The 121,896-nt window shown below is 48.5% G+C and overlaps 3 protein-coding genes across 7 annotated transcripts; 1 reads left to right on the top strand and 2 right to left on the bottom strand.

The window, feature by feature from the left end:
• Positions 1 to 3,822: 3,822 nt before the first annotated feature.
• JPH2 (junctophilin 2) lies at positions 3,823 to 62,192 on the bottom strand. The gene is made up of 6 exons (XM_066387736.1): positions 61,328 to 62,192; positions 40,050 to 40,833; positions 9,475 to 9,593; positions 7,759 to 8,477; positions 6,868 to 6,962; positions 3,823 to 5,491 (listed from the first exon to the last, which is right to left on the bottom strand). Exons 1-5 carry the CDS (start codon positions 61,704 to 61,706, stop codon positions 6,882 to 6,884), a joined length of 2,082 nt encoding a protein of 693 aa, XP_066243833.1. The 5' UTR covers positions 61,707 to 62,192; the 3' UTR covers positions 3,823 to 5,491; positions 6,868 to 6,881.
• An 8,099-nt stretch (positions 62,193 to 70,291) lies between these two features.
• On the bottom strand, positions 70,292 to 79,633 carry OSER1 (oxidative stress responsive serine rich 1). The gene is made up of 4 exons (XM_066387735.1): positions 79,514 to 79,633; positions 75,766 to 75,882; positions 72,934 to 73,047; positions 70,292 to 71,120 (listed from the first exon to the last, which is right to left on the bottom strand). The coding sequence occupies exons 2-4, from the start codon at positions 75,840 to 75,842 to the stop codon at positions 70,436 to 70,438; spliced, it is 876 nt and encodes a 291-aa protein (XP_066243832.1). The 5' UTR covers positions 75,843 to 75,882; positions 79,514 to 79,633; the 3' UTR covers positions 70,292 to 70,435.
• A 240-nt stretch (positions 79,634 to 79,873) lies between these two features.
• Positions 79,874 to 120,891, top strand: GDAP1L1 (ganglioside induced differentiation associated protein 1 like 1). 5 transcript variants are annotated; one of them, XM_066387733.1, is made up of 8 exons: positions 79,874 to 80,354; positions 88,262 to 88,440; positions 100,676 to 100,817; positions 109,389 to 109,581; positions 110,561 to 110,734; positions 113,783 to 113,880; positions 114,970 to 115,084; positions 119,457 to 120,891. In XM_066387733.1, exons 4-8 carry the CDS (start codon positions 109,476 to 109,478, stop codon positions 119,798 to 119,800), a joined length of 837 nt encoding a protein of 278 aa, XP_066243830.1. In that variant the 5' UTR covers positions 79,874 to 80,354; positions 88,262 to 88,440; positions 100,676 to 100,817; positions 109,389 to 109,475; the 3' UTR covers positions 119,801 to 120,891. The 5 variants fall into 5 exon arrangements, 4 of the variants coding, with proteins under 4 accessions (XP_066243830.1, XP_066243829.1, XP_066243831.1 ...); XM_066387732.1 differs by lacking the exon at positions 100,676 to 100,817; XM_066387734.1 differs by lacking the exon at positions 88,262 to 88,440 and having other exon boundaries at positions 80,249 to 80,354.
• Positions 120,892 to 121,896: the final 1,005 nt, after the last annotated feature.

Below are 121,896 nucleotides of genomic sequence, written 5' to 3'. Positions count from 1 at the left end.
CGCGCAGTTTATGACGACACGGCTGTCCTCTGCTGTCCCGACTCCCACCAGCTCACGCCAGACACTCAACATGTTTAGCCCTTTCCTCTTATTTAATAAATAACTATGCCTGTACCCTTTGTTTTCTATTGAACGTATTGCAGTGACATTGGTTAATAACATGATCTAGGTTTCAGGTGCACAGGGTGATGATCCATCATCTGAATAGTGTGTGTTCACCACCCCACGTCCAGTCTCCTTCCCTCTGTTAGTTCTTGACTCGTCCCTTCTTAAATATTATTTACGCGCGTCTTTTACCCTCCATCTGAGGGACACCTATAACACTTTCTGAGGGCCTACTCCGTGTCAGGATCTCACACATCAAGGCCGCTTTATTTCTCACAACAGCCCTGTGAAAGCGCTGCCATTAGCCCCATTTTACACATGGGACCACTGAGGCACTGAGAGACGGAATAACGGGACCCAGAACAAGTCAGCGGCAAAGTCAAAGTCTGACCCCCGAGTCTGTTGGCCCCTGTATTCACACATGGACCATTAGGGTTCCTCGACCTTGGCACGGCAGACATTAGCAGCTGGATAGTCCTTTTGGAATGACCCAGCAGCTGCAGGAGGGTTGTCAGAGGTGAGAGGGAGGGTGGCAGGCTCCGGGCAGGGGCCGCCCTTTGTGTCCTCACTCACCCTGCAAGATCTGCTTCAAACCCCAGCTTGTCATGTCACTCACTGGTGGGAATATGGCCACACTTTTTTGACACACCAGTTGGAAGAATTTATTCTTTTTGTGAAAAAAAAAATAAAGAGGATTTAGTGCTCATCTACCTGCACCTTCCTCTTCCCCTGTCCTCCCAATGAAGCTCCCTGGTAAGTGCGGTTAAGTCACTGTTACACATCTACACGATTATTATGTAAGCTAATGTTGACTGATGGCCCAGGTGGCGTTCTTTCATCCTATTTTTCCCGTGAATAAATTTTTGGGTTTTGTTCTTTGTGTATTTAATTTTCCCACGTCCCTCATTTGTCCCCAAATCTCTCAGGACCAGGAACTCATTCCGTCTACATCAGACACTCAGTGCTGATTGGCTCTCCTCCTCCAGGCAGCCTCCTGGCCATCACCTGAAGCTTCCTTTATTTATTTTTTTTTTAATTTTTTTTTATTTATTCATTTTAGAGAGGAGAGAGAGTGAGAGAGAGAAAGAGAAGAGGGGGAGGAACAGGAAGCATCAACTCCCATATGTGCCTTGACCAGACAAGTGCAGGGTTTTGAACTGGCGACCTCAGTGTTCCAGGTCGACTCTTTATCCACTGCGCCACCACAGGACAGGCTGAAGCTTCCTTTAATGTCAGTCAGCATACCCCTTTGCTCCCTTCCACTGAAGGGTCTTCTCACCGGATCCCACCTACTCCTCTCTCCTTTTCCCTCCTTTGCTGTGGTGGAGACGTCTGCCCGTAGCTTTCTCAGAAAAGGTAGATGGGAACTAACTTCGCCAATCCTCCAACGCTTTCATTCTCCCCTCACACTTGGGTGATAGTCTGACCGGCGGAGATGTCTAGGTTGAAAGTGATTTTCTCTGCGAGTTCTGACAGCCTAGCTTCATGGCCTCCCAGCTTCCGGCATGGCTGCTGAAAAATCTAATGGTGCTCTGCTCCTCACGTCTTTGCTGCCTGTGTTCTCCCCTTTCTCTGGTAGCTTTTAGATTTTCTCTCTGTCCGCTGTGTCTTGAAACCGCACAGGGGTGTGCGTTCAGGTGGGTTTTTTTTTTTTCATTACTTTGGCCCGAGGTGGCCCCTTCAGATCTAGAGAGTGTTGATAAATCTCCCTCCAACTTTTGTCTTACTCTGAGACCAATGCACAGAGGACTGTGGGTAAGGGGAAAGTGTCGGCCTACCCAGAAAGCATTTAAGTTCAATGTATTTTAAAGCTGGCCAGAACAAGTTTGCCAGCCAAATGCAGCCTCTGAGCATCTACTTTGTGCCCTCCGTTGAAGATACGGTTAAGGGTATGGGTTTGAAGACAGATGGACAAATGTGGTTTTGAATCTTAGTTTCTTATCTGCACGCTCAGTCGTGTTTCAAATCATAGAGCTGTTTGTAAGAAGTACATGAAATAATGCAAGGAAGGCACTTAGTGCAGGACCTAGCACGTAGTAAGTGCTTAATGTCTAATAGCTGTTCTTATTGTGGTGAATCAGAGAATAGTGATCGTGATGAATTTTTTATCATAAGAACAGCCTTCCCTTGAGCCAGTTTATGAGATCACTCACGTGTGGAGCAGTGACGCCACCTGGTAATAATAATTAAGAACTGCAGTGCAATGTAGCAGGCCGAACAGAATGGTTAGGAGCCCAAGTTGGGCTTTATGGTCAAACAGACAACAGTATCCATCATCCTGGAAAAGGAAGTCAAGAAGGTTTGAGATGTTAAGGGAAGGAGACAGGCTTCGAACCAGCGGCCTGATTTCATAGCTGTTGCACCGAACTGCACTGCTGTTGTTCCACAGCCCTGCACTGCTGTTGTGTCTGACCCTCGGCCACCTGACTCCATCAGGTGTGGAGTTTCCCTTCTCTTGGTGGGTCATCAAGACTGGGGCAGAGAGAAGGGAGGGAGGGAGGGAGGAAGAAATTCAGTCATTTACAGACACAGAATTTTTTTTTTTACAGAGACAGAGAGAGAGTCAGAGAGAGGGATAGACAGGGACAGACAGACAGGAACGGAGAGAGATGAGAAACATCAATCATTAGTTCTTCGTTGTGACACCTTAGTTGTTCATTGATTGCTTTCTCATATGTGCCTTGACCGTGGGGCTACAGCAGACCAAGTAACCCCTTGCTCGAGCCAGCGACCTTGGGTCCAAGCTGGTGAGCTTTTGCTCAAGCCAGATGAGCCTTGCTCAAGCTGGCGACCTCGGGGTCTCGAACCCGGGTCTTCAGCATCCCAGTTCGACGCTCTATCCACTGTGCCACTGCCTGGTCAGGCCACAGTCAGAATTTTGCACAAAGAAAAAATTAATAGCCTATTTTAATTTCAGCATATGTGCAAGTTTTGTGTTGTACTGTTTAGGTTTTGTTTATGTTTTGAGTTACGTGGGTGCTCTGTATAATTTTTTCAGGCTGGAGACCTCCCAAGGTCGTAATCTGGCTGGTTTTCTGTCATATGCAGTCAAAGGCTCCTCTCCCGGCACAGCCAGACCCTCTGTGAGTCCATCAGAGATTATGAAAATTCCTTCTTGCCACGAATTCCAAATCTGAACGCCAATGCCACAGCTCCAGGGCCCCCCTCCCTTTTTCTTCCCTAGTAAAGTCCTGCCGAAGCCCCCAAGTCAGTGGTCAGCAATCACAGGACCCAGAAATGCCTACAAGGTGGTTTTAAGTTTACCTATGGCACAAGATACCTTACATGAGTTCAGGACGTGGCAGAGGACGTACTAACTGCCTGGAGCTGCCATCCGCCTGGACAGGTAGACACCGCCAGGCTAGGCTGCATCTGAGTCACTAGGGGGCGCCCAACTCCAACCAACCTTACTTGACTCCCAGGCTCCAACGGGGGTCCTATTTAGGAATGAGCCTTCTTTTCAAACCACCCAAGGTGATCCCAATATAGTCATCCTGCTATCCCTAACCCTTCACTCCCCTTTTACACACGCAAACACACACACAGCACAACTAGTCTATAAAGTTTGTGGTCTTTGAGTTGCCTCTCATGAGGTACTACGGGAACTGTAAGAGACGGCGGCTGACCAGCACGACCCAGAGGCCCCCCACCTCTCTCGCCCTCTCTCCACCAGTCCCGCATCCTGGGCCCACAAGCAGACACCGCAGCCCCGCCAGAGCCTGTGAGCAGATGCAGGTTTATTATTGCACAGACAGCAGCATCCTGAACCCTCACCCAAAACCAGGCCCGGGAGCTGCACCCCTGGGCCAGACCAAGAAACCCGGACAATGACCCCAGAGCCGAGGCCTGGGGCCTGTCAGCCCTGAGCAGTGCCCCCAACCTGCCCCCCTCATTCCCCAAGAGTCCAGAAAAGCCCAGACACAGACGCAGAGCCAGGACCTCGGCCGGTGGAGGATGGGAGCTTCCTCAGCTTCTCTCTGCCGAAATGCAGTCCACGAGGCCCCCGCTGGGCTTGAGGCAGCAAGTGTGAAGCTGGACAGAAGGTCCCAAGTATTGAGGGGGGAGGGAAAGCAGACCCACGAGAAGCAAAGTTCCGGTTGCAGAGCTGGCCTGGGGAGGCGGGGCCTCAACTCCAAGGTCCCCAGGTCCCCAGAAACAAAGGCAGGAGAGCAGCGGCCCCTCCAACTCTGCCTGGATGTCACTGCCACATCCTTCCCCGGCCTGGAACACTCTCTCCGTCCTCCCAGGGGCACGGGTCCACCAGCCCTCGCTTCAACCCACCCACAGCCAGCACAAGCGCCAGAGGCCCAGTGTGGTACCAAACATCTGCAATGAGCGACATGCAAACTTCTGCTAGGCAAGCCAAGGGGGCTTACTATCACAGACCACCCCGGTGGGAGCCCTGGCCCTGCTCCCGCCTCCCTGGAACGGCCTGTTCGCTCGAAGCCTGTCTTCAGCACCTGCCTGAATGTCCACCCCCGGGGAATATGCCTGGGCTTCCAAGGGCTTTCATGCTCAATGTCCCTGAGCCTGCGGTGGGCCCTGGTGGGGGGAGTGGCCAAACCAATTCACAGGGCATCACAGTAGCTTTATCTCGCCAGCCCCAGGGCCCCTGCACGGTGACCCCTCAGAGCCATGAGCACACTGGAAGGCACGCGCAGACACAGACGCCGTCCTAACTGCCCTTAGCCCTTCTTCCCACCCTCACGCCCTGGCCACCTGGTCAGTGGCTTCCCAGCCAAAGCCTCCAGTCCTTCCGGTCTCCTCCTCCTCTATTGGTCCAGAAGGGAAGCTAGCTGGATGGGTGGGAGGAGACAGGAGCACTGCGCTCTGGGATACTCAAACGGAGCATGGCCGTTTCCTCTATTGTCATCCCGAACGCCTGTAAGCGGGGGGCAGTGTGCTGGGATAAGACGGTGAAAGGAAGGGACCTCTGCACCGTCGGAGAGCGGCTCCCTCGCTGCTGGCCCACCGTAGGGATGGCAGCCCAACAGCCAGAGGTTAGAATAAAGCGGGGGACGGGGAACAGGAAGGGGTCTAGGATTGAATATTAATATTCTGGTTTTGTGACTTCTCCCAAAACACACAGAAGCCCGGGGTGGGGGTGACCTAGGGACGAGGTGAGGGAGTAGATGAGGTTGAGGGACAGGAGCAGACCACGGCTTTCCCTGCCCCTGGCCAGAGCTCCAGGAGGGTTTCCAGCACATTCTATCCCCTCGGGGCACCTCCGCCACCCAACACAGGCGCCGTGGGAGGCCTCCTTAAATGTTTGCAGTTGGTATGAGCTGGGACCCAGGGCTCCAGGTCCAGAGTCCAATCGTCCTGGGCCACCCTGCCCAGCTCTGCAGTAGATGGGTCTTCGTGTCCTCAGCAGGAACTCCTGGCTCTGCAGAGAGACAGCAAGAGGGTCAGGGGAGGGAGGAAGGGAGGGAGGGAAGGTGCACTGAGGCTGGGCCCGGTTCAAGGGCCGGTTCAAGCCTCAGGCTTGATCTTCTGTGGGTCAAGTTCTCCCCAACCCTGAATCCCCAGGGTAGCTCTGCCCCATGGCTCTGACTCAGTGGGATCGGACACAAGTCCCTGGGGCCTCTTCGGGTCCTCACAAGGCCCAGCATCATTTCCCCTCTGGATGCTGTCACTGCTCATTTGCATATGCTGTTCCCTTTGCCTGGTTCGCACTTCCCTGCCCCCCCCCCCATGCCAGCTGGCTCACCCCTTCCTGTCCTTCAGGAATTAATCCTCCATCCCTGCAGCACTCATTGCCAGGTCCCCTACAACAGAGGCAGCATTCACCCCAGGCCAGCACCTACCAGGCTAATACTGTCATTGGCTATGTTTACATGGTGACAGAACAGGAATTCCTCCCCCTCTGGGACTGAGTTGGCTCCCCAGCCGAAACTGAGCTGGGATCAAGGGAGGAGGGCCTTTGGTGGGGGCAGGGCAGGCCTCCTGTTAGCATCACCACGCACAGGATTTACCGTCAAGACCGGTCCCAGCAGGAGAAAGACTTTATTGGTCTTGTAGATACTTCATCCTGAGACCAGCGAGGACCACTCCCCTCTCACCACCCACGTCACCTCCTTTCATGGGACCTTCCCCAGACCCCCTCCCAGCTCCATCATAGGGAGAAAACCAGCTGATGGGACCAACCGACCGGACAGCAGGATTTCAGGAAAAGAGGACTGAGAGACAGGCTCGGGGCTGGGGGTGTGGGGAGAGAGGGGAGATCGGCCATCCCGGGTGAACTCCATCCAGACCTGTGAGGGCCTGGGGGGAGCGGGGCAAGAACTGTTCTGCTGGACATTTGAAGTGCAAGGTTTTTACACGATGAACTATAAATTAAGGGTTGACTCCCACTGTGTTCACCCCATTTCTCAGGACAGGACTGAGTCCCTGCTGTATCCCTAGATCCCAGCAGAGCCATTGCTCAGTGTATGTTGGTCAAATGAATGAATAAGTGAGCGAAGCCCCCAGGGCTCACCTGACAGAAATCAGGTCCTCTGCAAATGCTGAGGTAAGGAGAGGCATGCATTGTGTGTGTGTGTGTGTGTGTGTGTGTGTGTGTGTGTGTGTGTGTGTACGTGCACGCAAGTGCACACGCTGAGGAGGGCATGGTCTATCAAATCCACATTCTAGGTCCCTGCCTCTGATGGGGGCTGGGCCTCTATTAACCACAGGATGAAGGCCCCCCAGTAGGCAGCCGGCCCTTTCTCCCAACATTCCAACACCCTCCTACCAGCTCCCATGCGCTCGTCCCAGCCGCACCTGGTGGCTGAGGGTCAGGTCAGGAGGTGAACAAAGAGGATAGCCAGGCCGATGTTCAGCAGGATCACCATGCAGATGAGGACAGTGTTGGGGACCTAGGAGCAGTGGAGACAGGCTTACTGAGTCCCCACGGCCTCTGAACCATCCCTCCCCCATCACAACAGGGTGGGCGGAGGAGAAGGAACTTCCAGAAGGGCCCTGCTGAGAGCACCCCCCCCCCATTGTACTCCCTGCTGCTGTGACCAGCATCTGGAAGGTAGAACATCAGAGCCGGAAGAATTCTTAAAAATAATTAACCAAACAACTCAGGGTCCAAAGAGAAACAAGGGCGTGCCCAAAGCACACAGTGCTGGGCCTTGAACCCAGGAACGTGGCCTTCTGCACGAATTCCTCTGGGGCCACGTTCATCAGTCCCAGGAGCCTAACTGCATTCTGGGCTGCAATTCCTAGCTTCCGACTGCCTATCACAAGCCTAGAGATCTAGGACCCAAGCCTTGGTGGGCCCTTCCTCCACCCCCCAGGAAGCCCTCCCTGCTATACTTTGTAGCAGATGTTGCTGGTGCCCAAGCAGGATCCCCTTGACCCTGCAGGTGCACCCCTACCCCCCACCCCCTACCCCCGCTGCCCCCTGCTGACCAGAGAGCAGATACCAAGGACAGCCTCCCCCCACCCCCATCCCACCCCACTGTGGACAGATGCTGTGTAATACTATGGCCCAAGTTTACTGGGATCAGGCTGCATGTGACTACGGCCCATCCCCGCTGGGGTTTCCCCCTGCTCAATCCTGTGCCCTCACCAGCCCCACCAAACCACCCACATCGAGTCCTGCCTGCAGCTTAACCGAGTGCAGGGACCCGGACCTTGGACACAGCCTTCTGCCAACAGCCTCACCTCCTCCACTTCCACCTCCGCCACCAGCGCTGCCTCCTTCCGAGACTTCTTCTTGGCCCCAGCCTTGGTCAGCCCGCGGGCCTCAGTCTTGCGGGCCTTGGCTTTGGGCTCGGGCTTGGAGACGATGGGCTTGGGCTCCAGCTTGGCGGGGGTCTCCGGTGCGGGCTCGGGGGCCGGAAACGTGGGGACCTGCACCGTGGCGGCGGCGGTCGGGGACACGAGCACGGAGTCGGACGCGGAGACCTCGGGCAAGGGCTCCTCGTCGCCGTCGCCGGGCGGCGGCGTGGAGGGGGCAGTGCGGACGGCGTAGCTGTGGTAGCCCTGGTACAGCGCCACCTCCGGCTCCTGCGCCGGCGCGGGCGGCACCTGCAGCGCCTCGATGGCCATGTGCTCGGTGGCGGGACGCGCTGGGGTGCGGCGGCCATCGGACGGTGTAGCGGGCCGGCTGCCCTCGGCGCCGGGGTCCCCGTTCCAGGCGCCGGGACTCAGCAGGCCGTCCTTGGTCGCCGCCGGGCGGGGCCGCTTGGGCTGCGGGGGTGTCCCGGCCGGCGACGGGGGGGCACCCTCGGGCCGAGGGGTTTCGCGCTCGTGCAGCTGCGGGCTCTCGCGGGGCCGCTCCGGGAGGGCAGCGGCGCCGGGGACCCGGTCGGGGGGCTCCAGCAGGCTCTCCGAGTTCTCCAGGATCTCCTGCAGCAGCCGGCGCTTCTGGTACTCCGGACCTGCAGGGACAACAGCGGGAGCACGGGTTCGAATCCCAGTCCCGCCACTGGGTGGTCCTGGGCAGCCGCTTAACCTTCGCGAGCCTCCTGTTTACCCAGCCAGCGCTTAAACAACACCTGCCGTGTGCCCGCGCTGTGTGAAGCATTTCCAAATATGAACTCCCTTCATGGTTTCCATAACCCTGTGAGGTCGATGCCATTCACCTCCATTTTACAGACGAAGACAGGGAGGCTCAGAGAGCTGAAACCACTTGCCCGGTCACCCAGCTGACGCACAGCCAGGACTAGCACCCAGGGAACTTGGTTTCAGACTTTGTGCTCTTAACGGTGACAGTGGTCTCTTTCCATTCCTTTACTGCAAAAACTGGCCTAATCGTACCTATTTCATAAATACTAATAAAACGACTAACTGGGTGAAAAAATGCAGGGCCTGTCCCACACACGGTCACAGCTCTTGCAATGACTGAGGCAAGGGCAGCCAGCCCAAGGGCATGTCAGTCTTCCTGGGACCAGCAGGGGGAGCGCTGGGACAGAAGAGACAGCCTCCCAGGCCCAGTTCTCTGTTCCAAGCTTTTTCATTTAGTTAGTTTATCCCTGGTCTCCTTGCTGCAACCAGAATGATGTTTAGAAAACAAATCCAATCATGACACTCACCTTAACCCCCTTCATGTAGAGAACAACAATGTCCCACCCTGAGGGGCCCCCACCACTCTAAGTGAAAGGTCCATATCAGAAGACCTCCTTACCCTGCAGCCTTATTTCTCAGGACAAAGAGACAACACTGGGGGCCTCTCATACTGCCATGATCTCAGCATGGGCCCCCTGTCACACTGTCCCATGCCTGCACCATGCCCCACAGGTCCTAGAACTTACAGGCAATCATGAACCTACATGGGCATCTCAACTTTCCAGCAAGCCAAGAAAAAGAAAAGTGTCCCCCCCCCCAGGGACCTCCCCCCACCGTGGCCTGCCTGTCCCCTCCCTCGGCTGGCCCTACCTGGCTGGTAGAAGTCTGGAGCCAGCTCCCTGGCCAAACTGCGGGCAATGTTGGACTCCTGGTTGGCAGCCAGGGCGGCCTGTTCTGCGGCCTCAGCTTTGGCCTTGGCGTGGCTTGTCCTAAGAGACAACAGGATGGAAACTCAGGATCCCTCCAGAGAACCAGCCCTCTGCCCTTCTCATAAAGTGACACCCTGGACAGGCAGTCTACTCAACAGCGAGTTCAAGCTCAGAACCATCTGATTTCCAAGCTTCTGCCATAATAATGTCTACAGTAGGAGACAAGTTTTTTAAAAAAAAAAAAAACTTTTTTGATTTTGTTTATTCATTTTTAGAGTGAGAGAGGAGAGAGAGAGAGAGAGAGAAGGGAGGGAGAAGCAGGAAGCGTCAACTCCTATATGTGTCTTGATCAGGCAAGCCCAGGGTTTCAAACCCACGACCTCAGCGTTCCAGGTTGATGGATGCTTTATCCACTGCGCCACCACAAGTCAGGCAGGAGAGCCCGTTTTACTGAATGAAAGCATACATAAATGAACGCACACATGCGCATGTATATAGGCAGCAGGGCAGCACAGGGAGCGGTTAAGGGCATGGCTTGGCAGCCAGCAGCCCGGAGTTCTAACTATGGCTCTGCCAAGCCTGGGCTCAGGTTGAGGCAAAGGAGGCATTTACCTTAGGCTCTAAATTTAGGGGGATGCCAGAACCACCTTGGTAATCCAGATTAATAATATTTTAATGCAATATTTTTAAAAGTCAAAATACATGTTAAAAATCCTTGACAAATAAGTTCTGAACTAATTGCAATGAAGATTGGATCAGACCCCGCACTCGCATGAGCGGCCTTGCTCTCTCCACCCTTGTCCCAACCCCACTGGGGCTCTAGGACCTTGGGTGAGTGGTTTTGCCTCTCTGTGCCTCAGTTTCTTCATTGGTGGGATGCTAATTCTCCCCTCTTGGAGTTGCTGTGAAAACTGAGAGGCAGCAGATGAAAGGGTGTTGCCCAGGATGGGGCTGAGTGGTGACGGTGATGGTGATGATGGTGATGATGGCAGTGGCGGAGGGGGAGGAGGAGGGGGAGGAGGAGGAGGAGGGAGACATCTGTGACATCAAAACTGAGTGTGGTACATGCATTTCCCCAGGCTCCTGTCTGTCTGTCCACGGTGTGTGTGATCAAAGTTCTGATCTTTTCAGAGACACTTCGCTGGAAACCTGAAACCCCAGGTGGGGGGAGCGGAGAAGGCTGGGCAAACCTTCCAACTGAGAAAATGTCCTTTTTTGGTAATGAAGCTGGGTGAGGCTTTTCCTGCTGCTCTGGGACTCTGCTGCAGGACTCCTTGGCGGATGTGGCAGCCTTCACACGGAGCCCTGTTAGATTCTGGGGGGTTCCTCTGTGGACGCTCCACGGCGTCCGAACAGGGGTTGAGAGCGGGGTGGCCACACAGCACGATCCTTGCCCATGTCCATCAGTCTGGCCAACTGAACTCTATCAGCCCCGGGTTTCAGGTATGGCTCCCCAGCGCCCCGGCCTTTGAGCCAGGAACCCCGGTGTCCTCCTGCACCCGCCTTCCTCGTCTACTTTCAATATCTGCAGCCATTGGTCACCACCTCTTGTCTCTTCTGCTCCCTCTGTGGCTCTCCCACAGCTCCATCCTTCTGTCGCCCCACCCCCACCCCATCCCTGCCTCCAGGCCTGCTCCCTACCGATTGCACACAGTGGCACCCTGAGTTGCGGTGTGGTGAGCCTGGTTAACCCATACAGCCAACGGCTTCACCTGTTACTTAAAATCTTCGCAAGGCTTCCTATACATTACTCAGCATGGCCTTCAGCGCCCCCCAGGTCCTGGGCCGGAGGCAGTCTCGATGGGCTGTATCTGGCAGCTGGGGAGGGGGGGCAGGCGGAACTGCTGTTACCCAGAGGGTCTTGCTTCTAGTTCAGTACCCCTCACCATATGGTGCACCTCCCCCCCCAGCCCCCTCATCGCCTGGGAGCTTGTTGGAAATACAGATTCCTGAGGTCTACCCCAGACCTACTGAGTCAGAATTTCTGGGGGAGAAGCCCAGGAATCTGTGTTTTATAAGCCCTCAGGTGCTCCTACTACTCACTGACGTTGGATAACGTTGAAGAAGCATGTGCTAGACTGACGGAACACGCAGCTCTATCTTGGGCAGTTCCCTGCCTGCTCAACTCCCAGGGAGCCTTGAGTGTTTCTCTTTAAGCACCAGAATCACACACACACTGGGGAGTCCAGGTCTGGCTAGGCAAATGCAGGAACCATTTCTTCTCTGATCAGTCAGGGTGCCTGGGCTGACGCCTCTGGGGGGAAGGCTCTGGCCCTGCTGGGGTTGGGGGGAGGGGGCGGGAGGAGCAGTAACTGGGGCAGGGGGCGGGGCAGGGATCAGTCACTCGTCTTGATTTCATTCGGATTATCTTTCTTATCTTTCGTCAGCAGGGTTAAAAATAAGGCTGGTGGTTCAGGGATAGGGGCAGGGTCTGAACCCCTTGGAAGCACTTCTGAGAGCATCTACCCCCTCGCCTCCTTTTCCCACCCCCAGGCCCCCTAAGTGTCCCACTAATAGCCAGCCTTGCAGCCCAATTGTCTCCCCCAGGCACCGATGGCTTCTCTGGGCCAAAGGGACCAGCCACCAGACTTAGCCCTGCCATCACGCCTTTGCCAGGGCAGTTCTCCATCCTGGAATGCTCTTTCCCCTCCGGTCACCTCCCAGCGCTGAAGGCCAGCTCAAGACCTTTCTAAGTATGGGTTCATTCATTTAATACAACCTCACAGAGTGCCTGCTACGTGCCTAGTAGACACTGTTCTGGGCATCAAAGAAATCCCTGTAGAATTCCCATTGTTCTGCAGAGAGGGGCCAGCCAGCAAATCATGTTGGCAGACCGAATCCAGCCCGCTGCCTGTTTTATACTGCCTGCGCAATAATAATGGTTGTTGTTGTTTTTTAGTCATTGCTACCTTTTTTTTGTTTTTGTTTTTAGATTTTATTTATTCATTTTTATTAGAGAGAGAGGAGAAAGAGAGAGAGAGGAAGAGAGAGAGAGAACAGGGGGAGGAGCAGGAAGCATCAACTCCCATATGTGCCTTGACCAGGCAAGCCCAGGGTTTCGAACTGGTGACCTCAGTGTTCCAGGTCGACGCTTTATCCACTGCGCCACCACAGGTCAGGCCGCGATAATAATGGTTTTTATATTTTTAAACCATTGGGGAAAAAAACCCACAAAGTAATATTTTCTTACATGTGAAAATGATATGAAATTCAAATTTCAGTGTCCATATACAGTTTCATTGGAAGAAATCCACACCCATTTGTTTATGTATTGTCTAGAGTTGCCACAGAGACTGGACGACTAGCCAGGCTCAAAATATTTAGTCTGGACCTTACAGAAAACTTTTGTCAACCCCTGTTCCAATGTATCCACTCAACAGCTGCCTCCTCTGCTACTATTATTAATAATAATAATCTGTTATTTGTGGAATACTTTGTGCCCAGCTCTGGGCTATAGCTGCATTTGCACAGATAACCTCAGAGAGGTTGAGTCACTTTCTCCAGGTCACACAGCTAGAGAGTGAAGCTGCCTAAGCTCTTACCCATTACACCAAGCCCTCTTGCCACCAACTCTGGCCAAGTTCTCCATGTGCTGGGACCAGGGGTAGGGATGAAGAGGACCCAGCAGCCTGCTGCATCCCTACCAAGTCAACCATATGACTCTAAAATCAATGGACGAACAGGGTCGTGGAGCAAAGCCTCTAGACCACATAGAGGAGTGGCTAAGAGGGGCCCCAGGTTGCCTGCGTGCAGGTCCGGACCCTGCTTCTTAAATCCTTGGGTAAATCTGAGTTCACTGAGTCCCAGTCTCTGCATCTGTAAAGTAGGGATAATAACAGCACCGACCTGGGTGAAATGCTCTAAGAAATAAATGAACGAACAATCATATGGTCCCTAGAACAGTGGCCGGGACACAGGAAGTGCATGTTAATAAAATATATAGCCTGGCCTGTGGTGGCACAGTGGATAGGGTGTTGACCTGGAATGCTGAGATCACCGGTTCAAAACCCTGGGTTTGCCCTGTCAAGTCACATACAACAGCAATCAATGAGCAACTAAAGTGAAACAGTTATGAGTTGATACTTCTTGCACTCCTCCCTCCTCTCTCTGTGAAAGCAATACATTTTTTAAAAAAAATAACCAGCACAGTTTCTCGGAGAAGACTCAAAGAAAATCCTGAATGTACTCAATGCCACTGATCTGCTCACTTTAAAATTAGAAGAAAAAAAAATCCTTCAGAACAAGTTGTCCATGGCAGCTTTGGAGGACAGAGGCAGATAATCTGCAGGCTGCAGGGGTGCTTGGCAGGGACAGTGCTGCAAGCGTCTTCCTGAGATGGGGATGCTTCAGATGCCACTGCCCTGCCCTCTCCCGAAATAGTCCCTCACCCTGGCTCTGGCTGGCGTGGCCGTTTTCCCCCGAACAACCAGGGTCAGAGTAAACCCGAGGAGGAGCCACAACTGGGTGGCTAGCCACCCTACGTCCCCAAGGATGCAGGCAAGGGCCCACTTAGGAAGCCCTGACTGATAAGACCTTCCTCCCACCCCACCCCCGGGCTCCATTTGGCAAATGTGTGCTAAGTCCCTGCCCAGAAGGCCCTCACCAGGAGGGTTAAGGGCACAAGCTCAAATCTAAATTGTGGCACCAGGCCCTGGCCGGTTGGCTCAGCGGTAGAGCGTCGGCCTGGTGTGCGGGGGACCCGGGTTCGATTCCCGGCCGGGGCACATAGGAGAAGCGCCCATCTGCTTCTCCACCCCTCCCCCTCTCCTTCCTCTCTGTCACTCTCTTCCCCTCCCGCAGCCGAGGCTCCATTGGAGCAAAGATGGCCCGGGCGCTGGGGATGGCTCCTTGGCCACTGCCCCAGGCGCTAGAGTGGCTCTGGTCGTGGCCTAGCGACGCCCCGGAGGGGCAGAGCATCGCCCCTGGTGGGCGTGCCGGGTGGATCCCGGTCGGGCGCATGCGGGAGTCTGTCTGACTGTCTCTCCCTGTTTCCAGCTTCAGAAAAATACAAAAAATAAATAAATAAATAAATAAATAAATCGTGGCACCATCTGATCTTTGCGCTCTGGCCTCAGTTTCCTCAACTGTGAAATGGGGACAAAATGTTTAGCATAAACTGAGCACTTAACAAATATTAGCTATTGTTATCATTACAGTTTTTGTTATTATTGTAACAATGCTTACCAGCAATTCCCTTCCAAAATTCTATGGACTGCCAACAAATTAGGATGTAAATAGGCATTCTTGTAGAAGGATATGTCATCTAAACATTGTTTCAAGGTTCACCGGTGTTGTAGCATGTATCAGTACTTCATACCTGTCTATTACCAAATAATGTCCCATTTTGTGATAAACTATATTTAGTTAATTAACCTATTTATCAGCTGATGAACATTTGGTTTCTTTCCACATTTTGGTTACTGTGAATAATACTGCTGTAGGCATTTGTGTACAAGTTTTTGTGTGGACACGTTTTCACTTCTCTTGGGTATAAACCTAGGAGCAGAATTGCTGGGTCATACGCCAAATCTATGCATCACCTTTTGAAGAATTGCCCGCCTGGTTCCAAGTGACTGTACCATTTTTCAGTCCCTTCAGTGATATTCAGCATTCCATTCTCTCCACATTCTCACTAACACCTTTTTTATTTCAGTCATACCAGGGACCTGCGAGGTGGTTTTGACTAGCACTTCCCAGACAGCTAATGCTATTGAGCATCTTTTTATGTACTTAATGGCCGTATATATGTCTTCATAGAAATGTCTATTCAGATTCTTGCCTATTTTTAACTGGTTTTATTTTGTCTTTTTATTATTGAGTTGTAAATGTTCTTTATATATTCTTGATGCAAGTCCCCCTATCAGATACATAATATGCAAATCTTTTTCTCATTCTGTGGGTTGTCTTTTCACTTTCTTGATCATGTTCGTTGAAGTGTTAAAAGTTTTTATGTTTAATGAAGTTCAATTGATCAATTTTTCCTTTTACTGCCTGTGCTTTTGGTGTCATAGCTAAGAAGGCTTTTCTTAACTCAAGGTCATACAGTTGACCTCTGTGTTTTCTTCTAAGAGTTTTATTGTTTTAGTTCTTATATTTAGGTTTATGACCATTGCTTCTAATAAGAAAAAATAGGAAATAGAGCCCTGGCTGAGTAACTCAGTTGGTTAGAACATAGTCCCGATATGTCAAGGTTGTGGGTTTGATCCCCAGTCAGGGCACATATGGGAAGTAACAAAGGAATGCACATAAATGGAACAACAAATCAATGTCTCTCTCTCTCTGTGTCTGTCTCTTTCTACACTCAATCAATTTTTCTTATGTGAAATAATTTAAGGGTTTATACTGCCGTATGAAGTAGGTACCACAAGCATTTCACAGAAGAGGAAACTGAGACACAGAGAGGTTACGCCATTTACGTATTATTATTATAACGAACATTGAGCCAGACATGCCTCCGGCTCTGGAAGGATGTACTCCGTAGGAGAGATAAGACAAAGTGAAAAGTTTCACAGCAGAACAGACAGAAGGCCACATGGCAGGAGAAAGTCCATCTGGTGGGGTACATGTTCGTAATTTGTATTTTGTTATTTTTATATTATATGTTATAAATATAAGTATATAAAATATGTCATTGAAAAATTGAAAATTTTAAAAGAAAACCCGCTGTCATAATTCTGGTATTTCAAAGGGGTGACTTACATAAATTCTCAGTTCTTTGATGTTTTTCATCTGTAAACTGAGGATATGAATAGCCCCTGCCTCACAGGTTGTTGGAATTATAGAGCAAATTAAATTGTACATAAAGTTGCCTGACCAGGCGGTGGCGCAGTGGATAGAGCGTCGGACTGGGATGCAAAGGACCCAGGTTCGAGACCCTGAGCTCGACAGCTTGAGCGCAGGCTCAACTGGTTTGAGCAAAAGCTCACCAGCTTGAACCCAGGGTCGCTGGCTCCAGCAAGGGGTTACTCGGTCTGCTGAAGGCTCACGGTCAAGGCACATACGAGAAAGCAATCAATGAACAACTAAGGTGTTGCAATGTGCAATGAAAAACTAATGATTGATGCTTCTCATCTCTCTCAGTTCCTGTCTGTCTGTCCCTGTCTATCCCTCTCTTTGACTCACTCTGTTTCTGTAATAAATAAATTAATTAATTTTAAATTGTAATAAAGCATTTTTTTTATTTATTCATTTTAGAGAGGAGAGAGGGGGGGTGAGAGAGGAGAGAGAGAGAGAGAAAGGGGGGAGGAGCAGGAAGCATCAACTTCCATATGTGCTTTGACCAGACAAGTGCAGGGTTTTGAACCGGTGACCTCAGTGCTCCCAGGTCAACGCTTTATCCACTGTGCCACCAGAGGTCAGGCCATAAAGCATTTTAAAACAGGGCCAGCACATAGTAAGCTCTGTGTGAGTGTTTAAAAAATTTAGAGGCCCTGGACAGTTGGCTCAGCGTTAGAGCGTTGGCCTGGCGTGCAGGGGACCCGGGTTCGATTCCCGGCCAGGGCACATAGGAGAAGCGCCCGTTTGCTTCTCCACCCCCCCCCTCCTTCCTCTCTGTCTCTCTCTTCCCCTCCCACAGCTGGGGCTCCATTGGAGCAAAGATGGCTCGGGCGCTGGGGATGGCTCCTTGGCCTCTGCCCCAGGCGCTAGAGTGGCTCTGGTCGCGGCAGAGCGATGCCCCGGAGGGGCAGAGCATCGCCCCCTGGTGGGCAGAGCATCGCCCCTGGTGGGCGTGCCGGGTGGATCCCGGTCAGGCGCATGAGGGAGTCTGTCTGACTGTCTCTCCCCATTTCCAGCTTCAGAAAAATACAAAAAAAAAAAATTAATTAATTAATTAATAAAATTAAAAATTTAGAAAGGGGATTTGTTCTCGTCGGAGTGGAGGACATGGGTGCTGAGTCTGGGCAGCTGTGCCACCTCCTCAGGCCCTATGTAGAACTCCTACCTTGGAAGTGCAGGTCCCCAGGCCATGGAGGTGACCTCTTTGGTGACCCTTCTCCTTTTTGTGTGTGTGTATTTTTCCAAAGTTAGAAGTGGTAGGCAGTCAGATAGACTCCCACATATGCCTGACCAGGATCCACCCGGCATGCCCACCAGGGGGCGATGCTCTGCCCATCTGGGCCATTGCTCTGTTGCAACCTGAACCATTCTAGTGCCTGAGGCAGAAGCCATGGAGGGCCAACTTTGCTCCAATGGAGCCTTGGCTGCGGGAGGGGAAGAGAGAGATAGAGAGAAAGGAGGGGGGAGGGGTGGAGAAGCAGATGGGTACTTGTCCTGTGTGCCTTGACCAGGAATTGAACCCGGGACTTCCACATACTTGGCCGACACTCTACCTACCACTGAGCATCACTCTGGCTGGGAGGACTCCTCCACATGTGACTGAGTGTGACCTCCACCCCAGCCTAGAAAGGTGAAAGCAAAGTAACAGAGTCTCTGTTTACTGAGTGCTTGCTGTGTGTCAGACACCTGACCTATGTGGTCAGCTAAATAATGGCCCCCAAAATATCCAGGCCCTAACCCCTGGAACCTGTAAATGTGACCTTTATGACAAAAGAGGCTGTACAGACGTGATTTAAATTAAGGATCACCAGATGCAGGGATTATCCCGGATTATATCAGCAAGCCCCAAATGGAATCACAGTGTTCTTAGAAGAGGAAGCTGGAAGGAGATGTGACAATAGAAGAGAGGGTGATGTGAGGATGGAAGTGGAGGCTGGGGCAATAAAGCTTTAAAGATGGGGGGAGGGGCCACAAGCCAAGGAATGGGAGTGGCCACTAAAAGGCTGAAGAGGATTGGGTTCTTTTATCAGAGCTTCCAGAATCAACCCTACCAACATCTTGACTTTAGCCTGGTGAAACTGATTTCAGACTTCTGTCCTCCAGAACCGTAAGAAAATACATTTCTGTCCTTTTTAAGCCACCAAATTTGTGGTGATTTGTTATGGCTACAACAGGAGACTAAAGCCACCTGTGTGGTCTCATGGCATCCTCAAGACAGCCCACTTTACAGGAGAAGAAACAAAGGCTCAGAAAAACGTCTGCCGGAGGCTCACAGCTAGTAAGTGCCAGAGCCAGCTGGCACGTGAATCCAGGTCTGTCTGGCCCCAAAGCCTTGGCTGACCCCTGCACCATGCATCTGCTACGCTGCTTCAGTTCAAGCGCGCTTTCCAGAAAGGCCCAGCAGCTGGGACTGGCCACCACCCAGCCGGGGGCATTGTGAGGCCCTGCTGTTCTGCATCCCAGCCTTCATCCTGCCCATCTGAGAGAGGGCCCAGGCTAGTGGTTACCAGCAGCGATGCCCCCTACTTCCCTGGAGAAAGGCTAGTTCATTGGGGCCTGAGAATCGCCTGGAGGACGACATGTGACAAAGATCTGGCTGCACTTTGGCAAACAGTAAAAATCAGGAGGGGCCTGACCTGTGGTGGCGCAGCGGATAAAGCATCGACCTGGTACGCTGAGGTTGCTGGTTTGAAACCCTGGTTTTACCAGAACAAGGCACATATAGGAAGCAACTATATACTGCAAAGTAGATGCTTTCTATTTCTCTCCCCTTTTTCTTTCTTTCTTTATTTATTTTTTGTATTTTTCTGAAGCTGGAAACGGGGAGAGACAGTCAGACAGACTCCCGCATGCGCCTGACCGGGATCCACCCGGCACGCCCACCAGGGGGCGACGCTCTGCCCACCAGGGGGCGATGCTCTGCCCCTCCAGGGCATCACTCTGTTGCGACCAGAGCCACCCTAGCGCCTGGGACAGAGGCCAAGGAGCCATCCCCAGCACCCGGGCCATCTTTGCTCCAATGGAGCCTTGGCTGCGGGAGGGGAAGAGAGAGACAGAGAGGAAGGAGAGGGGGAGGGGTGGAGAAGCAGATGGGCGCTTTTCCTGTGTGCCCTGGCCGGGAATCGAATCCGGGACTTCTGCACGCCAGGCCGACGCTCTACCACTGAGCCAACCAGCCAGGGCCGGGCCCTAGGGACATTCTTGTCTAACCCCTGCTACTCCTGCAGGAAGAAGGCAAGAACTAGGTTAAGACTCGGGTTTCCTGAGCTGGTCCTGCTCTATCCGACGCTCTCTAATGCCTTCTTGGAGCTGAAAGGCGTGACTGAATGTAGGCATTGGGATGATATTAAAAATATCTAGCAACTGCTATGGTGGGGGGAGGAACCAACCAACAAAAATGGAGTGGAGGCCCCTCCTGTGCCATGTGGTTAACCAGCTGCTGAGTCCTGGGAAGTCCAGGTCCTGAGCAAGAGGCCAGGTGAACAGGGCAGTAATGGCCTGAGGGGAGCACTTACGGGCTCAGGGACGCTGCTGGTCACAAAGTGGTACAAACGGGAGCATTTCAGACCTCTAACAACTGGCATGACGTTACTGGAATGTCCAGTAGGATACCAGCTCTGGATTTAAAACCTTCCTTCTTATGCCCCATCTGGTCCCGGAAGCCTTTCCTGGAAGCCACCCCCAGTAAGTTTGATCTGGACCCTTTGCCTAGGAGTCGCCCTCTTCAGACGGCCACGACTGTCACTGTGCTCCAAGAGGGGACAGAGCCTGCTGGAGACTGGTCTCACCTTTTGCCCACTCTGCTCCTTGGGTCCAACCAGCCAGGAGGATGCGAATCCTCCAGGGCCCATCACCATCATTACTAAGCAATACCTGCTCCAGACACGGTGCTAAGACATTGTCTGTCTTATCTCATTTAGTTCCCACAGTATTCCCTAAGGCAGATATCACTATCAGTTCCCAGTTTACAGATGAGAAAACTGAGAGTGAAACGCGTATGTAAACCATCCTACTCACACAGCCCATAAAGGGAGAAAGCCAGGAATTACAGTGCAGCTAACACCAAAGGAGAAGACAGAAGCAATTAGTGCTGGAGTCAGACGGCCTGGTTTCAAACCCCAGCTCCCCCACTTCCAAGTTGTGTGACCTTTGTCAAGTCATGGAACCTCTGCAAATCTGTTTCCTTATCTGTAAAATGGGTGAATAATAGCTCTTGGCTACGGCTAAAATTATTGCAAGGATCTGTGGCATGTGAGGTGTATATTCATTCAATCATGACAAGTATTTACTAAGCACCTACTGTGTGCCAGGTTCTGAGCTAGATCTGGGGGTAGAGCAGTGAACAGGGGACACTCATCTCCTGGAGCTTTATAGACTAGCCTGGCATGGTGCCCTGCACATTGTAGGTACCCCATGAATGGTAGCTACTATTTTTGTTATTATTACTTAAGTGATTTTTTTCTCTCCAGGGGTTGAACTTCCTTGAACTTCCCACCCTGGGGGTTCGGGTCTGTTGGGATGGCCTGCCCCAGAGAGCCCACTGAGTTGGCTTGGGACGTGCACCCCCACCTCGCCCCACCCTGCCCGTGAGCCAGCCTGCAATGGCATCCCACAGGCCCGAGTCAGCAGACATCTCCTGCCTAAATAAGGACAAGACTCCCAGGAAAGATCTCCAAGAGCCCGAGGAATGTGACAGCTGAGGCCGCCCTGCCAGCTCCCGCCCCCGCCTCCGGCCCCTCCCCAGGTGGTGCTCCACTGCGCATTCCAGCTTTCCCCAGAACAGCCCCCCGGTGTCCCTGAGCCCCCACCCCACTCCGGCTGCCCTGAAAACTGATAAGGAGCCTTGGGCAGGAATTCCGGGCAGCTGCATCTGCTCCTGGGGGCTGGCATCCCATCCCTGGGGCCACAGGGCGGGAAGGAGAACCGCAAGGAGGGGCCGCAGCAGCCCAGCCCCGGAAAACCTGCAGCCCTCGGTTAGAAGAGCATTTCCAGAGGTTTCATTTGGCCCCAGGAGCTATGCCAGGCATGAGGTCTGCTCAGGAGACTCCGACCCCTGCTGCTGTCTTCTGTCACAAAACCATGTCACAGCAGTCACTACTGGGATAAGTCCATGGCTCCTGGTGAGGTGGGGAGGAGAAGACACATCTAGCGCCAGACATAGGGTCAGGAAAGGCCTCGGAGAAAAGTTCTTACTGAGGTCGTGGTTGAGCGAGAGAACTCTGGCACCAGATGGCCTGGGTTCAAATCCTAGCCCTGCTTCTTCCTGGCTGTGTGACCTTAAGCTAGCCACTTCACTGCTCTGTGCCTCCATTTCCCCACCTGTGAAATGCAAGAATAATAGCGCCCACTTTGTAGGGTTAGGTGGGTTAAATGAATTGGTATTTGCAAAGTGTTTAGAGCAGTAAGACAGTTGGTCCAGGCACATGGGCCTGTGGTCATCCCAGGCCTGACCACACGAAACCAGGCTTAGCCAACTGAGGCTGATCAGCAACTGCATCTGGCGACTGCGTCTGGCATTTTTGTGAACCCTGCAGCGGTGAGCACCGCACTCCACATAGTAGGTACACACAAGGGCTGTTAAGGTTTTGTTTTCTTTAAATATGTCCTTCAGATTTCCCAGGAAAAATATGTAACGCTTACAATGAAGACATTAAAAACTGAGACCTGAGCTAGAGGCCAAGGAAAAGTCAAAGATTTTAATGCATTAATGAAGAGATATTTATTGAGCTCTTTATGTGGACCTGTGCCCGGGCGCTGGGATGGCAGACTGATGGGAAGGGGAAAGAGCTGTCTGAGGGAACAAAATAAAGAAGTAACAGATTCCATTCTGGGTGGCCAACCATGGTGGGTCGGATCAAGGGGATGGATTTGGAGACAGGGCCAGAGACATAGTATAGACACCATGGGGGGGGGGGGTCAGGTCATGGGTGGGCCTAAGGGATGTGTCAATCAATGGGAACAGATCAAATGGGTAGAGGGCACTGTGGGGAAGGGCATGGGGAACAGCATGAGCAAAGGCAGAGAAGTGGGAAAAGGGGACATGTGGGCAGGGAAGGGCATGTCACAATGGCTAAGAACCATTTCCAGGGACCAGATGCCAGGGTCCAAGTCCCATCTCCACCCCTTGTGTACCAGCTGACCTCTGACAATTCATGTGACTCTACTTCTCCTCGCTTCCCGCAGCAGTAGGATGAAGCTAATGATACCTTCGCCCTTCAGGGTTGCTGGAGAGCAAGTGAGATGTGCCTGTGAAATTCCACTCCGTTTGTGGCATGCTGCCAACGTGAAGGGTAAGGGCCGCATAGAGTGGGTCTATTTTGTTCATTGATGAATCCCCAGCGCCTCGAACAGGGTCTGGGCCATAGTAGGTGCTTAATAAAAATGTGTTGAATGAGTAAGCAGTAGCCATTACTATATCATGATTACTATGCAGTGATAGGCCTGGCCTGGCTGGAGCAGGGGGAAATAGGGAAGACTCTTTTACAGACGAGGAAACGGGCATACACAGGTGTAGGGATCTGCCTGAGGTCACGCTGCTAACAAGTCACAGATCAGGAACTGACTCCCTGGCCAGCTGCTCCAGCCCTATTTCCTTCCATCCTTCTTCCTGCTTGCCTTCTATACGCATTTCCTAGGTGCCTCCCTACCAAGTGTAGGCATATGGCAATGCAACAGGGATATAAAGAGACTTAAAATCAGAATTCTGTCCATAGGAGCGTATAGTGTACTAGAGAAGATCTAGAGGAAAATCCGGTTCAGAATGTGCAGCTTCTAGAATAGGGAGCCCAGAAGTAAAAAGGACCAGGCAAGTTTCCCTGCACTGAGACGTCTGAACTACAGCCTGATGCTGAGTAGAGATGGAGAAATCAAGCCAGGAACTAAGGTTATGTTAGAGCTGCTCATTCACACCCTTACCTACCAAGAGAGCCAATATTATCACATGTTTTCTCAGCTCTGCCTTCAGTGACTGGCACATTGGTAGCTTTAAATCAGCCATAGTGGCAGCATTTACACCACAGCAATTGGAAAACTCCAGGACGCAGGGTTCTTTACCTTTACACACTCCCAGCTCCTCCAAGAGCTATTTAAAAGCACATTACTTCTCAGAATAGACATTAGCTAGAAAATAGTTAACTGTTTCAGCAGATTCAGACCCTTAGGTTTCACCTCCATCCTAGAATTTCTGCAACCGTACCTCCTGCCCACCTTTGAAAAACTGATTACTAGCTCTTTTGATAAAAAAACAACAACAACATCTAGATGTTTGCCATTTCTGACTAGAAGGTCTCCTCTCCCCTATTTATCAGAGGACAATTCTCAGAGTGGGCCTTAGGCAACATCTGAGTGTAAAAAAAAAATAAAACCATCCCCACCCCATACACACACAAATCCTGCAATTTGCTCCTGAAGAAGTTGGGGGAGCTGAAGACAGACCAGCCCCCAAGCAATGTCCAGGTGTTTTCTCTTCTCCCTGTGGGTAGGTAGGTCTTGGGAAAAGACAATCTTATTTTACTTTACAAATTTTATTGATTTGAGAGAGGAAGGGGCAGAGAGAAAGAGAAACATTCATCGGTTCCTGTATGTGTCCTAACCCGGGATCGAACTGGCATCAGGAGGAGGCTCTAACCAATCGAGCTATCTGGCCAGGGCAACAAAGTCTTATTTTCCACATCTGTGTGAGCTGGGCAGTCAGAAAAGAGAGGAAATAAGAGAGCAAAGGCTATTCTAGAGAGAACTGCAGGAACCAATGCACAAAAATGTTTGAAAACACACACACGCAATGAATGTTTTAGAATCAGAAAAGTTCAACCTGGCACTGTCATGAGTGAAAGAAGACATAAGATGGCGGCAGATGATAAATGACCTCAATTGCCACATTGCTAAGTACGGCTGAGACCCCTTAGCAGTTCAATAAACCAGCTCCCTCTTCTTCCTGGGCACGCTCCTAGGCCGTTTCCCAGCATCCCTTGCAGGGAGGCAGGACCATGTGACTGGATTCTAACCAATAGGAAGTGAGAGGACATGACAGTGCCTGACGTCTGGCCTGGCCAATAAAAACCCCCCTATCACACACTTGCGTGCGGTTTCCCTTTTCACTGGCTTGATGCGGAAGAACATGAGACCGTGAAAAACACGTGTTGAAGCCGCCAGAGCCACACCATGGAAGGGGGCTGGGTCTCTCAGGCATTGCTTAGAGGAGAGCCGCCCACAGATGAGGGCAGCCATTTTGAGGGCAGCTTTTTCTTGCGGGAGCGAGAAACACACGTGCAAGTGGTCTGTTCTATAGCTGTGTGTTTGCTTGTTCCCGGCAAACAAATGAACGGACCGAGGAGGATGAGGTAGGTGGCGAGGGTGGTCCTGTGCCCTCCTACCCACTCTGGGCAGCTCCCATTCCGGGGCTCCACCAGCAAGCCTCAGCCGTTTGCCACATGAGGGCAGAGGGAGAGGAGAACTTTTGCTCTCTGTGGACTCGATTTCGAAAGACGCCTGTTAGTCTGAATGCCCTTCCTTCTTTCATAAGAGCCCATCAGACCCACTAATGAGGCAGCCGCTGAGGAGCATTTAGCTAGTGCCTGCTCTGTGCAAGGGCTGCCCAAGCTCAGGCTCCCGTCACCCAGAACTCCTGGGGCACAGGCGCTTCCAAAGGTTGGATTTCCCTTTCGGGGGGGGGGGGTGTCCGGGAGGACAGAGACGAGAAATTGCCTGTCAGGCCAGTATCTCTAAAGTTTGGAATGCTTACCCCTGGGAGGACCAAAAATGACAAGTAGTACCGGGACTCTCATAGGATATCATTGCTCCTTTATATTTTTGTGTGGGTTTTTTTTGGTTTTTGGTTTTTTCCCCGAAGTTAGAAGCAGGGAGGCAGTCAGACAGACTCCTGCATGCGCCTGACCGGGATCCACCCGGCATGCCCACCAGGGGGCGATGCTCTGCCCATCCAGGGCGTGGCTCTATTTCAGCCAGAGCCATTCTAGCGCGAGACCGAGGCCTCGGAGCTATCCTCAGCACCTGGGCCAACTTTGCTCCAATGAAGCCTTGGCTCGGGAGGGGAAGAGAGAGACAGAGAGGAAGGAGAGGGGGAGGGGTGGAGAAGCAGATGGGTGCTTTCCTGTGTGCCCTGGCGGGGAATCGAACCCGGGACATCCACACACCGGGCTGATACTCTACCACTGAGCCAGCCGGCCAGGGCCTTATTGTTCCTTTAAAATGCTAGTTCAACCATCCTGGTTTCATCAATGAGAAAGTTTTATTTATTGAATAGTATTTTTATGTCTTTAAGGAGTCTCTAATATTTCATTTTTTAACAGAGCAGCAAGCAGCCTTGATCTGAGCTTCTGGTGAGTACTGAGGGATGGTTTAATGACGTTGGCTTCATTGTATTATCTTTGAGTGTGTGTTTTCCGGGATTATTTTTTTTGCTAACTTCTCTTTATCTAACACTGATTTCTATTAATAGTAATGAACTAAAGTTCCTTTATAAAAATAAAAAGAGGTTTAATCAAGTTATTTTAACATAGTTAAGGAAATAGTAACCCAGGTGGCACATAGGTATGGTATGGCTCAGGAAGGTACACCAGTGACTGGCATTTGGGAAGTCTGCCTTTGTCCATGCTGGTGCCCCTCTGCCTGCTCTTCCGTGCAGACCTCATTGTGCTGCCTTGGCCTCAGGGCTGAAGTCATCTCCCAAAGAAGCCATGGCAACAGTAGCTACACATGGCCAGGGCGTGGGAAAGGCCAAGCAAGGAGGCAAACCTACGACGGCTGTTTTCCCCAAGGACCAGGCGAAGAGAGCTCAGTGCCCCGGGAAACGGAGACCCTTAGAAGGCAGGCACTTGCCCAAGGTCATTCGGCAGTCAGCGGCAAAGGCCTTCTCGCCCTCATACACTGGATGGGAAGATAAAGTAGGGCGACCCCTACAGAGAGCTTTTGACCAGTAATTGCATTTCAAGGAATTTGTCCTAGAAACATACAAATCCATGGGTGAAATGATGCGTGTACAGCTTTTTTTCTAACAGAGCTAAATTCTGGGAACTGCCCAAACAGTCCTGTTCAACAACAGGGGACTGATTAAATAAATTACGTAAATAAAGGGATGCAAGGCAGGTGGTTAGAAACTGGTGACATTATTTGGAAAGATACGGAACGATCTCTGATATATACACCGTGAAGAGAAAAAAAAGCAAGATTCAGAATAGTATGTTTACAGTAATATGCTACCTTTTATGTAAGAAAGAGGAAAATTGGCATCTAGATGTGCATTTGCTTCTTTTAGGTGGAACCGTGTGAAGTTGCCATGTTGTAGTCAAACATGGTCAAATATTAACAATTTCATAAGGTCTGCCTTAATAGAGGCATAAAATAACTATGGAAGGGAAGAAACTGCAAACGATACTTGCCTGTGTGGTGGGAGGTGGCAACAAGGGAGGACAGGACGATGAGACTTGACATTTTTCTAATTGGGGTTTGGAACCATGTGAATGTGTAACTTACTAAAAATTAAAAGAAAATCCCTGGTGAGGCTGTTCTAGGAGCAGAGACCACCTCCGGGGTGCCTGTGCACAGGCCACGGGCCCCCTGGTGGCACTGTTCTGTGGCCTGGGGTGGGAGGGAGCAGGAGCCCATGCCTGTCCCAGTAGGGCCAGGTGCCTCAGATGTTTGGGGGAGGCAGAAATAAAGTTGGGTAATTAATTGCTCCAGGGAAAAAATAAAGAAAAGAAAAAACAATTAGGGCTCCAGGGTGGCTATTCTGCCACACAATGCTTGTCTCTGTTTGTACCCCAGTGACGGTAATCAGGGAAGAATTCTGCAGGTCTGGAGGCCGGGGACTACCCCAGATTAGCCTCGGACAAATTCCCTTCCAGGGGACCCACTCTGTGGCATTGCTGACCCTCTACCTGGTGGCTCAGAGCTCCTGGCAAGGCCGCAGCAAGCCCCGATGGGGTTACGGTTCTGGCAGCGGGCGGCCGTGACCTTACGGTAATACCTCTTCCCAGATAGGGTTTCACGAGCCAGACCGATGGGAACAGCACTTCAGCAGTAATGTGATAGGATGTGGCTTGGCCCAAGTGGCTTTGGAGATGTGTCCCCACTGCAGCCCGGCCCCCATCCGTGGTCCCTCTCCACACCCCTGCGCCGCAGAAGGAGACAGACGCTCCCAGTGGTGAAGGCAATCCCAGCAGAGTTTTCAGCTGGTCTGGGCTCTCTCTAGGTCTTCATTCAACACCAGAAGGAATTGATGGAGTAGGAGCAATAATACTTATAGTAACAAAAATAGCAGCTGCCACTATCGAGTGATTCCTGTGTGCCAGGCAGTGTGGTTAGTATATTACATGGGTTATCTCATTTTGCCTTCACAGCACCCTTGGCAGTAAGTACTCTACTAATTTCCACCACATTCCACAGTTGGGGAAACCGAGGCTCAGGGAGGTGATGACTTGCCAAAGGAACCAGTGTTGTCTACCCCAAAACCTGTGCTCTTCACCACTAAATGGTGTCTGTGGCTCTGTTTCTCCAACTGGAAAATGAAGAGGGGGAGACATGAAAACAGAGGCTGAGGGAAGGGCCTGGAGAAGTTTAGACTCAAGAAGACTTGGGCCGCTAAGGTCACAATCCTCAAATCTCTGCAGTGACCTCTGGGGCAGACATTGCTAGCTGCTCGCCGATTATCCATTCTCCCCTTCTTCCCCACTGACAGAAGCCCAATCTTGTTTAGGAAAGCAACGTGTCTGGTTAAAAATATTCACCTCTTGGACTCCTTGCATCTGAGGAAGAGCATGAGCTATACACCCCTGGGTGGCTTTACTTCCCTTAAAGAGGCTGCATTTCAACCTCTGCCCTGGAACGGAGAGGTGAGGCAAGGGATACAGGAGCCATATTTAGGAAAAAGAACAGAAGCCACACTCTAGGGAGAGCAGAGGGGAAAGACAGGTGGAGGTGAGCCCCTAAGGGCATCGTGGAGCTGCCTCTCTGATCTTATGAGAAGATGATCCCAGTGGCCAAGACACTGGGCGGGTTCTGTTCCCTACAGCTGACCGCAGTTCTAGCAGACACGGTTCCCGAGGGCAGAACAGGGACCAAGGCTTAGAAGCTACAAAGAGGCAGAGCATTCTTCTGGTTTTAGCAAACCCAAAAGTCAAAGCTGTCCTAAGTCAGCCTGGAGTGTCTCAAGAGGTGGTGAGTTTCCCGTGCCTGGAGATCGAGAAGTAGTGACTGGAGGCCCGTTTGGCAGGGATGCTGGGAAAGGCATCCTGACATTGTCTGGGGCTGGCCCAAATGGCCTTGCGTGCTTTAATCATACCCACTTTGGGAGGTGAAGAAAGGACCCCAGGACGTGTGCCCAGTTATGCGTGGGCAAAGTTGTTGCCCTACAATGAATGACCTGCAGGCATGTCCGCTAGGATTCTGAGCAATGAGGGAAATGGTCTATATCTGTGCCGTCCAATATGATGGCTGTCAGGCACTTGACACGTGGCTACTGCAACTGAAGAATGAAACTTTAACTTAAATTAACTTCAATTTAAATTGCTCCATAGGCTAGAGGCTCCCCCACTGGCAGTGATCAGTCCCTGCCCCACCCCACACTCTCTGAGCTCTTCTAGTGTCCTGTCTCAGTCCACATCAGCCACGCCCGTCCCCCTGCTGTTCCTAGAGCATTCTAGGCACATGGCCACCTGGGAGCTTTCTCCTTGCTCTGCCCTCTTTGGGGCTGCTCTTACCCCAGATAGCCCCTTGATTAACTCTCAACTCCTCGTGTCACTTTCTCGAGGAAGCCTACCCTGACCACTTATTTAATTCTTTTTTTTTTTTTTTTTTTTTTTTGTATTTTTCTGAAGCTGGAAACGGGGAGAGACAGTCAGACAGACTCCCGCATGCGCCCGACTGGGATCCGCCCGGCACGCCCACCAGGGGCGACACTCTGCCCACCAGGGGGCGATGCTCTGCCCCTCCGGGGCGTCGCTCTGCCACGACCAGAGCCACTCTAGCGCCTGGGGCAGCGGCCAAGGAGCCATCCCCAGCGCCCGGGCCATCTTTGCTCCAATGGAGCCTTGGCTGCGGGAGGGGAAGAGAGAGACAGAGAGGAAGGAGAGGGGCAGGGGTGGAGAAGCAAATGGGCGCTTCTCCTATGTGCCCTGGCCGGGAATTGAACCCTGGTCCCCCGCACGCCAGGCCGACGCTCTACCGCTAAGCCAACCGGCCAGGGCCTGACCGCTTAAAGAGGGAGGTTGCTCTGTGATTTAGTGTGTCTGCTGTGCTATCTCCCCAACGTAAATGTAAAGTTCATGCAGGCCAGGATCTTTTTTTTTTTTTTTCTTTTTTCTTTTTTCTTTTTTTTTTTGTAAGGCCAGGATCTTTAGGATTTCTTCTCCAAGCGCCTAGAACACTATGTGGCATACGGTATGTGCTCAATAAATACTTGTTAAGTGTGTCTGAAGGCCTGAGTCCAATGGAAGGTGCCTCCCGGTGTGAGGTGGTTGAGACCTAACGCTAGGCAGTCAGCAGCGCTTCCTGAGCCTCCCGTGCGTGCTGGGCGCTGCGCTGGGTGCTGGGAGCTGGCAGCGAACGTGGTAGATGGGGTCCCTACCCTCACATAGTGTACAACCAAACAGGGAAACAGTGAGAAGGGACGATGTGAGGAGATGGCACATGAAGCAGGGGCACACAGGGTGCCAGGGACACATAAAACAGGGAACCCAGACTAGATGGCAGCTCAGTTTCCCTGAAGAAGAAAGATTTCAGTTGGGTGAGGCCGGCTGAACGAGAAGGTGTTAGCAGGATAAAGAGTAAGGGAAGAGCATTTTGGGCAAGTGGAACAGCATGTGCAAGGGACCGTGGGCAGCAAAGAGAATGGCCCTCTGAAGGGACTGTGGCAGAAGGTCACTCACGCAGAGCTGTGGAGGACAGTTCCCCTGGTACTTGCGGTGTCTGAGGTTTTCCACTTCCTGCCCCGAGCCTGCTCTGCTGCTGTGGGAGCCCCCTCACCCCCACCCCGAGTGCAAGCACACCGGTAAGTACAGGCGGATTTCTGCCCCAGGGGACACTTTCAGTGAACGGGGGACTGAGCCAGTGGGTAACGCTTTGCCCACCCCCCATCCTCCAGGTGCACCACCTACAGGGTGTTGTGTGCCCCGGTCCCAGCCTGTGGCGTGCAGTGATGACTTGACAACCATTTATATTGGCTCTTCCTTCTTCCCTGCCTCATTCTACCCCCTCACTTCCTCTCACCTCCTCCTTCTTGGCATCACCTTCCAAAACCAACATACCTGCACCCAAATCCTGTCTCAGACTCTGCTTTCAGGGGGGGTCCCAACTCAAGACCCCATGACAGTTTTGCTTATCAGAGCAGAATGGTCTGGCTTACATTTTGAAAAGCCCCCTCCAGCCGTTGTGTGGAGAAGAGCAGAGCCGGGGAGAGCAGTGGAGAGCTGAGGAGGGGCCTGCCCGTGGTGTGGCCAGCGGCTGGTGGCCCGCACTGGGCTGGTGGCAGGAGAGACAGAAACGAGGCTGGAGACAAATAAGGGACCCTTGGTTCCCCTCAGGACCAGAGGTGCGGCGGCCAGGTGGGGTGATGTGCATGCCTGGCCTGGCCCTGCCTGGCTGCAACAACGAGCCCTGCCAAGTTCCATCCCTCCAGCCAGCCTGGCTCCAGGGACCTGTGGCAGAGGCGCTATTTTTAGAGAGCTGGGTGTTTACGTGAAGGGTTTGAAGGCTGGGCTTTATTTTTAACTCCCCTCCCAATGGCAGAGACTCACTGGTGCAGACGTAGGAAGTGGAAGTCGGGCTGGGCATTGGGAGCCCAGGGGAGCAAAGCGGCCGCCCCGGGGGAAGGCGACGCTTGGAGGGGGAGCTTGCTGGCATCTCTTCCCCACTGAGTCGGGGATAGGAAGAGGGATGCTAAGACTGGCCAAGCCTCTCCTTACCCAGCACCCACTGAGCGCCAAGACCACGCAGAGTCCTCCACACACATCACTGAGCCCTTACCGTAACCTGGGAGGCAAGGCTGTTACTGTCACTGTCCCATTCCATAGAGCAGGACGGTGGGGCTCAAAGAGAACCAGAGACATACAGCCAGCAGGCCACACAGTGGCGTTAGCACCTCAGTTTCTCCACCTCCCCAGCCTAGGCCGGCAACAGCCCTGCCATACAGAAGTATGGCCACGCACCAAGGTCGAGGCAGGATAGTGACATGAAATGATCGAGCTCAGACTTCTGCTTCCAGCAGTGGCTAATGGGGGGAAGTCCAGATCAGAGATCTGAAGCGTTGTGCCAATTATTCTGGGACTTGGGGCTAGTTTGCTCATCTGTGAAATGGGTTAATCTAATAAATGGCCCTTCCCTCATGAGGGTTAAGTGGATGGGGCAGTTAAGGGAATTAGCACAGAGCCTGGCTCTCCATAGAACAGGGCACTGAGATATGCCAGGCACTGTCCTAAGCACTTGATCCTCTCATATGCCCCACAAGGTGGTTTCTCACATGATCCCATCTGAGACATGAAGAAATGGAGGTGCAGAAAGTTTAGGGGAAGTCACTGGCCCCCAGAGCCAGCAAATGTCTAGGACTAGAATCCAAGTAGGCGGCCGCTGAGTCAGCCTTCAGGTCCTTACCCTGAAGCAGCTACTACTATTCTCATGACTGTTAGTCTAACACCTCTGTTTGGGCTGTTGCAGCATTGATCTCTGAGTCCCTGACACTGCTCAGGGCCAGACACTGGCTTCACGTGGTTGGAAATTTCACTGAGATGTCGGGAAGCCCTTGCATTGGGGGGAACTGGCATTCTTCTCCGGAAGTTGCAGGCTATTGGCCTGTCTGTAGTCTTAACTCTGCTATTTAGGCTGAAAAGTCAAGCTGGAAAGGTCTGGAGCTGGACCATCAGCACATTTTGTAGAGCTGAGGGCGGGGGAGATAAAAACATTGCTTTCTACCACCCAGAGCCCTGTCCCCTTCCTAGCTGATTTATTAAACATGACCCAGAAGGCAACCAAAGTTTCACAAGAGTCACAGCTCTCTGCTCTGACCCTGAGTCACTGCCTTTGCAGGCCTCAGTTTCTCTATCTGTGAAATGAGTACATTGAGCTGTGTCCTCCCAAAGGTGCCTTTCAGCTCTGACCAACTTTTGGGGGGACTGAAGGGAACTGGGGGTCTTTCCTCTGGTTCTCCACTCCCTACGCTTGGAAGGCCTGGCTCCCCCAAAACACTGTCTCCGTATTTGAACACTGCCTGGCTGCCAGGGACCCAGACAAGCTCTCTCTCTCCCCAGACCACTCAGCTCAGAGGCCAGCCATGGAGTCACAGCTGCCCCGTGTATGTCACGAGAGTCTGGCTCTGACAACTCGGGACATTCTGTTCGCTCCAGTCTCTGGGAGCAAAAGGATTCTGTCCATCTGGCAATTCTCGGAGGAGGGAGGTGATGGAGGGCAGGGGGCAGGGGGCAACCTTTCAAGGCCATTCCCAGCGAGTTCAATTCCCGTCAGTGGAATCCCATATCCAGGAATCTCAGGACGAGAGCCAGAAACAGAGAGAGCAAAGGCAAACTTTTGCCTCTATGGGGATGGACAGCGAATGATGGTCACCAGGCTCACGGAACACCTGACTGTCCTCAAACAACTTGGCAAAGATGAGAAAGACTGATAATACATGGTGTTGCGAGGTATGAGGAAAACAGTTCTCTTGCACCCTGTTTAGGGGGTGGGATTAATTAGGTGCTGCCTTTTGGAAGCTAGCTGAGGTTCTGATAGCAATTAAAATGCACGTTCTTTCTGACCCAGCAGTTCCGCTTCTAGAAATTTAACCCATAACTGTAGATCTATACAAGTAGGGAGCCCCCAACAGGGAAATAATTTGTACCCCTTGCAACAATTGTTCTTAAATACCTTGGGGGGGGCACTAGACGGGGTGGTTTGGATTTTTGCTTGTTTGTGTTAATCCACTCAAGGGTGCTATGGACCTTGGTCAGGACAGAGACCGTTGTATTTACATTTTGGCAGTGTTAGGAATCAGTCCTTGCAAAGACCAGAGTTAATTGGCATTATATTTCCGACACATTTCAGTGATGCTTGAAGGTGTCTGATTAGATAAGGTGCCTGGCTGAGCCATCCGTTTAACCAGCTCCGAGAGCAAGACTATGAGCGGGATGTTCACTGAAGCCTCGTTCGTAACCATGTAAACGTGAAATGGTTTCCGTCTCCATCAGGGGAGCTCTGGTTAAATGAATCACAGTATGTCCAAACTCTGGAATAGTATGCAGCTATTTAAAAGAATAAGGCAGATCTATGTGCCTAGGATGAAAAGATCTCAAAACACGGGAAGTCAAAAAAGCAAGCTGAAGAACACTGTGGAGGGAGTACCGGCTGTCGGGGCGGGGGCAGGGGGCAGAATAGGTACAGGGAGAACGCTCTATGTCAGGGGTCCCCAAATTATGGCCCGTGGGCCGCATGCGGCCCCCTGAGGCCATTTATCCGGCCCCCGCCGCACTTCTGGAAGGGGCACCTCTTTCATTGGTGGTCAGTGAGAGGAGCATAGTTCCCATTGAAATACAGGTCAGTTTGTTGATTGAAATTTACTTGTTCTTTATTTTAAATATTGTATTTGTTCCCGTTTTGTTTTTTTACTTTAAAATAAGATATGTGCATTGTGCACAGGGATTTGTTCATAGTTTTTTTTATAGTCCGGCCCTCCAACGGTCTGAGGGACAGTGAACTGGCCCCCTGTGTAAAAAGTTTGGGGACCCCTGCCTACGTGAACCGTCAACATGCTTATTTCAGGGAAGAACGCTCTAAGTGAACTGTCAACATGCTTATCTCAGAAGCTCAGCTCAGGCAGAAACAGAGGGGCTTCACTATTTTTATCTTTTATTCTGAATTTCCTTAAAGTTTAGCAATATGAAAGAAAAAAGAGAGAAAAAACAGAAAGAGAGAAGCTCACGAAATCTGGGTGGCAGGTTAGTGTAGTGCCTACAAACATAAACTCTGGGGCCAGAGGCTAGTTCTAGTGTTTACTAGCTGTGTGAGTAGGGCAATGTGAAAAAAATATATATGTAAGTGTATGCAGCTAAGCACCACATAATAAATTGGAAGCTCCTTAACCTGGCATTCAAAGCCTATCCTGGCCTGGCCCTAGGCTGTCTTTCCAGCCTCATGTCTAATCTCTTTCCCCGCCTACCCAGCATTCTCAATGACTCACTGCTCCCAAAATACACCCCACACGTTCCTACCTCCCTGCCTCTACCTGGCACGACCTTTCTCTCCCTCTTCTCCAGTTGGCAAATTCCCAGCCAGCATCACCCACCACCTGCAGGCGCTTTGCCAGACCCCCCCTGGGGCAGTTAGAGACTCTTGCTCATGCCTCCCTCCAACCCACCACTGATGGTGTCCTATCCCTGTCCATCTTCGCCACTCAGTCCTTGAAGATGTTGACCACACTGATCCACTGGGTACCACTGCCCTAGCACAAGCCTGGCACAAGTAAGTGCTAATCAAAGTTTGTAAAAGAAAACTGGCCAAAGGTTAGATCAAGAGCATTCTCGGCCCTGGCCGGTTGGCTCAGTGGTAGAGCGTCGGCCTGGCATGCGGGGGACCCAGGTTCGATTCCCGGCCAGGGCACATAGGAGAAGCGCCCATTTGCTTCTCCACCCCCCCCCCTTCCTCTCTGTTTCTCTCTTCCCCTCCCGCAGCCAAGGCTCCATTGGAGCAAAGATGGCCCGGGCGCTGGGGATGGCTCCTCGGCCTCTGCCCAGGCGCTAGAGTGGCTCTGGTCGCGGCAGAGCGACGCCCCGGAGGGGCAGAGCATTGCCCCCTGGTGGGCAGAGCATCGCCCCTGGTGGGCGTGCCGGGTGGATCCTGGTCGGGCGCATGCGGGAGTCTGTCTGACTGTCTCTCCCCATTTCCAGCTTCAGAAAATTACAAAAAAAAAAAAAAAAAAGAGCATTCTCAAACCAGGTCTCTTGGCCAGGGTCTCAACGCCCAGCTCCGCCATCACTTAGCTGAATAATCTCGTTTGAGATACTAAACCTGTCTGTGCCTTGGTTTCCTATCTGTAAACTGAGACAACAGACCTTCCTCAGGCTTATTTGGAGAATTAACTAAGTTAATATATGTAAGGTACTTAGAATCCTGCCTGGAACCTAGAAATGAAGACCACATGGATATTTATTAAATAAAACTAAATAAGCAGGCTCAAACATGGGCCATTACCAAGACCCTCCTGCAGACCTCTCTTCAGACCACCCAGGGCCAGACCCTCTTCCCCCTGGGTGTTCTGGATACCAGGTGGTGCTGGGAACCAGTGCTGGCCATGCAAAGTCACAGCCTGAAATAGCACCAGCTCCATCCTTCTGGTTAGTCACAGGCAAACCTCGGTCAGGTGCCAACAGGTCTTTCATACCTGCCAATCTCTTGCCAATGTCTTTTTTCTTTTTTTTTTTTTCTGAAGTTGGAAACGAGGAGGCAGACAGACTCCCGCATGCGCCCAACCAGGATCCACCTGGCACGCCCACCAGGGGGCGATGCTCTGCCCCTCTGGGCGTCGCTCTGTTGCAACCAGAGCCATTCTAGCACCTGAGGCAGAGGCCACAGAGCCATCCTTAGCGCCCGGGCCAACTTTGCTCCAATGGAGCCTTGGCTGCGGGAGGGGAAGAGAGAGACAGAGAGGAAGGAGAGGGGGAGGGGTGGAGAAGCAGATGGGCGCTTCTCCTGTGTGCCCTGGCCGGGAATCGAACCCGGGACTCTTGCACACCAGGCCAATGCTCTACCACTGAGCCAACCGGCCACAACCGCCAATGTCTTTTTAGCAGACTTCAGGCTGAGCACCTTGGCATGAATGGTCTGACCTCAGACTTTAATAATATTTTGTTTTCTGAACTTCCCAAGATATAGGTCTCCCACACTGACGAGTTACTTGAAAGTCTTCTTTTTCAGTAAGTGTATGTATTTTTAAGTAAGTTGAATTAATGATTAATAAAATAAGCAGGAAAAAATGGTAAGTAGAGGTGGTACATGGTTGGGATAGTGGAGAAGATGCAAGTTTGGAAAATTGAGTTGCAGGGACTGTGAGAGAAGACAGGTGATTACATTTTCAGGGGAGATGCTTTGCTCAGTGCAGAATGATACATGATTCGTAAGAATAGCTTCCACTTCCTTGCACGCCCTCAAAGCATGGGCCCTTCATGTGGGCTATGTGTTTATTAATTTAAAATTTTTTTATTTTGAAATTAAATTTAATGGGAAGATATTGATCAACAAGAGTAAATAGGGTTTTGGTGAACATCTCCAGCCTGTAAGCTGCTGAGTGGGCCATGTGCCTACCACCCAAATCAGATCATTTTCTGTCACCGTATATTTGTCCCTCTTTCCTGCATAGGCTATTGCTTCTACTCTGCAGCCATACTTTGAAGGAAGAATTCATATAATTCCCATTTGAGGAATAAAGAGGAAAGTGAGGTCCAGAGAGGTGAGGTGATTGGCCTAAGGTCACGCAGCTTATAAGAAGTTGAACCCAGATTCAAACCTGGGTCTGTTCAACACCACAGGCTAAGCTCTTAGCTACTATACCACATGGGTTCCTGTTCACTTGAACAATGCACCCCTCAGTAAGTCACAAAGCCAGCTCTAGCCCTGCACTAAATTTAGGAACGTCCAGGGCCGGTCTGGGGAAGAGATGGAGGCGCAGAAATGGAGAAACAGAACACAGACCAGTTCAGGGCCCTGTCTTCAGGGCCAAACTGACGTCACCCTGGTATCAAACCTGAGATGTTCCGAACCTCACTCCCTGGGGCAGCGGAGAACTGCAGGCCAGCCCCTGCCTCTGCTGCAGGGACACACGGACAAGAACACCAGACAGTGACCGGAGCAGCTCACAATTTTTGAGCACTTGCTGCTTCCAGCCCTGTGCTGAGGGCTTCGTATACAGCTCGATTTATCTCTCGCGAAAATACCTCAAAGTAGACATCATTACTCTCCTTTCAGAGATGAGAGAATTGAAGTCTGGAGAGAAGACAAGAACATGGTGAGAGGCGGAGCCAAAACCCCACTCTTAACCACTCACTGGGCTCCTTCCAGATGGGAGCCATTCATCAGGGTGTTGGCATGACAACCAGAAAAATTTAGACACCTCACCAAACATCCCAGCTTCCCTCCACAGCCCAATATCCATGACCTTAAAAGGTATTACGATTCTTGGCCACAAAGTCAGAAGACAGGAGGCTTAGTTCCCTGTTGACCACTGAGCGGCTATCCGTACCACTCTGTCCCTTTCTGTCCCTTGGTTTCCCCATCTGGTCAGTGCAGGAGTTGGACTATCTCCCAGGGGCCTGAATGGGTCTAGAGCAAACAACACTGTCCAGCAAAAATATACTGTGAATTACATGTAATTCTAAATTTTTCTAGTAGCCACTTTCAAAAAGTAAAAAGAAACTGATGTAATTCATTATAGTAATACATTTTAACTAACCCAGTAGATCTAAAATATAATCATTTCACCATGTACTCAATACAAAAAAAATATTAATGGATTATTTTATATTCTTTTCTTACCAAGTTTTTGGAATCCAGTGTCTATTTCACACATAAAACACATCTCAATTTGAATCAGCCACATTTAAGAGCTAAACAACCACATATGGACAGTGCAGGTCTAGAATCTTTTTCAAGCCGTGGCCCATCTTAGAGGGAAGAGATGTGTCAGCCTTCTTCACCTCCCTCTAGGAAAGCTGTCCTGATCCTGGCCTCTGAGCTGACAAGCTGCAGGCAGGCCGGGGCAAGGAGCCTGAGGTCACAGTGGAGAGAAACGCAGGCCCGCCTGGACGCAGGAAGTTGGTGGCTGCAGGGAAGCTTCCTGATCCTCTGTGGCCCCATTACTCACCAAAGCCCCCAGGAGGGAGACAGCCCTGCTTCCCCCTAATCCAAGGATTCCCTGACCGGAAACTTAGTCTGAGTTTAAAATGAACCAGGCAGCCACCCCCACCTGGCACCTGCCCTGTGGACACAGGACATGTTCCTCAGGCGCACGAGGAATTCAGATGTCCCCTCGCTGCCCCCTGGCAGCACCATGTGGAGGGAGCTGGACACCGCCTTCTCACTTCAGAGACTGTGCCTGGCTTGGGCCTGTCAGCCTTCTCAGAGGGAGCTCAACACCCTCGCATTCAAGGGCAGGAGGGCAGGGAAAGCAAAGGGCGGAGAGGGGCAAGGTTTTGTCCCGAACAGGTGAGAGCTTGGGGAAATCCCTCCATGTCCCCAAGCTTCCATTTCCTCATCTTCTAAGTCACACGTGTTAGGTGAGGGCAATGACTGTTTCTGCTGCTGGCTGCTCCGTGCCCGACATTGTACTCACATTAGCTCATCTGCCCCTCAAACAGCACTGGGAAGAAAGAGAGTCCAGGGCTCAGGGTGGTGAAGCAACCGGGTAAGGTCACACAGCTCTTCTAGAAGAGCTGGAATTCCAGCTCCTGGTCTTTCAAATCCAAAGCCTACCTTCCTACCTACTCTAAGCTCTGCTGTGGCCCAGAGTGGCCCAGGACAGTCCTTTCTTATGCCTGTCATAACTATATACACTTAGCATAATAATTTAAATGTTCCATTTGGAAGAAAGGACAAATGTCCCTAACAGGAGAATTCCAAATACTATATATTGGTACTCCTCCCTCTGGAGCTAACTCCAGAACCTTCTCAAGAATGGGCTCGACTTAATATATTCCAAAGAACAGTACGGAAAAGGGGAGGGGGGATGGTAAGTTACCTGGCAGACCCCACCTTAACCAAGTGATCAAAGTCATGTCAAAATCATGTGCTCCTGATATGTGATGAGAAGGGCCCTTCTGTGGTCTTCTTCCCCAAAACCTAAAACCTCAGTCTAATTATGAGAAAAACATCCAATAACCAAAATTGAGGGACATTCTCAAAATACCTGACCAGTATTCCTCAAAACTCCCAAGGTCACAAAACACGGGGAAGACCAGGAACGGCCACAGCCCAGAGGACCCTAAGAAGACTTGACAACTAAATGCAATATGAGTTCTTGGGACAGAAAGAGGGCACTAGTGGAAAAACCAGTAAAATTCAAACAGTCTGGAGTTTAGTTAATAGTAACATAAATTGGTTTTACACACAAATTGTATTATGGTCATGTAAGATGTTACTGTGAGGAGAAACGGCACAGAGGGTATGTGGGAACTTTCTGTACTATCTTTGCAACTTTTCTGTAAATCTAAAATTATTTCAACATGTAAGTTTTATTTTTTTAAAGTGCTCCCTTTAACTCATAGAAGTGTCCAGTTTTGGACAGTAAATTATACGATCACTTGGTCCTGCCCCTAACCAAGAAGACTTAAGAAAGTTACCTAGACCTTCTTTCCGTCTTAATACTACTAACTGCTCACACATTCACAGCAATTTAAAGTTTACAAGGTTTAGGGATACCAAGATGCACTGGTTAGAGCTTTGGAATCAGAAAGCTAGGGGCTGAGACTGTTCTCCCACTTGCTTGCCAGGTGGTCTTGGGCATATTACATTCCTTCTCTGGGTCTCAGTTTCCACATCTGTAAATTGAATGACACCAATGACAAAGGCGTATCGAGCACTGTAGTAGGTACTGTCATGCGCCACCTAGGTTGGGTGAATGGAAGGATTAAGTGTATGTAGGGTAAATGGGTAGTTGGGTGGATGGATGGATGGATGGATGGATGGGAGAATAGGTGGCACCAGATTTTGAAGCACCTGCCATAAACTAAAAGGTCACGGAGGAAGTCCTACCTGGAAGCGGCGATCTCGGCCTTCTGGCGAGCTATGGCGGCGGCGCGCTGAGCACCCTCCATGCTGTGCTCCACCTTCTGGCGCACCTTGTTGCTCTTGAGCGGCAGCACACGGCGCTTGGTGCCTTTGACCAGCACGTTGTGCCGGTACTTGCCCTCCTCGCGGTGGCCGTCGGGCAGCGTGGTGCAGCCGTAGCCGTGGCGCAGGTTGTCCAGCCACTCGCCCTCATAGCGAAGGCCGCTGGAGCGTTCGCTGACGCCGAAGCCCGAGCGCTTGTCGTTCTTCCACTCGCCCATGTAGGTCTCGGTGGTGGTGGCATCGATGTCAGCCTCGAAGGGTGCTGCCTCGTCCACGCCCTCGGCGCCCTCGCCCAGGCTGGCGGTGGACGCAGCGTCACTCCCCGAGCTCAGGTCGCTCTTGAGGAAGCTGACGCGGCTGCGCTGGCTGCCCAGGGACGTGCGCGACTCGGCCCGCCGCAGCTTGCCCAGCAGCGCGCCCCGCTGGAACAGGCCGCCCCTGGACGCCCGCGCGGCCGCCTCGGCGTTGGCCAGCAGGCTGAGCGCGAAGCCGCCGCGCGGGATGGCGGGCGACGGCAGCGGCGGGCCGTCCGAGGTTGGTGAGGCGGGTGCATCCGGTGCCACTGTGCCGTTGCTGTGCTCGCTGCGCAGGGAGGAGAGCGACGTGCGCAGCGGTGAGCGCACCACCACGGCCATCCCGTAGGGCACACTCTGGCGGACCCCGTAGCCGTGGCGCATGCCGTTGGTGAACTGGCCTTGGTAAGTCCCTGCGGGCGAGGAGAGGGCGCATCAGTGGAGCGGCACGATGGGGTCCCTGCATGTGCACAGTGATCTAGAGAGAGGACACATCAGTGCAGCAGCACAGTGGGACCCTTGTGTATGCAGTGGAGCGGCACGATGGGGTCCCTGCATGTGCACAGTGATCTAGAGAGAGGACACATCAGTGCAGCAGCACAGTGGGACCCTTGTGTATGCAGTGACCTGGGGAGAGGGCGCCACAGTGGAGTGGCACAGTGGGACCCTTGTGTATGCAGTGACCTGGGCAGAGGGCACCACAGTGGAGTGACACAGTGGGACCCTTGTGTATACACAGTGACCTGGCCATCCGAGGGGCAAGGAGTTCGAAGTTATGAAAACAGATGAGGTTCTGAGGGTGTGAGGTTACACAACTGTGCGAGAACATGAGTTTGTGAAGTGGTGTGAATATTTCCATTGGTGGGCATATAGCAAGGTCATACGTATGGGAGATAGAGTGAGATGGTGTGAATCAAAGCGCCAATAAGTAAAGTTGTGTGCAAGGACATGAATGGACAAGCCAGAAGGTGTTTGCATGATGGTGTGACTATTTCCGTTGGTGAGAACACACCAAGGTCTTTACTGTGCAAAATAGGTGAGGTTGAGGTTAATTTTAAGTGTGAAGTTGAAAGAACAGGTGAGGCTTTGTGAGTGTGAATTGAAATGTGTGCACAGCCCTGGCCGGTTGGCTCAGTGGTAGAGCGTCGGCCTGGCTTGCAGGAGTCCCGGGTTCGATTTCCGGCCAGGGCACACAGGAGAGGCGCCCATCTGCTTCTCCACCCCTCCCCCTCTCCTTCCTCTCTGTCTCTCTCTTCCCCTCCCACAGCCAAGGCTCCATTGGAGCAAAGTTTGCCCAGGCACTGAGGATGGCTCTGTGGCCTCTGCCTCAGGCGCTAGAATGGCTCTGGTTGCAACAGAGCAACACCCCAGATGGGCAGAGCATCGCCCCCTGGTGGGCATGCCGGGTGGATCCCGGTCGGGCACATGCAGGAGACTGTCTGACTGCCTCCCCATTTCCAGCTTCGGAAAAAATACAAAAAAGAAAAAACAACAACAACAAAAAAGAAATGTGTGCGCAGATTTTAAATCACACAAAAGAGAATGTAGGTGCAAGAGTAGGTAGGCAAGACATTGAGTTTGTACAGTAATGTGAATATTTGCATTTGTGAAATGTGCAAAGTAGTGGGAATGTGAAGAACCATGAATGTGTAAGGTAGTGTGTGCACAGAGTGTGACCAAGATCACGTGCATATGTCATAATGAGATGTATCATAAGCTTATGTGAGCATTTGAGGTCTTGAGTGTGCAAGAAAAGGCAAAGTTGAGTGAGGGTGTAAGACCGCTAGAGGGTCAGAGTGCAAAGGTGTGTAGCAGACAAGGTTCTGTCAGTATGTGAGGTTAAATGTGTGCACATGGTTATCCTAGTGTGCAAGGTGATGTGACTCGCCAAGCTCATAAATGAATAAGACGGTGAGTTCGGGCAGTCATGTGAAATGTTGGAAAGCATGGGACTGTGTTGGAGAGCATGAGAGAGTGTGTATTTGTGCAAGACCGTGTGTATAGGAGACTTTTATGGGCATGCACATCAATGTCCTTTGACTATCTGAGATCATGAGTCAGTGTAATGCAGTGTGTCTATAGTGGGGTGAGTGCCCACGATCCTATGAAGATGACATTATGGGTGTGTGAGAGGTTCTAAGTGTTCAAGTCATCTAAGTACAAAGCACAATATAAGGAGACACTCTAGGATAAATGAGTATGTGAGGATGGGGCATTAATGAAACAGACCGTGTAAGACCATGTGTATGCAGGGTAGTGGCGTGTACAAGGAGGAGACCTTGTGTGTCCATGAGTGAGCACGTGAACTCTTGGGAACAAAGCTCTGTAAGTGGCCACCACATGGATAAGATGCAGCACAGAGCAGTCGTTAGGAGCATAGACACCAACAGCCAGGCTGCTGGGTCCATATCTTGCCTCTGTCATTAGTAGAAATATAATCTTTGGCAAGTAACTTAACCTCTGTAACAGAGGTAATAATTGCCTCTTACCTCATAAGGTTGTTCAAGGTTTAAATGAGCTAGTATCTCTGAAAAACTCAGAAAGAAAAGAAAGGTGTGTAATAATGTGATTCTACAAAGTTGTGCTAGTGAGTGAGGTCACCTGAATTGTATGAACAGGTTGATACAAAGCTGAAAAAATGTCTTCATACTCCACCCCCATCCTGATGTGCTGTGCTTCCCAGCGCTCTGTCCAAAACCTTCTCCCCATCGTCCCTGGGTGATTGAATCATCTGGTTTTATAACTGTTAACTGTTCATGGAAGCTCCGTGAAGGCAGAGATCTCTCCTGTTCTGTTCTCCCATGTGTCCCCAGCACCTGGAACAGTGCCTGGCACAGAGAAGTGCTCCACAAATATTTGCTGGTTGATTGGCTGAACCTGTCCTGACTCCATCCCTTTGTGTGACCTTTTCTCTTCTTAAGGTTTCCATTGCCCTATCGGCCAGTGACGTGTTGGAGATGAACTTCACTCAGGTTTGGCCTAACTTTGAGGTGTAGGGCTTCTAGAAATTGGGGCACTGTGACTCTGGAGGGGAGGGACAGAGCGTCCATATGACTCCACCCTGGTCCCTGCCAGCACAGGCTGCCCCAGCTCAGGCCCCCACTCCTACCCTCTCCCAGCCTTTCTCCATGAAGAGCCCCGTCGTGGACCATGCGCAGTGTCGGGCTCACTCACATCTCTCAGTGGTCCTGTGAGGCAGGTCCAGTGGTGTGCTCAGTTATATAGGAGAGGAGGTCTGAGCGCTAAGAAAGCAGGATTCAAACCCGACTCTTTCTGACACTCAGAGCGCATGCTCTGAGCTCACGGTTCTCAATCCCGACTTCCACTTTAGACACTCTGAGACAGAATAGATTCCCCAGGCCTCACCACCAGAAATTCTGCTTTAATTTGTTGGGAAGGTCCCTGGTGCCTTCAGTCCCTCTGGACAGCAGGCAGGAGCAGCTGGAGGTGAGAGGGACATCAGTGCCCTCTTCCCTTCAGTGACCAGCGCAGTGGAATGTAACTTCTGTAGAGTCATGAATTCATTCTGTTTTGTTCACTGCTGTATCGTCAGTGTCTAGGACAGTACCAAATGGGTAGTCAAAAAATACTTGTTGGGCAACTGGATGAGTGAAAGAACAACATGCATGCTGTAACTGTTTATCCTCTCCTTTCTGCTCTGTCCATCGGAAAAGAGCCCTGTGAAAATGACCACAGAGGTATTTAATGGTTCCTATAAGATTCACCCAAGGTGACACAGCTAATAAATGCACCAGAACCAAAACTCACACCCATGTCTAGCTGTGTACCTTCCACTTGTCTCAGAAGAAAGAAAACAAACAAAGAACAAAGAAGATGGTAAACTGGGAAAAGAGAGAAGACATCTAATGTCTGTGTGCGACAAGTTTGTGAAATTAAATCAACCCATCTACCTTTAGCTTAAATTTGGTGTGAGATGGGCCGACACGGTCCTTTAAGCCCAGGAAAAATTGAGATTGCAACAGGAGAGCAGCTCTTGACCACCAGCTAGGGAGGAAACAGCCAGGCTATCTTAGGAAACTTACAAGGCAGTGACAAAAAGCACAGACACCCAAGGGAGGCTGGGAGTGACAAGGTCCTGGGAAGGGGGAAAAGTCAAGTGCTGGGGTCATTTCCAGCCTGACTCTCTCTAAGACAGGACAGTGCTCCTTGGGGACAGGAAAGACTCATTGGAAAAGGAAGAGAAGGAGGACCCTGCTCACAGTTTCCTAGCTGACAGAGGCCCTCAGTGGAAGGGGGGCCTCCTGACCCCTTTGGGCTGGCCCCCTCACTTGACCTTGTAAATATTGCAGGGCTTCCCACTGCCTTCAGGGTAAGAAGAAAGATTCTCAGCAGCTTACAAGGCCTGGCATGCGCTTCTGCTGCCCACCTTGACTTACTTCCAACAGCTCTCTCATTTGCCTTCTTACCTCAGGGCCTTTGCACATGCTTTCCTTTCTCTTCTTGGCATGCTCTTCTCCTTCCTGCTCCCCTGGCCAACTCTATTACCATTTCAAGCCTTGGCTTAAATGTGACTTCACCCAGGAAGATTTCTTGAACTCTACTGCCACATGGTGTCATGTCACTTTGTACTTCTTCTTGACACTTTTCTCAGTTGCAGTTAAATAACTATTATAATCACTTGTTCACCTTAAGCCTTTCTTACCGGACTTTGGCTTCCAAGAGGGAGGAAGCCATGTCTAGGTATTCTTGCTGTGATCCCAGCATTTTGCTCCATAGCGATTGGCAGTGACTGCCAAACATTTTCACGTCTTGAGACTCAGCGGCTCAAACTCTTGGAGTTGTGAGGGTACTTATAAAAGCCTAGTGAGGGCCCTGGCCGGTTGGCTCAGTGGTAGAGCGTCGGCCTGGCGTGCGGGGGACCCGGGTTCGATTCCCGGCCAGGGCACATAGGAGAAGCGCCCATTTGCTTCTCCACCCCCTCCTTCCTCTCTGTCTCTCTCTTCCCCTCCCGCAGCCGAGGCTCCATTGGAGCAAAGATGGCCCGGGCGCTGGGGATGGCTCCTTGGCCTCTGCCCCAGGCGCTAGAGTGGCTCTGGTCGTGGCAGAGTGATGCCCCGGAGGGGCAGAGCATCGCCCCCTGGTGGCGTTCCGGGTGGATCCTGGTCGGGCGCATGCGGGAGTCTGTCTGACTGTCTCTCCCCGTTTCCATCTTCAGAAAAAAAAATACAAAAAAAAAAAAAAAAAAAGGAAAAAGCCTAGTGAAGACTGCAACTATGCTAAATACAATCCAGTCCTTCCGACCAGGCTCTTCAATTTACTAAAACCTGAATGTCGTCTTCTCCTTGCAGGGGCCCTCTGGTTTAGTAGAGTAACCTGAATTTTAACCTTAACTCTGACACTGAATAAGTCTAAATTAGGCATACATTATTTAAGCCTGCTGAGCCTCCTTTTGTCCTTCTAAATTGGAGGTAATAAGACTTACTTCATATGTTGCTCATTCATTCTTTTGATTACAACAATTATTTGCTGTGGATCCCACAATCTTGGTGCTAGGTGCCAGGGAAAACAGTAAATAATACCCCTGGCCTCTGCCTTCAGCATCTTGGAGTCTAGTGCCGGAGGTAGACTAGATTTAATCAACTGTCACAAAAATCAATGTGATGCAGCCACAGCAATGGTCCAGAGAGATGATGGGCCAGGTCTTGGGTGGCAGTGAAGTGGGGGAGGGTTGGTTGATCAAAATTAATTGAACTATCTGTGAGGCAGCTAGCACACAGTAAGTGCTCCATAAAGGCAAGCTGTTTGACAGGTCAGTGTCTTTGCTCAGAAATGCTGGCCAGAATGGATTAACTGGAAAGATGCAAAGGAGCCAGGGAGGACAGAGAGAACCACGAGAGAGAGAAACAGAGAGTGAGACCAGCTCCAGTTTCCTGCCTCGGTCTGCTTGTTTGTAAGAAAGTAGCCTTGTGCCTGAAAAGCACTGAATTTCAAAGAATTAGTACAGGTCCCAGCTGGTTAGCTCAGTGGGTAGAGCGTCAGCCCAGTATGCGGACATCTGAGTTTGATCCCGGGTTTGATCCCGAGTTGGATCCCAGGTTCGATCCCAGGTTTGATCCTAAATTCAATCCTGGTCAGGGCACACAAGAGAAGCGACCGTCTGCTTCTCTCCCCCTTCTCTCTCTATTCCCCTCTTTTAGCCAGTGGCTCGGTTGGTCCAAGCATTGGCCCCAGATGGGGGTTGCTGGGTGGATCCCAATCAGGACTCATGTGGGAGTCTAATTCCCCTCCTCTCACTTAAGAAAAATTAGTACAAAAACAGTGTAAAACATCTCACTAATAGTTATATATGGAATAAATGTAGAAATAATAATATTCTGGATAAGGCATCAAGTAAAATATATTATTAAAAGTCCACCTTTCTAAATGTGGTTACTAGAAAATTTTAAATTACATATGTAGTCCACATTATAATTCTTTTTTTATTTTTATTTTTCTTGAGAAGCAGGGAGGCAGAGTGACAGACTCCCGCATGTGCCCCAACAGGGATCCACCTGACAAGCCCCTGACCGGGCAATGCTCTGCCCATCTAGGCAGCCGAGCTATTTTAACACCTGAGGTAAGGCCATGGAGCCATCCTCAGCGCCTGGGGCCAACTTGCTCCAAACGAGCCATGGCTACGGGAGGAGAAAGATAGAGAAATGGATGGAGAAGCAGATGGTCACTTCTCCTGTGTGCCTTGACCAGGAATTGAACCTGGGACATCAATATACCTGGCTGATGCTCTACCACTGAGTAAACTGGCCAGGGCCATATTTCTAGGAAAGTACTGGTTTAAGTGATTTACAGTTAAGAGTTTTCTGTTACATACAGGCAAAAAATATATACAGGGGTAGGCAAAAGTTGGTTTACAGTTCATATAGAAAATAATACGATAATTAATAAGTAATATATGGAAAAATTGTTTCATGTACTCACAACTGTAAGCCTACTTTTGCCCACCCCTGTGTATCCTAACAGACATAGGTGTTACTCTGATTGTAGAGTTGGAAAAATTGGCAACTCAGGATTTAAATGAGTTGCTCATGACCACATAAGTATGGCAGTTGGTGGTGGTCAGACAAGTGTCCTGATTAGTACTTCCTTCTCTGCACCACTGAAAGTCTGAGGCCATCCTTTGCGAGTTCAAGGTTTGGAAGTATGGCCCAAACCTCAGCTCTGAAGAAAGCATGACCATTTCAGAAACCCAAGGGAAGCCTAGGAGATTTAGAGATCACGCTGAGACAGAGAAGAGACACATGGGCCAGACCAGGGGACTCTGCCTCCAAATAGCGAATGGACACTGAGGACACCACCCCTTCTGGCCAGCGACACCGGCCTATTTCTAGAAACCTGTCTGAGGTCCAAACGTCAGTGTCCCTGGAGGACTAAACAGAGATGGAGAGAAGAGGCTCAGGACAAACTCCTCTCCGGGGGTCCCCACTGCCTGTGGAAGTCCTTACCTCAGTCCAGTATCCTCCTGACCTTGACCCAGTCGGCTTTTCAGCTTTGTCTTCCCAAGTCTGCCAAAGCCCAGTTTCAAACCCACCTCCTTTATGATCCCCCCTCAGGCCACCTTCTTCCTCCACAGTCTCCTTACTTCAGACATTTGTCACCTCTTATCTCCTATGGCAACTATCTTGTCTAGATCTTGCTGATTTTGTTTAACAGCCATTCCTGGTCCTTCTCCCTGTCTTCTCACGTAGTCTCAGATGTGAGCACAAGCTCACTGGGCAGGACTATGGAAATATCAACAGATTTCAGACAGGGTTTGAGATGGAGCGTAGCAGGTTAGGGGAGTGAGCACCACAGCGTCCAGGGGTCAGGGGCTCCTGCCCAGGCACACCAGAACCGAACCTGGCAAACCAGGAATGCACACAGTGATGAACATATCTGCCCGTGCCACAGATACCCCTGCAGAGCCTCCTGAGTCTAGGGGGTCCAGCCCAGCTTGGCTCTAACCCACCTTGATAAAGACCACGGACCCGTTATCCCAGAGAAAGCAAGTCAAGCCTGAGATATCTTTGGGGGCAGCAAAGAATAATGGAAATTGCCTGGGCTTTGGGAACAGATAGACCTGATTCTGAATATCCGTTTAATTCCACCACTTTATCTCCACCCCTCCGTCTAGTCCAGGGCACACCAGTCCTCCCCGGTTGACTAGAGCAGCACCTCCCCTGCTCTCCCGCCTCACCCAATGCCAGTGCGGTCCACCCTCACTGCCGCCAGCCTCGTCTCCTTTATAAGATGCAGATCTGACCTGGCTACCCCACTTAACACCCTGCAGCGGCTTCCCAGGGTCTTGAGGGAGGGCTGCCTTGGGTCCTAGGAAACAGTTTCTGAGACGAAGATGAATGGGGTGATTTTGTGGTGAGGGCTCTCAGATCAACACCTGTAAGGAAGGAAGTGGAGTTTAGCAGTGGGAGAAGCTGAACCATTACAACCAAGGTTTCAGCTGATCCCACGGGGATCTCTGGAGCTGGCCCTTCAGAGTTGTCTGAAATCAGAGCAAGGAGGCCGGGTCTTTGTCCTCTGGTATCAACCAGTCATTAGCTGTGGGTTGCCCCAGAGCGAGGCCGCTTTGACAGAGAGCAGTGCCCAGCTATGAACCATCAGCAGCTAACATTCTGGCCGCTGAGGGGTGAGGACCTTGTTCCCGACGGGGTCTCAGGGTGGCCTGCAGCATTTACTCTAGGGATGAAGTCCAGACTCCTCCCTGTGACTCATGAAGGCGCATGACCTGGGTCCTCGAACCCTCCAGCCTCGTTTGCCCCACTTTCTCTCTCAGTCTTTGTGCTCCAGCCATTTCTCAACACAACAGACTCCGTCCCCATCTCCACGGCTTTGCACTCGAGGCTCCCTTTGCCTGGCACGGTGTGGCTCTCCGGGCACCCGGAGGACCCCTGTTCATACCTGCTCAGCAAAGGGAGCGTAGCAAGTTTACTGTGCAGAGCTGCTGTGAGTAGCAGATAGGTCACCCAGCAGAGGTCTCAGACTCTCTAAAGTGTTGGGTTCCTTCACTTGATGGGAAAGGATTGCAGGGTGACTGGTCACCCCAGTTTGCCTGAGACTGAGGGGTTTCGCACAATGTGGGACTTGCAGTACTAAAAGCAGGACAGGTCCAGACAAAACAGGACTGCAGGACACCCTAAATCTGAGTGAGAAGGAAAAAGGACATTTCATATTAGCACGATGTTTGGTGATGCACTGGTAAATATCTCTTTGGGGAAAGAAGCAAGCAACCCTGATTTGTAACGTTAGCCAGTTTCCATCATAGAAATATTCCCATCGTGGTCAATCAAGCTACCAATAGTCGAACAGCCAGCATGCACAATTCTTGAAAATTTAACAGTGGGCTCTCGTGAGCTGGTAGGAGCTGGTGCCAGCACCTGTGTTGAATACTGACTGTCACGTTCCTAATATCTGCAAACAGGCTACATGTGCACACACATCCTCAGCTTGGAGGTGTGTGAGGACGTCTCATCCCAAGAAAGTCACAGCCGGAGTGGACCTAGGAGACCATCTAGTCCAAGGCAACAAGCAGTCTGTCACATGGGCCACCTCCTCTGAGTGCTCCATCCGCAACGGACATTGCTACTTGGTCACAATGCTGGATCCTCACATCTCCAGGCAGACGTAGTCAGTTAGCTGGGGTTGTGTATGACAGGAAGCTGACTTACCCTTAGGAGGAAGTGGGGTTCAGCAGGCTTGGGGACCTGCGCAGGGCCACCCAGCAGGCGCAGCTGCCTTGCTGGCTCTCCCAGGCCTCCCTTGCCTTGAAGAGCTGAATGCCCCAATGGGGAGAGGAACAAAGGGCAACTCTTTTGGGATCTGAGTCTAGATTCTAGCGAATTCTGCTTAAAGCCTCCAAATGCTTTTTGTACCCTCAAGGTCTTATATAAGTGTCATTTATGGGTTGAGGGGGAGGGCACTTTTGCAGAAGTCATATATGCTTGTTGTGTATAATTTCAACAATAGAGTAATATTTTATTTTAAAAAGTACCATCTCTCCAGAGGTAATCCCTGTAAGAATTTAGGTCCTTCTCGGTTTTTTTTTTTCTATTAGTTTACGAGCCTATACAACTAACACGTAGACTGAAAGATTAGATGTTTTCCACTGGAACACTATCCCTGTCACTAAGAACACTACCTCGCACATAGTAGGCCCTCAGTAAACACTTGTTGAATGGCTCCTGTTCACTTTAAATGTCTTATGGACCCACTGTGGCCTTCTCAATGGGTCTGTACTTCATGGCATGGTCTATGAGTGAGCTGAACAGTCCCCTTCAGGCGAGCATTCAGACTGAGCCGCTCTTCCCGTAACGATCCCAAAGACGAGCTCGCTAGCTGGCTCACGAGGTGGCATCAAGTCCCTTCCCATGGCGCCCAAATGCTGCTGCCCATCAAAGCTCCTCTGTCTCCGGTTTCCCAGGATCACCACTAGAAGACCCAAAGTGGAGGAGCTGATGACAAATGTCACCAGCTCCCGGGAGCAAGGTCAGGTTGCAGGGGTGTGTGACAAGTCCCTGTAGCCTGCAGGGCTCCACCACCTCCACATCCAGAGGCTGCTGTCCCGGATGACGCCCCATGGCTTGCACAAGAAGCAGGGGATTAACCAGGCGACGCTGCCTGGGTGCTGACAGCACAGGGGCCTGTGGCCTGGGTGAAGCCCCTTTGCCAGGCACTGGGCCCGCTCAGCAACCCTCTGGGCCTTGGAAACCGGTTACAACTGGGTGTGTGAAGGGAGGAGGCAAAAGGGATGGAGGAGAAAGCATCTGGGTTTGGAAGGAGGCCCCCTAGTGGTCATTCAGGGCCCCTGTGCGCTGGCCTCCCCACAACCCTCATGCCCCTCTTGGCATGTCTAACAGCCATCTGTCACCCACGGTGTCCAGCGCTGAGCTCGTGACCTTCCCTCATCCCATCTCAGTTCAGGGCAACGCCATCCTGCTGTGGCTCAGGCCAGAGCCCCGGAACCATCAACGACTCCTCTTGTTCCCTCGTCCAGTCTGTGAGCAAAGCCTATTCAGCTCTACCTCCAAAACAGACCCAGGGGTCAACCACTTCTCCGCCTCTACCGCGACAAGACGGGGGTCCAAGCCGCCGTTGCCACTCACCTGCGTTATTGCATAAACTCACTGATCAGTCTCCCTGCTTCTACCCTTTCTGCACAGTCTCTCTCTCTCGACACAGTAGCCAAAGGAATCTCTTTAAATAAAGTCAGATCATGTCACTTGAAGAGTCCCCACTTTTCTTAGAGTGGAAGCCACAGGCCCCTGCATGAACTGGCCCCTCCTTCCCCTTCCTGGCAGGAGTGTTTAGAGGTGATGCTGGGTCCTTCCCTGTTCATTTCGTCAAGGGCCCACATTGTCAGGTTGTCTTGTCACAGATGCTGTGAAATTTGATCCCTTTGTGAGGATGGTATCCATAAAGGATTCCAATGTAACTAAAAATAAAGGAATAAAACCACTGTGCATGCCAAACAGCACTTCCTGCAGCCCTCGGTGTGTGACCCCCAGCTCTAAGCCACCAGCAGCATGTGCTTGAATACTTCCAGACACAGGGTGCTCGCTACCCACATGATAGGAGGAGGGGGTTCTGGAGTTCCCACTGCCCCTGGATCGCTCTGTGGATTCTGTCAGCTAGGACTGGACCCACAGGAGTGAGTAGGGGTCCTGGATGCTTCCCTCGGGATCTGGCCTCACCGCTCACCTGCTCTGTGGCTCTGGCTTAGGAAGGAGAGGAGACTACAGGACAACCCTCAGTCTATGGCAGGAAGCAAGCCCCTGGATGCTTCCCTCGGGATCTGGCCTCACCGCGCACCTGCTCTGTGGCTCTGGCTTAGGAAGGAGAGGAGACTACAGGACAACCCTCAGGCTATGGCAGGAAGCAAGCCCCTGGATGCTTCCCTCGGGATCTGGCCTCACCGCTCACCTGCTCTGTGGCTCTGGCTTAGGAAGGAGAGGAGACTACAGGACAACCCTCTGGGCTATGGCAGGAAGCAAGCCCCTGGATGCTTCACTCGGATCTGGCCTCACCGCTCACCTGCTCTGTGGCTCTGGCTTAAGAAGGAGAGACTACAGGACAACCCTCTGGGCTATGGCAGGAAGCGAGCCCCACACCGCACCCTCAGCCAGGGCCCTCAGAAGATGAGACTCGACATTCCTCAAGAGGGTGTGGCAGCATGGGCTGGTCCAGGGAACAGCTGCTGGGGACACAGAATTAGCAGGCTCTGGAAACTCAATGAATCCCGGGGGACTAGCCTTGGACAGGGGCGCGTCTGGGGGACTTGGCCAATTGGACATATGCATCACAGAAAACAAGGCCACAGAGGGGAAAGTAATTATATCCTCTTCCTGATCTTGCTAAGGGTCCACTCTGCTTCCCTGGGTTTCCAGATAATGCCAAGAAGCTGGCGTGACAGCAACTCAGCCGGCTGTCACGCTGACCACTGGCTGTGAACTGGGACATGAGATTTTCTAGATGAGGTTAAATTATGCTGATTCTACATTTGAGATGGAATCGTGCCTGGCTGGGTTTCATCCATACTGGCAGGACTCAAGGCAGAACTAAGTGAATCAAAGTCTTGGCTTATTAACTGCTCCAAAGTCAAAAGCTAGTGTATGTGCTGAAATATTCTCCCCATAGCAGGGACAGCTGAGATGCAGGTCATCCTGATTTAGTTCACCCTTTGGACTGTAGACACAAATATGGGAAATACTATGTTTCAGCATTCCTATATGATAGGCATTATGTTAAGTGCTTTTAACATATCTCATTTCATTGTTCCAATCATATTTTGAGGGAGATTTTGACATCCTTAATGGAAAAAAAGGAATTGGAAGCTCAGAAAGGTTACATGATGTCCCCATGTCTATAGAATTAAGAAGGGGCACAGCTGGGATTTGAACCCAGGTCTGGACACTCTAAGCCCTGAGTGCTTAAGTACCGCATGTCTCCCTTCAGTGCTATCAGACTCTCTTAGAACTAAAACACTTGGGTTTTTTTACAGCAATCAAGAAAATTTCAATTAAAAGATGCTTCTCTTAAATCTGAAAGTCTAAAACAAAAATAATTCCCATTAGAACTAAGAAATTTATTTAGCAAGGTAGAAGGATTCAAAGCCAATATACAAAAATAATTATATTTCTATAATTGTAACCTAGTCATGAACAGTTGGAAAAATTAAATTTAAAATGCCATTTACAATATCATGAAAATAGGTGTTAATTTTAGTTAACAAAAGATGTGCAAGACACTGACAACTGAAAAACATTGCTAAGTGAAACTAAGAACTAAGCAAATAGGGATATATACCATGTCCATGGACTGGAAGACTCATTGCTGTTAAGATGTCCATTCTTTCCAAATTGATGGATAGCTCTAAGGCATTTTTAATCAAATTCCCAGCAAGCTTTGTAGTAAAAGTTTTATAATGTATATAGAAATGGAAATGACCCAGAATGACCCAAACAGTCTTGAACAAAAAAAGCAAAATTGGAGGGCGTACTCTGATCTAAAATTTACTGTAAATCTCCAATAACCAAGGCAGCATGACACCGGCCAGCATAAAGTTAGACAAATAAATCAATAGAAAAAACTATTCCTTTGGGGAGCAATTAAATAAGTATAGAGGTTCAGTTGATTCAAGGCACACACATCATAGGCCCAGATAATGTAATACCAGGTGGTATTGTTTGGGACTCTATCCTGGCAAATTCATTCAGCTTCTATGTTGATCAGTGTCACCCCATTAAATTGAATTTTCTAAATGAAATTATTTTTAAAAAGCATAGGTTTTTGACACAGCTGTCATAGTTAAACATACAAATGTCATCTTTCTAGCATGTAATAGTAATAAAAGCACTAACCAGATGCCAAGCTCTGTTCTGGTTGCATATATTGGGGCACCATTTAATTCTCTCAACAAGATATGAAGATAGAATAATAATAGTTCTATCAACACGATCAAATAAAATAGCAAGTACTGCATTGATTATGGGAAATACTGTTTTATAATGACTTGTTTTACATTTTTGTGTGTGTATGCATAGAGTCAAAATGTGAAATACATATCCTTCAGTGGGTTGCAATTGTAAACATTTGAAAGCCACTAGTTTAGTAGATGAGAGAGTTTTTAAGAAGCCTAGCCTAACCTGCACTGGCACAGTGAATAAAGTGTCAACCTGGAATGCTGAGGTCGCCGGTTCAAAACCCTGGGCTTGCCTGGTCAAGGCACGTATGGAAGTTGATGCATCCTGCTCCTTTGCCCTTCACTCTCTTTCTCTCCCATCTCCAAAATGAATAAATAAATTTTTTAAAAATATTTTTTTTTTAAAAAAAGAAGCCTAAATAATGCATGTAAGTGTCTTAGCACAGAGCCTGGTACATCGAAAAGCCTCAATACATGAGAGATGCAGTTATATATTACTATCTTCAGGGCGTCCATGTCTCCTGGGCAGCTGCACAGGTCCCTGTGCTTAGGGAGGCCCCAAACTCAGTTTAGTGCTCTGCCATCATCATCTTGAAATTCTTAATGATCTGGGAGAAGGGGCCCCACATTTTTATTTTGCACTGGGCCCACAAATTATGGGGCTAGCCTTGATTCTTTTCTCTAGTTGTTTACCATTTGTTAAAATACTTATATTATGAAATATTTAACTGTCACTTATTATTATCAAATTCTCTGCCTCCTACCAGCTAGAGGACTGTGAGTGAGAATACTTAAAATAATCTGTGTCTCAGTTTTCTCACCTATAAAAAAAGGGTAGTGCCGCTACTATGGAAAACAGTATGGAGATTCCTCAAAAAATTTTTTAAAAAGCTGCCGTGCTCTCTAGTAATTCCACTTCCGGGTATTTATCTGAAGAAAACACTAATTATTATTTATTTATTTATTTTGTATTTTTCTGAAGTTGGAAATGGAGAGGCAGTCAGACAGACTCCCGCATGCGCCCGACCAGGATCCACCTAGCACGCCCACCAGGGGGCGATGCTCTGCCCATCTGGGGCATTGCTCTGTTGCAACCAGAGCCATTCTAGAGCCTGAGGCAGAGGCCATGGAGCCATCCTCAGCACCCGGGCCAACTTTGCTCCAATGGAGCCTCGGCTGCGGGAAGGGAAGAGTGAGACAGAGAGGAAGGAGAGAGGGAGAGGTGGAGAAGCAGATGGGCACTTCTCCTGTGTGCCCTGGCCAGGAATCGAACCGGGACTCCTACACGCCAGGCCGACGCTCTACCACTGAACCAACCGTCCAGGGCCAGAAAACACTAATTAGAAAGATATATGCCCCCCCCCCCCCCGTTGATACCAGCATTGTTAGCAATAGACAAGGCATAGAAGCAGCTTAGACGCCCAGAAAGAAACGAGTGGATAAAGCAATGTGGTGCATGCACACAATGGAAAACTACTCAGCAATAAAAAAGAATGAATGAAGTCTTGCCATTTTTGACAACATAGATGGATCTTGAGAGCGTTATGTTAAGTGAAACAAGTCAGAGAAAGACAAATATTGTATGACCTCACTTATAAGCAGAATTTTAAAAAGTAAAAAAAAATGAGTAAACAAAGCAGAAACAGGCCCATAGATGTAGAGACCAAGCTGATGGTTGCCAAAGGGAGAGGTGGGGGATGAGAAGTAAAAAAAAAATTTTTGGCCCTGACCGGTTGGCTCAGCGGTAGAGCGTCGGCCTGGCGTGCGGGGGACCCGGGTTCGATTCCCGGCCAGGGCACACAGGAGAAGCGCCCATTTGCTTCTCCACCCCCCCCCCTCCTTCCTCTCTGTCTCTCTCTTCCCCTCCCGCAGCCAAGGCTCCATTGGAGCAAGGATGGCCCGGGCGCTGGGGATGGCTCCTTGGCCTCTGCCCTAGGCGCTGGAGTGGCTCTGGTGGTGGCAGAGCGACGCCCCGGAGGGGCAGAGCATCGCCCCCTGGTGGGCAGAGCGTCGCCCCTGGTGGGCGTGCCGGGTGGATCCCGGTCGGGCGCATGTGGGAGTCTGTCTGACTGTCTCTCCCTGTTTCCAGCTTCAGAAAAAAGAAAAAAAAATTTTTAATACAAGAAACAGGGAAAAGATAGTTTTTCAACAAATGGTGTTACCTAGAAATAAAATAAAATAATTAAAACCTTTCATCTAATATGGATAATTAACTCATCCCTTAGTCTTTTTTTTTCCCCTGGTCAATGAAACCAATTATTTTTACTTTTCTTTATTAAAAATATAATAAAATAGGAGTAATAGTAGTGCTTCCCCATTAGGTTGCTGTGAAAGTTAAATAACGTGTGTGCCACGTGCCAAGAACAGCGCCAGCACATAGTACACAATCCCCAAATGTTAATTATTATTGTCATATTATTAGCTTTATGAAAAAAAGGCGACCTTGGGCCTGGTTTTCCCACTGCACGTTTTGGGGGAGGGGATTATTGATTAGATCGATGGTTGAGGAACTTGTCTGAACATCAGATGACTGAGAATCTGACAGCTCTCTGCGGAAACAGCAGATAGTCTGTGCACATAGGCACACGTCTTCCCTCAGTCTGGGGGCGTTTTAAAGGCCTCTGAGGCCAAGGTCAAGCGCCTCAGACAGAAAAGATTGCTGGAGGCTCTTCTCGTCCCCGAAGCCTGTGGGTCTCTGGGGTGGGAACAGCCAGGCAGCCCCGCGGCACTAAGGGCCCTGTGTACGCTTGCTTTAGAGTTTCAAGTCAATAGTTATTTTTAGCTTGGCTGTATATGGCCAGGGGAAGAAGGGGGGCTATAGGCAGGGCAAGGGTGCCAAAAGGTTTACAGCAGGGTTTAGGAGACCAGAGCCCCTCTGCCTGACCACCTTCCCCTTCCCACAAGGGAACTGGAAAGCTTAACCTCCAGCCAAAGAGACAAGCATGGCGGGGAGTGAGAGTCTGTGCAGGAGGAGTGTCCGGGGCTGCCATGGAGATGCCAGACCGAGTCACTACAGAGCCGTGATTTTCAAACGTTTTTGACCATGATCTACACAGTAAGGAACATACTTGACATCATAACACACTCATAAACGCAGACGTTTTTATACACACACACCACACATACATAAATACAAATATACCCACACACATACGCACGTCCCTGACTGAACAAATATTTCAGGAAACAATACTTTTTATCTTATTCTCTATGAAACATTGTGATGTTTTCTATTCTTTCATTTTTAAAAATGCAGGTCATGACCCACTAAATTGATTTAGCCACCTCTTGATGGGGTTGACACCCCCGGTTTAGAATACTGCTGCTTCCTTCGGTTTAGAGCAGGCACCTGTAACATGTGACATCAGGTAAGGTGGGCAGTGGAGGAGATGGGATGCACGTTCCCTTTGATCAAAACTGTGGGTAAGCTGCAGTTTCAGCTCAGTCTCTGGTTGGACAGCAAGTTTCGGACCCCCTGGCCTGGCTCACTCTGTTCTCTTGACCTGGAGCACTCATTCTCCGCCCTTGTCACCTGGCTCACTCCATACTTCAGAGCCTGGCTTGCCTCTTACTCCAGGAAGCCTTCCTGAATGTCTAAGTCTGGTTTAGCTGCCTGCCTCTTGTTCCCTTAGTCCCCAGTAGGTACTCCCCTGCCTGGAACCTAACAAACTGTATCATGTTAGCTTCTCTGGAAGGCAGGCATCTTTTTCATTCTGTTCATTTTTGTATTCTACCCACCACCATCCAGTGTAGGGCAGTGCTGGCTTCATAGCAATCCCTCAAAAAATATTTATGAATGAGTTAATGAGAGCGAATAGTAATAATAGCAGCTACCACTGAGTGCCTATTTATCCCATGAGAAATCTTAGGCGAGGTTAGGATAAGTGCATTTTACGGATGAGGAAACAAAGGCTCTAAGAGATTAAATAATGTGATCACACCGGGATGTGTATAACCCAGGGCTACCTGACTCCTCATCGTTCCTAATCACAGGATCACAGGATCTTATTTGTCCACATTCCCCTCCGCGCCACCCAGGATGGGGCAAAGGGCAGGTCCTTAGCAACCCCTCAGGGAACCGATGACAGGTTGATTAAAGAGATTTTCCAAAGCAGTGGCCACATCTAATTTTGGAGAGTTGCACCTCGTGTGTGGCTTGGGAGAGAGGATCTGTAAGGTTCCCAGGCTGCCTGAGTGTGGGGCTCTCACACTCGGGAACAGAGTCTGGACCTCTGGGAACCAGAGGAGCAGGTCTTCTGGTTACCTGAGCACACCCAGGATAAAACCCAGGCCCGCAAAGCCTCTTTGACCTGGCCTGTACCAACATCTCCAGCGCCGACCCTGCCTGTTGCCCTCAGTCACTGTTCCTGACACCCTGGTGTGCTTGCTGTTCCTCAAAGATGCCAAGCCCTGTCCTGCCTCAGGGCCTTTGCAATCGCCATTCCCACTGACTGTAAGTCTTCACTCTAGTCCTTTCCACCCTTGCTCCTCAGATTATCTTATCCAAAAACATGACCCTTTTCCCTCTTTGCTCTTTTTTGCATAACACTTGTGTAACTTCTGGAAATTACATATATATCTTTTCCAGTTTATTTCTGTCTTCTTCGTGAGACAGGGAACTCCCTGAGGACTTCGCTTGTTTCCTGCCTTGGGTCCTGGAATTTGTGTGGGGTGGTGCCTGACACATAGTTGGCGCTCCATAATATTGGTTGTATGAATGAATGAATCCCTTCTCCGCTTTTAGACATATCAGGGCATCAGCCCATAGCTTCCCAGAGATGTGTGTCCCTGTGATTTCCCTCCAGGCCTCAACACACACACACACACACACACACACACACACACACACACACCGCTTGGTTTGGAGAGGGAAGGGAAGACGCGTCGGCACACATGTACTGAGCACCACTTTGCAAGCACTGACAGGCACTAACTGGCGCTGGGCAAGCACTCAAGGGTATCTCCACCTTATAGCCAGAGAAACTGAGGCGTGCTTTCCGCTTGTCCCCGGTGCTTAGCACCGTGTTGAGTGTGAACATCCAGTGACTTGAACTGCACTGAATTGCAGAGATTCAGCAAACAGCTCAAGGTCACCAAATTAGAAAATGTGGCACCAGAATTTGTCCTCCGCGCTGTTCCAGCCAGAGCTGTGCTGCCACCACTGCACACGCAGAAACTCCAGGGACACAACCCGTTAACAACCAGACACTCAAGGGTGGGCCCTCACCAGCTACCTACCAACTGGAACCGTAGTCAGGAGCCCATCCTGCACCAGAGACCGCTGTCTGAGGCAAAGGCCTCAGCTTGAGCAAACCGTCCCCCCTGGCTGACTGCCCATCTGCCCCACCCCAGCCCACTCCCGGACTGACCACTTCCTGCCCTCCACTAGAAAGAGGGCAGACTAATGATGACTATAATAGCCAACAAATGTCCTCTGGTGCCAAACATATATATTTTAGTCAGCCACAGTTTTGAGTTATCTGTGTTGGTGCCTCTTCCGAACAGGGCACATGAGGGAGACGTCATAGAATGACCCTGAGCTGGAAGGGACCTGAATGAACACTTCACGCAACCAGCAAACTTTTCCTGTAGAGCTGAGCAGTAAATTTTTTTAGGCTTTCGAGCCAAGAGACAAAATTTAGGATGTTATGTAGGGACTTGCTTGCACATAATTTTCACAAGTCACAAGATAGTGTTCTTTTGATATTTTTCAAACATTTCAAAATTTAAAATGACTGTCAGCTCACAGGCTGCACAGAACAGGCCACAGGCCAGCTTGGCCTGTAACGTTTGCAAGCCCCTGATTTAAAGCAATACTTAAGCTTTAACGTGCATAACAATTGCTGGACAAGCTTAAAACAGATGCCTGGTTCCCCATCAGCCATTCTGATTTAGAAGGTCTAGGGGGACCCCTGAATTTGCGTTTCTAACTGGCAGGCGTAGATCCTGCCTGTCCACTGACTACATTTTGAGCAGTACTGATATTCGAAAACACCGCCTTTTATGGATGAAGAAACTTGAGGACCAGTAAAGTGATATGTCGCATCAAATGAGGTGATGATATCTGCTCTGCCACTTCCCAGGACTGTTTCATCACAGAAAGTTCCTCTCCGTTTCCTGAGCCCACTGAGTCTTCTCATGCTTCTGAGATTTTCATTCATCCCTCTCTCTCCTACTCCCACCCTCACCAGTGCCATTGTCCTGTCAAGATCTAGCTCAGATGTCACCACTTCTAAAGCAGTCTTCTCTCTACAGCCACAGCACTCTGTACATACCTGTGGATAATGGTTTGTCTACCAGACTATCTTTGAAGCCATGGCTGTATCTTTTTCTTTTTATTAACTTTATTGGGGTGGCGTTGGTTAATAAAATTGTATAGGCTTCAGGTGTACAATTACAGTACATCATCTGTATATTGCAGTGTGTTCGCCACCCTAAGTCAAGTCTCCTGGGCTGTATCTTACTCCTCTTTATCGCTAACCCTTTTACAATGCCTGGCAAATAGGTGTCACAGAAATACAAACTGAACAGAAGGATGCATGGATGCATGGAGGGATGGAGTGATGGATGGATGGATGGTTGGATGAATACTTTATGATCTAGTCCTTGAAAATAATTCCTATGGCAAAGGTGAGCCCAGCCCCCACTTCTGCTAGCGCACAAGCTAGCATATACCCCATGCTGATCGTGTTCCTAGCATGCAAACAGCGGCAGTCACGTCGTGCTCAGTGTGTGTTGAGAGGACATTCATACGGCAGGCCTCGTACTAAGCACTCGTGCCAATCCTCTCAGCCCTGTTGTTGCCCCACCTTTCCTAACAAGACCGATACTAAGAGAGGTGGAGTAGCTTGCCTGAAGCCACACAGCAAATATCATCCGGGCCCCTGTGATTCTGTGTCGTACCGCCCCTCGCTTCTAATCGGTGTCCCTCACCCTGCTGGCCCCGTACCCCAGCTCTGCAGGCCCCGGGCTGGGCTCACCTCCATCTGCATAGGTCTCAGTGCCGTAGCCGTCCTGTAGGCCATTGTTCCAAGTGCCCTCGTATTTGGCGCCGCTGCTGCTGCTCTGCCGGGTGCCATAGCGTCCCTTGAAGCCATGTGTCCACTCGCCCTTGTAGAGCCAGCGTCCCTTGGTCTCTATGCCCAGCCCATGCCTCTTGCCTTGGCTCCAGTATCCCTCGAAGGTGTTTCCACTGGGCCAGGTGTAGACGCCGGCCACTTCAAAGCCAAAGTTCCAGGAGCCTGAGTATTCGCCCTGGCCCTTGGGGCCTGTGCACAGCCCGTGCCCATGGGCCTTGCCGTTCTCCCAGCCCCCACAGTACGCCCCGCCATCGTCAAAGTCAAAGCGGCCCCCACTCATCTCATCATAGCCCCTGACAACCTGACTGTCCTCCAGCTTGGGGGTCGGGGGCGAGGGGGTGCCCACGGCACTCTCCACGCTTGCTCAGGGCTGGGCCCCCCACTCACCACCGCCGCACCCCAGCAGGGGGAAAGCAAGATGCCACCAGAGGCTGAGCGAGCTCAGGAGCCAAGTCAGCACTGGGGTGGCTGGTCAGTGCCATGCCTGGGAGGTCCCCACCCAGTCAGCCAGCGGAAGACTGCCAGCTGGGGAGGAAGCGGGAAGGGAAGACTCAGAGCCTCCCCAGAGCGCCCCGGTTCTGCCTTCCATGAGCCAAAGGGAAAACGCTGTGATCCCTTTAAGAATCACAGGGAAAGGGTGGGGTGGAGGGGTCCCCAGTCCGGCTCAAAGAGGGGAAGTTCCCCTTGGTGACAGTCTCAGCCCCCGAGGCTGAATTCCTGCAGCCTGCTGGCCCCCTTCTCCTCCACCCCGTGGGTGTGCGGGGCTGTCGATCTGCTCGCACTGCCCCGCCCCTCTCCAGTCCTGCCCTCCTCCCGGGACAGAAAGGTCAGTGTTGCCCTAACAAGGCCATTGGATCTCAGAAGCTGCTCCCAAAATAACACCCTGGCCGGCCCAGCCTCCTTCAAAGTAGGAGGGGTGTTTCAGATGGGGCTAGTGCTTCAGACCCTGGGAGTGGCTGGAGGGATGAGGAAGGGAAACCGAGAAGGACGTGTAGGTATCTGGGGCAGTCTGGTGGCTTCCCTTTCCCTGTGTGAGAGCCCTCTGCCACCTTCAGGGTTCCCCGGGTCTGCGGGAAGGGAGAGGGCAGAGGGATTGGGAAGGGCGGGGAGAGGAAGACTAGCAGAACACCCAGTCCTGGCACAGTTAAAATCCCCCAGAGCAAATCTCAGCCCCACCACCATCACATGCCCTCGCGGGTCCTGGGGCTACGGCACCACCACCGCCACCGCTATAAGGAATCTGGTGACCTAGAGAGAAAGGAATGGGGCCTGGTTTCACATAAGCTTTTGAAAGCAGAAGAGGGAACTCAGGAAGAGAGGTGAGGTTCTGGAAACGGTCTGGAGATACAGCAAGTCTGAGTCCAGTGCTCAGACACAACCCCAAATTCCGTCCACCCAGGAACCCTGAAAACACCCGGGAAGAGCCTTGTGCAAAAGACACCCATCACTCCTCATTCCTCTCCTACAAAGCGCCGGTGCCTCCTCTGTCTCTGAGACGCAGGGTTGCCAGCTGTGTTGGCAGGAGTTTGTCTCAGAAACACTCAAGGGTTGATTTTTTTTTTAATTCTCTTTCCAAACTCTCGTTCACTCTGGCATCCTAAGAGCCTGTGAAGCCAGGCCTCATAAAGCTCCTGGGGCAGGAGAAAGGGCAGGAGCGGAGGGCCTGGGTGGACTCCCAGCACTCAGGTTCCCACCAAGCTCCAGTGCAAGGGACATAGAAACCTCCAGGACTAGAAGCTGTGACCAGGGTGAATGGCTGCAAATCCTAACTGAGCCCAGGGTTAACAGGAGCACACCGGAATTACCAGAAAGGTACCACCAAGAAAAGTAAGATCTGGGGGGGGGGGGGGGGGGTGTTGGAAACCAGTAAAAAAGCAAGCACAGGAAGCTCTTGAGAACATTAGGCTATTTATTATCTGACTTCAAACTTATACTCAAATCGCATGACTCAGGCCACTTAAAATCACTGCAGAACTTTTGTTCATTTCAGAAATGGATAGAAAATATTCACTCCCTTCCTCCCAGCTGACTTTCTAGTTCTTAAGACTTGGTTCCTTCATCAATCACACACAGCCCCGTCTTAAAGAGCCCCTTCTGTGTCCACATTTCACCCCCAAGTAGAAACACCCACCCTCTATGCTCACTATCACTGGCTGTTTGCCAAGCTGACAGGCAGCGAATAGCACTCCATAAAGACTGTATCATCTGGGTTTTGTCTCAGCACCCGGCCAGGTTGACTGACAGCCTGCTTGCACGCTTCACGGCTAAGAAGACTTCTGTGCTGCCCCGGAGTGTTCTGCCTTTGCCACTTCTCACCTAAGTCTTTGGAGAATCACACATTTCTTTCCAGCTCGCCTCACAAGGGGCGGGGAACCGGCATCTCAAACTGGAAGCTAGGGGAGGTTGAGTCGCTCAAGTTCAATACCCTTTTGTAGTTAAATGCTGAGCAAATCACCATAATCCTGTTCTAAGGCTGGGTGGCTGCTGAGTCCTAGAGAACTGTTCTTCCTCCATAAATTTAGCCACTGCTCATCCGTACAGCTCCCTACAGTGGTTCCTTAAAGGGCCTGCATGCATAAGAATCATGAGTAGAACTTAAAACACATACAGATTCCAGACTCCCCACCCCACCCCCAATATACTGAATTCTTTTAAAGAGCTCAGAGGAAGCTCTCATCCTGGTCAAGAACTACTGCATGTTGTCAAATTAAGAAACTTGATTAATAACATTTATTGTACATATTCATGAATCTCCTTACTTACCATAGGCTGTGTATGTTACCAAACCCAAGGGATTCAGTGCCTTGGGTGCTCTATTCAAAAGTGAGATGTGGTTACCCAAGGTAGTTTTATTTATTTGCAGCAAATAAAGAAGACAGGGGCTTCATATCCAAAGCTCTGCCTTCTGGAATGGAAGCTTAGCCATTGCTTATATTATTTGGCCAATTTCATGTTAATTTAAAATTTTTTATATTTGTGCAGCTGTCAGCTCATCCTGTTTACTGCTACATCTGCAAAATACAGTGCTACATTTTATTATTATTATTATTTTTTATTTTTATTTTTTACAGAGACAGAGAGTCAGAGTGAGGGATAGACAGGGACGGAGAGATGAGAAGCATCAATCATTAGTTTTTCGTTGCGCATTGCGACACCTTAGTTGTTCATTGATTGCTTTCTCATATGTGCCTTGACCGTGGGCCTTCAGCAGACCGAATAACCCCTTGCTCGAGCCAGTGACCTTGGGTCCAAGCTGGCGAGCTTTTTTTTTTTTTTTTGCTCAAGCCAGATGAGCCCACGCTCAAACTGGCAACCTCGGGGTCTCGAACCTGGGTCTTCCGCATCCCAGTCTGACGCTCTATCCACTGTGCCACCGCCTGGTCAGGCCGGTGCTACATTTTAACATTTAGCAAGAAATTACACTTAGTTAAGAATGGCCTAGGCCCTGGCTGGTTGGCTCAGTGGTAGAGCATCGGCCTGGCGTGCAGGAGTCCCAGGTTCGATTCCCAGCCAGGGCACACAGGAGAAGCGCCCATATGCTTCTCCACTCTTCCCCCTCTCCTTCCTCTCTGTCTCTTTTCCCTTCCCCTCCCGTAGCCAAGGCTCCATTGGAGCAAAGTTGGCCCGGGAGCTGAGGATGGCTCTGTGGCCTCTGCCTCAGGCGCTAGAATGGCTCTGGTTGTGGCAGAGCGACGCCCCAGATGGGCAGAGCATCGCCCCCTGGTGGGCATGCCAGGTGGATCCCAGTGGGGCGCATGCGGGAGTCTGTCTGACTGACTCCCCGTTTCCAACTTCAGAAAAATAAGAAAAATACAAAAAAAAAAAAGAAAAAAGAATGGCCTAGACCTTGAGACCTTTGTCCTCTAACATGTCGGGTAGATACTTGTAGAGTTAAATATCTCTTCAAACCCCAGTTCTGGCCCTCACAAACTGTGTGACCTTGGACTAATTGTTCATTTCTCTAAGCCACAAAATATTCATCTCTAAAATTATCTCTCTCAAAGGGTTATTAATATTAAGGATAACAGTATCTACCTTAAATGGCTAGGTGAAGAACATGAGTTAATACTGTTAAAAAAAAAAAAGACTTAAAATACTCTATAATCACTTAATAAATGTTAGCTAATATTAATATTACCCTCACATGATAAGTTACTTTTCAAACTATCATGGTCACTAAAATAGCCACCAAAGAGGGAAGAGAACACTCCCCAAATGCTGAGTACCTTGATACTGAAGTACTTCTTACTCTTCCCAGTGTGTGTTTTCTCAACATCACGTTGTGGTTTTCTCATTTTCTTAAACTGATGGACTACGTTAGTGTTAAAGGGACACTTTGATTTCTTAAAAGTTTTAAGGCCTGACCAGGCGGTGGCGCAGTGGATAGAGCATCGGACTGGGATCCCAAGGACCCAGGTTCGAGACCCTGAGATCACCAGCTTGAGCGTGGGCTCATCTGGTTTCAGCAAAAGCTCACCAGCTTGGACCCAAGGTCGCTGGCTCGAGCAAAGGGGTTACTTGATCTGCTGAAGGCCCGCGGTCAAGGCACATATGAGAAAGCAATCAATGAACAACTAAGGTGTCAAAACGAAAAACTGATGATTGATGCTTCTCATCTCTCTCGGTCCTGTCTGTCTATCCCTATCTATCCCTCTCACTGACTCTATCTCTGTCCCTGCATAAAAAAAAAATTAAAAAAAATAAAAGTTTTAAGTAAATTATTTGCCAGGTCTGCTGTTGGCCTTACCCTGACCAGTGTGGAGCTTTTTGACGGACCATCACTTTTTAGACCCGCCCTTTGAACCAGTGTGTTTCGGGGAAAGGGAGCCCTCTTGTGACTATCTGTGCATTACAACAGGTTTTCCTTGAGAAAATCAAGTTCTTTCCACGAAACGGAACTTACTAAACCTGCAGTGAATTTTAAACTGTGTGTAAAAGTATCTATCCCATTCTGCTTCTCCCCAGGTCTTTTCTTGCTGCACAGTTCTGTGGTCAGATGGGGTAGTCACTTGCTTCCCATGCTTCCTTCTCAGCTTCTCAAGCGTGACTGCTTCCTAGGGAGCCTACAGAGAAGGGAACCGAAAATCCAGAAGAGAGAGAGACCTGCACACAGAAATCCGCCAGAGTTCTCAGGGTTGAAGACTCAGCTGAGTTAGCCTCACCTCCCCAGACAAGTTTCCTGGCGGGTTAGGTAGCTTCCCACACGCAGGCTCCTCCCCCAAACTAGGAGTTGTTTGAAGCAAGGATTCTCTTCATTCCAAAACAATGCAGGAACACCTTCTCTGTGCCTAGTACTGTGGCTCATCTTCATGCCCAGGGCCTGCACAGTGGGTGCCCTTCATCTCTCCTTCTGCACAGCACTTGGCAGCTGACAGCTCTCTTCTTGAAATGTTTTTTCTTTCATTTGACTTCTAGAACTCTTCTCTTGGTTCTGCTCCTACTGCTTCTACTTAGTCTTTTGGTGGTTCCTCCTCATTTTCCTGCCTTCTCTACCTTGAGAATGTCCTAGAGCTTGGTCCCAGACCACTTCCTTATCTACATTTGCTGCCTAGGTGATTGGCTTCAGTCTCAAAGTTTCAATAACATCCGTATACTTGTGGCTCCCAAATCGGTGATTCCAGCCTCTACCCCTCTCCTACCTTCAGTCATATATCCAACCACCAATTCAACAGCTCTATGTGATATATCCTAAGCATCTCAGACTCGATGAGATCAAAACAAATTCCCAACTTCTCCTCCCAGATCTGCCCTTCCAGCCAGCTTCCAGCCTATTAAAAAGCATTGGAGTTATCCTTAATTCCAGTCTTTCTCTCATTCTCTGTGTCCATCAGCAAACCCTTTCGGCTCTACCTTCAAGATGATTTCAGAACACGTCTTCTCTCCCGGCCCGCCAAATGTCCAAGCCACTAGGAACTATTGCCTGTTCTACTGCAACTGCCCTCCTGGCCTCTCCTTCCCCTAGCCCCTCAGTCTACGCACAGCGGCCAATGCTCTTTTAAAAGGCAAGTCTGATATCATGTCTCTTTTCCTCCAAACTCCATCTCCCTAGGAGTCAAAGCCATTAAAATGGCCTGCAAGATCCTCCATGATCTCTCCCTGCCCTATGCTTCTGTGACCTCACCTGCTTCAGGCCACAGGTATCCTTGCTGCTCCTCCTGCCAGGAATGCTCTTCCCTCAAATTAATACATGGCTCACTCCCTCACTTTCTCAGGTCTTATCACAGAGGCTCAGCTGATCACCCCAAATAAAATAGCAGCCCCTCCCCCTGCCCAGCCCTTACTATCCCTCAAGCCTCTCTCCACGGCGCTTTCTCTGAGGACAAGGATGCTGTTCCACTTACTCTTGCATTACTAGCACCTAGAGTAGTGTTTCTGGTGTGTTGTAGGCATTTGATAAATGTGTTGAATGAACGAATGAATGTTTAATGAGTAATTATTACTGAAGGCATATGTCAGGATGCTCCTCTTCAAACATCAGAATAAAAATTCCTCAATACACAATCGGAATCCATTTTCCAGGATCCATCAGAGAAAGATGAGTTCAGTAAGTTGTACTCGAAAAGGTCAAATGTCCATCCCCATGAGGAATGCACATTCAAGCTGGCGCAACTGGGGTCTGAACAGAGTCATTTTTAGCTTTAAGATTTATGATCTGAGGAAGATAATGAAATGTAAATACTTACAACTCATTCTTGCAAATTTGGAATACCTGAACTTCCATCCAAGACTGGATTTCTTCAACAGGTTTCTCGGCCACCGGAACTTTGCCTTTCTCAATCCTGACACCCCCTCCTCCTAACAACTTTGTATGAAAGGAATGTGCATCATTCTTCATTCTCTGGTGACTTCTGTTAATATACAGAACTAAGTTAATAACCAGATGACTGGTTTGAAAAGCAAACCATAAGGACTTCAGAGACTTAGGAACTACCTGAATCCAAGTAACTGGCTAAGCCCACTTGCTTGACTACTCTCCAGTATAAAAGGTGAAGCAAGACAAGAGTTGTGGGGGTGAGGGTGGGTGCCTCTACAACCAGTTCTAATAGCTGAGATTAGTGACTTTCAAAGCATGGCATGGGGGTCCACACTTTCAGGGGATTTGCAAAGTCAGGTTCCAATTTAAAGTGTTATTTCTATTTACATAAATGGATTTATGGACTCAATATGTTTAAAGTAGAATGTTTTTAAATTTTTAGTTTTTGATATGGTAAATAGTGATAAATATAGCCCACATAAGCAAAAGCTCTTTGGGATTCTCAATTTCTAAGCAGTTTTGAGACCTGACTTTCAAAACTGTTGCCTTAACTATATGAAATAGTGCACCTTCTGTTAGCGCCAAAATCTGTTAGTTCCTAGTGCTGTGATAGAAGGCATTCTCTCCCTGGCTTGAACCGTACATAGCCTTCAGATGGTTCAAAATCCATACTAAACTAGTAACCAGGGGTCTCTGATTACTTAAGTTCAGGGCTTTCCAGTAAATGTCCTTCCCACCTCTCCCAAGTACAAATCACCGTATTTGAAAAGCCCTGACCCCACTGTCATGAATCAGCCCACGGACAGTGGGATGTAAAGAGTAAAACTTATTTTATAATCTAAATAAACTTTTTGTTAACATAGTGTTAAAATGGCTGGCCAAATGTTCACTAAATTCAATGGGTATGGATAGGATGGTCCAAATTAAGTTATAATTTTGTTGACGTGTCACCCCAATAAATTCAGTAAAAAATAAGTTATGTGGCATAGGTAAAATTCCCTTTGGAGACACCTGAAAAAGACAGATGCATCACCCAGCTGAAATCGACAGATTTTTTACCACTTTGGAGGGCATTTCAATATGGTTAACGGAAATATAGCACATATAAAACTCTCTCCCTACTCCCTTGCTGGGGTAGGAAGGCAGTGCAGAGATAATATCCATCCAGAACATTTGAACCTGAGGTAGGAGACCTACAAGTGACTGCAACATGCCATATAAAAATGCCAGAGATGGAGAAGATGCAAAGTAGTTTCTTTTTTTTTTTTTCATTTTTCTGAAGCTGGAAACGGGGAGAGACAGTCAGACAGACTCCCGCATGCGCCCGACCGGGATCCACCCGGCACGCCCACCAGGGGCAACGCTCTGCCCACCAGGGGGCGTCGCTCTGCCGCGACCAGAGCCACTCTAGTGCCTGGGGCAGAGGCCACAGAGCCATCCCCAGCGCCCGGGCCATCTTTGCTCCAATGGAGCCTTGGCTGTGGGAGGGGAAGAGAGAGACAGAGAGGAAGGGGGGGGGGGGTGGAGAAGCAAATGGGCGCTTCTCCTATGTGCCCTGGCCGGGAATCGAACCCAGGTCCCCCTAGTAGTTTCAAACATTACAGCCCCCTCCCTCCAACTGAAGCAGCCCTGTCCATACTGCTTCCAACACAAGCAACTTCACAGGACATGCCTCGGGGTGAAGGGCACCAGCAGGGCTTTATCTAGTGATGGTTAATGATTCTCTCAAACAATATAGGGCAGGCCAGCTAGTTTATTCATATTGAGTCTAAACCTTAGATCTCTGGCTTAACAATGACAGAAACTTTTAAAGACAATAAATTTTACGTTAAATCAGAGATGGTTTAAATCAGTCATAGAAATTCTAATAGTCTGGGCTGGCAACTATAGCATGACAAGTGTTCAGTCCAGTTACAAAACCACGTTTCATTTTCCTTGGCCCCAAACTCTTAAACAGATTTGAAAAAAAGCACTGTTTTACAAAGGCTGTTACCATGTACCCACTGCTACCAGTCAAGGAATGATGGCGAACAGTTCTAAGTGAAAGGGATCAGCTTGCCTGGGTGGGTATGTAAGAACTCAGAGAGTAAGTTTAAAGAATGAAGAGTAACTGAGATGCCAAGTAAAGTTTTTATTGCAAGCACAGTGAGCAGAAGAAGATGTCTTCTCACACAAAGTGGCTGCCAGGTCTGCCATTAACTAATCTCTCTGACAACCGTTCATTGGTTTAAAGCGTATTAGTTGACTCCTTGCTATCAGGTGTACATCATTTCTGCCATGTGGGACATTTTCTTGGGAATATACAAGTAATATTCCATGTAGCCTGACAGGTCCTCAATGGTCACATCATCCACAAAGACTCGAGCTTGCTCAGAACAGGAGCGGGGAGAGCCAGACAGAGTTCTGGTGTGAAGTGACTGAGAGTAGTCCTCGAGCGTAGACCTTCGGTCTGAGGCCAAGGGAGGGACGTTCTGCAGGCCTGAAAAGGAATACACCTCCATATCATGCCACCTCTTACACTGGCACTCCTTGCCTAGGCATGCACACGGCTGGCCCTGGTTTAGCTTGGAAACAGATTGAAAGTCAGAGAGATTATTGGCCTTGAGACTTGCTTGGGAGACTTGGGTAGCATCAGATGAGTCTTCCTTCTTACTCTCAGGCGGCAGCCTTGGAACCGAAGTTCTCAAAGGCTCAACAACTGCCACCGTATGATTAGTATCGAGAGAAGCAGAGCATTCTCCTGCACTGAAGTCTTTAGGGGTTGAAATTCCCAGCCCACTGCTGCCATCCGGAGTGTCAGTCTGGCTTTTGTGCTTGAGCTGGCTGCTGGAAGAAGCTATTGTACTGCAATGTATAAACTTTGGTGGATGAAGGACAGGAGACTTAGAACGTCGACGACGCTGGGTTCTCATTGCTCCTCGTGAAGATTTCCTTGTAGAACTAAGAGGAAAGAAACGTACAAGAAGATGTTGAGATACAGAGCTCTTCTAAACAAATTATTCATGACAACTGGAAATCTGATTCCTCTCAAGCTTATGAGTTTAAGGTCAGAAGTTTCACCCAAAGAAATGTGTCTGTCTCCATTTTAAACTGCCTATGATCTGTGTCTCAAAAACTTCAACATGTCTATATTAGCAAGCTACAGAAACAGTAGAAGAAAAAGGTAAGTTTTTAACTGGATTTCTTGGGCTAAACATTTAGTGCAGAACACCTACCATGTCCAACTGTTGGCTCAGGAAACTTTGAACCAGTGGATCTGGGGAAGCACTCTCACAACTGAAACTGATGCTATAAAAACCAAATGCTTCTATGCCCTGAATTCAGCATCGTCAGTACCACTGTGAGGCTAATGCTACAAATGGCCACTCTGTCATTTTAGGAGTCATTTCTATCACTGATAACAGCTGACAGGGTAGCAGATTTAGGAGTCATTTCTATCACTGATAACAGCTGACAGATTTATAGACTCCCTGAACTATTCAGATATTATGAAATATTAATTTTTCAGAAAATATTTAAATAAAAGAACCAAGCAAAACAAAAGACACTCAAACTGCCAAACAAATCTAAAAACAGAATTAGAACTTGAATAAAAAACTTTACACTTGAAATTGAATGGATGAGCTAAACAGCAGAATACATAGTTAAATAAATAAATACTGAACTGAAAAAAAGAAAGAAATACTAAACTGGAAGATAAATCTGAATTATTTCAAACAAATTTACAAAGGTGATCAGAGAAAAGAGGAAATAAAATATGACAAATATCATCAAGTAAAATAGCAGGGACAAGTCCAAATACAACAATAATCAAAATATGTAAATAAATTTAACTAGGCAGTTAAAAAAGGACTATCAGATTGAATAAAGCAAAACAAAATAAGCCATGTGTATTTATGAGATACAACTAAAATTTTAAAACACAGAATAGTTGAAAATAATAGAAAAAGGTACACTACTAGGTCCTTAGTCAGCAAACCAAAGCTCATGAACCACATGTGGCTCTTTGGCCAGCTGAGGAGTAGTACCCTAATTAAGTTAATAACAATGTACCTACCTATACAGTTTAAGTTTTAAAAATTTGGCTCACAAAAGAAATTTTAATCGTTGTACTGTTAATATTTGGTTCTGTTGACTAATGAGTTTGCCGACCATTGCACTAGGCAAATATTAACTAAAAAACCACTGGATTAATTATATAAATCCCAGAAAAAACATACTTAAATTTAAGACAAAAGCCACTATGAGGGATTGAGAATGTCACTATATGACACAAGTCTCAAATCACTACGAAGAAAACATTCTAAACTGGCATGAACAGAGACGATAGGATCCTACAAAACAGCCTCAGAATACATAAAGCAAAAGTATAGAGCTCAAGGGGAAAACAGACAAATGTACTCCCACAGAGATTTTAACATACCTCTCTCAATTACTGATAGGTCAAGATGACAAACTATTTGAAAAAATTTTCAAATAACACATTTAAAAGCTTAATTTAATGGACATATATGGAATCCAAGAATGATTAGAGAAGACCCATTCTTCTCAAACATAGGACATTTACAGAAACTGACTACAAACCAGGCCATATGCAAATCTCAGCAAATTCACAACTGGGAAGATTGGGTCTTCTCTAAACGTTGGGTCTTGGGCTCTGTATCATAACATGCCAATGTCTGGATACATAAGAAAACTGCAATAACATTTTAAGGTATTGTGATTAAAATCATCTGCAATGAGCAGCTCTTACCCATGCCAACTGTCTTTAGATGCACACGTGGTTTTAGGTTTGGTATCGTCTGCTGCTGTTCTGACTGATGCTCTGACACTCGGGCTTTCTCCAACAGACAGAGATGCTATGGACCTGAAGACAGGAACAAAGTTTACGCTTACAGAAAACTGTGCAAGGAGAGCTTATTGCTCTGACCAACTTCAACAAAACTTGTTTTCTTTCTAGTTTGAGTTTCTCAAAAATTGTTCAACTTTTTGTGCAAATTTTCCTCCAAAAACAAATTTACAGGATACTTAAAAAGCCCACAGTTGCAAATCAGAAGCCAAAGAATGATTCTTAAGTACGTATAACCAGCAACAGTATATAAATAGACTTTCAGGCTTTTTATCTGGGGCAGATCAAGCCTTGTGTCCAGAGAGAATGCTAATGACACTGACCACTAGTCTATGTGGGCAGATCAGAGCCAGAAACTAAGTTTAGGAGCAAAAACTTCAGGATACACAATCTAACTTAAAATAAATACAATTTCAAATATTCAACTTTTAGGAAAACATTCTATTTTTTTTTACAATTAATAAACTTGAAATACCACTCTGAGTTAGAGCTTAGCAGTTTCAAATTATACAAGTAATATGGGTTCCTAGTAAAGAATATGAAAAAATTTAAAAGAAAGAAAAAAGAATCATCTATAATCACACAACCCAGAGATTACCACATTAACATTTTGGTATAAATCCTTTTAGATCTCTTCAACACACACACAGCTCCTAACACACATGCTGTGGTATTGATAAAACTCTTTTAGAAATAGAAAATTACTAAAATAAAATAAAAAAGATGTTCACTGAAGTATAATTTAAAACAAAAACTGGGAATAACTTAATTGTCCAATAACAGAAAATACTGCATGTGAACTCTTCTATAATAGGCAGGTATTATTTTATAGTCAGATAAAAAGGATTATGCTATCTTTAATAAATATATAGAGATTTGTCTTGATAAGACATATACCATTAGAAATCAAAACCTGTTGAACAGGATCATGCTAAATTCCTGGCAAGGCTTGGTTAGTTTATGAGTCAGTATCTCAGATGTCCCATTGGTAAGATAGCAGCAACAATATGAAACAACTAAAAATGTATGATATACTATACAAGTCTTATTCTGCTTAGTCATGGTAATGACTCACCCCTTCTCTTATTTGTTTGATTTTCTCAAAAGCTCTTCACTACTCTTTCTCTTTCTATAATTGTGCTCATATACTACAAATCACATGCTACAAATATATAACATTTGCCCATATATCGGACAGATACCATGAAAGGGTTTCTTTTAATTATTCAAGTAATTTGTAAGGGTACTGAAACAACTTCATTTTATGTTCCAATTTCTTAAAAACCAGAAAAAGAATCCGCATATAAAAAGTAAGTTAAATAATATAAATGTACACACTAAGAAATGTATGTATACATGTATATATGCAGCATTCCTGGTATTTTCCTGCTTAAATAAAATTATTTCTACGCTAGAAATCACAAAGGCATAAACTATGACCACAGTCTGGTTTCTCTGCTTTGTTTCTACTTCCCAAGATGGCTTATAAAGTACTGATCAATTTTAATGGCACGATGGCCACCATATTGGAAAAACCACTGGAGGAGATACTTATTTGAAGCATCATGGATGTAATGTGAGTACCTGCAACAGCTACTATACAATTAGTATAACGTAAACCATCTATTAGTATAAATCTTCTCATTTGGTGGCCCAAAATAATGTTAGCAATAAGCCGACAGCTATAATGACATCTATTTAATTTTTACTATGTGCCAGGTAGTATGCATTTCTTCATGTTGTTTTCAAGGTACCATATAAAGGAATGGTTAAGAGCACAGGCTCTGGAGACAAATTGTCCGGGTTAAAATCTGGCTCTACCACTTCTTATCAATGTGACCTTTAGCAAGTAACAATTCATCTAGGGCTCATCTGCAAACTGGAATAACAGTAGTAGCTATCCTCTAAGTTGTTAAAGAGGATTAAATAATGTGTACCAAGTACTTAAGCTAGTGTCCAAGACATAATGAGTAATAAGTTTTAGTGATTATTACTTGCTGTGGAGTAGCCTACTCTGAGCTTCCAGCGTTTGGTTTCCATTCATGAAAAGAAATATTCTTATGTCCTTTAAAAATCTGAGATTTCTTCTGGCTTGAGGCAAAGAATGGGGATGAGAAGATACTAATACTAAAAGAAATACTAAGTACTAATACTAAATGCTGACATTAATAGTAAAAGAATGGGGATGAGAAGATACTAATATTAAAAAAAAAAACGTGCATAGGGTGAAATATTAACATTCAGACAGCAGCTGGTCTGTAGGTGCTGTAATTAGTTTAGCCAAAGGGTCCAAGATTATTGATCTGTGCCACAGAACCCTAATGAATAGGTTTCCATAGTGATAGCCTCAGCAATAGAGCCCATGAAATCGACAGTGCCTGCATATATTTTTGTATTATGGCAATTCACTTTTAGTGAAAAAATACTGTGATTCCCTAGAGATAGATGAGGAAATCCTTGATGGGACACTGTTTGACAATGTTTGATTAAAAAGAATGAGGGAAAGCAAAGAAAACCAAATCATGGAACTTGAGAGTACAAATGAACTACAGCTTTTTAAAATTTAACAGAAAGTTTCTTTTACAAGTAATGTAATGCTGTGCAGAATTTGGTTGAGTGTATTAACATTTATATAATATTTACAAATAATGAGAAATTTTAATAGAGCTTTTCAGAGTAAAAGGTTATTTCAATCTAGTGAATAATTCCCAAATAATCTATTAGGTATTTAATTACCCTGATGCATCCACTCTTAATTTCTTGAAAGCAGTTTGTAGACTCTCCTCCTCTCCATCCTTGGCTTCAGATTTCATTGTGAAAGTTTTTACACTATTATGGATATTCCCGTTAATACTAAAAAAGAAAATAAAAGTAAAATAAGCACAGTAAAAACAGATGGGTTCAAAAGTATACCTTTTGCTAAAACCTTTATTCCTGATACCATTTGTTAGGATAGGGAACAAATTTCTATTTCTAAAAAGTTTCAGTGTAGATGATTAAAAAACTGTAGGTTTTCTTTCTAATATTTATTATGACAGAATTTAAACTGCTCAAATACTTGATGCCAATAGCCTATTACACAGTTTTAGAAATATTCACCTAAAATCTGTGTTTAAGTATACTTTTTAAAAGGCGGGGGGGGGGGGGATCTCTTCAGTTGTAGACATCTAGACCTACAGACAAAATGACTTTTGCAACAGAAATAAAAGGGAAAAGCTCAGCCAACAGCACTGATTCTTTAAAATGCTACTGAGTATTTATCAAGTCTAACTGTAAAAATTCTAATTAAGTTTAACTTCATGACACATGACAGCATTTCTCTAAAGCAATCCTGTCCCCAAACATCAATATTCATACCCAGATATCAAGCAGTTACCATTGTTAAAGCAGGATTACAAACATGTTTTAATGGTTACTGATTATTCCACACTCTATATATGATTGATACCCTCATTTCTTTTTCTTACAGTTTTGAATATTTTATTATACAAGACAGAAAATAAATGAATAGTACTTGCAACTCAAAAAGGTAAAAAGAACCAACTTAGCCAAAAGAAAGAGACAGCAAGAAAAAAATAAAAATTATTGTTCTATAGATAAGCCTTTAAATATTTGATCTTCACTTTTTAAAAAGCAAAAAATTAATAAAAATAGAAATAGATGATCTTCCCTTAATCAACTAGCTTGATAAACCAAAGTTCTCCATTTCTTTTACCTTCATTATTATATTTAAACAAAGGGGAAGGAGGACCAACCAAGTCAACAAGAAACACAACTGAGAAGTCTGTATATAAATTCTTTGAATTTAGTTTCCCAACTATTCTTTCATTCAGGGTAAAATATTAGTTAATACCAAATCCTGTACAAAAAATAAACTGGTATCTATGACATCACTGGAAATCAGAAAGAAAGAAAAAAAAGATGGAGAAATTTTTGAAGCAAAAGACTCACTTTCCTTGCTTTATTTCTAACCTGCTGCCCTCAACCCCATCCCCCCACCCCCTTAAGGAGCTCTCAGAGAGAGCAGTGCCTCTCTGGACACCCCTGGATCCTCTCTGATTCCCTATCTGCTCGTTCCTCAGGGGTGGGTTTGATGTTATTGTGAGACCTCTAATATTCCAAAGGTCAAGGTGTCATAATATGTTGGATATAATGTAACCATGTAGTACCAGTGGCAGAATAGAGAAGCAAGGAATCAGGACTATTCCTTTCCTTTACTTATTTAGTGTAGAGGAAGATGTTTTAGGCAGCTCTTCTCTGGGGAGTGAAAAATAAAATACTGAAAACAGTCTCAAAAGAGCTCAGCTAGCTTTCACCTCAACTTCTTAAGACAAAAAAATCTTACAGACATTCTCCACATATATTTTGCTGGTTAAATAAACTAGTATATGAACTTGAGGATATATCAATTCTGTATGTCACTGATTCTAATTCTTTTGGGTTTAGAAGAGGATCCTTCCCCACATACACAATAATATCCTATATACTGAGGAGAGAGGTGAGCAAAGATCACATTCTAATTTTTTAAAGTCTCACAGCATCTTAAAGAGTGCTATCATAGGTTGTAAACAAATTCTCCCTGCTGGCAGAACTAAAATCAAGTTTGATTAATAGTTTTCCTCAATTACCGGTACTTTATAACCAGTTGGTCATGTGGTCAGACTAGCTGCTTTTATAGAATTAAATCTTCTGAACCAATCTCCCGGACCCTGCAGACCCCACAGAAACTCTCTTCCACCTCACCTCTCTGGAAATCAGTACACCATATCTAAATACGCATTGCTGAATTCTACAGGCAGAAATGAATTCCTTCCACAAATACAGACTTCTCAGGCTTTAGGCACTAGACTTAGTGTTAGGGACATAAGGGGGAACCTGACATAAACCAGCACTGTGGAGTGGAAGGAGTGCAATCTCATTCCAGTCCTAAGAAGCTCTATACCTACACAGGTAACTTTTAATTATATAAAGCTAATTTAATAGCACTGCAGGTGACCACTAGATGTTAATACAAATTTAGTTAACATTCTGTTGGCACACTAAAAATTAAAAGCCAAAACAGACCAAAATAAAAACCGGTTACAGATGAAAACTTTAGGAATGAAGTTCCATCTCAACTATTTTCAGACTGCCAGCATTTTGATTATATTAACTCTGAGCAAAGATGAGTGTTAGTTAGGCATGACCTTAAGAGCTAAGTCAGAGCACGTTTGTAACTACAAAAGGTTTACTATGCCCCTCTGTATTCCTAGCTTCCCATCCACTCAAATCAAGAGCTCTAAGACAAATTCCAAGAAACATAACTGGTTTGCCCCTCTTAACATTAAATTTGTGTAAGACTTTCTTGCTGTTTTCACTGCACTTACTTCCTGACATTGAACAATCCCCCCAAAGATCAAACTTTTAAAGGCCCATTAGAAGTCACTTTGTATTGTTTTAAATCAAATCACACAGGCCAATTTATGCCTCGGATTTTCCCTAACCTTTCAAAAATGGCAAGCAAAATTCTTCTAAGTTCCTCGGTCAAACGGGCAAGTTTCTGGGTTTTGCTGACTTATAACGAATAGTATGTGTCACAATCTTATTGATTATCTTGCTGTTTTAACCAAGACCTCTTCGAACGTCAAGCCTAAATCCAACTTTCCAGGACCCGGGAAAGACAGATACAGGATACACGCGTAAGCGTGTCATCACAATGTTCAAAATTTAGAGACTTTCCCAGCCCGCCGGGAAGCGTGGAGTTCGGACAAGAAAACGCTGCCCAGCAACTCTCGAAGTCGCCAACATGACCAGGTTGAAACAATTGGACCCTGGGACAAAACACATTCCCAGCTTTCCCTGCACATCCATTCAACCCTTCCACCCTCGTTGCTAGAGCCAAAGCTCGGTGTTATTTTTTCACCCAGAATCGAGCCTGGTCGCGGCTAAACAGAATCAGGAGAGAAGATCAGGACCCAGCGGGGCTCGGAGAACGGGGAGCTGCCCGGGACCCCGCGCTCCGGCCGCTCCGGGTCTCCAGCCGGGAGGCTGCCCCTCCAGGATCCTCCACCGGCCCGAGTGTAAGAGGTCTGGGTCGGGCGAGGGACCAGGGATGCAGGGGGAAGCGGGAGCGCAGCCGAAGAGGCAGCCAGCGAGACCCGCGCTCAGAAACGGGCGGGAAAGGCGGGAAGGGGCAAAGGGCGGCGGAGGAAGGCGAAAAGGGGAAGCTCCGACCCGGCGGGAGAGAGCGGAGGGGCGCGACCCGGCGAGGGCCGCGGGAGGACAGAAAGGCGGGAAGGGCCGAGAGAGCCGAGCTCGGGCAAGGCCAGACCGCAGCAGCCGAGGAGGCGGGGACAGGCCCAGGCCCGGCCCGGCCCAGGTAGGCAGCGCCGGGGCAGGACGCGACGAGAGGCGGGCAGGCCCCAAAAAGCCGCCCGAGGCCGGGTCGGGCCAGGGGGCCAAGACGTGGGGCCGCGGCTCCTCCCTGTCACGTCAAGACTCTCACCTCCTCGCAGCTAGGACGCTCCGGTTACCCAGTCCCGTCGGTTCAGATCGTCTGTCCCGGATCGCGGAGCCCGACTGACCCGGATCCAAACCCGCGGAGGGGACGGCCCGCGACTCCGGAGTCGCACTGCGCCTGCGTCACTTGGACACACGCCCCGCCTCCTGTTTATGCTCCTCCTACCCCAGTGAGTCGGCAGCGCGGCAAGAGGCAATTGCGCAGGCCCAGAGCGGCGGCCGCGCCTCTCGAGCACCCCGCACCCGCCCCTCTCAGAAGCACGTGCGCCTGCGTCATTTCCTGTTATTCTCTTCGCTCCCTCCTCCCTGCGCGGTGCGTTCGCTCTGTACAGGCTTTTGGGGCGTGCCTGCTTCCTCCTCTACGTCAGGTGAGTGAGGAGGCGTCGTTCTTCTCAATCGCGGCCCCGGCGCCGCTGCGCTGGGTTCCCTGTCTTTGGAGCTCTTCCTGGCGTCGCCAAAGCAACAGAATTCCTCCGGGTGAGGCGAGGGTGGGGAATCCTCGCGGCTGCGGAGGTCCTCCGAGCGCTTGGCCCGCCGCCGTGGTGTTAGAACCTGGACCGCTTGCAACGTTCAGGCCTCGGACACCAGCGTTTGACACCAGCCTCGCCTCCCCGGGTCTAGGGCCTGCGGAGAATCGAGGCGGCACTGGCCAGGGCCATGAACGTGAGGGCAGAACTGAAACGGGAAAGCCTTCGCATTCACGCGCCTGTTGTTTGACTTAAGGCAGCTGCTTTTACCTCTCCCCGCCTCAGTTTCTCCATCTGTTCAGGGAGGCGTCGTAACAGCGACTCCGTGTTTTTCCAGGCACGGACCCTTCTGGGAATCTGGTGAGAACCAATATATCCTCTCGAAGAGATATGCACGTACAGTCAATTTTGCAAAAAGTTTCAGGCAGTTCACCCAAGTTGGTGATGTTGGATTTTGCCACATTGATGGCTCTGAGGGTTGCTCGGCCTGCCGGCGGGGAAGCAGTGAGCGGTGCGGCGGCTGCCGCCCGCCCGTCGCTGGGGCCGGGCCCGATCCAGCTGCGCCGCTGCCTGCTCGCCATGGCCCAGCTCCGTCTGCGCCTCTCTGAGCCGCGTGGGGGAAAGGCTTTCTCTGTAGTATGGTCTAGGGGCTAGTTCTGGCTCAGCTAGGGTGAGGGTTCTTTCCTGAACCCAAACGGGACCCTCCCCCTCCGCTGCCCAATACTTCGATATACCTAGTCCCCCGACTAGATAGACTGCTGAAAATACAGTTTAGTGCATCCAACTTAATCACAGGCAGCCCTCGGGAAGCCGGACCCATGTCTGGGAGTGGAATCCCGCTTGCGAACATGAAGCACGTAATGGGCCCTGGGTAAAACTGTCAAAATTCTTCTTGTTTATACCAGAAGCTCAGCTGACAGGGGATGAAAGAATAATTCTCCCTGGTCAAGTTCCAACAGAAACCCTAATGATGCTGCCCTCTACTGGGCAGCCAGTAGGTACATGCTCTCTCCGTTTATATCCTGTGATTTGACAGATGTTGTAAATGAGGACTGGGACTCAGATATTATCATTTATTATAGCTCCCCTTGCCCTGTGTCACATGAGCTAGTAAGTGACTGGGTCAGGATTTCATCTCTCTAAAGCCTGTCTGGCCACTGCTGTCTGTCTCTCAACATCTCTTAGAAAAGAAGAAAAAAGAGGAGAATATGCATTTTTTTTTCTCAGAAGTTGCCAAGTGACTTACATCAAGATTACATACATCTTTTTAAGCTATCATTTCAAAGTATCTCCTCAGGTACAACACACATTCTTGAGGGTAAGGACTGTATCTAGATTAATGAATTCCTGGAGGTTAGCAGGTGCTAAAAATAATTGGGGTGAATTCTTCATTTTACTTTATTTCTACCCATTATAGCATTAAATACTAAGTTTAAAACCTAAAATGCATTAAACACATTATGGTGTTAAATTTAAAACCCAAAATGTGCCTGACTAGGTGGTGATGCAGTGGATAGAGCGTGGGTCTGACATGCAGAGGACCCAGGTTTGAAATCCTAAGGTCACCTGCTTGAGTGTGAGGTTGCTGGTTGGAGGACAGGATCATACGACATGACCCCATGATCGCTGGTTTGAGCCCAAAGGTCCCTGGTCCCTGACTTGAAGCCCAAGGTTGCTGGCTTGAGCAAGGGATCACTGGCTCCGCTGGAGCCCCCTGGTCAAGGCACATATGAGAAGCAATCAATAAACAGTTAAGGTGCTGCAATGAAGAATTGATGCTTCTCATCTCCCTTCCTGCCATCTTGTCTCTCTCTGTCTCAAAAAAAAAAAGTTAAAGTGCTTCATGTAAGCCTGTCTCCATCATTAAGTTAGTTGCTTTCTGAGAATGCAGTTTATTATTCAGGGTGTATTTGAAGGCAAGAACCTCTTGGGAGGCCAGTAGGCAGTACCATTCACTAAAGAGGGAAATCCAGGAAGCCAGCAGGTTCGAGGGGAGAGTTTAGGTTTGGACATAAGGAGTTTGAAGTGCAGATGAAAGCAGGAACCAGTCATGAAGGGTCTTAAAGACCATGCCAAGGCATTTATTCTAAGAACTACGGAGGCTGTGGATGAAAAGAGAAATGACCAGGACTCCAGAAATGTTTCACTTGGGACTTCTTCAGGTGACTCAAGTTAATACTTTGTGTGTGTCTCCAGCTGGATTCTAAGGCTTCTGGAGGGCAAGAATTATCTGTTACTTTTTCTCCCAACTTTCCCTCCCTCAGCTCCTGTTCTCCCTGTGTGGGTTGAATTCCCCTATGCTGTGTGCTCCCAGAGCACTTCACACTTACTCCATCATATCAGGGGCTGCATCTTGTGTCCCTGGCTGCATCTTGAGATCCCTGTGGCACAGGGTTTGCCATCGTGTATATTGAATGAGTCCATCAGGAGCTCAGTCGTCACAGCAAATAATTACAGTTGCCTAATAGCTTTTTAGACCCATAACTGGGGTCTTGACTCTTTTGACAGTGATTTTAGCAACAGGGCCTTTTACAACAGTCTCTTGTTTTGGGGGCAAATCGGTGAAGGTTGGGGAAGAGATTAACTGCACTTTCCTGACATTCTCTTCATATCTCCAAACCTATTATGGTCTGTTATTGATAGTTGCTTTTCTGAAATGTTGGGACAGAGAGTGAGAATGAATGAGGACTCTGGGATGCCTTGATAAATGACAAGGCCATATCCTTCTGCACTGGTTTGGATTAAGTCAGCCGCAACTTCAGTCCCAGAACTCAGGGTGATGCTCAGTGCTCCAAGAGGGAATGGGAGGCTTTTCCTGGTAGTTACTGATCACCTACAGAGGGAGCCCTAGGATTGCCGATTCTCTTTCCTTACTGGTGATAAAAGCCCTTTACAGTGCGTTTTCAAAACTTGACCCAGAGTCTTGCCTTCTCTCAAATTTTCATTGATTTGAACTCTGGAATTTAAACAGTATGTTGACATCAGGAAGGTGTTAAGGCCAAAAAAATAGAATCAAGCAATAAAGCTACAGAAAAGTGTCTATAAATGGTAAGAACTGGAAGGGAGTAGTGAGTAGGGCTTCAGATGTGCTGGTAATATTCTGTTTTTTGGTCTGATATTGCTCATAGAAGTGTGTTTACAAGCAGTACACACAGTATATGCACCTTTTTATGTGTTTATTTGGTTAGAATATTGTCTCGAAGTGCTGAGGTTGCTGGTTCAATCCACAGGCAGGGCACATACAGGAACAGATCTATGTTCCTCTCTCTCTCTCTCTTTCTCTTTCCCCCTCTCCCTTCCTGTCTCTCTAAAATCAGTAAATAAATTTTTAAAAAGTTAAAAGCTTGCTCTGGCCAAATAGCTCAGTTAGAGTGTTGTCCCAATACACCAAGGTTGCGGGTTCGATCCCCAGTCAGGGCACATGCAAGAGTCAACCAATGAAGTAAGTAAATGGAACAACAAATCAATGTTGTTGTTTTTTCTCTAACTCTATCTTTCTCTCTCTCTAAAATCGATTTAAGAAAGTTAAAAGCAGCACTGGCCAGTGGCGCAGTAGATAGAGCGCTGCTCAGGGTTGACAGCTCCATAGGTTTGAGTCCCGGTTAGAGCACATATGAGAAGAATCAGTTGCATAACTAAGTGGAAAAATTAGTTGATGCTTCTCTCTCCCTCATCTCTCTGTCAAAGAAAAAAAGTTAAAAGCTAAAAACAAGTCTGTATGTACTCCATAGATATGTACTGGATTAAGGTGAGCTATTCTTTTTTCCTCTGTAGTTCTTAACCTTATTGAGTCACAAATCCCTCTGAGAAAGCCACGAACCCCAGGTTAAGAACTTGTAGCAGCAGAATACAAGAAATGAGCAAAGCCCAAAGGGGTCTCATAGATTCCATCTGGGTCCTGCTTCAGTAGTGAAAAGGAAGGTCCTTGAGCTAAAGCCTGCCAGGCTTACATGCCTTTGCTGTGAGGAAAAAGGAACACTGGAAGGTAGGCTTCCCCCTCGCTCCTCTAAGGGAGGGTTCAGTCTCTTCCAGCCCTGCTCCAGCTACCTATGACCTAACCTTGCCCAGAATGCTGGGGTTTGCCACTGAAGGCTGAAGGTACCCAGGGCCATTGGCTCCATCTATGACACTGTGGACGAGCCGAGGGTATTTCTTCCAAGAAGCAGGTAAACTGATCTCATTTGCACAAGGGCCACTTAACTATGTCTTGCCTGAATAGTCAAGATCTTCCCTCAAAGATCTCTGTTGTGGGTGTTGATAGTCCTATTTTCTGCTGCTTTGTTTAATATATAGTGTTTCCTTTATTCCTCCTACCTCAATGCCCCACTCATATTTCAGGCTGGGACCTACTCCTAATTTAGAGCTCTCTTTCCCCCTTTTGCCAACTTCTATTATGAATTTACCTTTGCCACCCAGCTTAGTGTATCCCAAGGTTCTCTTTACCACGCCACAGTTGCAGAGCTCCAGGGAAAACACCCTGGTCTCATCTCTCCAGGCAGAGGAGAACAGAAGCTCCATCTCCACACATGCTGCAGATGGCTTTGCCAGTCTACCTGAATCATTACCAGCTAGAAGCAGCGGTCATTGGGACTTGGACGTGAGCTGCAAAGTATAGAATTGTGACAACAATTCCAATACCATGCGGACTTTTCCTGGATGTGAACTTTTCCTGGACTCCTGCTCCTAACAGACTGAACTGGGTTTGGGTTGCATTTGCAGGGATTTGGAATGGTGTTGGTGCCAACTTGGACTTGGTGAACATGTTAAGGACACTACTCTTTTATGGATTCTTGTTGTATTGGCCAAGAGTTTGCTTAAAGGCTTTAATCACTATAAAAAAAAAAAAAAAAAAAAAAAGAGGCCCTGGCCGGTTGGCTCAGCGGTAGAGCGTCGGCCTGGCGTGCAGAAGTCCCGGGTTCGATTCCCGGCCAGGGCACATAGGAGAAGCGCCCATTTGCTTCTCTACCCCCCCTCCTTCCTCTCTGTCTCTCTCTTCCCCTCCCGCAGCCAAGGCTCCATTGAAGCAAAGATGGCCAGGCGCTGGGGATGGCTCGTTGGCCTCTGCCCCAGGCGCTAAAGTGGCTCTGGTCGCGGCAGAGCGACGCCCTGGAGGGGCAGAGCATCGCCCCCTGGTGGGCAGAGCTTCGCCCCTGGTGGGCATGCCGGGTGGATCCCGGTCGGGCGCATGCGGGAGTCTGCCTGACTGTCTCTCCCCGTTTCTAGCTGCAGAAAAAAAAAAAAAAAAAAAAAAAAAAAAAAAAAAAAAAAAAAAAAAAAAAAAAAAAAAAAAAAAGAAGACTGGATAAAGAAGATGTGGCACATATTCACTATGGAATACTACTCAGCCATAAGAAATGATGACATTGGATCATTTACAACAAAATGGTGGGATCTTGATAACGTTATATGGAGTGAAATAAGTAAATCAGAAACAAACAAACAAACAAAAAGAAATGAGCAAAGGACATGAACCATGGTTCACAGAAAAAGAAATACAAATGGCCCTTAAACATAGGAAAAGATGCTCCACTTCAATCTTCAAAACATAAATGCTTGTTGAAAGTGCACTGAGATACTAGTTTTAACCTGTCAGGTTGGCAGTAATCCCCAAATTTGACAGCACACAGGTTGGGGTTGGAGGTAGGTGGCGGGACAGTAGGCACTTTCAGACATTGCTGGCAGGGTTGTGAAATGGCAGTATTTATCAAAATGACAGGTCTGGCATCCACCCTGCAGATGACATTTTACATATATATAAAAGGTTACCCATTGCAGCATTGATTGCAACAGCAAAAGATTGGAAACAACCCAGATGTCTGTCCATCTGTAGGGGACTGGGCACATAAACTGGTGTAGCCGCACACTGAAATACTGTGGAGCTGGAAAAGGAGAAACTCTGGCCTGAGGAGAGATCTCTAAGACAGAGTCAGTGAAAAAAGCAAGATGCAGGCTAAGAGTATATATTTGTACTCATTGTGTCTGCATAAACAAACACCGGAAAGATACATAGGACACTAAGAGAAGTGTTTCAGAGAAGGGTAGGACAGGGGCAGCCGACTTCCTTTCTGTGTTCTGATTTTTGAATCCTGGCAATGTATTATCTATGCAAAGCAACAACAATCAACAATTTAAAGAGCCCCTACTCTAAATCTGTTGAGCTAAGCCTTTAGGCCAGTGGTCCCCAACCTTTTTTGGGCCACAGACCGGTTTAATGTCAGAAAATATTTTCATGGACCAGCCTTTAGGGTGGGATGGATAAATGTATCACGTGACCGAGACAAGCGTCAAGAGTGAATCTTAGATGGATGTAACAGATGGAATCTGGTCATTTTAAACAAATAAAACATCGTTCAGACTTAAATATAAATAAAACAAATATTGTAAGTTATTTATTCTTTCTCTGTGGACCGGTACCAAATGGCCCACGGACCAGTACCTGTCCGTGACCCAGGGGTTGGGGACCACTGCATTAGGCATTCATAATACTTATGTCCTCCAATTTCACAAAAGCTGGTGTTGTTTTTTAATTTGTATTAAGCTGTGTCTTGAGAAAAGTCTTCAACTTACTTTACATTTGAACTGTTGTATCACAGTTTCCTGGGTTAGCCTAACACCCAAAAGTTATTTCCTTGCCCTGCATGTGCTCTAAACCAGTCTGTCCCCTCAAACGTTGGCAGTTACATCTAATTCTCAGAGCAGGGCTTGCAGAAAATTGAGTGAGCAATGTGATAGGACACTGTCTGGCTCATAGTGAGCAGTCAATAAATGTTAGCCACTATTTTTATTATTTTAAATGTATTTGTATATATTTTAATTGCTGATAAACTATACAATTTTATATTCTGCTTTTTTTGTTTACTATTGTAAGCATTTTCAATGTCACAAAATATTTCTCAAAAACATGATTTTAATGACTATAATAAGTCCATTTATACCCTGGCTGTGGCTCAGTGGGTAGAGCATCGGCCCAGCATATGGACATTCTGGGTTCGATTCCTAGTCAGGGCACACAGGAAAAGTTACCATCTGCTTCTCTTTCCCTCCCTCTCCCCCTTCTTTCCCTCTTCCCCTCCCACAGTTAATGGTTTGGTTCCAGTGTGGCCCCTGGCACTGAGGATAGCTCAGTTGGTCTGAGTGCAGCAGCCTCAGGTACTAAAAATAGCTCAGTATTTAAGTAGCAGCCCCATACGGGATTGTCAGGTGGGTCCTGGTTGGGGTGCATGCAGGAGTCTGCCTCACTATCTACCCTCCTCTCACCTAAAAAAAAAAAAAGTCCATTTAAATATATTCATAGCTTTTTCTGTAGTTAACCATTTCTCTATTTTTGGGCAGGTTTGTATGTGTGAGCATGTGCATGTATTTTTGTGTATATTTGCTATAATAATTTTGAGCTGAAAATCTTTATTTATGTGTATATATACATATAAAATGTATTTATGTACATATGACTGTGAGTCTGGTTATTTTCTTAGAACAGAAATTTACACCTGCAACTCCTAGATGAGAAAGTACGAACTGTTTAAAGTTTCCAGTAACACACAAATCGCAAAAGAAGGGTTATCGACCCTTCATGCACTCAGTGCTCACTTCACTAACCCCTGTTCAGCAGTGAGATGAACTTGTTTAAGTTTGTCCTTTGTTGCTGCCATTCCTTTACAAGGTTGCCTTTTACCACATTTCACTGGGATGGAAGGAGATGGCCCCACGCCCAAGGTGCTTCTGTATTCATTACCTTTTATAATGTTAATAGATTTACTGAGCAGTCCCATAAACCGTGGATGGACATACTAACTTTCTCCTTGTCTAGTGCATTTTCTTGTGTGTGGAAATATAATCTGTGGTGCCGGTAATACATCAGGTTTCCTTGTTTCCCTGTTCCCCCTTGCCTGAAGATGTTTAGCAACACAGCATTTCTCCCTGGTGACAGCACTGGTTCCAAAACCCAAAAATAGGTTCTAAAAGAACCTGACTCAGGTAAGGCATGAGCTTGGACAAACTGACCCATTATCTGAACTGTGTGTGGCCTTCTCAACATTTATTTCCAGTCTTTGTGTCCTTTTCACACTCAGATTCCCATCAGTGTCCTCCCACTTGCAGTTATTTTTACCAGTGTTATCCTAACCCATGGAAAGAGCTAGAACTTTATTTTGATAAAGTTAACCAATGTTTATAAGTCCTTTATTATTTACAAAATGTATTCACATACATGATTGCTCTGATCCTTAAAACAACTGTGGAAGTTTGGTATGTTTGTATCCATTTTATAGAGAAGTCCAGAAAAGTGAAGCCACTTGTTGAGCTGAGGACCTCAAATCCCTGCTCTTCCCAAAGCACCATACCTCCAGCAAAGGAGAACCAAAAGGATGAGAATTACTTCGGGAGGTGAATACCAGCTTTGTTTGAAAGAATGAAAACCGAAGAGGAGTTGAAGGATTTGAAACTACAGGTAGGAGTCAGTGAGCAGGGCAGGCATGTTAGGCCTGTGGTTATAAGAGCCTGTGGCTGGAAGTGCCCATTACTTTGAGAAGTGCGAGGAGGAGGTCTCTGGAACTCCAGAGACCTGCTTTTCTCTTGCTTTCTCCTGGGCCACCACTTCTGCTGGTTGGCCCTTGGGCAAGTCACTGCACTCTGAGTCTGTTCCCCCATTTGCAAAATGGAAATAACTACCCCTTCCTGCCGACCTACAAGAATTGCTCTGAGGATCTGGTGAGGCGGTGCATATGATGCTGCCCTGAGAACTTTAATGTGTGCTGTGCCAGGAGCCCTTTAGGTCATGTTTACTTACTCTAGAACAGTGGTCCCCAACCCCTGGGTTGCAGATCGGTACCGGTTCATGGGCCATTTTGTACCGGTCCACAGAGAAATAACAAATAACATGAAATGTTGTCAGAATAACAAATTTAAATACAGCCTGAATAATGAGGTCATGCTCGTTCCTCTTTTAACTTAGCCTGATAAGTATCATAAGTTCGACAATTATATTTAAAAATGCCACAGTTTTTATGCCGGTTGCATAATTTTATTTTGTGCATTTATCCGTCCCACCGTAAAGGCCAGTCCATGAAAATATTTTCTGACATTAAACCGGTCCGTGGCCCAAAAAAGGTTGGGGACCAGTGCTCTAGAAGATGGCGGACAGGACTCCAGTGAGGGTTTCTTTCTTCCCCTTTTTACCTTTTCTACTTATTTTTATCTTTATTTTTATATTTATTATTTTATAATGTCCTTGTAAGGTGACACAAGTGATGCTGAAATATTTAAGGTAGAGGTGGAAAATTCCACATGCTACATGCCTGCAGCCCTCCACCCGGCTGTGCAGATGGATAACCAGTGTTTGTGGTTGAGTATACCTTCCAGGCCTTTACACACACACACACACACACACACACACACACACACACACACACAATTTCTATGTGTATCTTTTTCAATATATACATACATGCACTTGCTCACGCAACTTTGTTCTTTAAATTTTATAAAAATGTCCTCTACATTGTTCTGTACCTTTCCTTTTCCCCCTTAACAGTTTTATCTTGAAGAGCTCTCTACATCAGAGCTATTTAATTCTTTTCTCTGTCTGGGCGTTTTTCAGACACACACATACACACGAAACAAATGTCATTTGGATTATTACCAATTTTATAAAATATAACCAATGGTGCAGTCTGAAAATACTTGTCAAATAAGTTTCTACTCTTCTAAATGTATTTTGAAGTAAAAGTGCCTGAACACGTTTTTGGTTGTCATAGCCTGGGAGGTAGTAGTGAAGATGCTATGGCTGTCTAGTGGGTAGAGGCCAGAGATGCTGCTAAACATCTCCCAATAAACAGGACAGTCCCCTGCAACAAAGAATTGCGTCAGTAGTGCGGGGTTGGCAAACCCTGGCCTACACCCTTGCCAGCGCTGCATATTGCCATTCTTTTTAATCCTGTCAGTCTGGTCATTTGAAAAGGATACCTCATTTTGCTTTATACTTCTTCGGAAGAACTTTATATATTACTTACATTTGTTATAATGAACATGTATTATCTTTGTATTCTTTAAAAACCATTAAATATTATTTTTTAAATCTACCTCTTTGATTATTACTCTGCAGTCTATTCTTAAGATTTAATCATGTAAGTGCTTCGTTTTTTTTCCCTGGTAAGGTGTAGGAAGAAATCCTCAGTGTAGGCCTTGAGAAGTCAGCACTTCAGGTTTAAGTCTGCCATCCTCTGGCCGTCAGAATTCCTCTATTGCCCTTTCTTTTTTTTTTTTTTTTTTTTAATGATTTTTTTTTAAATTTATTTATTTATTCATTTTAGAGAGGAGAAGGAGAGACACAGAGAGAGAGAGACAGAGAGAGAGAGAGAGGAGAGACAGAGAGAGAGAGGGAGGGAGGAGCTGGAAGCATCAACTCCCATATGTGCCTTGCCCAGGCAAGCCCAGGGTTTCGAACTGGCGACCTCAGCATTTCCAGGTCGATGCTTTATCCACTGCGCCACCACAGGTCAGGCTCTATTGCCCTTTCAAAGCACCCTCTCCCAGGGGACACCAAGACCCAGGAGCCACCTCCAAGAATCATCACAGCCCAGAGATATTCCTCACCACAGACCAGAACTCCACAAAAATGTTTCATGGCCCTGGCCAGTTAGCTCAGTGGCACAGCGTCGGCCTGGCATGCAGGAGTCCCGGGTTCAATTCCCGGCCAGGGCACACAGGAGAAGTGCCCATCTGCTTCTCCACCCCTCCCCCTCTCCTTCCTCTCTGTCTCTCTCTTCCCCTCCCGCAGCCAAGTCTCCATTGGAGCAAAAGTTTGCCCGGGCGCTGAGGATGGCTCTGTGACCTCTGCCTCAGGCACTAGGATGGCTCTGATTGCAGCAGAGCGACGCCCCAGATGGGCAGAGCATCACCCCCTCGTGGGCATGCCGGGTGGATCCCGGTCGGGCGCATGCGGGAGTCTGTCTGACTGCCTCCCGTTTCCAACTTCAGAAAAATGCAAAAAAAAAAAAAAAATGTTTCCTGCACTCACCCAGAACACCCACCATGGACTCATCTGCCCAAACACCAGAAACAATCCTCACGCTCATTTCTCAGCTTTGAAACCTGTAATCCATTGACCATGTGAATTTCGCAGGCTGGCACAGCTGAGCCAAGCCTCTGTGGAGCCCAGAGCTGCTGGCATAGGCGCTGGTGCAGTATGAACGTGTTCACATTTTCTCCACTACGCCCATTCCAATGGAAAAGGAGTGAAGCCCAGTCCTAAGCTCTGCCCAATACGGCAAGGATTCCTGGAGAAGTGCCCCCTCCTTTCATTTGTCTCAGAGCAAGCCAGAGCCAGCCTGGAGGAAGTATCTTTGAGGATTTTTCAGGAATACCTGGATACTTCCAAGAAAGTGTCCCATGTGGCCAAAGTGGTATGGACTTACCTGCAGCCTTTGCAGACCTCCCAATAAAAGACTCTCAAAGCGGGCAGACAGCACCTGGCCGGCCCCGGTACCAGGACAGGACTTCTACCAGCAGTCATGTGCATCGGATCTGCAGCCCACTGTCGTTTTCCATAAACAAAGGCATATGCAGGGGCTGCCTGCCTGGCCTAGTGGTTCTCTCTGCTCTGTGGAATCCACACAGATCATGTCAGTGGAATGGAGTATACAATCTGTGAGGCCATGAATGCCTGAAACACCCCTGCCTTGCTGACTTAGAGAGAGAAAGCAGCAAGGGGATCATTGTGGGAATTGAAGGGAGTGACAAAAGGAAAGAAGAACAGTCTGCAAGCCAAGGCCTGAGTTCTACTCCTGTTTTGTCATGTACCCTAGGATAGATAAGTCATTTTACTTCGTTGGGCCTCAGCTTCCTTGCTAACTGGTAATTGGAAGCATTCACTGTTTTTCAATTCACAGTTTTCTCATCATAACATTGCCAATTATATAAAGCTGGCTACAGTGGTTTAGAGATTTAAAATAGAATTTAGAAACAATCCACTTCCTATTGGTTAGTGTTTCCTATGCAAAAGTAATAGATGCTAAAAACGGGGGGAAATGTCAGAAGATACAGCCAAGCAAAAAGGAGTTCATAAAGAACACCCATAATACCACCCACTTGGAAACCATGCTGTTGGCATCTTGTTGGGATCTGTCCAGATATGCGGTTCTTAACTTGGGTTGATTAACAAACTCCCTTTCATGGGCCATTTAGGATACTTGAGTTGTTTTGATTACAAAAAATGTATGATAGAAGCTGGATGAAAAAGAATTAGAACTTAATGAGAAAAGAATAAAAATGGGTAATTTGAACACCTGACCAAAAAGCTTTAAAGAGCACAAAAGGATGCCTAAGTATCCTACAGAAACTCCCAGTAAGAGACAAGGGATTAATGCTCATTTCAGCTGTTTACGTTTAAGTCAACAAATATTTACTGTGAAGATGCTATAATATGCCAGATCGTACAATATGAACTCCACAGGTAGCCCTGCTACTGACCTCACTGAGCTTTCAAACTAGTGGAGACCAACACAGAAATTATTTTATGCACAAACAACAGTTAGTGTTGAACCAAACTGCCTTCCTGACTAACTGGCACAGTGGAGCCCTACATTAGCTCACTTCCTATGCCTTCTCACTCCTTGAGCCAGCCTCCCTGCATTTGAGAGGCCTGCATGTTTCAGCCGTGATTGGAGGCCCCTTTCCACTCATATCCAATCCAGAGGTTGCCTCTGGGAGCCCCTGAATGAAGGCCATTCAACTTTTGCTCATTTTCCTTAGGGAACAGGAAGCTTACTACCCTCTACTAGGCTTCTTCCTGCTTGTTTGAAACTTTTTCTTATATTAAACTGTAATCCCCCCCCCCCCAACACACACACACTTAATTTCCTCTGATTGGTCTCACAAAATAAGTCTGTATGCTCCAACCTGCAGATTTTGAGATCTTCAGACAAAGCACTCAATCCTATGGTCTAGTCCTCAGGTCATTGCCCAGTGTCTGTGATGTCATTCCCTGGCAGGAAGCGCCTGCAAGCCCCCTGTTGATTCATCAAACCATGCATGTGCACAGACCTTCCAACAAAGTTTCTGAACAGATGGCCGCAGCATGGGGCATTGAGGCTCAAACCTTTGAGAACAGATACTTGAAAAGGTTCTACAGCTTCAAGGGGTGGGTGGGGAGGGAGAAAAGATGAGCCAGTCCTGATCAGAGGACCTGGTCTGCTGTCCTCCCAGAAAGAGCCTGTGCACCTTAGATCACGCCTCTCACACTAAGGTGTGTGCTAATCGCTGAGGGTGTTCTTAAACTGTGGGTTCTGACTCAGCAGGTACAGGGTAGGGCCTGAGAGTCTGCATTTATTACCAGTTCCCAGTGATGGACTGATACATTTTATTTTTAATTTTTCCATTGATTTGAGAGAGGAAAGGAGAAAGAGAAGCATCAACTCATTGTTTTACTTAGTTGTGTACACATTGATTGCTTCTCCTATGTGCCCTGATGGGTTGAACCCATGACCTCTGGCACTCCAGATCAACACTTTATCCACTGAGCCAACCGGGCAGGGCAATGTGCTCATACTTTAGACCACACTTTGAGTAAAAAAGCCTTAGGACAATGGTATTACAATCTCTTAGGTTGTTTTAAAAATATGGAAAGTTTGGCTCACCCAAACATACTGATGAAGAATCATTTTGTCCATTTATTCAGTAGGTTTCTACCCAGACTACACATTAGAATCATTTGAAGAGTTTAAATGCCGATTCCCGGGATAGAGACTCACTCATTGATTCCTCTTTATCTGTATATCTGTCTCTCACTCCCCTTAGTCCCACCTTGTTTCCCTCTTCTTCTCCACTTCTTTCTCCCTTGTCGCCTTAATTTGCAAAGTTCCTTCAGGTGACTCTGACAGCCACTTTGGTGTGGGAGCAGAGACAGTGGTCTGAGTCCTGGCTGCATATCACAGTCATCAGTCACCTGGAAGTTTTATAAAATATCAATGTCAGAGTTTCTAAGGGTTGGGGCCAAAAGATGAGCATTTCACAAAGCTCTGCAGATGATTCTAAAGTGTAGCCTGGTGTAGAGCCTGGTATAAGAATCATCTGTGAGACCGACCAGGCGGTGGCGCGGTGAATAGAGCGTCGGACTGGTACGCGGAGGACCCAGGTTCGAAACCCTGAAGTCACCAGCTTGAGCATGGACTTATCTGGTTTGAGCAAAGCTCACCAGCTTGAGCCCAAGGTCACTGGCTTGAGCAAGGGGTCACTCGCTCTGCTGTAGCCCCTGGTCAAGGCACATATGAGAAAGCAATCAGTGAGAAACTAGGGTGCCGCAGCGAAGAATTGATGCTTCTCATCTCTCTCCCTTCTGGTCTGTCTGTCCCTCTCTCTGTCACACACACACACACACACACAAAAAAAAAAAAAAAAAGGAAAAAGAAAAAGAATCATCTGTGATAGCTTGGTTGGTTAGAGAATTGTCCCAAAGCACAGAGATTACTGGTTCAATCCCTGGTCAGGGGGAACACATACAGGAAAAGATCTATGTTCCTGTCTCTTTCTGTCTCTAGCTATCTATCTTTATGCTCCTTCCTCTCTCTCAACTCAATAAATTTAAAAAAGGAATCATCTAGGATTCTTGGTGGAAGTACAAGTTACCACACTCTTTCCTAACTCAAATTCAAGGTCTGGGGCAAGGTCCAGGAGCCAGTGTGTGCAACAAGTGGTGTAGCTGATTCTATGAGTTGGCAAGCTTAGAAAACACTGAAGTAGAGGAAATACCCTGTCCCTGGCTTGGACTCAGAGAAACAGCGCTGCTGACTGCGTGACCTCTCACAGCTCACTTAGCCTCTCTGAAATTTGTTTCTTCATCTGTAAAATGGAGATGATAATAGCTGCACGAAGCAGAGATAGGTAACTGTCCCCCAGCAATCTGTGTGCCCAGTCCACAGGACAGAGTTGTTAGAAAGCAGCTGCCACTGTACAGGGGCTCATTTCCCAGTTGCAACTAGCATTTAGGTGGGGAAGACACAGGACTGAATTCTGGCCAAGGGAACATGGTCAGAGTGAGGATTGCTTAATGGTCCTTTGCTCTCTTTATACTCTATGCCCATTGGATATCATTGACCATTGGGTATCATTCATTGCCTGGGTGATCTTGGCAGCCAGATAGGAAGTGACAGAACTCCCTGCTCCTCCCCCACACACTGCTAATTGGACTTCATGTGATTGAAAAATAAGCTTCTGTGTAAACCTGCTGTGATTGGGCAGTTTATCCGTTATGTGTTGAGTTAACTAACACTGCCTCCAGGATTGTGGCAAAATTATCTAAAGAAGAGGTTGCAAAACAACAATGTAAGGGCTTAGATCCAACCCACAAACATGTTCTGTTATGCCTGATTTTTTTAAATTTATCAACAGATTTTAAAATGAGCAATTTCAAAACAAATATCTGGATTCCCAGGTTCTTGAAAACCAAGAATAGCTGTTGGCCAGAGCCAGGAGCAGCTATCCCCGTAGGGTAAAACTCATGCTCTCCCTGAACTCACCACACCCTGTGGGTTCATACCTGGTCGGCCATCACTGTTGAGGGACATCTAGCCCCCAGTGTGAATTAATACATGGGAATGTCAGTATACGTACTTCAGGCCTTTATTAAGGTTTCTGGCACGCAAACTGAATGTTATTTTCCTGATTAAAACTCTCCCATGAAAACAAACCAAAAAAATTTCTTTAAGTAAACAAAAAACATAAAGCTTTCCAATGACTTCCCAGTACCCTCAATGTGTGATAACTCCTAGGTGGCTTAACAGGGCTAGCTTGACTGCTCAGCCTCATCTCTCAACTCTGCCTCTAGCTAGATGAACAGCCTTCAGTCCCTCAAGCACACTATTCTTACTCTCTCACCTCTGGGCCTTTGCACCTGCTCCTCTCTCTGCCTGGAGCACCCATCCCTTTCCCATCTTCTCTTCATTTACCTAATTCCTCCTCATCGGTAGCATCTCTACCTAGAGGCCCATGAGCAGATGTTGGCAGTGCCCTCCCTGTGTCCCTGCCCTGCCCCACACACTTTTACCATTTCAGTGCATGCAGGCTAACCCCCAGCTGGCAGCACTCATATTTACTGCCTGGCGGCTTTTTGTGGTCACTGGAACCCACTCTGCCAACTGCAGGACAGGCCTGAAGTGCTGGGGAGCTAACACTCTTCCAGGAGCAGTCCTAGAGCATTGACTGACGGACTGGGTATATAAATAGCCCCGCTTTCTTCCTCCTTGGGTGGGATAATGCCAAGGTGTTTCACACCAGCCTCAGAACTTCCCTGGTGATTACACTTCAGCTGCCCACAGTGCTAACCTGCTTGATAACACACATTCCTTGACTGCCTTTCCTGTCTCTTCCCCAGGATTTCTCTTATCTCCTAAAATAATTGCTTGTCCTTGAATTCTTGTCTCAGGATCTGCTTTGGAGAAACCCTCACTGAGAACCACTGCATCCTGAAAGCCTGGCCTGGCATAGTCAGCACCTGGGCTCAGGGCAAGCTGGATGCCCCTTCCCAGCTCTCCCACAACCTCTGTCCTCACCCTGGTCACAGCAGTCATTATGCTGCACCATAATTGCCCACGTCCCCCGGGAACACCGTTTGCTGGGGAAAAAAAATTTAAATGGCTTTTAAGCATTTGAAAGGCTGGTCTGCTTCACTCATAATTAATGAAATTCAAGTAAAAAATGCCATTTATCTGCAAACGAAAAGACAAAAATAGAAAATAAATTTACAATCTGATAATTGGTTCAGTTAAGAACCATCAATGATGAAGAACTGGGCTATCCACAGGTTCTGGTGGGAAGAGGAGAAATGGACATTTAACATGGAGAGTAACCTAGTAATCAAACTTGGAATCATTAATAGTGGGACAACAAGATATGATGGACCTCCTGATGCAAGGCAAAATGAAGCACATAGCACTACTCATGAAGTATTAAATTCTTGGCCCTTTCATCTTTAACCTAAATCTAATCTATCCTTTGGATTTAAGGACTAGTTTATAGGAGACACAAGGCAGAGTATGACAAATTAAAGGTCACCACATTGACCAGTCGGACAGGTCCCAAAGTGGAACACTATACAAGGCAGCTGGCTAGTCTCTTCATGAGTCAGTGCTATGGGAAAACATTTAAAAAGAGTGAGGTCCATTCTAGAGACTTGAGGTGTAACAATGGAATTTAGTGCATAGCCCATGATTGGAAACAGGCTATGAAGACATTTCTGGTAAAACTGGAGAAATTTGAAAATGAAATAGATATTAGGGCTTTATTGTTACTTTTTGTTTTGTTTTGTATTTTTCTTAAGTGAGAAGCAGGAAGCAGAAAGACTCTTGCATGCGCTGGACTGGGATCCACCCAGCAAGCCCACTAGGGGGTGATGCTCTGCCCATCTGGGGCCATTGCTCTATTGCAACCAGAGCCATTTTAATGCCTGAGGCGAGGTCATGGTGCCATCCTCAGTGTCCCAGGGCCAACTTGCTCTATTGGAGCCTTGGCTGTGGGAGGAGAAGAGAGAGAAAAAGGAGTGGGGAAGAAGCAGATGGACACTTCTCTTGTGTACTCTCTCTGGGAATTGAACCCGGGACATCCACACACCGGGCTGATGCTCTACCACTGAGCCAACCGGTCAGGGCCTATTAAATTTTCTTGTTTTTGTATTTTTCCAAAGTGAGAAGCAAGGTGGGGAGAGGCAGACAGATAGACTCCAGCATGCACCCAACCAGGATCCACCAGGGGGCGATGCTCGGCCCCTCTGGGGCATTGTTCTGCTACAGTCAGAGCCATTATAGCACCTGAGACGGAGGCATCCTCAGCGCCTGGGCCAACTTTGCTCCCATGGAGCCTCAGTTGTGGGAGGGGAAGAGAGAGAGAGGAAGGAGAGGGGGAAGGGTGGAGAAGCAGATGGGCGCTTCTCCTGTGTGCCCTGTCTGGGAATCGAACTCAGGACTTCCACACGCTGGGCCAACGCTCTACCGCTGAGCCAACCAGCCAGGGCCTGTTAATTTTTTTTGTTTTGTTTTTTGTTTATTTTATTTTATTTTTTATTTTTTACAGGGACAGAGAGAGAGTCAGAGAGAGGGATAGACAGGGACAAACAGACAGGAATGGAGAGAGATGAGAAGCATCAATCATCACTTTTTCGTTGCAACACTTTAGTTGTTCATTGATTGCTCTCTCATATGTGCCTTGACCGCGGGCCTTCAGCAGACCGAGTAACCCCTTGTTTGAGCCAGCAACCTTGGGTCTAAGCTGGTGAGCTTTTTGCTTAAGCCAGATGAGCCCGCGCTCAAATTGGCGACCTCGGGGTCTCAAACCTGGGTCTTCGGCATACCAGTCCGACGCTCTATCCACTGCGCAACTGCCTGGTCAGGCCTGTTAATTTTTTTAATGTGAAAAATATGTTGTATAAGAAAATGACCTGTGTTAAATATAAAGTAATACTAAAGTTGTTAGTGGGTGAAATATCATGATACCTATAATTTATTTCAAAATACTTCAAACCCTCTCCTGCAAATTAAAAAATATGGCCAGTTTTTAAAGAATGATTATATCTAGATGATGGATACATGGGTGTTCATTGAGCTATTTTGTTTGCTGTTTCATGTTTGAAATTTTTTTATAATGCAAAAAAAAGCAAATGAAAACAAATAGCATTTTTCATCCATAAATTTTAAAAAATGTGTTGGCAAGGGTGTAGGGAAATGGGCACTTTTAGAGATTGTTAGTGGGGGGTATAAATTAGGACAGCCTCTTTGGAAAGAACTTTGGCAAAGCTATATTCTTTGATCCAGCAATTCCATTTCTAGGAATTTATCATACAGATTATTCTCAAACATGTGCACAAACATATATGAATAAGGATATTCACTGTAGCATTGCTTTTATAACAAAAGATTATAAACAGTATATACAACTATCAGTAGGAGCTATTAAATTTATTATGGTGCATTCACACAGTGTAGGCTGTTATAAAGTAAGGGGTGACCTGTGCTGAGAGGAAACTCTTTCCAAGATGTATTGCTAAGTGAAAAATGTGAAGAACAGACTAGAACCTATTTATTTACTATTATACCTCTTATGACATTGAAGAGCCTAGTACATAGTAGGTGCACAATTAATATTTGTTGACTGTAAATGCGGAGTCTGGCTCCCTGGACACATCAGGTTGAAGGTACAGATAGGGACCAGATTTTCCACCTTGATCAAATTTCAAAGGCCTTACTCCCCTGAATTCACAGACGTTTGAATTTTCCCTCAAAACACAGCATATCCTTTTTTGCATAAACAATCTGTGAGCAATAAGACACTTTGAAAAAGAGAATTTGCTAAATTAGGGAGGCTTAATGTGGTAACTGGAACTTAACAGAAAATGTAGCTCCAAGATTCCTTGGCAGCCAAAGAAAAAAGACCCACGGGCCACAGTACTTTCTCTAGTAGAAGGAAGGCCACTGATTCTTCAAGAGCCATGCTTATCAGTCTGGAGCGTGATGTGGCCAGGAGTCCTCGGTAGCATGACTTTGGTGGCCGGAGTTCCGGGGAGGGTGGGTTGAGGACATGAATGAAAACTAAGAAGCTTATCTTCCTGGTGCTTCTATCTGCTCAGTAGTAAGTAAATTAAAACATGATGTTTATAGTAAGAGAAGCAATGGTATATTAAGGAACTTGATGTAAAGTTCTTGTGAATATTTTGGGTAACCTACGTGATAGCAAAGGTGCTACAGACTTTCTTTGGGCTTCTTTAGTTGTGCCTCAGTCTCCTGGGATGAACATGTGACCTTAGACCAATGATTTACATCTCTGAGCTTCACCTTCCTCATCTGGGAAAAATGATTATAATGTGCCAGTAAAATGAGGTGATGCATGTAAAGTGCAGGGATTGATAAATCCTTGCTGTGCTGCTGTTTATATTAGTATGTTGTCATGACCTATGGCTAAGAACATATTGGCTAAGACTCTGGAGCCAGACAGCCTAGGTTCAAATCTCAGCTAGGTGACCTTGGGCAAGGTCAGTTAGCCTCTTTGTACCTCAGTTTCCTCCTCGGTAAAATGAGACTGAGAGGGTTACTGTGAGGGCTAAATGAGTAGGTGGTTGTAAAGCCTTTAGAACAGTGCCGGGGCACACAATAAACCATAGTTTGTTCCCTTCTACTCTTAGAGGTCCTTCAGGAGAAAAGTTAGAACATTATAGCTTCAAAGAGATACAAGCTATTTCCAAACACTAATTTATAAAAGGAATGGATCTCTATAACACCAGTTATCCTAAAGAAGTATTTACTTCTTAGAAGATTGAGAGGCAGAATGCGTTATAATGGTGGACTCATCATCAGGAGACTGGTCAGATAGAAGCTACCTGGGGGGCATGGCCCACTTCCCCATGGCTCCACTCACCCTTCCATGGAGCCTGATAGCGAGGACTGGTGGCTGTCTGGCACAAGACAGGGGCGGGCCAGGGGGAAGAGGAGGTAAGGAGCTCCCGGGATCCCCTTGCCCCCTCCCCCACTCGCCCAGTGAGTAATGACATTCACGGAGAAGGGAGGGAGGGAGCGAAGGAGAGGGGCAGGCTCGGCGAGGCCATGTGATGCTGGGCGAGAGAGCCGCTGCAGCCGGAGCCTCCTTCTTTCCCTCTGATTCCGGGCTGTCATGGCGACCCCCAACAACCTGACCCCCACCAATTGCAGCTGGTGGCCCATCTCGGCTCTGGAGAGCGATGCGACCAAGCCTGCGGAGGCCCCCGACGCTCCCGAGGCGACCAGCCCCGCCCATTGGCCCAAGGAGAGCCTGGTTCTGTACCACTGGACCCAGTCCTTCAGCTCACAGAAGGTATAGCCGGAGAAAGCAGGGGAACCGGATACGCCTGGTGGCTAGGAGGCTTGGGGGAGGGGGACCTGGAGGGCTTAAGAGGTCTGAGGACCTGATATAAGACTGGAGGATAGAATCTGGGGTTTCCGAGCGGGAGGACAGGAAACGCCAGGTTGCTCTCCCTGGGGGTGACTGGCCCGCCCTGTCTTGAGCCCCAGGAGCACGGTCCCCAATCTTAGGAATACCTATCCTCTTTCCCTTCCAGAAACACCCGGTCTGTCGGGGGTCTGAGAAGAGAGACAAAGGCAAAGGGAAGGGAATGGGCATTGCTGGGAAGGTGGCCTGTTGGAGGGGGCGGCTGCTGCGGGGAGGGAGGAGGAGCGCTTTCTGGGGTCCAGCCTCCAGCCCCGGTAGTTCCATCGCCCTCCCTCCGAACTGCTGTCCCGGATACTGCAGGCCCTTTAGGTCTCAGCTCCTCTGCCTGTCTGCACTGTTGGAGGCCTTCCTCCAGCTGGGGCTTGGAGGGTCCGTCTCTAGCCCCCCACCCACCCCTGTTGCTTGAGAAGGAAGGAGTTAACTCATCTTCTTAGACTAGCCCATACGTAAGATCTGTGTTTTGCTCTTAAAGGCACAGACGGCCTCTTGGCCACTTCTCAGACCGGGGGGTTCTGGGGGGTAGTTGGGAATACAGCCTGATGCTGAGTTATTGAGGTTCCCTTCCTGGGAGTGAGGACCCAGCCCTGCGCCTGTAAGACTAGAGTGCCTCTAGAGACGCAATCTTTCACCCGGGCGGCTGTTCGGTTTGTGGGGCACAGATTCAGCACCATGGCCAGGGCCCAGCATTCAGGCCCCATATTCTGTCCCTGGAAGCTCCTTTTGTTCCATCCACTCATTTTCCAGGTGAAGAAATGGGTTCTGTAAAGGGAAAGGGCCTTGGAACCAAAAACTTAGATTTGAGTCTTGGTTCAGGCTCAGTTTTATATTCTGGAAAATAGGATGATAATAATAATAATAATAATAATAGCTAATTCTAATTCCAACCCTTCTCAAGGTAGCTGAGAGGGTTGTTGAAGAGGCGGTATAACTTACTGTTCTAGACTGGCACTACTAAGACTTGATCGTGCACTGGAATCACTGCATGATCCTGTTTAGAGCATAGGCTGCTGCGTCCCACCCTAGATATTCTGACTCAGGAGTCCTGGCGCGGGGCCCAAGGTGCTGTATTTCTAACAGGCTACCAAGTGATGCTGATGAAGCTAGTCCAACAGTCTCCCTTTGAGTAATCCGGTTTTGGATTAGACTTTGAGGCCAGACAGTCCCCAGTGGGATTGCCATCTTCCCTAATAACTTACTTAAGGCTTTGAACAGGTCACTTTGCCTCTCTAAAGCCTCAGTTTTATAGTCTGTAAAATGGAGCCAATGGCAGTATCTTCCTCAGAGGGCTATTGTGATGGTGAAATGAGATGATGCACAAAAAGTGCTGATGGCAGGGCCTGGCGTGGAGTCCAGGCTCTGTTAATAATTGGTGTTACGATGCCGCTAAAATACTAGGTAGAAGAGAGGTCAGGTTAACCAAGGTCACACTGAGACTCATCCATAAAATTTTACATATGTGTGCTCAACACCTAATGTGTGCCAGGCTCTGTGCAAGTTGCCGGAGATTTTGAGATGAATCAGCCTGACCTCCAGATGTTAGACTTTACTCCCACCCAGAACCTCAGGCCCCAGTCCCCAGTGGTAGAGACTGGATGAGAGGCAGAGGGATGGCACTTCTCATTACCAACCCTACAAGGGCTCCTCCTGCTCTACCCCCCGTGAAATATTTTCTGTTCAGCCTGAGCTCAGGGCTTAAGTGGCCACCTAGTCAGGGATGGAACCACCCACTGCAACCCCGTTTGTGACCAAGCCTCTGACCAAGCCAGCCTGGGCAACTTCCTGCCTCCCCTGCCTGAGCCTTTCTCCTGCCCAGGAACCCGTGGTGGGTTCTAGAAGCAGTGTAGCCTGGCAGAACGGCCATGGGCTCTGCAGTCAGACAGTCCTGGGTTCCAGTCTCATCTTGAGTGCTACTGGCTGTGTGACCTTGGATAAGTCACTTTACCTATCTGTGCCTCAATATTCTCATCTGTAAAAGCAGACTTTTGCATCCTACCCTGCAGAATTCCTGGGGTATTAAGAGGACATGTTCAGTGTCTGGCATGTAGTAGGAGCTTAGCAGATGAGTTTCTTCCCATCACTTCAGCCCTGAAGGGCCTTGCCTGCATGCAGGGAGCAGTCTCCCATGTGGAACATGTGAGAAGTCTGTCCTTAATGGCACATGAACTATTAATAGCCAAAATAGTGCACCCCCAGGAGTGGTGGTGGCTCTATGCGGCATCTGGGAACTATTCCAGAGCCAGAGAGCAGCAGGACCATGAGGGATCCAGAGCCCAGACTCTGAAGCTAGTCTTCAGTCTGAGCTCCACCACTGACCAACAGGGTAATTCTGGGCAGGTTGCTTAACCGCCGTACCTTGGTTATCATGTCTGTTAACTGAGAATGTTAATAGCACTTTCCCGATAGGGTCAGTGTGAGGAGCAGCAAATGTACCCATATAAATCCACCTGACACATAGCAAATGCTCAGTAAGTGCACCTCCACTTACCAGACACAAGACCAAACCCCAACTCTGCCACTTTTTAGTTCTGTGACTTTATGCAAGTGTCTTCACCTTTCTTAAATCTTAATTCCCTCTTACGCTTAGGAGTATGGGGTTAGGAGCAAGGTTGTGAAGATCAAATGATATGCATGGTCACACACTTACCTCAATGCCTTTAAACACTACACTCTAAATCATACATGATCATTTGGGCTACAGGGTTCAGAAAAGGCTCTAATATCTTGGTGGAGATGGTAGGGTGCTTCTGAGGCTGTTCCTGCCTTTAGTCCCTCATCTCAGTGGGAGGTGAGGTTCAGAGGAGAAAAAAGTGCAGGGATTCAAGACACCAGCATCTTAGAGCTGACACTCCCACTCACTGGCTGTGTGACCTCAAGTAAGTCCTGACCCTCTCTGATCCTCAGTTTCCACAACAGGAAAATGGATTAGATGTTTAATACAACCTGCCTCCCTCCATCTCAGACAAGAAGAACTGCTTTATCGCTGTGTGCCCCCAGACCTCTGAGAATCTTTCTATCCTCACACGAGGCAGTGTTTTAAAAACCAGGATTGCAACGAACAAACAAAAAAACCAATAACTCATTTATCATCTCGAGAAGAAAGCAGAAGATTTTTTACTTATTTCCTTGGAATTAAATTTTTAAATTAAAAAAAAAACAGGATTGCGCCTGACCAGTCAGTGGCGCAGTGGATAGAGCGTTGGACTGGGAAGTGGAGGACCCAGGTTCGAGACTCTGAGGTTGCCAGCTTGAGTGTGGGCTCATCTGGTTTGAGCAAAGCTCACCAGCTTGGATCCAAGGTCATTGGCTTGAGCAAGGGGTTACTTGGGCTGTTGAAGGCCCATGGTCAAGGCACATATGAGAAAGCAATCAATGAACAACTAAGATGTCACAACGAAAAACTAATGATTGATGCTTCTCATCTCTCTCCATTCCTATCTGTCTTCCCCTATCTATCCCTCTCTTTGACTCTCTCTCTGTCTCTGTAAAACAAACAAAAAAACAAAACCAGGATTGCTACCTCAGTTTCCACAACAGGAAAATGGATTAGATGTTTAATACAACTTGCCTCCCTCTATCTCAGACAAAAGAACTGCTTAATGATTGATGAGAAGCATCAATCATTAGTTTTTCGTTGTGACACCTTAGTTGTTCATTGATTGCTTTCTCATCTCTCTTCGTTCTGTCTGTCTGTCCCTATCTATCCCTCTCTCTGACTCTCTCTCTGTCTCTGTAAAACAAACAAACAAAAAACAAAACCAGGATTGCTACTTACTAGCTGTGTGACTTTGGGCAAGTTTTTATCTCTGTGCCTGTTTTCTATTCTGTAATATGAGCATAATTAATATTAGTGCCTCCCTCATGAGATTTTTGTAAATGAGTTAATGCATGTAAAGGTCTTAGTACAGTGCAATGTAAGAGTTAGCTATTATTGTTGTTATTTCCACCGAGGTGAGTTTCTGAGGGTCATTCCTGGCTCCGTACAGCAAGTCTGGTTCAAGGTTACCCCCATCCTCTCAGGGCCTGCCCTGGTTTTGGCTGTACCTATGAGGAGCTTCTGGGTCCTGCCATGGGCCAGTCTTGACACCCAGGATTGAGTGGGTCTCCCAGAAGTCCCCTCCCAGACGTGGCAGGAAGAAAGTAAATGACCTCTGCCTCCCACCTTGGCTTTGCCTCCCAAGCTCTTGGGCACTGACCCCCAGCCCTGTCTAGACTGCTGCACTTGACCATTTATCCTGCCCCTAGGAGCCCCACAGGTGAAAATTGCAATCTCACCACTCCCCTCAGAACCTGCAGTGGCTCCCCAGGTCCCTCCAGGAAAAAACCAGAGTCCTCATAATGACCTCAGGCCCTGCTGCAGGATCCTAACCCCGCTTGGGTCGTGGACCCTTCACCAATGGGGAAGCCTCTGGACCTTTCTCAGAATAATGCTTTTCATTGAATAAAATAAAATACATAGGATTATTAGATTAGAAGGGAAACCAACCATATTGAAGTGCAGCTATTGACATATTTTTAAAACAAATTTGTTATGTAATGACATGTTTCTATATTAACCCATTATATAACACAATCTAGTGGTAGGACTGATAACTACTGTGGTGCTGAAGTCGTGATGAGTGCTACAACTGCGAAGTGATGAAAATAAGTGATGTTCCTAGTGGTGACAATATTTCAGGCACTGCTAGCACTCCATGCTTTGTCACCTACACTCATAATTGAAGAAAAAGCTAAATGTCGGTTTGAGGTTCCTGAAAATAAACATGTAATTTTCCCATCCTAGTTCAAGGACTCTGAATTTATTCATGGGCCCCTGGGTCTGGGAGTCTCTATTATAAGACCATGTGCATGATCCATGCTTTTCAACCTCTTCCCCTCTCCTTTCCCTGGCCCACCCTGCTCCAGCCACACTGGCCTCCTCACACAGGACCTTTTCAAGCACTTCAGACATGCTCCCACCCCAGGGCCTTTGCCCTGGCTGTCCCTCTCCCTGGAACAACCTTCCCCTGATCCCTGTGTGTACTACTCCTTCACTTCATTCAACCTTTGCTCAAAGGTCATCTTCTTTGAGAGGCCAGCCCCAAAGGATCACCCTATTTATAATTGTCACCAGTCTCCCTGATACCCTGGTGTCCCCAATTCCCCTTCCTTTTGATGTATCTTTTTTTTCTGTTGCATTTTTTGACATGTCCTATGTATTAACTGCTGATCATCTGTCTGCCCACACTAGAATGTCAGCTCCCTGAGGGCTGACATTCATTCACTGCTGAATCTCCCATACTTAAAATAGGAGCCAGCATACTTGATAAATAAGTGGTGGCAAGTGATGAGTTTGTGAGCCGTAGGTACTACATTAAAAAGGTATTTGATTCTGTAAACCTGAAACTACACTAAAATATATAGTTTATTAATTTAAAACTAAGGTATTTGAAATAAATAAACTAAGGCTCAGAGACTCTAAGTGTCTTTTGCAAAGTCACATAGCTACTAAATGGCTGGGAAGAGACACCAGCCCAACCCAGCACAGTTGCTTCAGGAACAAGGGCTTGGGTGAGGAGAGACAGTCCCTGACCATGACAGTGAAGCACCAGTGGGTGAATTTCAGGCACCCACAGGGAAGATAGTTTTCCCAGAGATGGTTGATGTCTGGTCACACTGCGTGGAGAGATGGTTGATGTCTGGTCACACTGTGTGGTGACCACCTAAATCTGGTCCGGCCCCCAGGAGGCAGAGATGGCAGATGGTGATTGCATGCCCTTCTCCTGGGCCTGGCTTCCTCCTGTACACCCCTCTCCTGCAGGATGGTGCGTGGCTCTGGCCTTCAGCTCAGTGAAAGGAGAAAGTCTCCTTGGCCGCTTGCCAGAGATGTGACCTGAGGCAGCTCCAAGCAGGACTATCATGTCTCTAAAGATAGTCCCCTCCTCAGGCAGCAGCCCCACCTGGCACCCGCACTGGAGTCCCAGGGCAGGGCAGATGCCCTGTCAGGACGGAGGCCAAATGTCTGGACTCGCCAAGGGCAAAGGCTTGGTTCGGTTTCTGTTTCCACCCATTCAGAGGCCCCCCAGCTTGGCCCGAGGCTGGATGACTGGGTGGAGCCTGATCTCCGAGGCAGGAGGATGCCAGGACAGGCAGGAAAGGAATGGGGCGGTTTGGCTGCAGCCCTGCTCCAGCCTCAACTGCTCTGGGGCTCCTCCGGGCCCAGTGACTACCTGTGAGCTCAAGTGTCCATGTGCACAGGCATTCTCGCTCATGCATGCTCACTCATATCTGCACTAATGCACATGTGCTCACAGAGTACTTGAAGAGTCACGCTTACTGGTACACTTACCCATACACACCCACCCTCCTGCAAGAATTTGCACACATAGACATGCACACACGTTTGCTCATTCACACAGTTGCCACTCACAGTCGCACACACACTCACACACCCAGACCCAACAGATGCCACCCCGGGTGCTCACTCTGCCACAGTTCCTCCCCCTCGCCCAGACAAACCCAGCATTCCCTCCCACGGCCCTGTCTCCTATGTGGTCTGAATGGAGTGTCAGCTCCCTGCAGAGTTGCAGCCCCTCGTTTTACTGATGAGATAGAGGAGGCTCAGGAAGGGGCAGCGAGAGCTCTAGGGTCACACAGCACTGCTGTGGCAGAGCCAGGGTGAGGACCTGAGTGCCTGCCTCCCAGTGCCATCTGCAGGGCCTGCTTCTGGCTATTGGAGTAAATGCATCTGTGAATGAGTGTTGGCAGTTTGGGTGCTAATTACAGAAGGGGGTGTTCATGTTGGCTGTGTGCATGGGACATGAAGCACGCTAGGATGTCAGCCAGGGGTTGTGGCCAGTGTGTGTGTGTGTGTGTGTGTGTGTGTGTGTGTGTGTGTGTGTGTGTGATAATAGTGATGTCAGAAACCATGTACTTTATTTACTTCCTATGCTGGGACTTGACCCATATCATCCCATCTCAACCTTGAGCCAACTTTGAAGGAGTGGCTTGCATTCCTCATTTCACAGAAACTGGGGATCAGAGAGATTAAGTGACTTGCCCAAGATCACACAGAAAATAACAGCAGAGCCAGGCTTTAAGTTCAGGTCTGTCTCCAAAACCTAGTCCAATGCAAATAGCTAAGACACATTCCCTCTACTGTATGCCAGGCACTGTTCTGTGGGGACTAGTTATCTAATTCTCACGACAGCTCCCTGATGGAATTGCTTGTGGGACTCCCATTGGACAGGCAAGGAAACCGAGGCACACAGCTGTAAAGCTATTTGTAAAGCCAAGTCATCCAGCAAGTTGAGCTAGGGGAGGGATTTGAACTGACACAGTCTGGCGCCCAGTCCAACATTCTGATCATGACTCCATGCTGCCTCTTGTGGGTTTTTAACTCCGTGCATCGGGGAGGGGAGCTGGGGATGCCCAGTCCCCAGAGCTTCCAGTTGGGTGTGGGGGGACATTGATGCTCAAGAGGGTTGGAGTCACTTGCCATCTTTTTGTTGAGGAACTTGGGTAAGGGTAGCCTTCTTTCTGAGTCTCCATCCACAGGAAGGGGACATTTGAGTAGGTGATGGTTGTTTCCCAACTTAGAAATTCTGGGCTGATCAGGACATGCCCCACCTCAAGGCTCTCCACTAGCTTCTACCAGCTCAATGCTTGTCTGGGAGCCCCTGGAGACACAGGGAAAGACTAAGGAGAGCCAGCCCCAGGACTCTCTGCAAGGAGCCCCCAGCATGGAGAGCGCTGGTCTGGGAGTCAGGAACCATTGTTTGCTGGTTTAAATCTGCTGCTAAATTGCCATGTGACTTTGAGTAAGTTACTTACTCTCTGGGCTTTCATTTTCTCATCAAGAAAAATAGGGAAATAGTCCCTGCTCTGCCTTCTGGGAGGCCCTTGTGAGCATCCAGCAGCCAGATGGGAAGGCATTTGGGGACAGTAAAGGGCTTGACTGATGTTGGCAAATTATTTTTCACCTCATTTTACTTCTCAAATAATTTGGAAGATTTAGCTGATGGTGATAAGAATTTCTGTAAATTTCCTGGCTGACTCCACCCCTGGAGACCAGGCTGAATGTCCAGTTGTGATAATGGTAATTGTGAATTGAGGCCACCCATATACCAGACACTGGATTGGTACTATTAAGACTTCCATTTTGCAAATAAGGAAACTGAAGCTCAGAAAGTTTAAGGAATCTGCCCAAACTCACATGGCAGAACCAGGAGTTCTGTCCCCGGGTATGTATAGCTATGAAAACCAGCCCTGTAACCAGCAGGCCCCAGATCCCTGAGAGATAGCCCCTCCCCCACCCAGGTGCCCAAGAATGGGCTGGAAGAAACAGTGTCCCCTCCTGTGTGTGACCTCTGACCTCCCTCCCCACGTGCCCCATCCTATCTGGGCAGAATGTCCCTGTGTGTCCACCCGCCTTCCCCGCTCTGACCCTGGCACCTGCAGGTGCGGCTGGTGATTGCAGAGAAGGGCCTGGCCTGTGAGGAGCGGGATGTGAGCCTGCCACAGAGCGAGCACAAGGAGCCCTGGTTCATGCGGCTCAACCTGGGCGAGGAAGTGCCTGTCATCATCCATCGTGACAACATCATCAGTGACTACGACCAGATCATCGACTATGTGGAGCGCACCTTCACAGGAGGTACGGCTGCTGCACCCAGCAGGGGCCCCCAGGGGTTCAGACAAGGTCCTGATGCCTTGGGAAGCCTGGAGAAACCCACTGGGGCTGTGGGCTAGGCCCAGACTCCCCCAAGATGAGCCACGGGGCTACAGGCAGGGCTCAGATGTCCCCTAGGAACTGCATAGTCACAGGTCCCCAGGGACCCACAAACCCCCCTCCCTGGTACTACAGAGAAAGGGCACTGTCCAGACAGCAGTCCTGCCCCTTGAAGCCCTGAGGCCGTAGCCTCCTTCCTCAAGAACTCTGGAGTCACAGGCAAGGCCACAGACCCTTGGGAGCCCCTCGGGTGTGAGCAGGGCCTAAACCGCTTTCTGAGTCTCTGCAGGGTAAAGATCTCCCAGGAATGCCAGGGCACCTGCAGACCCAGCCCCCTGAAGCCCCGTAAGCACAGTCAGGGCTATAAGCTCCCAGGAGGACCACAGACATGGGCCCAGAAATTCTGGAACCGTGCAGACAAGAATAGGGCTTGCACTCCAGAACCTCATAGAACCCTATGTCTCCCACCAGCAGCCTTGCTCCGGTTCAAGAGCTCACAGCCCGCAGCAGAAGCTGCAGAGAGCAGCTGAGAGGGGCGGGGCCCAGATGTGAACTGTTTGAGGAGAATAGGAATTATTTGAAACATTTAAAAATCAAGGAGAGTTCAGTTTTAAACATCCAGGTTTTCAGCTTCTCTTGAAGGCTCCCTCCTGCTCCTCAGGAAACAGCTTAGAGGGCTCTAATGAGGACGGGTAGGTGGGCTGGACCAGTAGGATCCCCTGTCAGCTGGGTGGGGACTTTATCTAAAAGGAAAGGGTGTGGGCATGGGGCCCCTGGGCCACAACATTTTGGGTTTCCAGGATGCTGGGGTTGAAAGTTGAGGTGCCAGAGGTTGGCTTCTGTGATCAGAGGCCGGTGGCCAAGGGGCCCATGCCCCTGGTCTAGCCCCGGCTGTGCCTCGCAGAACATGTGGTGCCCCTGATGCCCGAGGCCGGCAGCCCGCAGCACGCACGGGTGCTGCAGTACCGGGAGCTGCTGGACGCGCTGCCCATGGACGCCTACACACACGGCTGCATCCTGCACCCCGAGCTCACCACCGACTCCATGATTCCCAAGTACGCCACGGCCGAGATCCGCAGTGAGTGCCGCATGCGCCCCTCACTGACCGCCTTTTGATGGGGGTTCTCCCTCCTCCCCCTCTTGTCTCCCTTTTACTCTCTTTTCCCTTTTCCCTCCTTCTCTCCTCCTTCCCGTCTCTGCCTCTCTCTCCCTTTCTGTCTCTGTTAATCTCTCTCTCTCTCTCTCTGCCTCTTGCTTGCTTTCTCTGCCCCACTCTCTCTGGCCTTCCATTTCATTCACCCTGTTTTACACTGAATGTGTCTTTCCCTCTCTGTTTCCTGTTCTCCTCTCCTGCCCTCTACTCTTGTCCTGCATTCCATACGGAAGCTACAAGGCTGTCTGTCTCCCCAGAGGCTTGTCTTGTCCATGGGGATCGGGGTACAGCCCCACAGGAGTCCTAGCCCTACACACCTGGGGTTGGGGCTCAGGGAGGTCAGGGTTGTAGTTGGTGGCTCAGGGCACTGAATGGCATCAGGGCTGGTGTCGCTAAGGCAGGCAGCCCAGATATGGCAGGCCCCCTGTGGGGTCTCTGATTTCTGATTCTAGGATCACCCATGTCCTCTTAGCCCAGATGTGCCCATGGCCTAGTTCCTCCTTTTGTTTCCAGCATCCAGTAAATCGGGGGCGGATGAAACAGGGTTTCCATCAGCAAGTGTTTACAGACTTTTGTCCAGGCTCTGTGCAGGCACCATGGGGCCCTACAGACAGACAGAGTATGATGATTCTAAGTAGATGATAGATGCCCAGTAAATGGTCACTTACCCCCTCTCAAAGGTGGGAAGGAGGCAGGTTGTAAAATTCAACTTCATCCTTTTCTTTTTAACAGAGACAGAGAGAGTCAGAGAGAGGGATAGACAGGGACACACAGACAGGAACGGAGAGAGATGAGAAGCATCAATCATCAGTTTTTCGTCACGGCACCTTAGTTGTTCATTGATTGCTTTCTCATATGTGCCTGACCATGGGCCTTCAGCAGACCAAGTAACCCCTTGCTTGAGCCAGCGACCTTGGGTCCAAGCTGGTGAGCTTTGCTCAAACCAGATGAGCCCACGCTCAAGCTGGTGACCTCGGGGTCTCGAACCTGGGTCATCTGCATCCCAGTTCAATGCTCTATCCACTGCACCACCACCTGGTCAGGCTCAACTTCATCCTTGAACAAGGCTTAGGATTTATCTATATTGCCCCATCCCCATTCAGACAACAATATTCAGGAGGATTCTTATGACTTAGGCCCTGGGCAGGGGCTTGGGGACAGATGAGGACAGGCACAGCTTCTATCATCCCAGGGTCACAGTTACGTGGAAGCAGAAAGACAGTGACCAGGTTGTTACAGTATGAAACAATAAATTTGAACAGCTTTCGAGGGCGGTCTGGCCCTCTAGATCAGACACAGAAAGGACCAGACCTTGGAGATTATCCTACAGTTACACTTGGGTGTGCGGACCAAGAAGTATGTACAAGGATGTTCATGGCAGCATAGGTGGCACTAGCAAGAGGTTGGAAGTAACCCACCTGTCCCTGAGTTGGGACTGGGTAAATAAATTCTAGTCTTCTCTAACAATAGAATACTGGGCAGCTGTTAAAAAAATAATAAGCATATGGAGTGCTCTGTGAGACAGTAAGTAGAAAAAAGTGAAGACAAAGTAATGCATCAGTGTGCTATCATTAATATATTTAAAAAGAGGTTAAATGGATTCATAAATGCTTGCAAAAGCAAGGAGTATTTCTGGAAGGATGAATGAGAAGCTGCCTACAGTGCTTGCCCTTGGGTAGCAGAAATAAGAGACTACAGATTGAGAGGAGAGGGATAGTCAGAGAGTTGAGAGGGAGAGGGTAAATATGACGACTATTAAGGAAGAACCTGGGACTGATTTGGTGTGGGGAGAAGGGAGAAGGGATTGAGGATGACCCTTAGATGCCCAGTTTGGCATGATGTGTTGGGGGATGCTGCAGTTTGGGGAGAATCAGGGAAGGAGCAGGGAAGACGAGGAGACCTGTCAGGCCAGGTTGTTTCTGAGAAGCCGTAGGCTGTCCAGCTGCAGTTGGGGCCCAGGGGAGGGGCCAGAGCAGGATTGGGGCACCGCCACATGCTTGACCTCCCATGTCCCATACTTACTGGCCATAAATGCTGCCCAAATGAAGAAACAGAACCCAAGATTTTATCCTACTTAATATTTTCACCTCCTCTTATAAAACCCACAGTTTACAGTTAGACTTTCAAAGCTAACAATTTTTAAAATTAGATTATAGGACACTTCCTCTGTCCCATTAAGGATAATTCTCAAAGTGCTGGCTTGAATTCCCATCACTGACCCACTTTTGGTCACCCTTGCCTTTTTGGCATCAAAGCCAGTTTTCCAAGGAAAGATGGGTCATCGATTCCCTAAATCTTCAGGGATGTTGCCTCAGCAGAAGTGGAAGTTTCGATACCAAAGGTCTCTTAAAATTTTTCTTGTGATAAATAGGTTTTTCCTTGTGGAGCACAATGAGTGAGCACTAGACCAAGAATCGGGCAGACCCAGGTTCAAAATCTGCTTGTCATTCACAAGTGTGATACTATTTAGCCCCCTACCTCCCCGAACTCGTTTCCTCACTATAGAGGGAGGCTGGGGGAGGCACTCACTGAAGTGTGAGATGTTCCAAGGGTTAGCGTTATATTCATTTCTGGCAAACTCCTACTCACCGCCGAGAGTCGAGTGGCCTCCTCAGTGTGGTTTCTTGATGCCTGTGCCCCAGGCAGGTGGCCCTCTGGGTCCCACAGCCTCTGTCCACTCTTCATTACAGATTGACCATCTTGTGTCATAGAGACCTCTTAATTTTATTTTACTTTTCTCAGCTTTGAATTTTATTGAATTAGAGGTCTGTGTCTCCCACTATCCTGAGCCTACGGCAGGATAGCATCCCACCCACCCCTATGTTGCAGACTGTTGTGCCCACTGAGTGCTGGCTGTTGATATTGTTACTTCCCTGACCAATGTCTTGATGGGACTTACTCTAATTTTGTGGGGGAAGGGATGGGTAAACACTGAGTATCAGAAGGATAAGACCTTTCCTCTTCTCTCTCCAGGACATTTAGCCAACGCCACCACGGACCTTATGAAATTGGACCATGAAGAGGAGCCCCAGCTGTCTGAGCCCTACCTTTCTAAACAGAAGAAGCTCATGGTGAGTGCCTCCATGACTGCTCCGTCTCCTTTCCCGCCATCTTGTCCACGGAACAGAACAACTGGGAGAAGCTGGTTCCAGGTAGAGGATCATCTGATGACATGCAATGAGAAATCCATTGGCTTGCCTTTCTGATCCTGTCTCCTCTGTCATTTACTGGCTACTTGACCTTGGGCAAGCCACTGTACCCCTGGAGCTTCAGTTTCCTCATGTCTTACTTGGGCCATGTCCCTAAAAGCAGAGTGTGCTCTGGACAGAGGTTCTTGGGTACTGAGGGAATGTTCTGAGGAGAACCCAGTAAAGATGGGAATGATAGAAAAGAGGAAAGAGCCAAGTTCACCTAATCCCACAAGGAGCTCTGGAGCACAAGTGATCCACCTTGAGGCCAGGGGACAAGCTTTTATAGCCTTGTATCAATCAGCCGTTGATTACAGATTTCCTGGTGGTGGTGGTGGGGGGGGGGTTGAAGGGATGAAGGGTAGGGGATAAAATCCCATATATTTCTGGGCACCTTCTCATTGGCCAAGAGCAATTCTCAGAAGAAGGGCAACTATGAGCCACTGTCAACCAACCTTCACAGCAGCTGGTGTATGAGGCTACCAGCCCCATGAAAGGGGTCTGGGCAGGACCACCAAGCTCACAGGAATGTCAGCACCAGCTGAGGGTGCTTTGTAACATAGGAGCATTTTATACTTTTTCCCCCAAGTTATAAGAGAAAGTCTATTTAAAAAGTTACAGAGGTGGTAGAAGTGAGCCAGCTGGACTGCGCAGGCTCAGGGAATAAGTTACAGAAACAAAGAGGGGCCTTGGAGCTTAGAGGAGATGAAGGTAAAGGTATCATGCCTGGGAGGAGGAAGATGAGGAAGGGGAAGGCATGGTGTGCTCCAGGGAGCATGTGTGCTTGAGGGTTTTAAAGGCTGGGGGTATAGGGGAGGATCTCAATAGAATATTCATCAGCTTTTTTGCATCCTGTACTATTGAGGGGATATTTGGAGGCTGGGTTTGCTGAAGGGTGTTGGGCCAAGCGCTGGTCATCCCAGCTCTATTGAGGCCAACTCAGCTCCTGTGACTCCCGCCTGTCCTGCCCAGGCCAAGATCCTGGAGCATGATGACGTGAGCTACCTGAAGAAGATCCTTGGGGAGCTGGCCATGGTGCTGGACCAGATTGAGGCTGAGCTGGAGAAGAGGAAGCTCGAGAACGAGGGTGGGTACCAGCCCTGGGGGAGGTGGGTGCTGGTGCCCATTCACCCCTCCCCACCCCGACCCTGACCAGTTCCAGCCTCTTTTCCCAAAGATCTCAGAAGATCCCTCCCAGGTGTTTAGGATCATGGGCCACAAAGTCAGGCAGACCTAGGGTTAAGCCCTAGCTTGGCCACTTACTAGTTGAGTGACCAGGTGATCAAGTATGTGACCTTCCTTGATCTCAGTTTCCATATAAAATGGGGATAATGATAAGACGTACCTCAGAGAGATGTTGAGAAATTGCATGAAATTATACATGTAGAGTGCTCAGATCAGCACTTCGCACACAGTAGGTATTTCATAAAGGTTGGTGAAGATGATGGTGGTGGTGGTGGTGATGGTGACCTTTCCCCTGCTCAGGGATGTGTTAGGGCTTCTTCATACTGTAGCCAGACATCGGGCTCACTCGGACTCTCTGACTGTGACTCCTGTTCTCAAGCAGCTCTCTTCTCTGGGCCCTGAGCAGCCCAGCCTCTTCCCCACCTCCATACCTCTGCTCCTTAGTTCTCCTGGCCTGGAGCACCCTCTCCACACCACTCAGCTTCCTTTTCCTTTCTCATAACATCTTTGTCACAGCTCTTCTTCAAATTGCATTTCAGACCTCCTATTGCTCTGGTTTAGACAGCTCTTAGTCTTGACTATTCAACTATGCACTTTATGGAGCCTATGCAACATGCACTGCTACACTCACAGCTATACACACACACACACACACGTACACAAACGTACACACATCTACTGTGTGTCTATTGAAAAGTTGTGGAGCCTGACCTGTGGTGGCTCAGTGGATAAAGCGTCAACCTGGAAACGCTGAGGTTGCTGGTTCAAAACCCTGGGCTTGCCTGGTCAAGGCACATATGGGAGTTGATGCTTCCTGCTCCTCCCCCCCCCCTCTCTATAATGAATAAATAAAATCTTTTCAAAGAAAAATTAAAAAAAAAAAGAAAGAAAAGTTGTGGAGCACAGTGTTCTAAAAGTTTAGAGTCAGACAGGTTTGAATTAGAGTTCCAGCTTTGCTGCCTGTACTGTGTGACTTTGACAAGTTATTTTTTCTATTGGAGCCTCAGTTTCCTCATCTGTGAAATGGGATGATAATAATGTAACTTAACCCCACCTAGTTGGACTCCTGTAAAAATTAAAAGCACTCAGTTCAGTGCCTGAAACATACTACTTTAATAACATATGACAGCCCTGGCCAGGTGGCTCAGTTGGTTAGACTCTAACCATTAGAGCATCGCTCTGACACACCAAGGCTGCGTATTCTATCCCTAGTCAGGGCACATACAGGGAACAACCAATGAATGCATAAATAAGTGGATCATGAGGGATGTAGGACTCTGGCTTCACTCTCATCTTCCTCCTATCTCCTGTCACTGCTCCCTCTTGGCTGAACGCCCTGGAGCCAGAGACATCCTCCTGGGGTGCAGAGCAGTGTAGAGAAGGGAGGAGGATGGACCTAGGAGGGCAAAGGGAAGGTAGGCAGCAGCAGACGGCTGCAGAGGGTCTGACCCTGAGAGTAGCCGGATCGCACCTGCCATTGTGTCAGGAGGTGGCAGAAGGCACGTGCATGTGCCTGGGTTTGTAGGTTTCATGTGGGGAGTGAGGGCTTCCATGTCTGAAGGCTCCCGTTTTCTGAATGAAGCATGAGTGACATCATCAGCAGAGGGAGAACTGAGAGGTGTGAGGCGAGATGGAAGATATGTAATTGTCTCCGCAAGGAGTGGGTTAGCCAGCCTAAGAGAGCTGTTGCAGGGCCCGGGCAGTGCTGAGTGCCCTCTTGGGCTTTGCGGTCATGAATTTAAAGAGGAACTGGTCAGTGTAACCGTCCCAGCAGACTCGACTGGCAGACTCAGAGATGGCACAAGAGGGGATTCATCCAGGGCTGGGATTGCCAAGGGAACACACAACTGGGGGTGGGGGGACTGAAGGGGTCAGCCCTTCCGGCAACATGCCAGATAGTTACACATGTCCGCATACATATGTTGTCATGGCTATCGGTGTTTGCCTACAACATAAACACAGGCACGGGCATTCTTAAATAGCGACATGTGCATACATGCTTGTGAACATCTGTCTGCAGGCAAATAGCCAAATGGATGTGGACATACACATCACTTATACATGTGATAATCCTCACATCACATGGGCACAGACACCCATGTGTGCAGATAGTCACGCATATACACAACCAGCTGCATGGCTTTGGGCAGACATCCGCCATGCTTGACGCAGACCCACACATGGACCTGCACACAGACCCAAGTAGAGAATGCACCTATCAAGAGGCCAGAGTGTACCCTGTTTCCCCCAAAATAAGACAGTGTCTTATATTAAGTTTTGCTCCTAAAGACTCACTAGGTCTTATTTTCAGGGGATGTCTTATTTTTCCATGAACAAGAATTCACATTTATTGTTGAGCAAAAAAAAAAATCAACATTTATTAATATACTGTAGTCATGTCATCATAAACATCAGCATAACCAGCCAAACTCTAAAGTCTATCAAGAATGTCTTGTGACTCTATTTCCATGTACAACAGTCTACGATTTGTGGAGCTACATGCACCTGCCTACATTCGTTTGCATGTGGAAGAAGCAACGTAACATGGTGGTTGCAAGCACAGACTCTGACCCAGATGGCCTGTGTTCAAGTTCAGACTCTGCTCTTCCACTTACTTGCTGTGTGGTTTTGACCCAGTTACTTAACTTCTCAGTGCCTCTGTTTCTTCATCTGTGAAAGGAGGATAATAGCGCCTCCGCGATTGAACTGTGGTGAGGAATAAGGAAATTAGCACACTCTCCTGGTCCTCCTCTCGCAGTGGCTCTTCCGCAGGTGCCTTTGCTGGTTCCTCCCCCTTGGCCAGTACCTAAACCTTGGAGTGCCCCAGGGCCGTCGTGGTCCTGTTGTCAGATCTGTCTACACTCATCCAGACTGTAGCGGGGGACTTCCCCCTTCACCCTGCCTCCTCTCACCGCCCCTCGCCCCCTCCTGCTCACCTCCCTCGTACCTGGTAGTGATTCCCTGGTCATCACCATGGACACTCCCTTGACCTTCTCTTGTTTCATCATTCTCACTTTGTAAAACCTCTGACCTGGTTCAGCCCAGCTCTCCACCTCTTCAGCGACTGCACCTGTGAACCTAAACGTGGCTGGAGAAACACGAGGGTGCTGGCTGCTCTCGCTTTCGCCTCATGACCACTAGCCTCAGATGGCTGGGCTGCTGCCCTCGGCCTCCCACCATTCCCTCTCCAGACGACTGCTTACTACCTTCTTTCTCCTCAACCCTCCAGCCACTCTGCCTACATCCTCACCCTACTCCATCTCACAGAAAACAGAGGCATTAGGAAGAGACTTTCACAGCTCTGACCCACAACTACCTACCCACCAGCATTAACGTCCACACATACACTGTATTTTATCAATTTTGAGAGGCATCTTCGTTAAATCATACGTTAACATAGCTTAATTGGCATCATTTGTTCTCTGTCGGGTGGATGTCATAACATTTGACAACATAGATTTGATGAATCATGGCACCCCACACTCTCTCATTACCAAGGATAAACTGTCCTTGAACTCACCCAGACCAGTCCTTTCCTTGTTTCCTAGATGCCACTCACACTCCCCCACCCAAGGGCATCCCATCAGCGGTTCTCTCCTGCGGAACCATCTCCTCTCCGCTAGACCATTCCTGCCCACATGCTGGGTTTTCCTCCCAGCTGACAGAAACACTCTCGACCTGTCCAAATCATCAGTATATCCTTCCCTCTACAGCAAAACTCCTTGAAAGAGTGATCTTTGCTTGCCGTCACCAATACTTCTCCCTTTCTCTCCTGACCTCCTTCCGACCAGGCTTCCATTGTCACCTTCTACCCCAGCTGCTCTTGTCAGGGTCGCCAGCTGCCAGATGCACCCGCCATTCTCAGGCCTCCTCTTCCTTGACCCCTCCTCCGCCTTTGAGCATAGCTGAGTACTCCCTTCTCCATGGGACACTTCCTTCTCTCGGCTTCCAGGACACCACACTCTCGTGGGTCGTCCCCACCTCCTAGGCTGCTCCTTCTCATGCTCCTTCACTGGTTTCTACTGTTGCTCCATACCTAAATCTTAAAGTCCCAAACTCAGTGTTTGCACTTAAAAAGTCATTTGATTAAAAAATAACAACTGGCAGTAGTAGTGTAAGGATATGGCAAAAATCATTAAGGTTGTCCGGGAGTGACTGACCCTGGGGAATGCCGTGGCGGGCAGACGGACAGAGGAGTCAGTGAGGGAGGAGCGAGTGCATGGGGGTTGACAAGCTGACTCCTCCTGCCCCATCTCCCCTCTCTCCTGCTCCAGGGCAGAAATGTGAGCTGTGGCTCTGCGGCTGTGTTTTCACCCTCGCTGACGTCCTTCTGGGAGCCACCCTGCACCGCCTCAAGTTCCTGGGACTGTCCAAGAAATACTGGGAGGATGGCAGCCGGCCCAACCTGCAGTCCTTCTTCGAGAGGGTCCAGAAGCGCTTTGCCTTCCGGAAAGTCCTGGGCGACATTCATACCACCCTGCTATCGGCTGTCATCCCCAATGCATTCCGGCTGGTCAAGCGGAAACCACCATCTTTCTTTGGGGCCTCCTTCCTCATGGGCTCCCTGGGTGGGATGGGCTATTTTGCCTACTGGTACCTCAAGAAAAAATACATCTAGAGCCGAGCCGGCCTGGGCTTGGTGTCTGACTGTCGGTGTCTCTGTGCTGTGTTCCCCCCAGTGAGCTCTCAGTAACGCACTGTCTCATGAACACTTGGACAGCCCCTCCCCACCCCTTGTTCTGAGTTATTCTATTGTCAGTGTGAAAACATTCCATAGTTTAGAAGTAGATGTTGTCAATGCTGTGAGTTGAAGCCACAGCTCTACTAAAGGAGAGTAAGAGAGAGAGAGAACAGAAACAAAACACGAATGCCTTTTCTTTTGATTCAAGGTCTCCAGGTGGAATTGTGGGGACTGGTTAGGATCTGAGGTGAGTCCCAGGCCATTTCACCCACCAGGTTCCAGACTCAGGGAGGTGCCGGGGGCTCAGAGGGCCTGACCCCATCCCTCCCCTTCCCTCTTGCCCAGGGAACTCCTCCACAGGACAAAGCCAACATCAAGACTCAGCTCTTCTAAGTGGTAACCTCTGGGTGGGGCTAGAGACCCAGAGACCCCATGGGAGGCTCCTGAAGATTGGAAGGGACTTGATTCTTCTCCTGGACATGGACTGAGACAGCACTGGCTCGAGCCAAGGCAGTGGCACCCAACCACCAGGCCCTGACTGGGACCAACACCGTCAGGACACTGTCATTCCCCTCCCGATGTGGCCAGCGAGTTTGGTTTGGCGCTTTAGCAGTGATCCCTGAAGGCACCACCCATCATCCTCCTCCCACCCGGAGTTGAATTTCCCACCATGAGAGGTAAACTTTCAGCAAAAGCCATGTTGACCGTCTTAGAAGGTCAGTACCGGCCTGTGTGCAGGGGTGGGGCTGGAGGTGGATGAACCTCGCGTCCCTCTGCTCGCCTCTGCCAAAGCCATCTCCTTTAATGCCCACCTTCCCTTCACCCGCGGGGTGCCTCCCATGCCCCCGCCATGCCACGTGGTGGTGGAGTCTCTGCATCGACGCTGCCCGCCCTGGTCCTATCTCACTTTCCTGTGCCTTTTGCATGTTGGGAAAGGGTCGGGGTGTCACTGCCGCTCATGCTTAGAAACCACCGAAAGCCCCCAATAAAGCCTCCAGGAGAAGCAATTGCTTTTCATTTGTAAACCACACTGTCCATCTAGCTCTCATTTCCGAAGGCTGGGATCAGAGGGATGGAGGCACAGGGTGCAGACTCCGAGCCCCAGAGCTAGCAAGCGTTTCGTGTGCGGAAGGCTTCCGGAGAGACTGCGAGCTCTGCCCAAGACCCGAGCCCAGCTCACCTGCACACGGTGCCTCAGTTTACAGGGCATGTTCGCAGCCATTTGCTCCTGGTACCTGTACATGGACTATCGGGGCACCCAGGCCACATTCCCCCATTTCCCAGAGGGGAATGTGTGAAAATGCCCCAAGAACATTAAACCAGAATCATAATTTGTGGAACATAAGGCATAATTTTATTTATTTTATAAAGGTGTATAAGCATTTTTTTTTAAATCAAGTTGGAAAGAAAAAATAGCCAGAGCCAAGACAGGGCACTTGGAGACCAGAGACGTTCTCTAACACTGTCCACCCACTGGCCACTCAGACCTCCACACGACCCTCCCACTCACAGTCAGCCTCCACTCAAGAGCGGTAGCATCCTGCTTAGCCCTTTGAGTAGTAGGAACATTCATGTACGTCCTCGTGCCTCCTGACCATCCAGAGTATGACCGGACATGTGTAAGGCAACATTAAAAAAAGGCAAATGTATGTTCTTCTTCTTTCTATAAATTGGCTATCAAACAAACATGATTTTAAGTTAATAAAACTGGAACTGGAACTAATTTCATTTTTTGAAGAAAAACTCACTCCTAGGGGTCAACGAGCATGAAAAAAACTCACTACTCAAAGGGTTAATCCGAACAGGACCAGCAGCTCTCCCAAAATGAGAATATACCTTCTCTCCAAAAATGTCCAGAAAGCCTCACCAGTCAATAACATCACTCGGGATGATGTCGGATTCTCTTCTCGCTCCACCTCTAGACCTAGAGATCACAGGCTTGCCTCAACATACTGTAACATAGAAATTAAAATGTCAATTTAACCATCACCGGCATTCCTTATATGCAATGTGTGCACATACACAACAAGCAG

Source organism: Saccopteryx leptura, chromosome 5 (genome assembly GCF_036850995.1).
Source record: "Saccopteryx leptura isolate mSacLep1 chromosome 5, mSacLep1_pri_phased_curated, whole genome shotgun sequence".
In the NCBI taxonomy this organism is placed as follows: Eukaryota; Metazoa; Chordata; class Mammalia; order Chiroptera; family Emballonuridae; genus Saccopteryx; species Saccopteryx leptura.
Note: the sequence above shows the minus strand (reverse complement) of the source record. Positions and strands in the feature narration are given on the sequence as shown.

What these genes read in the sequence shown, in the direction of transcription:
- JPH2 (XM_066387736.1), bottom strand. Translation starts at nt 61,706, where the DNA reads ATGAGTGGGGGCCGCTTTGACTTTGACGATGGCGGGGCGTACTGTGGG. An exon ending in TCCAGACTTCTACCAGCCAG is followed by an intron (nt 8,478 to 9,474) that starts GTAGGGCCAGCC and finishes TTGTCCCTGCAG; the next exon opens with GTCCGGAGTACCAGAAGCGC. An exon ending in CGGAGGTGGAAGTGGAGGAG is followed by an intron (nt 6,963 to 7,758) that starts GTGAGGCTGTTG and finishes CACTGCTCCTAG; the next exon opens with GTCCCCAACACTGTCCTCAT.
- OSER1 (XM_066387735.1), bottom strand. Translation starts at nt 75,842, where the DNA reads ATGAAATCTGAAGCCAAGGATGGAGAGGAGGAGAGTCTACAAACTGCT. An exon ending in TTAAGAGTGGATGCATCAGG is followed by an intron (nt 73,048 to 75,765) that starts GTAATTAAATAC and finishes TCCTGTCTTCAG; the next exon opens with GTCCATAGCATCTCTGTCTG. An exon ending in TCTAAAGACAGTTGGCATGG is followed by an intron (nt 71,121 to 72,933) that starts GTAAGAGCTGCT and finishes CTTTCCTCTTAG; the next exon opens with TTCTACAAGGAAATCTTCAC.
- GDAP1L1 (XM_066387730.1), top strand. Translation starts at nt 100,638, where the DNA reads ATGGCGACCCCCAACAACCTGACCCCCACCAATTGCAGCTGGTGGCCC. An exon ending in CTAAACAGAAGAAGCTCATG is followed by an intron (nt 113,881 to 114,969) that starts GTGAGTGCCTCC and finishes TGTCCTGCCCAG; the next exon opens with GCCAAGATCCTGGAGCATGA. An exon ending in GAGGAAGCTCGAGAACGAGG is followed by an intron (nt 115,085 to 119,456) that starts GTGGGTACCAGC and finishes CTCCTGCTCCAG; the next exon opens with GGCAGAAATGTGAGCTGTGG.